This window comes from Pinus tabuliformis, chromosome J (genome assembly GCF_031772625.1).
Source record: "Pinus tabuliformis cultivar Carrire ecotype Pingquan chromosome J, CPIR1, whole genome shotgun sequence".
Classification (NCBI taxonomy): domain Eukaryota; kingdom Viridiplantae; phylum Streptophyta; class Pinopsida; order Pinales; family Pinaceae; genus Pinus; species Pinus tabuliformis.
Genome location: NC_142295.1, coordinates 1,606,716,557 through 1,606,860,735, shown reverse-complemented (window position 1 = coordinate 1,606,860,735; position 144,179 = coordinate 1,606,716,557). Strand labels below are relative to the sequence as shown.

Here is a 144,179-nt window from a genome sequence, read left to right as displayed (position 1 = left end):
TGAGTAGAAGATAAACATGGAATAACTCAGCTTGCAGTGCGACGAATTGGTGTTGCAAAATAAACAGTTGGTGCAGGTGATAGGCGATGCTTGCCACAGTGTCCTGGAGCTGGCCATCCCAGTAGATCTACCAGCAGAGGTGCAGATCCACAGGTTAACAACAGGAGTCCACGAGGCCAGGGAAGAAATGACAAAGGTTCAGCTGGAGTTGAATCTTCAGATCACCAAGATGCGATTACAGGCGCAACCATCCACTCCCCTGGAAGTTAGAGAACAATGCACTAGCGCTATCACAGCGGGATTGGAGGAAATCAGAGGTGCAGTGTGAGACTGTACCAGCATGTTGGAAGAATCACTTGAGGTCCTCACAACTCTGCAGGAGGACCCCAACATCTAGTGCTTAGAGACAGTGGCGTGAAAAATCCAACAACAATGTCCGAGGAACTGTGGAAACAGTGGTCCTCACCCAGCGGCTTGTATGGATGTAGCAAGCTAAAGCACTAAAGGAGCAGGTGGATGTGATGCGACCCAAGGAGGCAGTTCTCAAAGTGTGCATCTAGCCATGGATCAACGAGGCCTTCACCATCACGACAAACATCGTAGGCAAGTTGGCGAACATACAAGGGATTCACACATTGATGCAGAGAAGCACCCCAAACACAGACATCTCAGAACAACGTATGCAATAGATCCAGTAAGCAGTAGCTCAGTGCAGTGCTAACCTTCACGTAGTTCGAGAACAATTGGAGGGACTTCGCGCCAAGATCGTCGCACCAACAGAGTGACTCGAGGGCGAGTCACGATGTTTGTGTTGGGGGCCTGTTGGGCATGGAATCCCCCCAAGGCATGTTTTGGAGCTCAAAGCCCAAGTTTTGACCGAATTATGTTGTAAATCTCCATGAATTGTGGGCACGGAAGTATGTTATAGTCACAAGGTTGTCCACCCTAGTTTTCTAATGTAATGTTGACCTACCCATGGTCTGTGGACCATGGGATTGTATAAATAGAGTGAGGCTCTAAGTGTAAAAGCAAAGAAATATTAAAGAAGTGAGAGTCTAAGGGACTAAGTGTAAAGTGTGTCTTTGGGTCGTAGAGTAGAAGAAGGCTCTGCAACTGAGTGCGCAGAGGCCTAGTAGTCTACAACTGAGTGTGCGGACCCCTACAGCTGAGTGCGCAGGGCGAAGTCGAGTCTGTAACCAGGAAAGAAATTAATAAAGAGAAGTTTTATCATAATTCTGTGTATCTGTTCTTGGGTTAATGCATGTTTGATATGATTTGCACATATACTATTTATTTACTGCGCGCACCTGTATGAATGGTTTATATTGTTAAAAGCACTCAAGTAGGCAAAGATAATTAACTAACATTGGAATATCAATAAAGTCTTGGGTAATAATGTAGAAGCGCAGCGTTCAACCCTTGAGTAGGGCTGCATGAAGGCAGTATCTCAGGCTGCGAGGTACGAAAAGTGTGCGAAGCGACTTCCGCGCAGGGTCGAACCGCGGACCACTTGAACTCATCAGAAATCTCCAGGGTGCGGAAACCTGGTTCTAGCACCCTACCATGCTATTTTCGGTGAGACCTCAGTCCACGTTCCATGGACTGTTGTTGAAATGGCCAGTAGTATCGGGATTTGTTTGGCTAAATCAACTCTGAACCTGGGTCAGGCCCCACCAAGCCAACAACTCAGCACGAGTGCTTCATACTCAACAACATTGTTTGTGCACTCGAACTTCAAATAGCTTGAACTCATGCATTGTTTGTTGTTTTGGATGACTGAGATACACTCGGTTCTTGACCTATCATGTGTCTTTGATTCATCAAAATCCATGGCCCACAACTTATCTGTACACAGACTATTTAGCATGCTAGTACTAGTGCTACTACTGTTGCTACTACTACTGCTACTATTGGTACAATGAGATGTACAAGTTTCATTACCATCAGTTGGGAAAGGAAGGAGTCCCAACTGCGTGTTTGATGAGGTTGGAGCTGGCCGTGCAATATAACAGTCCAATGTTGTTTCCAGAAGGCAGTTGCCAAACATGAGTTCTACAAAGGCCAATGGTTCATTCTCGCAATTAAGGGGAGTGACATTGTGTTTCATATACCTTTCGGATAACACCTGATATTGGTTTCATTTTCCCTTATACGGAAGCCACATTTGATACTAGTCTATATAATAATATACATCAAGCTTGTTGGACCTGTCTCTGCTAAGTAATAGACCATATGCTTCTGGTATGTCTACAACAACTATGTTGATGCGTTGGTGGACTCAACAGTCATGAGATAGTCAGATGATCACGTCTCGCAGTTCACCAATGGCTAGTAATGATGTTCGATCAGGTTGGATGATTTGTGCGGATGTCTCGCTCCATTGTGCATTGATCTTCCTAGCGATGGAGAGCGGCATGACATTGGCTGCCACACCAGAATCAACCAAGAAGTTGTGAACATTGTAGTTGAAAACTTCAAATGAAAGTAAGAATAGGGGAAACCTGATTTTGCTTCTTCTATCTAGAGTGTATTGAACACAATGGAAAGTGATCCAGGAGGTGTGCTTTCTCCCTTTCTAGTAGAGGCTGCACTATCCGTTGCTGTCTATCCCAATCCACACAATAGGATATCTCGTTGACTCTAGACCTTGGCTAACTCAAATAAACTGATGCTCGCTCAAGTTTTCTTCATGTCATCAACAATGATGTAGTCCAGAGGTGGTAGACTCACCGAGGTGTCCGAGGTGGAAAGGATGTTCGTGTTGTCCGACGGAGTGTTTTGCAACTTTCTGCTCATGGATGTACTCTTATTCACCACTGTCTTCCCATACTTTCTTTGTGTTTTCTGCTTTGGGGCAGTTGGTAGATCGACCTTCTTCATCAGTAGTTTCACCTTCTCTTACATTTTCCCAAGTGTAGGGGGAGCCTTTATATAGGAAAATTACCTCCTCATCAACTCAGAGGAGATGAGAAAGATGACTGTAGGACTGACCAAGTTCACAGGCCCATTTTCCAAGCTAACGCTCTCTAGGAACTAGCAACCTGCTTTATAAAGCTTCCTATCAAGGCTAAGGGTGCGTTAGTGCCTAGGGTAACTCTGTTTGTTACCTTAGGAAGGGTGTTAGTCAACCTAATTGAGCTTCTATGGGTCAAAGGAATGAGTTGACTAAGAAATATCCCAAGATTCTCTCCTATCTCAGCTCACAAAAGCAGGGAAACATCAGAACTTGACTTGTTTGGAGGAATTACTAATTCCTAATGGAGTGTACAAACGGGAAAGATCACAAAGGCATGGAAACATCACTACTTTTTCCTAATGGAACTCATGAGGGATTTGGCAAGGCTTATCCTCTTGTGCTATATATGAGAGGCTAGGGCCATTGTGGAAAAGGTCGAAACATTTGAAAGAATTTCCTATTTGACTGTCGAGCATAGTCTCTGACTATGACATATCAAGAGGTTAAGAAGGGAGAGAGAGAGAGGAGTTGGAGGAGTAAGGGAAGGTTGATACAACTGATGGTTGTAATCACTCTTTTCTACATCAATATAGAACTGTAATTGTGTTGTCCACTCTATGATGTCGTAGTGTAATCTGTTTACATATTTATGCAATGTCGATATTATGAGTGGCTTAGATACATGTAATTAGATATCTTTATATGTTAATTCATTGTTTGTCAAAGTTATATGATGTGATATTACGTTTGTCTTATCTATGTGCATATTTTTATCTGGAGCTAGCTAAGGGGTCTTCCACCTTGCTACTTTGCGCTCTCCAACAACACCACACCAAGACTTGAGGTAATAAGTCCTTCTTCCTGCTTTGATTCTCATTTGTTTAACATAGATATGCATGCATCTTTGTGACAGTTGCAACTAATCTGATAGTCTGCCAAGGATCCTAGGAAGATCCTTGAGGGTTTCTACATCACCAAACACCCGTGCATTAATCCCTATAGCAGAATTGCTGACTCCACTGGTGACTACACTTGGTTCCTGGTTTTCTCCCAAAGTTCCTAGATCTCTTTTTCTTCTAGACCTTCCTGTACTTCTTGATCCCCTTTCTAAACACTCAGGACTATACAACACCCTTCTCTCAGTGCTTAGCCCTAGATCTGATCCCCACAACCTTTTCTTTAGCCTTTTTCCTCACTAATGTTGTCTGCTAGTGTAAACAATGCTTTATAAAGCACTGCGGCCTCACACACAGTGCGTTAGTGCAACACGTAACTATATGTACCCTCTATTACATAGCATTAGCTAGCCACTTCTTGATAAATAGAATGCTCTGTGACCTCAGGGGTTGGAAAATCTGCTTGAAGACTAATTAGTGATCTGCAGATGTGCTTGTTTGATTGATCTGTCTCTTGAACAATTTTTTTTTTTTTTTAAATAGCTTTACTTCTTAAAGTTTTTGTTTTCATAAAAGAAAAAATACAAAATTTTTACTGTTTTTTTCTTAGTTAGTTAGATCTACATTATTTGGTTTCAAAAGTTGTTAATGAGCATTGTTAGTGCTATCGATTGTGCTAGTGTTTTATTAAATTGGATGCATGGTATATATATTGATGTATAAATGACTCTGCCTTTGTAGAAGCAACTTCTTCATCGAAAGTGAAATTTACAAGCATTGTTTTTGCATGATTTGAGTCAAAGTCCCATATAAATTCATTCGTCAACACCCCTATCGAAGTACATTTAAAATTTACCTAATAAAATCAATCAGCGACTCTTTTTAGAGTAAACACACATTAGTTAAGGCTAGGATCTTGGGTTCGGAAGTTGTGAGTTAACTACCCAAGATCATACACTGAAACTAGTGTCATTAACGAGGGAAATCTTCATGCACTCATACCATCTGGGACCACTCCAATAAAAGCAGAGCTAAATACGAGACAACATCAGACTGTAAATGAAGGTACTCTACCTTTGCTTACATCTCCTTTGGGTATTCTGTGTATCAGGGATCCCATCGGGGATATCGCAGCTAAGTCAGAGACTCAGGTATCCTATCCACACAGTGTACTGTCTACGAATATGTCTCCCCGGTAGTGTTTGTGATTTGAGGTAACTATTGTAGCATTCATTGTCCCTTTAAATTTATTTTTAGTTTTATTGCAAAAATGAAAAGAAAAAAATCAAATATTATGTTATAGCGGAAATAAGAAGAAATACGGAAATTTGAAAGAAATGACTTATTTTATATTATTAATGGCTTTTTAATGTGAGAAACCCGTGAGAATATCTGAGCCGTCAGCTTGGAAGGAAATAGATCCAACGGTAATCACGTGGTTAACAAGCGCGAGGGTTAATTCAAAATCGGATGCGATAAATTATAAAATGGAGTTAAAACCTTAGTTAATTAGGGCCATCTGCTTGAAGGCAGCAGATGTGACGGATATCGCGTCGAAAAGTGAATGGGTTTTATTTTAAATTTTGGACCCGAGAAATCTTTTAACCATAGTTTAGTTTCCTATCGGGTTCGTGGGGAAGTCAAAGGCTTGTGGAAAAAGTGGACGCAATAAGGTTTTGTTCAACAGGTTTAAAGTCTCATTGAGTTCCGAAGGATCGGACCGTCCAATGAATGGGTGATCGGACGGTGATTGTGTTCAAATGTGCGCATGGGTGAACAACTCAGGTGGACCCGATATGAAATGAACTAGGGCTTAATTCCTTTGGTCTCTGGTGATGGTGATTGGTCATGTTTTCTTATGTTTTGACCAATCACAACACTTCAGATATGTATGTGGGCCCATAACCCACAAGTCCATGCACAAAATTCTTGTAAAGTGGTAGTTTGTTGTGTTAAAACAATCTAACTATCATTAGGACGTCTATAGGGTTATAGCTTGTAGAATAGCACTCAGACACAATAATCAAGCCATAGATTCGAACAACGAACAACCATCACCTTCTAATTTCTGTTACCTCTTGTTATTTTGTTTTCTTGAGGAGAATGAGGTGTCTTTTACCCTCCATTGTAATATTCTGTAATAACTTTTACTTTAGACAGTTAGAAAACATTTAAGCAGTTTAACAGTTTTGGTGATTACCAACTGTCTCATAATGTATAAAAAGAAGAAAATTTGCAGAGAAAGGGTTCGAATTTTGATGAACCTGGCGACTAGGTCACTGTATTCTTGATAAAACTATTGATTAATGAAAGAATCAGAAGTTTTCCACACATTTTTGGGTATGATTTTGTAGCTTATCTGTTATGTGTCATCATATGTCTTCTTTATTTAAGTATGGTAATGAAGTTGTAGGTCTTTGTTTGCTTATTTGAATGAAGTTAAATTTCCTTAAAAGAGCGCTCCTATACTTAAAGTTCCTACCTCTACAATTCTTCTAAGTTACAGATAGTAGTTTCAGTGTAGAACAACGTATTGTCTTTAACTTCCCTAGGAGTCATAGATAATAGTTTCTGTGTAAAACATTATATTGTCTCTGACTTCTCTAAGCATTCTTCATTCAACATTTATATTCAGCAATTGAATGGAATTCTGAGACTTTCATGTCACCGAAGTATTGAGGGTTTAAAACTAGGTCTTTTGGGTCCTTCATTTGAGAATACAACATACAAATAAGTGACAAAAACAATAAACATTAATGTCTTAAGCACAATTTCTACACAACCAGGAAATTGATTTCTTAATGGACAACATTAATTGGTGCCGATGCCGGGGAGAGAAGACAAGAACACTTTTCCTTGGGTTTTCAATATTTTCCTTTGGTTATTTAGTGAGGAGGAAATATTTCGTTGTATTGAACAAAAATAATAACTATGGATCCAAAGAGTCCCTATACAAGGTCAGATACCTCATAGTAGAAAGGTCAAGCCCTTTCAGACCTTGAGAGGCTAGTTTCCAAGAGGGTTGGAAGGCCAAATACTTGTGTTACACCAAGTCCTACACTGTCTACACCTGACAGCAGTTCAACTCATTTTTCATCCAAACATTCACCTTTATTTGACCAAGAGTCACCTTTTACATCCACTTCATTTCAAGAACTCAACTGTCAAGAATAGTCTTTAGAGTCTATTTCTTTCTCAGTGTCTGCTATAGTTATTCAACCTGAACCTATAACTACATTGTCACCTTTTCATACTCCATTTACTCCTCAATTAGGTTCCACATCTGCTGGTAATCAAGTTCAGTAAGTTCAGGAGAAAACATGGCAGCACCTACATTCTTGATGAATAGGTATGCACCTATTCATTTTCCACAATAGTTGAATCAAATGCCATAGGAATACTAGAACATTCTTCCTCGTTTCACAGGGGAGGATGAACAAACAACAGAAAATCATATAGTAGTATTTTGTAATTTTGCAGAAAATCTAAATGTTGAACACTTGGATGTTGTTCTAAGACTTTTTGTGCAATCCTTGGATGGAGAAGCAAGAAAATGGTTTAAAGGGATTCCTAATAACTCTATTCCTACATGGGAAGAGATGAAATACCTTCTCACCTAGAGATGGGGAGAGAAACGTGACCATGGTTATTCACACATAGAATTTAATGCTATTAAGAAAAAATCTGATGAAAATGTTGTTGAATTCATCAGAAGGTTTAATAAAATGTACAATAGTCTTCCAGTGGAGATTAAGCCCCCTCCTGCTGGTGAAAAAATAACTTTTGCAAGGGCTTTTGAATCAGATTTTGGATTCACATTGAGGGAGAGAAGATCCACAACCCTTGATCAGATCCAAATTAATGCCTTAGAAATAGAAGCAAATCTGGTCGCTGTAGGTAAAGCACCAGAGGCACAACCTGCTCAAGATAAGGGAAAGGCTAAAGTGGAATCCTCTCAAGATCAAACATTAGAGGATATGAATAATGTAATTAAAAATTTGTCTAATAAATTGATTAAATTGGAATTGGAGAGTAAGAATTATTAGAGGAAAACACAACAAAACATAAATTTTAATCCTTAGTATAGAAGACAACCTCTACAAATTTTGCAGAAGGAGAGAAAAGATCAAGATCATGTTGAAGCACCACTTTACTTAGAGGCAGATCCTGATGGAGTACCAGAGCATTCCAAGGATAATGATGATCATATTTTCACATTGTATGCAGGAGATGAAGATGAACTAGGTGTTAAGGGAAAATAATATATTGAAACAGGTGCTATTTATGATGATAATGAAATTGATGAATATTGTAAGCATTTTTCTGATTTTATGCAGGCAGAATTACATAATAAATATGACTTGAGATCAAGGAAAAGATCAAGAGTTCAAGAAAATGAAGGTGAGCAACCAGCTCCCTTACAAAAGGCAACTCCACAAGAAACATATCCTACAAAAAAATTGAATAAAAGAAAGCAACAATAGAATGTTGAAAATGCAACAAGATGATGGAGCTTAGTGGAAATGAGTCACCTTCACTAAGTGGGTCTGCAGGCTATTTTTGGCACAAAGTCTATTTTTAGACTATGTCTATTTTTAGACATATGGATCATGGTCTATGAGTTGCAGGATGCTATTTGTGGATGATTGGTCATGTTGGTAAAAATAGATGGACTTCTATTTTTAGACATATGGGCGGTTTCTATTTTTAGACTGCCAGGCTAAAAATAGAACAATCGAATATTATTAGCTCATAATAATATTTGGACTATAAACATTATCTTATCCTCTTGGAGCACTTTAGTTTGAGCTACAGATGTGGCACATGTAGCTATCAGAAGGAAATACGCTTTTCTTGTGGATCAGTTGAGCTATTGCATGGTGGACTTTAGTTAGAACTCATGTGGTTGAGTTTGGTGGAGTTGATTGAGGAGTTGATGGAGTTGTGTTCAGTTTGACTTGGTTGAACTAGTTGTATTTTAGTCTAACTAAAGAATACACTAGTGATGAGTTGTGTGAATTAAATATTAATTAATTCACTAATTATTAACTCATAAAGCAACTGAAGAATACATCAGTTAACTCAATGCATGGACATTTCAGTGGAGACAGGTGTTAGAGGTTGAGATTGCTATCAGTTGTGACTATAATTGTGCATGAGATTTTGCACATGCATGGATTGAGTAATGCCAATGAGGATTGCGTGGTTCAGCCAAGGAAATACGAGTTTTCTTCAGCCATTCATCATTATGCTCATGCAGGACTGCGCAGTGGAGGCAGGCAAAACAGTGGAGGAGATTTGAGGCATCAGATTTGAGCTAGTTTTGTGTGTAGTAGGTGGAGATAGTACTGAGTACTTGTGAGGAGTATTGTACTATGTATTGTTACATGTTCTCAATCAATATAATATACAGATAGTTGGGGAGTTTTCAGATGTATGCTTTCCCCGTGATATACCGTGTTGATATGTGTGATTGATGTTTCATTGTTTTTGATGCTGCTAAATTGATGATCAACGTAGAGGAGATTATGTATTGTGCATGTATTCCACAATAGTGTATAATCGGGATAATATCTGTGAATAAGTGATTAATTATTCAAAATTTCTACATAGAATACAAATAGCAAGACTCAAATACTGGAAGGTGAGTCTTCTCAAGATAGAAGTGAAAAAATTTCTTTAGAAAAGCTTGTTTCCATTCCACAAGAGGTTTCAGTGATGAAAAGAAGTGAAGATGAAAATGAAAGGAATACGAAACAGGTTCATGTGTTTAGTCTTACTAAAGAATTAGAAAAAATCAGGATTCAAGTGCCCATCACAAAGTTAGTTAAAACACTAGTCTATCGAAAGGAGATTGTTGAGTTTATTAATCTAAAAGAGAATGTAAATATAAATGACACTATGAATCTACAAGAAGATAAACCAGTAGTGGTTTTTGGTCCACATGTGAAGGAGGTAGATTCTTAAACACCTCCTTTCTATATTTCTTTATTGATTCATGATTTCCTCTTGCATAGTATGTTTGGTTTAGGAGCTTCACACAACCTTATGCCATTATCAATGATGAAATAACTAATCCTACAAGTTACTAAACCTTACAGAGACCTGTATTCTTTTCATTCAAATAAAGTCAAGTATCTGGGGGTCATTAAAGATATGGTGGTGTCACTAGCCCAGATCCCAGCTAGAAGCTTGGTAACTGATGTAGTGGTAGCAGATATCCCTGCTAGGTTTGGAATGTTGCTAGATAGGTCATGGAGGGCTAAATTAGGTGGTGTTTTGAAACTAGATTTTACTTATGCTATCATACCAATTTTTGGTGGAGAAGAAAGAAGACTGTACAGAGAAACAAGATTTATTAGAACAATCACAAATAATGAAGCAAGTAATTCACCTGTATATAGCCAAGAAAAAGACGACTTTTCTTTCTTCATGCTGCATGACAATACAGAGTTGGTTGAAGATAACCAGAGGCAGCTTACTTCAGCCAGTGTAAATACAGAGCTGCAAACATAAGGGTGTGGAAGTGCTTCTTTGATGGAGCCTATTCTAAAGAAGGAATAGGTGCTGGTTTCCTTTCATAGGATGAGCAGATTCAATATCACAATATTGGAACCCAGAAGGAGCCCAAGCTGGTCAAATTGTTCAAGGAGGTTTCACTTAATTATAAGGAGAGATATATTATGCTTTTCAGGAAATATACTGATGTTTTGGCTTGGTCCTATGAGGATCTCAAGACATATGAGGAAAACATTTTTAGCAGATTTCGCTGCCTTGTCAAAATCATAACAGACGGTGCTCAAGTGTTCAGTTCAAGTAAGTTTGTTTCTTTTTGTCATAAGTATAATGTTATTTTATCTCATTCAACTGCTTATCATCCACAGGGAAATGGATTGGCTGAATCCACTAACAAAACTTTGATGAGAATCCTTAAGAAAACTATTGCAGAAAATGAGAAATACTGGGATTCTAAATTAAAGTTTTATCTATGGGTTGTTCAAGTGAATACAAGAAGGTCTATAGGAAAATCACGTTTTGAATTAGTGTATGGAACTCAAGATATGTTCCCTAGCTAGCTTGTGAAGCCTGTGATTGCAATGATTCAGGAGGCAAAAGAAGAACCCAATGCTGTGATATGAAATATGCATAAGGTGGTGGAATTAAGTGAAAGCAGGGATAAGGTAAGAGACAAGTTGATTATGTATCAATCAAAGATGAAGGGTATTTTTTATAGAAGGGCTAGAGAAATTGATTTTAAAGTTGGAGATTTGGTATTAAGGTGGGATACTAGAAGAGAAGATAAGCGTAAACATGGGAAGTTTGATCCTCTCTGGTATGGGCCATTCAGGATCATAGAAGCAAGGGAAAATAATACATTCTTCCTGGAGAATCTTGATGGTGAATCTTTATAGCTTCCTGTCAATGGGAAATACCTCAAACATTACTTCCATTTTTGAAGCACAAGCATCCTATCATTGTAGATATCAGAGTGGATTCATTGTACAAATTCCATATAATTTTAATTGGCTAAGAAATATGTGACTCCATGCCTAAGGTGAAGGCACTGATTTGCGATTCTTAGTGCTTATGTGGCAAAAGCACTATCCCCAGGTGGAGCCAGATGTTGTAGCATTCATTGTCCTTTTAAATTTATTTTTAGTTTTATTGCAAAAATGAAAAAAAGAAAATCAAATATTATGTTATAGCGGAAATAAGAAGAAATGAGGAAATTTGAAAGAAATGACTTATTTTATATTATTAATGGATTTTGAATGTGAGAAATGCATGAGAAGATTTGAGCCGTCAGCTTGGAAGGAAATAGATCCAACGGTAATTGCATGGTTAACAAAGCGCGAGGGTTAATTCAAAATCAGACGCGATAAATTATAAAATGGAGTTAAAACCTTAGTTAATCAGGGTCGTCCGCTTGAAGGCAGTAGATCCGATGGATATCACATCAAAAAGTGAATGGGTTTTATTTTAAATTTCAGACCCGAGAAATCTTTTAACCACAGTTTAGTTCCCTATCGGGTCCATGGGGAAGTCAAAGGCTTATTGAAAAAGTGGACGCAACAAGGTTTTTTCAATAGGTTTAAAGTCTTGTTGAGTTTTGAAGGATCAGACCATCCATTGAATGGGTGATCGGACGGTGATCGCGCTCAAATGTGTGTGTGGGTGAACAGCTTGGGTGGAACCGCTATGTAATGAATTGGGGCTTAATTCCTTTGGTCTACGACAACGATGATTGGTCATGTTTTCTTGTGTTTTGGCCAATCACAACACTTCCGATATGTACGTGGGCCCATAACCCACAAGTCCACGCACAAAATTCTTGTAAAGTTGTAGTTTGTTGCGTTAAAACAATCTAACTATCATCAGGATGTCTATAGGGTTACAACTTGCAGAATAACACTCAGACCACATACTCAAGCCACAGATTCGAACATCGAACAACCATCACCTTCAAATTTATGTTACCTCTCGTTATTTTGTTTTCTTGAGGAGAATGAGGTGTCTTTTACCCTCCATTGTAATATTATGTAATAGCTTTTACTTTAGATAGTTAGGAAACAATTAAGAAGTTTGACAGTTTTGGTGATTACCAATTGTCCCATAATGTATAAAAAGAGGAAAATTTACAGAGAAAGTGTTCGAATTTTGAAGAACTTGGAGACTGGGTCATTGTATTCTTGATAAAACTGTTGATTAATGAAAGAATCAGAAGTTTTCCACACATTGTTGGGTATGATTTTGTAACTTATCTGTTATGTGTCATCATATGTCTTCTTTCTTTAAGTATGGTAATGAAGCTACAGGTCTTTGTTTTCTTATGTGAAAGAAGTTAAATTTCCTTAAAAGAACACTCCTATACTTGAATTTCCTACCTCTGCAATTCTTCTAAGTTATAGATAATAGTTTATGTGTAAAACAACATATTGTCTTTAACTTCCCTAAGTGTCACAAATAATAGTTTCTGTGTAAAACAACATATTGTCTCTGACTTCTCTAAGCATTCTTCATTCAACATTTATATTCAGCAATCAAATGGCATTCTGAGACTTTCATGTCACCTAAGTATTGAGGGTTTAAAACTAGGTCTTTCAGGTCCTTCATTTGAGAATACAACATACAACTAAGTGACATAAACAATAAACATTAATGTCTTAAGCACAATTTCTACACAACCAGGAAATTGGTTTCTTAAGAGACAACAGTAACCATAGTGGCCATACTTTTAGCGACGAACACAAGGTGACTAGGGTGGGATGCCCTAGTACTTAACACAAATGAACCTACTCTATCTTCGGTTTTTGGGAGGGTGCTCATCTTCACGAGAGTACTTGGCCCCTTAATTTGAGGTTCAAGGGAAGCTGAAGAGTAATTGTAATTGTACGTTTGGCCAACTCTCTCTTTTATCCATTGTGATACTGGGTTTCATCTCTAGCAAACGGTGGTTATCAGATAGGGTCATACCCTCTAGTTGTTGATTGATTTCTTTAGTGTATTTTTTATTTTTTAAGTGCCAGATTGTTATCACCGAGACTTTAATAAATATCACTATAAAATCTATTGATAAAATTTATCAGTCACCGTGGCTACATCTGGCCCTCGTCGTCAATCTAGACAGTTGTTAGGTCTTCCCCCACTCATTGTGGAGGATCCGTCGAGCACAAGTGAACCAAATTACCCATCTTCGGGCAATTAGTCTCTGAGATCTAACACTGAATCAGTTTGGACATCCCACGATTCAAGCTTACTAGAATATTTCTTTACTGAAGGTTTCATTCCTCCATACAATCCTCTGATCATGAATCCGTTGGGACCACTCTTGATTCCAGTTGCATTTGTACCTCCTATGTCTTCTGTTGGACCTACACCACCCATCCCATCGACGACTAACGGGTCATGGGCTTTTGTGGACACTTTTCATCCATCACCACCTCCCCAGTCAATAGTCAGTACCACACCTCTGATGGAAAGCCCTGTTATCCCACTTGTCCCAGGTTCAAACCCCATCATGACACCCAACACAAGAGGAACCCATTATATACTGGCTTCCACCCCATTTGTGTCAACTCCTGGAGCTTCGACAAGTGCTACATATAGCGCTCCTTATAACGCTGCATATAGAACGATTAACACAGGTCCCTTCAACAATTAGTTTTAACCCCCTGGTTTAGATGCTTGGAGGCTATGTTCCCCATATGCACATACCAGCTGGGAACGTTGCAGTTCCCCCTCTGTTTACAAGACAATAGGGACAGTCATTGATTGACATGAACCCTCCTTATGTCATTCAAGGACCTATAGTTAATTACTTGGCGAGTGGGATCCTTCAACAAGTTCCCACTCAATCCATATGGGCACCCCACTCTCAACCTCAAACAAGTGAAGGGGGAATTTCTTATCTTGGGGGCACTTATAATCCCCAGTCTAACAATCCCTATGGACAACCACATTACATGATTGTACCCCAAGGAAATTACTATTCCACACATCCTGTGTATAATATTGGGAACAACACGATGGGAGGACCGCAAGGATCCTCAAGTCATATGTCATTTCCTTGGTTCGATTTAGGGGCATCAAACACCTTGCTTTTCTTGGCAATGCTTGATATCCCTGACTTGTACAAACTCACCAATGACCCCATCTATCACAACTTACTTTGGCCTCCAATCCCGCACAAAATTTCGGCAGACATCCCGAAGTTCGAAGGGAAACAAGGGGAGGATCTGGGTACACACATCACCACCTATCATTTATGGTGTGTTTCTAACTCCATGGTGGATGATAGTATCCAGCTACGACTCTTTCCCCACACCCTTAATGCATTCAAGTGGTACATTGAGTTACCACACGTGTCAGTCAATACCTTTGGCGCTTTAGCGATGGAATTGTTAAAGCACTTTCAGCTACCCATCTACTATGAAACTGGGATGGAACTCCTCACTTCATTACATCAAGACACCGCCACCCACATCTCTAATTATATCCATGAATGGAGACATAGGCGGAGTCTAGTCAAAGCTCCCCTCCCAAACTATCTATTAGTGGATTGGTTCTACAAATATCTTCTCCCTCAAATTGCTAAATATGTCATCTTAGGTGGTGCGGTCAATGGAAGACCAATCCATTCATCGTGACCAACACTTACATTTGGTATATTCGCAGTCTGGCACTTTATATGATGTCATTCCTAATGCCCCTAGAAACTCTAATGCTCCCACTACTCAGAAACCCGGTGCGCATGCCGATGGTATTATCGGTGCTACCTCCGGGGTTGTTGTAAAACAACTTAGTGGTCACATTGCCCAGTTTTCAGTTGACCCCTCTACTAAATCGATTGCTCTTCCTACCATTGTGATAAACTCTATGCAGTCTACATAAAAACCTGACGGTAAGAACAAGAAGAACAAGAAAAAGAGCGCTCCTTCTGAAGAGCAGTCAGCCAAGCAATACAACCCAAAGCAGAACATTGTTGCGCACTCTGATGATGGAAAGGACAACATGCCAAATTCCCTTGAAAAATCTGTGTGGAAGACCATATGACATATCGTTGTCTGCGTCTCGAGGAATGCACAGATTTCATTGTTAAAAAGGACACTGGCAGGACTCCTACAATCCTAAACAACCCTTTCTATGCTCAGCAGTAGCAACACCTTATCACAAACCAAACCCAACCCTTGCAAGGGGGAAATGGCGGTTCGCATCATCCTTGAGCTAGTGAAGGACCATCTACTATTTACACCTTTGAAATGGTAGATCATCCAACCAAAGCCAAAACTTATGGAGCTCCAGTTGCTAATGCTGAGGAAGCCTCCTCGAGTCAAAACCCATTGCTACCTGACGATCTTCATATCGAAAGGCCAATTTTTGATCTTGTGATTCACCCCTAAAAGGTACTTCATCGCACAATGCATAATACATATGCACGTGCTTCCTAGAACTATAGTATTGTAGGATATTTGGCACAAGCACCATCAGCTATGTCGGTGCTCGAAGTATTACAAACTTGTCCAGTACAAAGGAAAGCTCTGCTTTTGGCAATTGGTCGGGTCAACCCTCAGGATTCCACGCTTGCAATTTTTGACATGGAAAGATGTAAACCTCCCCTTTCACACCAGCTTGCATTTCAAGTGAAAATATTTTCAAAAGGACAAGGAGTACATAGAACTATCATTGATGAAGGTGTCTCAACCTATGTCATGCGGCTTCATGTTGGCTTGTTTTGGGTTCTCCAACCCTATCCCCGCTGTCGAATTCCCTTAAAGCTTTCGATGGCCACACTTTCATCCCAAAAGGTTACCTAGCCAGCTACCCCATCACTTTGAGTGGGAAAACGATAACAGTGGATATCAGAGTTGTGGATCAAAAACTCGACTATAATCTACTGTTCAGTCACAGTTGGACTTATGCCATGACCGCCATTGTGTCTATTGTATTTCACATCTTCCTATCTCCATTGGATGGAAGGATAGTCACAGTGGACCAACTGTCCTTTTGCACCCCAGATTACTCCTCGTTACCTATTGGATGTGTACCCTTAGTGGGTGGTGTACCTGACTCTTACGTCAGTATCATTACCAATCTATTGAAGGGATCTTCCATGATGGGTTTTTTTCCTCTCCCTTCACCCACGGTTCCATGGCTGGTCTCTATGGTATAATATATTCCTCATGAACTGACCGATCCTTGGATCCTCCCGGCCCCTTCAGACATTGATGCTTATGGAGAACAAATGCCGTTGTCACTAGCTAAATTTGCCTACCAAGCCATTCAATCTACAATTGAATCTCCGGTCACTTTGGTCACGATCAACGTTACCACCTCCTCCCCCATAAATTCTCCTTCTAACGATCTCCTCAATCAAGTCCTACCTTCGAACGAAGCTATTCGAGAGATCATGTGTTTAAAAGAGCGACCTTGGGAGGACTCTCACCATCGTGTTTTGATATCTGATTCGGACATGATGCCCAACACATGAAATCATTTCCTTGACTTATACGACTATACAAAATTTGGATTCGGATGGGAACATGGGCAATGTTTCCAAGATACTGCGTATCGATATTTTAGTCAAGACAAGCATCATGGAAAACATACAAATTGGATCCGACTGCAATCCTGAGGACATTGCAAGCTTCACCTACCCTTTTAAGGACTTCCATGATGTTTTCCCTTGGTATTATGAGAAAATGCATGGAATAGACCCTTCTATGGTCAAGCATAAGATCAAGAAGTATCGAGCATTCTTTTTATGGTATTTTTCTTGCTCGTTAATCCGAAAAAACCTTGAGTCTCCTTCTTCGGGCTCGTTAAACTACCAAGAAGAATATCGAGCATTCTTTTTATGGTATTTTTCTTGCTCGTTAATCTGAAAAACCTCGAGTCTACTTCTTTGGGCTCATTAAACTACTACAAAGAAGATATGAGCGTGTTTTTTTTTGGGACTTTTTCTTGCTCTTGAATTAAAAAATCCCCGAGATACTTCTTCAAACTCATTAAAATTTTATGAAGAAGATCTGAGCAACTCTTTTTCTCTCCTTTTCTAGCTCATTAAACTGAAAAAGATAGTTTGAGCATTCTTTTTAGGGACTTTTTCTCGCTCATAAAATTGAAAAAACCCCAAGTTACTTCTTCAGGCTTGTTAAAAACTTACAAAGAAGCTCCGAGCATTCCTTTTAGGAACTTTTTCTCACTTGTAAAATTGAAAAAACACTTATTTTTTGTTATCAGGCTCGTTAAACTCCTACGATGACGGTATGAGCACTTTCTCTTTTGGGACTCTTTCTCGCTCTTAAATTGAAAAAGCCCTGAGTTTTTCCCTTCTTCAGGCTCGTTAAATCTATGAAGAAGGAATGAACAATTCTTTTACCTCTTTTTCCTCGCTCATTAAACTGAAAAATATACCTCAAGTTTTCTTCATTTGACTCATTAAAATTTGATGAAGATCTATTGAGTTTGTTGTTTCTTGACTCATTAAAAATTCATGAAAAATATCAAGTTTATTCCATCTCCTCATACTTGTAACAAAATGAGGCAAACATCTATTGAGCATAGGTTTATCTCTTTATCCGGACTTAGTAGATTAACTTACAAAAAAAAGGAACCTTTTCGGGTATACTATTAAACCTTTGTTGCACATGATTAAAAACTATGACAAAGGGACCACCCTGGAGTTGTTCTTTATGATCTTTTCAGACTCTCAAAATATGAAAAGACCACCGAATTGTCCCATCTGGACTCATTAAATTAAACAGATGAGGAATGGAGTTGCTCTTTATGATCTTTGCAAACTCTTGAAACATGAAAAGACCAATGAGCTTACCTGTCTAGACTCATTAAAATAATCATATAGGGAATAGGGTCACTCTTTACGATCTTTTCATACTCTTAAAACATGAAAAGACCAATGAGTTTACCATATGGACTCACTAAATTAATCAGATGGGGAAAGTTGACAATAGAAATGCTTTGTATTAGTATTTTGAAAAGATTTTTTTGGCAAAAATCGCTCCCTTGAACATGGCACTCCCTCAGATAAACCTTCCTTGTGATGGCCTCTCAATATGAACCTTACCATCTTATGATTTTAGCCTATATACCCTAATGTTCTTGCATCTCTGTATCCTAACACTCTTTGGTGTTCATGAGTCTAGTGTTACATGGTTAAAACTGTTGTGTCGTGCCTTCTATTGTTCAAGGGAAAACCTTTATCTTCATTTTCCTCCAGAAAACCATCAAGCATATTCTTCCATCGTGCCCTCCATCGTTTTGACCCAATGCTCAAAAATATTCTTCAAAAAACAATCATTCTTGTCCCGTTTCGTGTTGACTGATGTAGGACAAATTATTGCCTACCTTTCGACAGGTCTCTTCCTATCGACTTCAACACTCTATCTAGGAAGCAGACCCAGAAACACTTCAGTGTCTTGAAACTTGCAGATATCAGTGGCAGGTTACCTTGTGTTTGGTTACAGGTTTTCATTATTGGCTCTTGGTTAAACAATTCTACGAGTGTTTGATGACAAAAACATTTTTCACACTCGCTAGATTGCACTGTTTATCTTGGATACCATCACTATTATTGGTGGACATCCTCGCATCTGTTAACCGTCTCCATGAATGACTGGTAATTAGACAATTTCGTACATGTTCGAATTCAACACCTTTATTCACATGTATCAAACTATGTTGTTATGGTGAAATGGAAATCAAGACCTTGGGTAGAGGCTTACATCAATCAGCCTTGTTTCCTCTCCCAAGTTGCATTTATTGTTATTTGGAGACAGCTCATCAGAATGATCTTATTATGACATAGGTTTCGAATTGTGCTTATCGGTGGCCACGATCGTCATATCTCTTTGTTGAGAAATCACTCTGACATAGCTATTGAGCGTGGGAATGCCCTACTCAAGACATGAATTTATATTTTGTATATATGTGTTGTATCAGGTTTATTGTATTCCTGAAGCTTCGATCCTCTCTCTCTTTTTTCCAAAGAAAAGGATAGTTATATATAAAGTATTTCATCCATCGTCTCTGCCTCTGATATCACACTTTAGGGGGCATCTATTATATGTTAGAAAATTATATATTATGGAGCAATGGAACACATAAAATATTGCAGAAATATAAACACAGAAAGCGCATAAAACAAGAGAGACACAGATATACGTGGTTCACCCAGTTTGGGCTACGTCCACCCCGAACAACTAGTCCTTCCTTTCTATTATCCAGCAAAATGAAGAGACACAACCTACAGCAGATCCGCTGTAATATCCTCTGTTTTCTCTCACAGTCTCACCTCTCTATTTCCCGCTCATAGAATACACATCTATCACGCAGCCTCAAATACAATGCCCTCATACAAAGAGAGGGGTTTCCTTCTAGGGAAAAAACCTTAAACTAAACATAAGTTCTACCGTCAGATCATCCGCCTAATGAACAACCCAGATTGACTAGAAATTACTATACTTTTACAAGGCAATTTTACAGCTGTTTTTAGCTTCGGGGGCGCTGCCCCCGAAACCCCCCGCCAGGGGGGGGCTCCCAAAGGTCGCAGCCCCCCCCCTTGGACCCCCCTACAGCGAATATTTTACGGGCGGTGATGCCGCCCCCATTTCGAACTGGGGTCCAATGTGGCGATACTTTTGAATATAGAAGATAATCAGGCTCCACACCCAACATTATACATGAAAATGACCTCCTTATCAACTCAGAGGAGAAGAGCAAGATCATTGAAGGACTGACCAAGTTCATAGGCCCATTTGCCAAGCTAATGTTGTCTAGGAACTACCAAATTGCTTTATAAATCTTCCTAGCAAGGATACGGGTGTGTTAGTGCCTAAGGTAACTTTATTTGTTACCTCGAGAAGAGATTTAGTCAACCTAATTGAGCTTCTATGGGTCAAAGGAATGAGTTGACCGATAAATATCCCAATATTCTCTCCTATGTTAGCTCAGAAAAGAAGGGAAACATCAGAACTCGACCTCTTTAGAGGAATTACTAATTCTTAATGGAGTCTACAAATGGGAAAGAGCATAAAGGCATGGAAACATCACTGCTTTTGCCTAATGGAACTCATGAGGGATTTAGAAAGGCTTATCCTCTCGTGCTATTTATGAGACCAAACCCCTTCTCCGACTATCTTCAAAAGGACGAACACAATAGATCCCGAAGCTAAGGAACCAATGTCCCAAGAACCAAAAGAGATGAAGGAGATGCAAGATAAAGGAAGTTGGAAGACCGTAGAGAAAAAAAATAAAGCTGTAACACCAATTTTGCCAAGAAAGACGAGGAGCCAAAAAATTAAAACCTAAGAAAATTATAGGTCCGGTAGACCAATTTGGTCTCAATGGACATTAACCACCACCATCACCATCATGAGAGTCTAGGGCCATTGTGGAAAAGGTCAAAACATTTGAAAGGATTTCCTATTTGACTATAGAGAATAGTTTCTGACTAGGGCATATAAAGAGTTTAAGAAGGGAGAGAGAGAGAGGAGCTAGAGGAGTAAGGGAAGGTTGATACAACCAATGGTTGTAATCACTCTTTTCTACATCAATATAGAACTACAATTGTGTTGTCCACTCTGCGATGTTAGTAGTGTAATCTATTTACATATTTATGCAATGTCATTATTATGAGTGGCTTAGATACATGTAATTAGATATCTTTATATGTCAATGCATTGTTTTTCAAAGTTATATGTTGTGATATTATGGTTGTCTTATCTATGTGCAGGTTTTGATGTAGAGCTAGCTAAGGGGTCTTCTGCCTTGCTACTTTGCACTCTCCAACAACACCACACCAAGACTTGAGGTAATAATTCCTTCTTCCTGATTTGATTCTCATTTTTTTAACATAGATATGCATGCATCTTTGTGATAGTTGTAGCTAATCTGACAATCTGCCAAGGATCCCAGGAGGATCATTGAGGGTTTATACACCACTAAACACCTGTGCATTAATCCCTATAGCAGGAGCCCCTTTACACCTAAGATTGTAACAATCATTTTTCTTTTGGGGCTGCTTCTCAATGTTCATCTTCGAAATTACTTGCGAGCACTGATATGCATTCACCACATGCCCAGAACTTGATGTTTCATTAGGTGAAACCTCTTTGTCATCATCAGTGTCTTTCGGCTGCTCCTGCATATTTCTTTCTACATCAAGTGTATGACTGCAGACAGAGCTAACAACTCTCTTCCAATCCGAACAAGAGTTCTCGAGGTGATGTTCTTCATTGAAAGAATAGAACTTAGGCACAAGCTTCTACGCAGTTTTTGAAGTGAACTGGTTGCTGCTTAATGAGCCACTTGATGAGTTATTTTCTAGCCTTTGTCTGGGCAGATGGCTGTTTGCAAATGTGTTCATTATCTGTTGCTTGAGCTCGGAGACTTCTGTGGTCATGTTCTTGACAAGGTGAGTGAGGGTTTCAATATCGATTGCTTCCTTGTCTCTACCCTTGCTTGCCATTGCTTGGGGCTTCCTAATCGCATCCTTGGAGTTCTTCATTGATTCGTCATCCTTGATGAATCCAATCCCATGCAAGTATTTCTCAATAGCAATAGCCTCTTCGCAGCTTTCCAAGATTGTTGGTTTCGCATCTCGCTTGATGAATTGCACAGTGTTGGTTGGTAGTGCGAACGTGTAGTAATCAAGAATGATGGAGTCATGAGGTTTAGTGTCCACTGCAAACTTGTTCGGAATACGTGTAAACCTCTGATTGAAGTCTTTTACTTTTTCTTTTTCTTCCATCTTGAGGCTTCCCAACTCTTTGAGTAGCATGGTTGGGGTTTTGTCATCAACGAACTTCTCAAGGAACATGCATTTGAATGCACCCCAGTTTTGCATAGAGTTTTATGGAAGGCTGTGATACCATGTAGCTACGCGACCATCCAAGGTACATACAATCTACATGCTACGTCGTCAAACCATACCTCAAGGTTCTGCAGCTGTAGGTAGAAGTTGTATAATTGGTCTTTAGCCTTCACCATACTGTTAGGGTTGAACTTGATGTTCATTCTCTCCGCTCACTTCAGAATCTTATGCAGAATAACTGGGAGAGCCAATGGTCCCTGAGTCATCCATTCAATATTTAGGTCAGCCATATTTTCTTCCTATTCACCCTCTTCCTCTCTTTTAGATTCTGATGGTTCCGGATCTGAGTCTATCAGTCCATCTCCGCCTCTGCCTCTTGTACTGGAGTCTGATCCCAAGAATACAATAGTGTCTTTTTTGCCTTGCTAGAAGACCAGAGGTTCTTCTCAATCTTCAATAGCTTCTGCGAGACCCTCAAGTGTGGCAAGGACTACTTCTTCCACCGATGATACAACAAATCTTGTGGGAGTGGCTTTTGACTTCCTTGATGCATATGGAAGATGTTTTATGCCTGGGATCAATCTGACTTATTTCTCGAACTAGCGAGTGATGGGATAGACAGAGTGAAGTTGATGATATGGAATCTCGTGTTCAATCCTGGGAGGTTAGGAGTAACCAACTGTAGAGCTATGTGTAGGTGAGAGGGAGTGTGAGCTATTGCCTTGAACAGATGGTTGATGAATGAGTGTGAGGGAATATTCAACCATATACAATTGGCTGCCCTCCTCCTAGCACCAGAAATGTTGACGGTGCTTGACTTGCCAACATTTAGGGGATCACCCCGGTATAAAGTCCCAACTAGACCGCACACCGTTTGGTGTGGGAGTCCCATCCGGTATGATGTCCTGGTTCCCATTATCTTAAGGATTTGCCTCAACTCCTGCTTGTCATCATAGGAGAGTGGTTTGATTTGCTTTTGAGAAGTGAGGATCACATGCCTAGTGAATGCTAATGTAATTATGTCAATGGTTCTTTAACTATAAGGGGAGAGGGTGAGAGTGAGTCCCAAGTTGGTTGGGATGATGTCCCAACTCAGCTAGGAACACACAACACAATAGGACGTGCATAGATTCTGGAGGATCAATTGAAAGGGATGCAATAGTCCCAACACACAAGGTAAGATAACACGTACAACACTCAACGAATGAGTCCGAATGAGTGCAATGGTTGTTACAACAAGCTTTATGTGAAAGGTTTGTCTGATGTCTGGGGAAATAGCCACCATGGGCGAGACAGTGTTAACAACATATACAACACATTTCCATTAACATATTGTGTATTACAACAACCAAAATAGTTCAAGTGTTCAACATAGGTTAAAGTAACATGCACTACAAGTGTTCAAGATTAGTCTTACGACAGTTAGAATACATGTGCGAAAACATGTTGGCCTGTTAGCAGGATTTTGAATTAAGCGAAAGTTCCAAGACACATCGTTACATCATACATCACTAACCCCGAGTGCAGGGCATTGGAGCCACTACTTACTCCTCAAACAAAATATTACAGACTCTCTTGGCTAAGTTGGAGGAGTTGACGTGAAAGGTTCTTTCATGTACAAATGAGGGGATATTTATAGCCAAGGGTGAAACCAACCCTTGTGGTTGTTCGACTACCCTCATGAATGTTTGACTTCCATGACTTTTAGACTTTGCATAACTCTTTGTACAACAAGTGGGTCTCTTGGACATCCACGTTACATTACATTGATTGATAGTATAGCCAATAGTAGAGATGTCGGCAACATGACTCAACATGATAGTGCTGGTACATTCGTATTACTGTTGGAGTGCATGTCAAGCTACAGTGCTACTAGGTAATGGATGTCTTCATGGTGTAGCACAACTTCACCTCCACATGAAAAAATGTGTGGAGTATTCAATGGTATTTGGTTTTCTTGATGATGCTTTGGCACGTTGTTCCTTGCTTGCATGTTGGAAGGCTTGACATGCTCATCTGTTCATGAAAGGTGCATGTTCGTCTGTTCATCCGTCCATGAGCACATATTGCATGTTTGCTCGTCTATCCTTTCACGAACACATCTTTGCATGATCATTCATTCATGAGCACATCTCTTCGCATGCATCATTCATTCATCTATTGGTGAAATTATCCTTCTGCATGTGCTCCCTTCATTCATCCCTTTCATTGTTATGCCATGTTTGTTTGTGTACTTGTGCCTGCAGTCACTCATGACGAGACGACATCAAATCCAAAAACATCCTAGTCTACCATGACACATGATCATTTTGGATGCATGTGACAGGGAGAGGCAACAAGGTTGTGAACCAAGATGATGGCCCCGGGCACTGCTGATGAAAACTGTGCAAGAGTCACTGAGTAATGAAGATGGGCAATCCAAGTCGACAATGATTGCCTGCGAGGTCTAGCTCGGCTGGAAGGAAAAATTGCACAAATTTTGGGAGGGATAGTCTGGGCTGCAGCAAGGCAAGGTAGGCAAAATCTGCATAATTTTTGAAATGAGAGGGCAACAAGGGCTAAAAGGAAAAATTTCCACAATTTTCTGGAGGAACAGACAAGGCTGCAAGAAGGATCAACAAGTAGAAATTGCACAGTTTTTCGGAGGAACTAGCCGGGATCCTAGCAGTCAAAATTGCGCAATTCCTAGAGGGAACTAGCACTTGGATGATGGGTCATTGGCAGCAGAAATTGTGCAATTCCCAAGGGTAACAGATAGTCAGTTGCTAGGAGCTTGGCAGCAGAAACTTCATAATTCATGGAGGAAACTGGCTGTCTGCTACTAGGAGATTTTGGCGAGGAAACATGCACTGAGGCTGAAAATCTAGCTTGCTGATCATCTCCACGCAAATTATGAGTTGGGTGGACTGCATTCCAACAGAAGGCCTGCTCATGAAAAGTATGTAGTTTCCTAGATGAGTAGCCAGTTGACTGTCAAGAGGACTAATTGGAAAAACTACACAATTCTTTGAGGGAGACAGGGACGAGCACTTGGTGTCTGTCTGGCCTGTTTTTGCAATTTCTTTAGTCAGCAGAGTGGGCAAGGTAAGTAGCCTCTATGCAATTTCTTAGGGGAGTCAATCTTGGGGTGGTTTTCGGGTCCAATTTTCCAGGTGGTCAGCATGAAAGTTGATTGGATTTCTTGTGATCAATGTAGCTTGGAAAGACTTTCTTGGTGCTTCTGCACTGTTCTAGGTGACAGTCGATCGAGTCGATGGTGGGGTGATGGTACGACAGTCATAGGGAAGTCCGGTCGTTAGAACTTCAGCAAAATGACTAAGTGTGTGAACAATTGAAAGATACATAGGTGATCATGCAAACACACACTCACATGACTCAATGACGAAATGACTCAAAACATCCAGACACACATGTTCAACATGACTGACCGACGGTGTACGCGACAAACACGACACTCGTGATTGATCGTTGATCAATCATAATGACGCTTGTGTGATAGTGAATGTGACTCCGTGTGAGTGCGACATATGCTTTCATAGTGAACACAACAAGTACACATGAAGCAAAGACTTTGAGCATAACCAAAACATGGTCGTAAGCATGACTTAGATACCAACATGCAAAAACTCGGGTGAAATGAACAAGCAAGGCAGATGCAAAGACTCCCACAAGCTCACGGGGTGAACTTGAGGGTGTGCAGTCATCAAGTGAAACTCACAAGGGAGGCTCTGAAATTAGGTGTAAGCCAAAATTTTTGAGGGTGGTTGTAGCCGCTACAACACCATCATAGATCAAAGCATAAATCACATGAAACCATCATAAACTAGAATCATAATTCGCATGTAATCATCATATACTAGAATCATGAATCACATGCATAATAAAAATGAAAAAATATATCGATACTTATCCTTTAATCAATCCTTAGTTCTGCCTTTGTTCTTATTTGGTATGCACACCGGATCGGTTGCCACATGGGACAAACACCCAGTGCCTTATCCTCAACCAAGTGCACATATACATAGTGTGCATCACACACATATGACCACACACGACATAAAACTCCATGCAATACATGTGCCTACACCTGACATACAACACTTACACCTACACCCAATGTATTCAATACAATAGATACACCTACATCCAGAGTATTCAATACAATAGATACACCTACATCCAATTCATAACATAATACATACACCTAAACCTAGTGTATACAATACATACATGTTCCTACATCAGTGCATAACACAACATACACCTACACTTGGCGTACAACACAACACAATACATCTATACCCGATGTACAACACCACACAATACATGCATGTACATAGTGCACGTACATAGTACCACATGCCCTAAACAAAACATGTATTACATGCACACAATACTGCACATGCACTAGTACCATATGTACAACATGTACATAGTACCACCTGTACACCGCACCATCTGCACAATGTGTGCACACTATCACATGTACATGGTGCCACCTGCACAACGTGTACACAATGCCACATGTACACTACACCACTTGTAGAATGTGTATATAATACCACTTTTACGTAGTACCACATGCACGACATGTACACAACACCACATGTACACAATGCCACATGTACAACATGTACACAGAACCACCTGCACACAACGCCACTTGGACAACATGTACACAACACCACATGCGTACAACACCACTTGTACAATCATGCACACCACACCAAATGTACATAGCACCACATGTAAAATATGCACACAACACCACATGGACGTAGAACTGCATATCCAACATGTACATAGCATCATTTGTACACAACACCACATATCTAACACACACATCACACCATATGCATACAACATCGCATATCCATCATGCACATAGTACAATATGTACACAACATCATATATCCAACATGTACATAAAACCATGTATACCCATTATTGAATATGCAACACCCTGTACATAATATTTCATAAATAACATGTACACACACTACATATGCACAATAATGCATGCACACAATCATCCCAGATGCAACATGTACAACGTATACAATATATGCACAACAATAATACCACATATCCAAAACCACATTTTCCTTGCCAAGAAACCTTGCTTCCAGTGTCTTATTCATTCTTATCCTAGCATGCCACAGACCACACTACTTTCATTTCACTAATGTATCCCTCGGTAGGTATTATCCATAACACATACATACATATACATAAACATTAGAATAAAACAATCATGATCCATGATGACCATGTCAGATAATAACGTGCATACATACATATATTGATATAATCATTAGCATAAAACAATCATGATCACAACATAAATACTAGATATCAAGGTCAAGGTTAAGAGAACTTCTTTTATTCAAGCACAACATTGAGAACCACTGTTCCCAACTTATTTAAACCATCCAACATCTCAGATCCATTTACTTTACCTTTTCTAGTTACCTTTCTCATGATTGTACTACCACCATCCATTTAACGCAATGGACCCAACCAGTCCAACCGACTGTCATAGTCTTACCTTCCGTTGCACTTAATCATGCACTAAGCTTCATCTGATTCCTTACATTACTTGTTTGGTTCCACACATCTCTCCCCGAGCTCCATCAACTTTCCTCTTCCCCAACCAATTGCCAAGACACTCAAAACATAAAAGGCAATACAAGAAACAAACAAGAAGGGAACCATGAAACCAATAATGACAGCACAACCTAAGTGGTGTGGCAATGCATAAGACACAAACAAAATTGTAATCAAGCAAAAAAAAGCACCAAAAGACCAAAAGCACAAGACTAGCAACAAACACCATGACTCAATCCACATGGTTCCCAAGGAAAGCTCAACCCGAGCCTTCTTAAAGATTTCCTAGAAATCTCTTTTCCATGCAATCCCCTACATCATATTTCCATCAACACATAATTGTCAGTGCATAAATAACCATAACAATACACTGGTTACCTTACCTTGTTGTGCCAAGCACATTTCTTGCAACTGAACACATCCACGACATATCTCAAGGGACTCCAATTCCCTTGACAGATCCTCCTACAACTAGAGACTGACTAATATACCTATCAAGTACACGTTCATGACTATAGAACATCTCCACATAATGCCAGACAAAATAAAGGTTAAGAAAAATCCCTGTATGAAAGGCACTCATTCGTTTGGAATTAGGGTTTCCAAACATAGCCTAAGGGATTCTTGCCCAATTCCTTCCTTTTACCTTTTTTTTACCTTGTTGCAATTGAGGCTTACTATGTACTGTCACCCAACTATTAGTTATATAAGCACATCAAGTGTTACCTTGTCATGCTAATACCTAACATGCTACCTTGCAAACTTCTCACACATGTCAACCACATGTTCCAAATATCAAGATAATCATATCTACAATTTGAAATCAACCTTTACCAAGACTAATAATCATGTCATAATTCATAGTCAACTCACAGTCCTTAGACACAATGCTACAACTTTAACCTACTATACTCAAGTACATATCAACTGTCTCAAAAAATATGTGTTAGCACAATCACCTTAAAACAAAATCATTTGAACACATACTTATATTATGCGATTCATCAAACATCCAACCAAATTTCAAACATACCATGTTAAATAAATAAACTAGATGTCATAATAGACACAAAACACTCAACACCAAAGAGACGGCATAATCAAACATTCAAACACTTAATAGAAGACATAAGAAAGCTTGTACCTTAATGTAGCTCAGGGGAGGCTATCTTGTCTGCATAATAAATCTAGTTAGCAAGATATAACTTTACAACATGTCAACTCAAACATAAATAAGATCATGATATCCATAACACTAACTAACTAACATGTTCAAATCATAAACTCATAAGAATTTATCATTTATGCATAGTAATCACATATGTATGATTGGTATAGATTAGTAACACACAATGCAACATAATAAGTCAACTCATACATGAATGTCATAACCATAACCATTTGCATAGGCCAATCCAATTTAGCATGATACATATGACATCAAGATCTTAATGAAATAACCTTAATCATCAAGTTACTAGCATATAACAACCATAAGCTATATATCATGCTTGTCGACAACATATAACCTAATCATCAATCTAAATGTCCTATAACAACAACAAGTTAACCTATAAGATACTCATCAACAACATATAACATAATCATCAGGTTATCTAATATAAAACAACAATAGCAATGCATACAACTACAGGTTACTATCATTCTTGACTATATGATACATGTGCATATAACTGCACTAATCAACTAACATATATCATGAATGTAACCATAACATCAAAAGACATCTACATAAACCTAATGTATATAAACCTAATGCATATTAAAATCCTTAATTTACATATCTGCATGCCAAACATACAATACCTGTATGACACTCTGCTCTTACCCCAAAGTCTAATGCTACAAACTCATTATGATGATTTACATATACTGTTCTATCTCAGGCAACACATTAGCATCATAACAACCACTAGCATCATGATGACCTAAATTTCATACCATGACTTCAGAAGGCATGTTTGACCTACTATTCATACATAACTATAACCAAGACCATACATGCATGACAACTGCATAGTCAACCATACACGTAGGAAGACAAACTCTACGACAACACCTTCAACCTTCACATGGCAACATCACTACAACCATGATCAACAACATTAGAATGAAACAAGCACATGGACTACATGCATAAGGAACACATATGCAACCAACATGGAAGCCTAATGAACACACAACCCAAGCAAAGTGCAACCACGCTTTGATACCACTCTGTAAAACCCTCCTCCCACATCCCCAAGCAACCGCCTAGATGGGGTAACCATGTGACTAGAGGATACTATGGTATGATTAAACCTCTTAGGAAACCTTAAGGAAATGGAAACAATGGAAACACAACACACATGCCTCCGTCAGGTGCTTCAAGACCCCCAGGAGCTAATCCACAACTCTAGGTGCCCAACCCCTGAGTTAAACTAGCATTTAAATGAATTAAACCCAAATTCACTCCCATGACAAGGCATGAATGCGACTGTAATCCTATAGTCGCTCTCACAGGATTTCCTGCCAGCGACCAGAGACCCAATTTGTAAGTACTATGCCAGTGACTGAGATTTGAGCCACTTTTTCAGGCCCACAGCTCGGGTCACTGCCCAGAATTGAACCATCTCTTCAAATTAGTAAAATAACATAGAAATGCCAGTACTAAGGAAAATACTTGTTCAAGACCTTGACTAGACCCTACTAGCAACGACATGAATTTTGTCAAACACTTCGTAAATATGCAACTTATAGGTGTAAATAATAGTTCTGAGCATAGGGGTCTCATACTTATCTGAGATTTGTTATGAAGCATTGTCTCCTTATCACATTAGCTTCCATTTCATCCATTAGGTCATAGATACATTGATCATTCAATAACAAGTAAGAACATGATGAGAGCCACTCATGGTTGCTATCATAAAACATGTAAATAACCAGCATAATAGGGACATAAATACCAATGAAATCATAGCCATATAAACCACATATAATCCATCATAATTCTCATAGAGATACAAGGAGAAATAACCTTTCATTAATGATGCAAAATCCAAACTTGGGATGGGACTTCCATGTTCCACTCGACCATATAATGGATAAGCCAAATCTCTCTTCAGCCATTCACCCCCGTGCCATATTCCAAGCATGAATGTGCGACTCAAACCAAAAGAACCAGCCATGGCATATAGAGGCTAAACCACCTCACCCTCATCAACAGAAACTAGGCTTTACCGTAATCCATCCTGGATCGCTAGGCCAACACAATGAACACATCATAACAAGATTTACCGTGTTCACCACCCGATCACTAGACCAAACAAGTATGGATGCCACTGTATTTCTCCACCTACACCATGATGAATTTTCATGTCTCCTAGTCTTTCAGGATTTACCACAATCCAAACCTAGATCACTAGGTCCTAAACTAAGACCCCAGTCTCTCAGGCTTTACTGCAATCTACACCAAATCAATAGGCCCTAAACCTAGACCCACTCTATACTATTTACCGCATATCCCAACCCAGTATTACTAGGCCCAATGAAGAGCAAACCACATCTAGGATTTATCATATATCCCGCCATTCACTGGTAAGTATTCCTAGGCCATCTGAGGTGCCATAATACTGGCTTTATCGCAACCCACAGTCTGGCTCAGTGGTCACTATGCTAGTGGCTTTACCGTGATCCATAGTTCGGTTCAGGGACCACTAGGCCATGTGCTCTATCATTTCAAAGATCCATCTCACTCAGCTTCAAATCCATCTGGCAATCCATCTCAACCAAAACACGAGAACCCCATCACACCATGGTTATCCGAAAATGGAAAGGATAGGCTAAAAACACTGTTACAATTGGCAAAACCTATGCCATACCAACAAAAGAACCACATGCAATACCACGCATGCCAAATCTAGCAAGGAAAATACACATGCAAGTCGATACCTGCAATGAACCCTATTGTAGATGCTTAATCCTACTCTTCCTTTCTTACTTCTTCTTTCTTCTTGCCTTCTTTTCCTTTCTTGATCCCATGCATAACCATAACAAAAGCTTAACATTGACTAAGATCTTAACACTGAAAAGAAAAAGCTTGCCAACTGATCCTCAAAAGCCTTTTTATTAATTAGGCCTCTATTTTCTTCATTTTCCATTATTTTCCTTCATTTTCCTCCTTACATGCAACCTAAGACCTTTGACCTTCTTTTTCTCCTAATTTCCATTATTTTCATAAAGAAATGTGCCAAAAATGCCATTTTGCCTTTCCAAATCCTTATTCATTTCCTTTGCCAAATTCCTTAGCCATAAACAACCAAATGAATACCCCCTAAGATGTTTTGTCCAACATTCATCTTGGAATACGTGTCTCATCAACCATGGTCTTATACATTTTTACATGGAATTTTTACCAGGTGTCAACCGGATAAATCGTTCTTGCAGACAAGACCGATCTCCCTAGTATCAACTGATATCTAGCGACAAGCAGAACAAGAAAAATCTACCTTTATCTAAATATTGTGATTTATAAATAAAAGCCAAGGGGTGTTTTAGACCCTATCTTAAGTCCAACGCTAGTTTGTGGCAGCCATGCTTTAACCGTCCGAATGAGCTTCCTTTTAAGAACCTGCAAACACAAACAAGCACACATCAAATAACACCTGCATAGCCAATATAATAAATCATATTCATCATGGTGATCAAGGAATCCATGAAATAAACCATAAGAGATAGCTTATTGAGAAAAATAATCTTGATTGTATTAACTTTAAACAAAGAAGAACTTTACAACCTTGGTGCCTTGATGTTGTACAAGCTCCTTCTAGAGTCCAAGCAAGAATCTCCTCTACTTTGACAAGATTCACACTCTTCCCAATAAGATCAAAAGGTATGTAATCTCTCCTCTCAAACTCAATTAGGAAGTCTAAATTCCAACAGCATTTACCCTAAAAAATATTTAGTTTTCAACCTCCTTAGTAACCAACCCAATGCCTCATTTTATAGTGCAGAGGAAGGAAGTTACCAGGTCCACCTATGAAGGGATAAATTCCTCCTTCAAATGGATAAGCTCCTCACATCAAGGGGTTAGCCCCTTTAGTTATGGGATGCATGAACCACCAAGGAGCAAACCTGCCACCTCAATATTCCCTCTAGAAGCTTCCAGAAATAGCCCAAAGTGAGTTTTTAAGAATGTACTTGCACCTTTTTTACTTTTACAGGGGTCCACACCCATTACACAGAAACAGAGCGGGCAGGTCTGCAGGGGACATGACCAGGGGGTGCAGGACCACAGATAATGCTAAGAGAAAGTACGGAACCAGAGTTTTAGATATTTTCAAGGACTTTCTCTCATTTTTCAAGGCTTGACATGAAGAGCTAAGGTTTAAGACTTGCATAGGAGGAAAGTATGAGTGGTGATAGACTCACACTGACTGCAGAATGTCATGGTGACAATATTTTGTGCAACAGATTGCCCCCTAAAGTGCGAAGTCTGTAATAGATAGTATTTGTCATCTAAGAAGAGTGAAGTACTTTATCATTTCAAGGATCATCCTGTGGAGAGCCTGGTTGGAACCTATAAAAACATTCAATACAAAATATATATATGTGATCATATCATCGCTGAGGTAGGCATTCCCATACTCAGATCAAAACTAACTAGAAAACTAACTAAACTGCTTTGATATAGGAATGATCTTGTAATACATCACAATTATAGACATATGTAGACACAGCATGGGCGCAGCCATCTGTTTATGAATAGTCCACTATATAATGAATAACAAAATTCCTCGCAGCCTGGATGGTGGAAACTAGATCTAGGGTCTTGATTTCTACTTCCCGAAATAGTACAATTCTATCCATGTGAATGGATGTGTCGAAGTCGAACATGGAGAAACCAATTCATTACCAGTCAATGATGTAAACTGTTAACAAGTGTGAGAGAAACCACAAGTAATGTAAATGGCTCTCAAAGTACTCAGTACAATCCAGGAAATGTGAATAGATGAGTTGATGTCGAACATGTCATGGAATCCTTTGATTGAAGGTCAATGATGCAACCTGTCGTCGAAGGCGAGAAATCTGCCATTGAGGCATGCAGATTCCAAGGTAATGATGATCTCTAGATCATCTTTCTAGATAATGAGCTGAAGTCGATAGAAAGCGATCCATCGTAGGCAAGCCCACAACACGAAATCATAGATCAAGTTTGAAGAAATATGTTTGCAAGGACTGACTCAGGGATGATCTAGATGGATGATAGGTATTTTTTAGATGAATGGTTTATTTGCACTGATCTCTTGAAGACATAACGACACTGCAGATGGTTTGGTGACAATTGACCCAAAGCTAATACCCAGAAACCGACTGAAGACTTTCAATATGGTTTGATTAACTGTTAGGAAAAGGATTTCCCAACCCAGGTGAACAGAAAGTGTCATGTTCAAGAGTGGTTGAATGCTTTTCGGAGACACAAAGTATAACAAACAAGTTCATTTTTCTCTCTTTTCTCCCACCATTTCTGGCAAGTACCTCTTTATTTTTGACACGCTTGAGGAGGATAACATTTTCTTGGTTATAAGCTCATCCTTCGGATGAGTCCAACTTAGTTTAAATTCGAACCCTAAGAAGGAGTGGTCCATTCTTGTTTGTAATTGAACAGGTCCTTTACTGTTAAATTTTAACGAGTCCAGTATAGGAGAAACTCCATGGTTGTCCTTTTTCGTAAATTTGTGTCTCCCAAGCCCAAAAAAGTATAAAATAATACTTGAGAGAACCGCTTGACCATTACGATCAAGGAGTACTTTTCATAATTAGTGTCTCTGATATGAAAAAGTAAAAAAGCGATCAATGACACGTCGTTTTATAACCAATATCGAATTTGAAACGACAAAAATCCGGCAATCTTTTCATGTTTATACGGTCAGAAAAGAGCTGTAAGTGGACCGTATTTTTAATTCCGTTTTAACGAGCTTAAAAAGAAAAACTCGGCAATATTTTCATATTTTAGGAGTCAAAAAAGAGCTTAAAGATGACTCTAATGTTTTTTGTTGAAAATGATCAATTTTGCCTGAAAAATCCGATATTCTGCACAAAAACTCAAACATTACTCATACCTGTTTAAAATAAATAAAAATGCATCAAAAAGTTACCTTTTTAAAGTGAAAAATAAACAAATTAAAAATTCATTTATTCAAAAAAGCTTATAAAAAGGGCTTTTGTAAATTCATTTTTACCGTTTGACTTCAGAGTGAGAAAAGAGAGCTTTTGGGTAAGAAACTTCCCGTGAAGATTGTGGAAAATCCGTCCGTTGGAATCGAAAACCGTCACCTCCAGGTAATCCACATCACTTTAATCTTGCATTTCAACCATTTGAATTTTGTTTTTAGGTTTCTATTTTGATTTTTATGCAAAATTTAGTTTTAAAGACCGCTCGCGGGGGTCCGCAGGCGTAGCATGCGAAACCTGCGGACCCCGACTTTTTCCTACAAAGGAAAAAGCCAGGGGCCCGCACCTACTATTTGGGCAGAGTGTGGACCTACGCATTGTCCCTAACTAGAGAGTGTGGACCCCGCGACATAGGTTTTACAACTTCAAATTTTTCAATTTCCGCCCAAAAACTTTGAATTAAAATGTTCTAATCCGCCTTTTCTTTCAATGTAGGATATACACCATGCTCAGTTGGTGGGAACGAGAGCACGAAGATATGGACCTTGCCACAATTAATCATCAACCTTAAATAGATGCATTGAAGGCATGCAGGTTATTTAAATTCTGGGTCATACCTGGCATGAGGGCCCAAGTAGACTTTTTGCAGTGGCTGGTGGACAGATGGAATATACAGGACCAATGTTTCATTATTGGTGGCCACCAGCTTGAAATGGAGCCAGAGGACATTTACTTCTTGATTGGTTTGCCCAAGAGAGGTGAACATTTGACTGTATTCGGGACTAGGCCAGGTGGCCAGTCTGTCGATAGTCTCCGGCTAGAGTTTTGTAATGACCAAACCAAGGACAAAGGGATTGATATCAAAACCATCTCCCGTCCTGAACTCAAATTGATTACATTTACTGTCACCAGACTCTAAAGAAGCGCAGCACTGCATGTAGCCACTGGATCCCAAATGCGAATGGCATTAGACTGCTATCGAGGCACCATATTCAACTGGTGTGAAGCTGTGTTGGCTAATGTAAAAGTCTAACTGAGTAGAGAAAAGAACAGACAACTAAATAACTTTGGATATGGTTTCTTAGTTGTGAGCTTTGGTCTAGAGAGGGTCCCGATGTTGGTCCCACAACATATTTCTGTTGGAGCTGGACTTCCCCGAGAGCCCAAGCTGATGCGTTGGGTTGCAGTTATGGCCCGTCATCCTGAGGAGGGTTCAGAGGTTGTTTGATTTCCTCCTGAGTATTTTCATTGGTTGGAGAACCAATTTTTCGTGATTCAGGATTTTCCTTATGCTGGGATGGATTATCGTGATGACCTAGACATGGCTCTTCCACCAGGAGAGCAGTGGGATGACTTAGGTAAAATCATTCTCAACATTTTCTATGTTTTAATTTTTTTTGTTTCTAAATCGTCCCAAAACTGATAGTAAAAAGTTTCAAATGCAGATGTGGGTCCATGGTGACTAGCCACTCTCTGACCTTATGAGAGGAAACACCCAGCTGCAGCAGTACCAGCCCCACGGGATGAATCTACAGAGACCCTGGCCGAACTGGAAAACCATCTAGAGCACTTGACAGCAGATATTCTAGAGACTAGCATAGATGACATCCCTCTTAGGTTACAACGCTATGTGATTGGGGTCCCAGGACCTTTCAAGAGGTTCCTTTGTAGGGTGGCCCGAGCAGTGGTTTCTTATCATGATCATCACCAGTGATAGGATGATTGCTTGTTGTAGACTCATATGACATTTTTGCTTTTTGTACTATCATTTTTGCCGATCATAAGGTGTTTTTCAACCTATGATCGAAGACGATGTATATTGACACACTCCTATGCTATGCTATATCACCATTACTGGCTATCTTGTAAAACATGTTATGGAATGTTTTTAAATTTACTGTTTGATTATTGCAAATGTATACTTAACATTCGAGAAGCAATTGCATCTGCTAATGTATTTAAATATCTTGGAATATGCTGATATTCAATATAGTCAAATTCATGTTCTAAGAGACGAACTCTCAAAAATAATCTCAATAACACTGGATTTCTAATGGCATAAACTCTATTAAGCTGCAATACAACAACTTCAGAATCTAACCTCACAATCAAACTCCAAATCCCAAATGAGATGGATTTAGATAATAACTCAATCACTGCACTATACTCTGCAATGTTGTTCGTTGTTTGACCGAGGCTTACCGAGGCTTACCCCATGCATAGATACCAACTCATCAGAGGGTGAATAGATAACCCAAGCTGCGGAAGAAATTTTCTGTGTGTTGCGACAAGCACCATCAGCGAAACCAATGTATGTTTGAAGAGACGTTGACATCTGCAATATCAAGAGTAAAATCAAGATAAGCATAAATAATGACAAAAACACTCTCTAAACTAAGCACACTTTTCTAATCTAAAACACACCAGCTAGAGAGAAAACTAATCTAACTAAAATCTCCACACCTAGATTTAAGCATAATATCTCTTTAGATAAAGACCATTTCTGGGCTTACCTAAACAGACACCGTCAAAATCTACCAATTCATAGGCCCCTTTTGCCAGCTTTCGCTTAACAATAAAAGGACCATGCCACATAGGTACAAATTTTCCAGCCCCTAGCTTATCATTTGCTTGATCGTAAAGTAAGACTAGGTCTCCTTCCGAAAAATTACGAGGTGTAACATTTCGATCATACTGAGCTTTAATACGTTTGGCATGAGTTTTGATTCCTAGTGCACCATCATTTCGATTCTCATCTAGTTGAGCCAAGTACAACAAATGTTTTTCCTCTTCAGAAGTGGTTGGAAATAATTCTATGGCTATTTGCAATGACAGGATTTCGCATTCAATGGGTAACACAGCTTCCAAACCGTAAACTAGTTGGAAAGAAGTGAAACCAGTCGATGTTTTTACTGAGGTTCTGTTAGCACTTGAGATTTCACCCTAGGCTGAGGAAGGTAAACCTTCAAGGCTACATCAAACCATTTCACCTCGTAGCTAGCCCTACGAGGTATGAGAAGGCTCTCTCGGGTCAGATTCGATAGATCTTTCAATATGATAAGCTGACCAATTAGGATCAAAGATATTAGGCTAGTAAACTGATTAGGAAGGTTGATTTGAAGTTTTTGGGGGTTTTTAATGACGGGGTTTTTTCTGGGCTGCATGGGAAAAATCACAGTTCGAACAGAGAAATATAATGACTACATAGATTATTAACTGAGGCAAGGTAGGCAAGCAATTTAACACCAAATCTAGATTTTTAAATGGGATGGAAAGACTGGTGAGGAGCTAAGGAGGGCAAATAATACTTTGAATCCTCCTTAAATAGAAGAAAACATTGAAAGTGAATAAACTTATAGGAGGAGCATATAATACTATGAATTCCTACCTAAACACTTCATTTGTTCAGCTGGAAATGGTCATGAAATGAATTGAAACATAACGGTTTACATATGTAACAGAGGAAAAACTAATGTTAAATTGACATACCACATGAATCTCAGCAAACAGAGCTGTGAAATTCCATTAAATTCTCTGCCAAAAACTGTACAATGAAAAGCTCTGTTCCAGCACTCAGCACTCAGAAAACTCTCCTCCCCCTCTCTTACTCCTTTTTTACAAATGAAATTTTTAATACAATTAATACAACTGTTGCCCAAAACAGGGGCGCTGTTTTAACTATTATTACAAAAAGTAGGAAAGGGCGTTTCCTAAACATAGAACAACGTTCTGTAAATCTTATGATAATTGGCCAGCTGAGAGATAAATCCGGAGCAAAAATCCCATGAAATCATAATTAAGGATGAAAATAGGCGAATTTGTTTATTTTGAAATCTTTGGAGCGCTGCTTAACTGAGGTTATAGATAAGAAAACGAATTTTATGCATCTGGTAACAGGTGTCTTCTGGTGACTAAAGTGAAGGGCAGGTGTCAATCCCATTTGCTGAAGCTACAGGCAATCGAATCCTGAATGCCAGTTTGCAACTGCTCCCCAAATCTGGAAATGCGTTGGCTATTTTAATAAAACAAACTTTAAACTAACATTCTGTCTTTTACAGCTCATGGCGACAACTGTACTGAGCATGGTTGCATTCAAGGTTTAATTTAAATTTATATGCAAGAACGACCCAACAGGCAGAGCCACTCATCGAACTCCAACACATCCAACGCATCGACAATAACTCACAATTCGCCTTCTACGAGCCACATCTCCCACAAAATCTTCAAAGGATCAACCGCTGGCAGAAATCATGGAATGGAATCCCGTCTGTCTTAGGCTCCCCATGATCTGAAACTCATCATCTGTTTACATTGAAAGTGACTTTCTTATTATAGAGCTGTGCAGAGGAGGGGCGCTACTCTATCTGTAGCAGGCATATCCATTTTTTAAAGCATGGCGTCCCCCAGTTCGATTAATTCCACGTTTTGGAAGGCCTCGTTTCAAACCATCTATTAAAACACATGCTTTGCACCATTTCTGGCTGGAAATATAACCACAGCGCTCACATACACCTTGTTCTGGCATTTTTGCTGAAGAAGAAACGCGAAAATTCTCACCTGATCTAATTATGTCACGGATTGCTCTTGGTCTGATTTGTTCTAAACATTTAATAAAATCACAAGCAAAGCCTCGATATGCATTTGGTGAATAAATGCATTCGGTAGAGAAGTAATCAAGCTTCTTGAAATATGCATTCATGACGATCTCCTTTTCATATGTATATTTAAAAGGCTTTGCATCTTGGAATAAATCTATTTTCCCCTGTTGTTATCAATGTGCATCTACTTAGCCTGGCCATATCTCCACGAAGAATATTTAATAGTACAGTCTCTGCTATATCATCTGCATTGTGACCAGTTTCAATTTTATCTGCTCTTACCATTGCAGCCCCTCTATCTAAAGCCTGGCGACGAAAAACTCCACAAAATGTACATAATTCCAGATTATCACCCCAAGACTGAACACATCACACTTGTCTGTAAACTGTTCATTGCGCAAAAGTTCTGGTGCCATCCGCTCAGGAGTTCCAGCAGCGGTTGAATCCTTTATAGGGAGCTCTGTCATTAGCCGGGAAAGACCAAAGTCGCAGAATTTAACTGTCCAATGTTTGTCAACAAGACAATTTGCGCTTTTCTGATCTCGATGCACTATATTCATCCGCTGTATGCACATCATCCCCCTGTATGTCAACCAAACTTGGAGATGCCCATTCATTTCTTGATTGGCGTCCAGAGAATAGCTTGTGATGGGTAAAAGGCCCCTAACAATGCATTCGGTAAAGAAGGAGACAACATACGAAGGACACTACCATAATGTTCCAAAATTTCCCGAGCAATAGTTATTCCAGCTACAAAGTTCCATGCAATATTGTCTTGAGCTCTAGCTTCCAAAGAGAGTTCTGACCCGAATGTAGCCAGAGAATGTGTTTGAGTCATTAAACTCATGTCAGGTCCATTGTCATCAATCACCACAAGCACTCCGCCTCCTGGAGCTTCTGTAGCTTGTACTCGCAGCAATGCACTGTCCAATAAATTACTTAATGCTTACCGTAATGCAGTTTCTTCAATTGCAGCTTGCAAATAGAAATTTAACACCAAATCTAGATTTTTAAATGGGATGGCAAGACTGGTGAGGAGCTAAGGAGGGCAAATAATACTTTGAATCCTCCTTAAATAGAAGAAAACATTGAAAGTGAATAAACTTATAGGAGGAGCATATAATACTATGAATTCCTACCTAAACACTTCATTTGTTCAGCTGGAAATGGTCATGAAATGAATTGAAACATAACGGTTTACATATGTAACAGAGGAAAAACTAATGTTAAATTGACATACCACATGAATCTCAGCAAACAGAGCTGTGAAATTCCATTAAATTCTCTGCCAAAAACTGTACAATGAAAAGCTCTGTTCCAGCACTCAGCACTCAGAAAACTCTCCTCCCCCTCTCTACTCTCCTTCTTATTTCGGGGCTGCTCTAGCTGCTGAATTGCCTCCACCCGTGCGGGATCAATTCGTATACCGTCTTTGGAAATGATATGTCCCAGCAATTTACCTTCACTCATGGCAAAAAGACTCTTTTTTGGATTTAAAGAAATACCATATTTTCTACATTTTTGGAAAACTTTCGTCAAATGAAAAAGATGCTCCTCATCGGATTTGGAAAATACTGTTAAGTCATCAAGATATACAACTAAGAATATGTCCTTTTCATTGGCAAAAGCCATATCCATAGCTCGTTGAAATGTAGCACCTGCATTCTTCAAACCAAAAGGCATTTTAGCATAGTGAAATGTTCCCCAAGGTGTAGTGAAGGCTGTCTTATCACGGTCATCCTCATGGACTAAGATCTGATTGTAGCCGGAGTATCCATCTAACAATGACATTTTTGAGGCACCCACTACCCTCTGCAATATGTGATCCATTTTAGGCAGCGGATAGTTGTCCTTTAGCGACACTTTGTTTAAATTTCTGAAGTCTATGCACAAGCGAATCTCACCGGTCTTCTTTCTCACAGGCACTAGGTTGGAGATCCAATCTGAAAAGCGAATGGGAACTATGATTCCAGACTTGTAGAGCCTATTGACCTCTTTCTCAATCAAAGGCAGCAGCTTGGGATTGATCCTCCGCAACTTTTGCCGAAAAGGCTTTATAGGAATAGTGTGCTGGATGATGCTTGAGATTTCACCCTAGGCTGAGGAAGGTAAACCTTCCTCAGTTAGCGCTTGAACAGAGCTTTTCAGATCGATACGCCCAAAGTGATAAAAATAACATGTTATGCCAATTTGACCTATGAATCCCAATGATTCGTCAGATCATAATGACTAGAACTTTTTTGATGGCTTCAACCAGACCAGTAGCCTGTGGGTAATATGGAGTAGAACTATCGTGACGCAGGCCAAGTTGATCTGTTAGTTCAGTCATCATGATGTTTCGAAAATGATGCCCATGATCAGTGATAATCGCTTGTGGAACACCGAATCTAGTAATTATATGATTGAAAACGAAAATTGCAGCAGTTTTTCCGTCTGCTGAAGATATAGGCATCGCCTCGACCCACTTGGTAAAATAATCTACCCCAAGGATGATATACGCATGGCCCCTGACCGAGTGAACGTTACATGTAATAAAGTTGATACCCCACTTTGAAAAAGGACCGACGACAACTATAGGGTGGAGAGGAGTAGGTGGAGCACACATCTTTCGATCAAAAATTTGACAATTGTGGCATTTTCGGACTGTGTAAATACAATCTTTAAACAAAGACGACCAGAAATAGCCAGCGCGCAATATCTTTTGGGTTGTGGCATACCCAGACATATGACCGCCACATGCTCCAGAGTGACAGTCATTTAAAACCTTTTCAGCTTCTTCATGTGTTAAACAACGTCGGAAAATAGAGTCCGCCCCACGATGATAGAGTGTATCTCCAATGATCTTGTATTGTTGGGATTGGAAACGTATTTTCCGTCGCTGAGATCGTGAAATCTCAGGCCAAAAAGATTGGGTTTGGAGATAAACAATGATATCTCCATACCATGGATCAAGAGTGCTGATAAGAAACAAGGATTCGTCCGCAATGGGCTCTTCCGCCACAGTTTCAGTATCAGCACGCGGGAAATCACACATCAACTCCAGAATAAAAACTTTCACAAAAATTAAAGATTTCTTTGACTTAGATTTTTCAAATTCCAAGTCAAATTCTTGCAGGATAACAATCCATTTGGAATACTTGCCCCCTAGCAATTGTTCGGTCAAAATATAGATCATAGGGTTACAGTCAGAAATTACAATAGTTTTGCGTAGTAAGATGTAATGACGAAATCTTTGGGCAACTTGAACAGCTGCCAAGGCCAATTCCTCCACATGTGAATATTTTAACTCAGTCAGATTCAAAGTTTGACTAAGGTATTAAATCACATGTTCACTACCGAATTCATCTTCCTGAACTAACACCATCACGATGGTGGAATGAGAGGCGGCGAGATACAAGAAGTAATCCTGGTTGTAGTTGGGAGGATGCAATAACGGTGCATGGGTCAACGCGTGTTTAAGTGCATCAAAAGATTTTTTAGCTATATCATCCCAAAAGAATGGAGTATTCTATTTCAACAACCTGGTAATTTAACCCTTTGTTATCTCGGCATAGTTAGGAATAAATTGACGTAAAAAGTTTGCTTTCCCTTGCAAACTTTGGAGTTGGCAAAGAGTCGAAGGAGGAGGCAATTTGACAATAGCTTCAACCTTCGAGGGATCGACACGAATGCCGGCTTTCGAAACAACAAATCCTAGTAAATGACCCGTTTCTATATAGAAAACACATTTATGTGGATTCAACCTAATTCGATAATGCCTACATCTCATAAAGATTGCTCGTAAATGAGTGAGATGATTGGCTCTATGTAATGAATGGGCAAGTAAATCATCGAGATAAGGTTGCACAATGTGTTTTATGTCATGAAACGCGTAAGACATAGCTCTTTGAAAAGGTGCTCCACGTTCTTCAACCCAAAAGGTAATTTGCAATAAGCAAATGTCCCCCATGGACAAATGAAAGCCGTTTTTGGTTGATCGGCAGGTAGAATGTTAATTTGATTGTAACTCGAAAAACCATCCATAAAGGAGAAAATTTTGCTACCGACACAATCATCAATGATTTGATCGATATAGGGAGTTGGGTAATTGTCTTTGGGACAAGTTCGATTAATATCCCTATAATAGATACATATTCTTACCATTCCTTGCTTTTTGTTAACAGGAACAATATTTGATACCCAATCCGTTAAGGGAATTGGATAAATGAAAGCTGCTTTAAGTAATTTCTCAACTTCTGCTTTAATAGTAGCATCTTTTCGCAGGTGGATCTGATGCAAACGTTGCCGGACAGGTTTAGAGTCCGGGTAAGTTTTGATTTCATGAACAACAATTGCTGGATCAATTCCTGGAATTTCTTCATATGACCAAGCAAACATGTCGCGGAATTCTTGAAATAGGGCCTTATAAGTTTGGAGTTCATTTTACGTATAGGAGGCACCTATATGAATGTTTTCAACAATTCTAGGTTTAACTGAAATGTCAATAGGAACCATTTGAGAAATATTTCCCAAATTTAACTCAGAATTAGGATTTTGCAATGGATTTTGTGGTTCTTTGACATAATCAGTAGTAAAAATAGATGAAAATTCATTTTCAAAACGATCAATCTCAGGTAAGAACGAAGATCTATGATGAAGATCTTCCCATGGTAAGTCATCAATAGACAAAATTTCACGAATCTGTTCATCAGTATGAACAAGCTCGGAAAAAGTTGTTGATTCTGAGTTTGATGTTGAAAGTGATTCTCCATGGATCACATTCATTAGATCAAATTCGGTTGAAGAAGGGTCGGAAAACGACTGTACAGCCTGATATGCAATTTCATATGGACTCAAGGGCATCGCATCACCAAATGAATCCATCTAAGATTCGGAAGGTACGATCCAAGGATCATCATAAACGATAGTGTCTGATGAAATCATATGAATGGTTGCAGTAGAAGGCGATACGTTAGGAGGAGGAAAGGAAAAAGTTCCTAGTAAACCAGAATCTTTAACTAATCCTACTCCAACATCCTTGTAAGGGATAGTTGTTTTTCCGACATGCTGGATACTTTCAGAAGAGGCTGGGTCAGATGAAAAGTATGTTAGCTGGTCTATAGTTACGATCTTTCCATTACGAGGAAATTTTATAAGCCGAAAGACCCATGAAACAACAGCAGTCATAGCATAGGACCAACTACGACCCAAGAGAAGGTTGTAATCTAGAGGGGCATCAACCACTTCCACATCTAGATTAACAGTTTTGCCTTCAACCCCTATAGGTAAATCCTGTAGAATGCCAAAAGGATGGAACCCACGGCCATCAAAAGCCTTTAGAATCATCGGGGATTGATTAAGTGTAGGAGAACCAAGCGATCTCCAACACTGGATCGACATAATACACGTTGAAGCTCCCTCATCAATTACAGTCCTAAAGCAAGGTCTGTTTTTTACTAACACTGGAATCTGGAAAGCCATTTGATGAGGTAAGCGAGGTGTACTATTTTCTAAATCGAAGATTATAAGGTTCGAGTCCTGAATATCAACAGCTCCTATAGCCGACAATAGCAATTTACGTTGTGCTGGACATGATTGCAGCACCTCCAAAGCCGACATTACTAAAGGGGAAATAGCTAAATCTTCAATAATGTTATAGCTCTGAGCAGCTCTCGCATGCAGATTGAAAGTTGACTTTCGAAGTATAACTTTAGCAGGCGGTTTGATTACTAAGTCTGGGTTAGGTTTCTCGATCCGTAGTGGATCAGAACTAGGAGTTAAAGTTGATGGGTTCGAATTAGAAGATTCTGCTTCCTTACCATCAATAGGACTTTTACTTCCGTAATCTTGCGATCGTGTCGCAATCCTAACATGGGACATCATCATTATGGGTTCTTCCGAGGCATTTGAGGAAGAACCTATCATCTTACTATCTTGACTAGGAAAAGGATCCTTCAAGACAGCAGGCGTTTGAGAACCTTTGACGATTTTCGGAAACCTCAGCGCGATGAGGGCAGTCTCTTGTAAAATTCTCTTTGTCACAAATGAGACAAGGATAACGAGGTTTATGTTTCTCATCAGAAGATTCCATTTTATCTGATTTCTCTTTCGAATTTTGTTTATTTTTTTTCTTCCCCTTCTTTTTACTGCCGGATTTTGATTTGGCCGTAGATGATTCTACGACATGAATATTGGCAGGAATTTCAGCGAAAGAGTCTCCTGTCGGGGAATCTGGTAAAGTTGTGATAGGAGAAGAATTCTTTGAAGATTTCTTTGAAGATTTCTTCTTACTTTTGGTGTTAACTGAACCAATCATACCGTCAGCGGCATGAGACCTTGAAGGAGCTGCAGTTATTTGATTTTGTTTAGGAAGGTCGGGGATTTTTTCGTGTAAAGTACCTGACTGCGTATAAACGAGGTCAAGGTACTGAGCTTGAGCAATTACTTGCTCTTCAGTAAAAACTCTTGCCTTAGCTACATCCTCAGTGATTTTAGGTAATAATGATTTAACAAACCATTCTGCTAAAATTTGATCTGGAACAAAAACTTTCACGAAACGCCGTCAACGTCTCCATTCATGAATGTGATCTGAAATATAAGTGGATGTTGATTATTTTAATGAAGTTAACAATTCCGTGCCATTGTCATATTTGACAGGCAACTAAAAATGAGTTAAGGATGAAGTAGCTAATTGACTAAAGTTATAAAAAGAGGCTCGCGGTAACTCAATGTACCACTTGGCCACAAGACCAATCAGAGTGCGTTGAAAAAGACATAAACAGATTGAACCATCTATAATGGAGTTAGATGCACACCAGAGGTGATACGTCATCACATGGTTTGATGGATCCTCTCCTGATGTACCTTCAAACTTTGGGATATCATTGGGCAACTTATTCAGCATCGGCGGCCAAAACAGAAGATGATTAATCAAATTGTTCGTAAGGCGCGAAAAATCAGGCAAGTCCAAAGTTGCAATGAACGGTAATTGACGATTAGGGTCTCGAAAACCCTGGGTCATAAGACCAGCCCCAGGAGGAGGATATCCAAGATAACTTGGAATTGGAATTACATTTGGGATATTATATCCTCCTGGAAAACTAGGATTAACCGGATTGTACTGCGGTTGTTGAGGTTGCTGATAAGTGTATCCAGTGTACGATTGATACTGATAGACTAGGCTTTGAATAGCAAGACTGAATTGGTATTGTCCCTGGTATGGTTGATAAGTAAATTGAGGTTGACTTGTGACAACCGTACTTGGGCCAGGTTGTCCTACAGGCATCTGAATCAAAGTCTGAATTGTAGGTCCAGACTGGGGTAAGGATGCTTGAGGAGTTGATGTAGGAACAATAGAAACCGGAGCTACCGATACTCTAGAGGTAGGTGGGGTAGATTGAACAGAAGCTGCAGTAGTTGCAACAGTCGTTTGAGGCGAAGTTCGAGGCGAACTAGGCCTAGACTGATGAGCTACACCAGGTGTAGAAGTTTGAATAGTAGGCTGGATGGGTTGCTGGGTTGAACCAGAAACTAAAGGTTGTCCAGATTGAGATGACAACTGCACATTAGGTTGCAAGATCTGTTGAGATTGAGATGGATCCCACACCATGTTCATTCCGGGGTATGGACCCATAGAAGGTTGAGCATATTGAGGACCATAACTAGGTTGAGGGTAGGGTTGATAATTCAAAGGTACATTTCAAGCTCCTTGGACAAATGATTGACCTGAAGGTGGTTGGAAACCTTGGGTTGGGTACTAAGATTGAGGTTGATAACCTTGAGGCATGTACTGAAACTGGGGTTGACCTTGAGGTACATATTGATAATAGGGTTGACCTTGAGGTACGTACTGAGTCTTGGGTTGACCTTGAGGAATGTACTGTCCCGAAGGTATGTATTGTCCTTGAGGTTTCCCCCCAAGCGGTAACTGGGTACTTTGAGGTTGCCCCCCAGGTGATAATTGAGTACCTTGAGGTTGCCCCCCAGGCAGTAACTGACTACCTTGAGGTTGCGGATTTGGAATGGTACCTGACATCATAAGAATATCTTCTACACTCAACGGTTTAGTTCCATTATTACCAGTTGATAATCCATGTTCAATGGGTTGAGGAGATGCTCCTGAAAAAGTACTAGTAAGTGATTGATACCCAGAAGGAACAGAAGGACCGCCATATAAAAAAATTTCCAGAGATTGAGAAAACATGGATGACTGTCTCGAGATATTCAAAGGAGGATAATAACCTCTAGGTGTTGGATGAAAAGGAATGCGAGGTGGTGAAAAACGGAGACCTGGATTTTCTAAAAAGTTGGTCAATGAAAGATACCAAGCGTCCCTCCTAGGTGGACTATAAAAAATCGATTCACGCTCCCTAAGTTCTATAGTTGGTTGATTTTCAGGGATAGATATACCTTCTTCCGGAGTAATGAGTTCTTCAATAGAAATAAGTCTAGAAGGAAGATTTTGGGTAATGATCCTTCCTACCCTGGGTGAATGAGGACCACTGGAAGTTGGAGAAGAAAATCCTGACAATGGAGTAGCAGCAGGTTCAATTTCAGGCTCAGAAATTTCAGGTTCTTTAGCTAATTCACTAGTAGAAGAAAAACTATGAGTAACTTCGGAAAATGAAATTGGTTCAGAAATATACTCTGTTGCTTGAACTTGATAATCAGGATGAACAACTAAAGAAGATTCTCTTTCTTCTTTTGACCCAACTCTACTGTCACTAGGAGTTAAAAGAGCTCATTGCCCTTTGAGCTGGCATGGTGAATACTCGGGAGGTTGCCCCCGAAGTCTACGGGATTGTCTCAGTAATTCAGCCACGATTAAATATTTTAATTACTTCACACACAAACAAAGAAAAATATCAATAAAACCACCTAAAGTCTCTAAAGAACCAAACAATTTGAATCACATGCCCAAAAATCTAGGAGTTCAAACCACAGACAAACAGTAACTTTCCGTACAGAAAACACTAGTTGGTGATGAAATCCAACGTCGCAGAATTCAATACAGAAATGGCGGTTGGAACAGTTACCCCGACAACCTGCTTAATGAAACAGACTGGCACAAGTTTCTTCACTAAACCGTCTCGAGTGAAGAGAACCCCCCAGAGATTCCAAGTGAGTCTAGTCGACGTCTGCTCCAGGTACAGTGGGATCTTCCCTCCACCGTCACCTTAGGAAAGAATCCTATAAATTATGGTCACTATGGTTACCAACAGAAACAAATATACCTAGGGGAACAGCCTGTGATTCGATACGCACGCAAGGGCAGAGTAGCAAAGCTCAATCCCCTTGAAGGCTCCTTGACATAATCCAAGGTTTACTAACAAGTGACCCCAGGCTCCTCGACAATGGTTAATTCGAGGTTTACCATTTTTAATACGTGTATATCTTCTATCGTTCCCAATGAGGAAGGATTGATTACCCCACTGGTTCGGATATGATCTCGTGCTTGACTCCTTTAAGAGGAGCTTCCCAGAGCATAGATGTAACAATTGGAATTTATCTCCTACCGCAAGATATAGCTACTTGTTTGTTTTTACTATCTTGGAGAGTTAATTACTCCCTACTCCAAGATACTAGCCTAAGCTATGTTGGTGATAAATAGCCCTAGAAATAAAAAGATTGTTAGATAAATTTTACTTTAAGCATTATTTTTATTGGTTGTTCCTTAGGTCAAAAGGTATGGAGATGAAACTTTATGTTGTGAAGACTCGACTCCAAAACACTAAAAATGCACCTAAGATGATAAACAATCCTTTTTCTTTAATGAATTTCTAGCTAAAGAAAGCGTTGAGAATGCAAATGCTTGAAAAACAAATCTTTCCTTAACATATAAATGAAAAGAAAAACTTTTTTGTCTTTTCCAACAAACTCAAAACGAGACTACTAATTATGCTCATGAAAAATATCGCTTTCTTTTCAACACCCAAAAACTACGAAAAACAAATTCTTTTCAAAACAGATTTTAAAATTTCTAGAAAACACTCAAAACTATAAAAAATCTAATCTTGAGATCTACAACTTCTAAAAACCTAACTGAAGTAAAAGCTTACAAAATTTCTTTTCGAGGACGTTTTACTTAGTTATTGAGCAAACTAAGGACTAATTCGTTCAGAATAACAAATTAATCAAAAAACACCCATCTTATGTTTTCTTTTAAAAAATGAAATTCAAAACTTTCAAAACAAGTTCTTTCAAAGCTTTGCAAAGAGAAAATGAGATCTATTTCTCACCAAAGGCAAATTTCACAAATCGGCCAGACTCGTTAAGAAGACCAGTAAAAACCAGGGTAATCTGAGGTTTCTTAGGATTCTAAACTCTGAGTTATTAGAAAGACCAAACAAAAGTCAAGCCAGGCACACAAAACTTCTAGAAAATCACCTAAAACCAAAATGCTAATGGAACTCACCTACAAGAATTTTCTGACAAGACACATGCAGATCTGCGCAGAGGCTAAAAAACATAAACAAATCCTAAGCTTAACTGGATGAATAGATTTTAGGTTCTTAAAAAAATTGACAGGGTCCGCAGGCATCTGGTATAACCAGGTGCAGTGCCGCTCTGTGTAGTAAAGCAACAGTGCGGGGATGTCCGCACTGTGTTACAAACAGAACGTGCAGTACTCTTTCAAAAGCGTGAAAAACAAAAACAAATCAGAGTCTAAAATAACTACCCAATCCCACACACATCAAGCAAAAACCAGAAATAGAAAAAAAAAGTTTCTCAAGTCAAAGTAAAAGCAAAGGCAAAAAACCAAAATTCAAGTCCCCAGTGGAGTCGCCATTTTGTCGGCCAGATAAATCATTCTTGCAGACAAGACCGATGTCCCTAGTATCAACTGATATCTAGCGACAAGCAGAACAAGAAAATCTACCTTTCTTTAAATATTGCGATTTATAAATAAAAACCAAGAGGTGTTTTAGACCCTACCTTAAGTCCAACACTAGTTTGTGGTAGCCATGCTTCGCCTGTCCGAATGAGATTCCTTTTAAGAACTTACAAACACAAACAAGCACACATCAAATAACACCTGCATAGCCAATATAATAAATCATATTCAACATGGTGATCAAGGAATCCATGAAATAACCATAAGAGACAGCTTATTGAGAAAAATAAACTTGATTGTATTAACTTTAAACAAAGAAGAACTTTACAACCTTGGTGCTTTGATGTTGTACAAGCTCCTCCCAGGGTCCAAGCAAGAATCTCCTCTACTTTGACAAGCTTCACACTCTTCCCAATAAGATAAAAAGGTATGTAATCTCTCCTCTCAAACTCAATTAGGAAGTCTAAATTCCAATAGCATTTACCCTCAAAAATATTCAACTTTCAACCTCCTTAGTAACCAGCCCAATGCCTCATTTTATAGTGCAGAGGAAGGAAGTTACCAGGTCCACCTATGAAGGGATAAAGTCCTCCTTCAAAGGGATAAGCTCCTCACATCAAGGGGTTAGCTCGTTTAGTTATGGGATGCATGAACCACCAAGAAGCGAACCTGCCACCTCAAGATTCCCTCTAGAAGCTTCTAGAAATAACCCAAAGTGAGTTTTTAAGAATGTACTTGCGCCTTTTTGACTTTTACAGGGGTCCGAACCCATTACACAGAAACAAAGCGGGCATGTCCGCAGGGGACATGACCAGGAGGTGCGAGACTGCAGGTAATGCTAAGAGAAAGTGTGGAACCAGAGTTTTAGAGATTTTCAAGGACTTTCTCTCATTTTTCAAGGCTTGACATGAAGAGCTGAGGTTTAAGACTTGCATAGGAGGAAAGTATGAATGGTGATAGACTCACACTGATTGCAGAATGTCATGGTGACAATATTTTTTGCAACACCAGGACTATTACAGAACCCCCCCCCTTGGGGACATCGTCCTCGATGTTCAATGACACCTATAACCAACAAGACTACTGAAAACAAAACATACTGCCCATGGAGCTTTATAACACAACTCATTGTAGTATTTAAAATGAATGACCTTCTCAAAAGAAAAAAATCATGACAACATGACCAGATAACAACCATACTGCATATTGGAGCTTTATAACACAACTCATTACTGTATTTGGAATAACCACATATACACATATGCACATTTGATAAACCAACAATAAAGGATATAATTTCTGCATCTACAACAAGGGAATCTAGAGGCTCACATCTCCACCCTCAAAGTAATACCAGGATTCACCTCCTTTCCAGGAAGTCCAGAATCCACTGTCATAGTCAAATTTGCATCCAATGTCCAGTGCTACAATCCTTGGCCACTTGTCCTCGTAGCGAACAATTACTAGCTCATTATTCCAGGGCACATCCCCAATGTGCATCTGATTCCATATGGAAATTCTAATGACCAAAATAAACATATCCTCGGCCTTCCCTTCTCTGCTACACAGTCCCTCAGGAAATCTGGTCAATCCCTTCCATGTAGTCACTCTCCTTCCAAGTTCCACTGGCACCCCCATCCCGAGAAGTGCATCCCTTGGCAAGGCTTCCTCACATCGAAAGATACAAAAACCGAGGCTGTCAGGCGGAAAGAGTCGATTGTGCGGACACAACCAACCTCCCTAGGAGCCTAAGACTCTCTAGTGACAAACAAGACAAACAAGAACAATCCTTCTCTAAACATGCATTTACTATATGGGAAATCAAGTGTTTAGATCCTACCTGTAATCCAACGCTGTTGTAGCAGTCCAGCTCCGCTGATCCGGATGAGCTCCTCCTTCACTTTGAAACCTGCATACACTAACAATCAAATGATTAAATAGCACTTGATAATCTCATAGAATAAAACATATTTAACACATAGACCAAGGAGTACATGAAACAACTCATAAATAACAAGTTATTGAGAAGAATGGACTCATTTGCATTAATAGGTAACAAAAGGAACAAATACAACCTGAGCCTTGGTGTTGTGCAAGTCCCTCCCAGGGTCCATCAAGAGTTCTCCTTTACTTTGACAAAGCTCACTCACTTCCAAATAGAACAAGCAAAGATGGCAATCTCTCCTCACAAGCTTCTAAATGGGAGTCTTAATTCCTGCAACATTTACCCTTAGAAATGTATAGCTTCCAACCTCCCCTCCTTCTGGCCCAATGCCTGTATTTATAGTGCTCAAGAGGAAGTTAATCAGGTCCACCATCAATGGGATAATCCCCTCTTTGGATGGGATAGCTCCCTTATTGATGGGATAAGTTCCTCTTTGGTAGGAGTGCATGAACCATCTGGAGGCGCTCAATACACGTCGAACAACCTTCTAGAATGCTCTAGAAATGACCACAAGTAACTTTCTAAAGATGAAACTTGCGCATTTTAACCTTTACAGGGGGACGCACCTGCCCCTTTACATACAGAGCGTCCAAAGACGCAGCTTTTGTGAACATTGGGTGCGTCCCCGCAGGTAAGGTTGAGAGAACCTGCGTACCCAGAGATAAATACATTTATAAAGACTTTCTCTCTTTTTTGAAGTTTGACATGGAGAGCAGAGGCATAAGACTTGCCTAAGAGGATAGCATGACTGTTGATAGAGCCATACTAACTGTAAATAGTCATGGTGACATTTTTTAGTGTAACAGATTGCCCCCTAAAGTGCGAAGCCTGTAATAGATTAGGGTTTTGTATTATCTAGGAAGGGTGAAGCGCTTTATCATTTCAAGGATTATCTCGTGGAGAGCCTGGTCAGAACCTGCAATTTTCAACACAAAATACATGTATAAGATTATATCATCACTGAGGTAGGCATTCCCATACTCAGATCAAAACTTTAACTAACAGACTAACTACTCTGATACAGGAATGATCTTGCAGTACATCATAATCATAGACTTTTGTAGACACAGTATGGGCGCAGCCATCTGTTTATGATTAGTCTACTTAGATAATGAATACAAAACTCCTCGCAGCCTGGATGGTGGAAACTAGATCCAGGGTCTTCATTTCTACTTCCCGAAATGGTACGATTCTAGCCATGCGAATAAATGAGTTGATGTCGAACATGGTAGAAACCACTTGATTACCAGTCAATGATGCAAACTGTTAACAAGCGTGAGAGAGACCACCAGTAATGTCAATGGTTCTCAAAGTACCCAGTACAATCCATGAGATGTGAATGAATGAGTTGATGTCGAACATTTCACGGAATCCTTCGATCGAAAGTCAATGATGTAAACTGACGTCAAAGGCGAGAAACCTGCCATTGATGCATGCAGACTTCAAGGCACTGACGATTTCTAAGTCATCTCTCTAGATAATGTGCTGATGTCGATAGAAAGCGACCCGTTGCAGGCAAGCCCACAACACGAAATCATTGTTCAAGTTGAAGAAATGTTGCTGTAAGGACTGACTCAGGGATGGTCAAATGGATGACAAGTATTTTGCAGATGAAAGTTTTTCTTGCAGACCTCTTGAACACATAACGACACAACAGATGGCTTGGTGATAAACGACTCAAAGTTAATCCCCGGAACCCGGTTGAAGACTTTCAAAGTGGTTTGATCAACTGTGAGGTAAAGGATTTCCCAACCCAGGTGAATGAAAAGTGTCGTGTCCAAGAGTGGTAATAAAGTTTCTTCTGAGACAAAAGATAACAAATAGGCTCATTCTTCTCTCTTTTCCCCCACCATTTCTGGCAAGTACCTCTTTATTTTTAACAAGCTTGAGGAGGATAACATATGCTTGATTATAAGCTCATCCTTCGGATGAGTCCAACCTAGTTTTGATTCGAACCCTAGGAAGGAGTGGTTCGTTCCTGTTTGTAATTGAACAGGTCCTTTACTGTGAAATGTTTAACGAGCCCAGTATAGGAGAAACTCGGCGTTTTTCAATTTTAGAGAGTCTGAAAAACTTAAGAAGACTCCAAGTTGAACTTTTTCGTAGATTTGTGTCCCTCAAGCCCGAAAAAGTATAAAATAATACTTGGGGGAACCGCTTGATCTTGCGACCAAGGAGTACTTTCATAATTAGTGCCACTGACCTGAAAAGTAAAAAGCGATCAAGGACACGTCGTTTTATTTCCGTATCGAGTTTGAAACGACAAAAACCCGGCAATCTTTTCCTGATTTTACGGTCAGAAAAGAGCTATAAGGGGACCGTCTTTTAATTCCATTTTAACGAGTGTAAAAGAAACGCTCGACAATCTTTTCATTTTTTAGGAGTCAGAAAAGGGCTTAAAAGATGACTCTGATATTTTGGTTCGTGAAAAATGACAATTTTCCCTCTAAATCCCTTTGTCCTGCACAAAAACGACACATTACTCATACCTGTTTAAGATAGGCAAAAATACATCGAAAAACATCCTTCCATGGTGAAAAATGAACAAATTCATCCAAAAAACCTATAAAAAGACTTTTTACCATGTCATTTTTACCATTTTACTGTTGAGGTTGAAAAAAGGGCTTTTGGCAAGAAACTTCCCGTGGTCGCTGCGGAAAATCCGACCGTCAGAATCGAACGCCGTCTCTTCCAGGTATTTTACAACATCCTCCTCTTCAATTTCATCCGATTAAAATTGTGTTTTAGGTTTTAGTTTTGATTTTTGGGGGGTTTTGGGTTTCAAAGTGCACTCTGCGGGGGACGCAGGTGCCCTTCGGGTGACCTGCGTCCCCCGACTTTTTCCTGTACAGGAAAAAGGTCGGGGGACGCAGCCCACCTTCAGGCCAGCTGCGTCCCGACGCTCTGTGTTCTAAACGCGGGGTGCGTCCCCCGTGAAAGGCGGAATTTGAAACCCCAAACTCCACAAATAACCATTAAAAATTTCCCAAATTAATTCTAATCTCTGTTTCTTGGTGTGTAGGGCACTCACCATGTTGGATTGGAGAGAAAGAGAGCACGAAGACGTTGATTTAGCCGCAATTGAACATCAACCTTCCATTGATGCCCTAAAAGCATGCGGGCTATATAAATACTGGGCCATACCTGGCATGAGGGCTCAGGTGAGATTCTTGGAATGGCTGGTTGAGAGATGGAACGTTCAAGAGCAATGCTTTTACATAGGAGGGCACCAGCTCGAGATAGAGCCCTCTGACGTATACTTTCTCACTGGCTTGCCAAATAGAGGCGAGCAACTCAATCTAGCCGGGACTAGGCCGGGTGGCCAATCCCTTGCTAGTCTCCGGGCAGATTGGTGCACACCTAATGCACACCATGCGAAAGGCGTGGAAATCAAACACATCTCTCTGCGTGAACTCAAAGTTATAGCTTTCACGGTTACCAGAATTTGCGGCGCAGCCGCTTTACATATTGCCTTCGGGTCCCAAATGCGGATGGCGATTGACTGTTACCAAGGCACCATTTTCAACTGGTGTGATGCTGTGTCGGCTAATATGAAGAGCCAACTGACTAGGGCAAAGAACGGACAACTAAAGACCTTTGGATATGGGCCTCTAGTTGTGAGCTTTGCCTTAGAGAGAGTTCCGATGCTGATCCCTCAGCAACTCACTGTTGATATCTTGGGTCCTCGGGAGCCAAAGCTGATACGATGGGTTACGGTGATGGCCCGGCATCCTGACGAGGGCACAACGATTGTTCGATTCTCTGATAGTTATTTTCACTGGTTAGAGGACCAGGTTTTTTCGATCCAGGACTTTCCGTATGCCGGAGTAGATTTTCGAGGTGATCCGGACATGGTTCTTCCACAGGGAGAACAATGGGACGACAGAGGTACTTTATTTTTCACAAGTTTTCAAATTATGTATTTTTTTTTGTTTTTTATATATATCGTCTCAAAACTGACAGTAAAATTTTCAAAATGCAGATGTTGGTCCACAGCGCCCAGCCAACCTCCGGCCTTTTGAGAGGAGACATCCAGTTGCACCGGTACCGGCCCCACAGGACGCGGCTGCAGAGTCACTAGCTGAGTTGGAGCAGGATCTAGAGCGTCTGACGGTGGATATACCTGAGACTACCATAGATGATATTCCTATCAGACTTCAGCGCTATGTAGTCGCAGTCCCTGGACCGTTTAGGAGATTTTTGTGTAAGGTAGCCCGTGCAGTGGTGTCGTATAGGGAGCACCACCAGTGATTGGCTAGTCACTTTGTAGACACATGTGACATTTTTGACTTTTTGTACTTTATCATTTTTGCCGATCATAAGGTGTTTTTCAACCTATGATCGAAGACGATGTATATTTTTGACACACTCCTATCTATATATATATCACTATTACCGGCTTATCTTGTTTAACATATGTGATGAAATGTTTTTAAATTTACTTGCATGATTATTGTAAATGTCTGTCCAACATTCGAGAAGCAATTGCATCTGCTAATGTATTTAAAGACCTTGGAATATGCTGATATTCAATGTAATCAAATTCACGTTCCAAGAGACGCACTCTCAAAAACAACCTTAATAACACAGGATTTCTAATGGCATAAACTCTATTAAGCTGTAATACAACAAGTTCAGAATCTAACCTCACTATCAAACGTCGAATTCCAAATGAAATAGATTCGGATAATAATTCAACCACTGCACTGTATTCTGCAATGTTGTTCGTTGTTTGACCGAGGCTTACCCCATGCATAGAAACTAACTCGTCAGAGGGCGAATAGATAACCCAAGCTGCGGAAGAGATATTCCGTGTACTACGACAAGCACCATCAGCAAATCCAATGTATGTTTGGAGAGGCGTCGACATCTGCAATATCAAGAGTAAAACCAAGATAAGCCAGAATAACGACGAAAAACACACTCTCTAAGCTAAGCACACTAACTAAACTAACAAACACGTTAGCTAGAAAGAAAAACTAACCTAACTAAAAAAGTCTCCATACCCACCATTTAAGCATAATACCTCTTTAGGTAAAGTCCATTTCTGGGTTTACCCAAAGAGTCCCCATCAAAATCTACCAGCTCATAAGCCCCTTTTGCTAGCTTTCGCTTTACAATGTAGGGTCCATGCCACATAGGAACGAATTTTCCAGCACCTAGCTTATCGTTAGCTTGATCATATAATAGCACTAGGTCTCCCTCCGAAAAACTTCGAGGGGTCACATTTCTATCATACTGAGCTTTCATTCGCTTCGCGTGAGTCTCGATTGCCAATGCAGCGTCACGTCGAGTCTCATCTAATTTAGCTAAGTACAATAAACGTTTCTCCTCTTCGGAAGTAGCTGGAAGTAATTCGACAGCCATTTGAAGTGATGGGATTTCGCATTCAATGGGTAACACAGCTTCCAAGCCATAAACTAGCTGGAAAGGAGTGAACCCTGTTGAAGTTTTCACTGAGGTTCGGTATGCCCATAGCGCTGAAAATAACATGTTGTGCCAATTCGACCGATGAATACCAATGGTTCGTCGGATCATGATAACCAGAACTTTGTTGATAGACTCAACCAAACCGTTGGCTTGCGGATAATAAGGAGTAGAGCTATCGTGGCGCAAACCAAGCTGGCTTGTAAGCTCAGTCATCATGATGTTTCGAAAATGGCTCCCATGGTCAGTAATGATTGCTTGTGGGACACCAAACCTAGTTATAATATGATTGAATACGAAAACTGCAGCTGTTTTGCCGCTTGCGTCGAATGTAGGCATCGCCTCGGCCCATTTAGTAAAATAATCAACCGCGAGGATGATATACGCATGCCCCCCGGCCGAGTGAGGGTTACAAGTAATAAAGTCGATACCCCATTTGGCGAATGGACCAACGACAATTATAGGGTGGAGAGGAGCAGGTGGTGCGCGCATCTTGCGATCAAACACTTGACAGTTGTGGCACTTCCGGACTGCAATGATACAATCTTTAAACATAGACGGCCAGAAATAGCCAGCGCGCAACACCTTCTGAGCTGTGGCATACCCAGACATATGACCGCCACATGCTCCAGAGTGACAATCATTCAAAACCCTCTCAGCCTCTTCGTGAGTTAAACAACGTCGAAAAACTAAGTCTGCCCCCCGGCGATAAAGTGTATCTCCAATAATTTTGTATTGCTGGGATTGAAACCGAATTTTTCGACGTTCCGCCTTGGAAGCTTCAGGCCGAAAGGTTTGGGTTTGGAGATAGATGATTATATCCCCGTACCACGGATCTAAAGTACTGATAAGAAACAAAGATTCGTCCGCAATGGACTCCTCTGCCACAGTTTCTGTGTCAGCACGCGGGAAATCACACATCAATTCCGCAAAAACTAAGGATTTCTTAGACTTGGACTTCTCGAACTCCAAGTCGAACTCTTGCAGGATAACGATCCATTTAGAGTACTTGCCCCCTAGCAGTTGTTTTGTCAAAATATAAATCATAGGGTTGCAATCCGAAATAACTGTAGTTTTACGGAGAAGAATGTAGTGACGAAAACGCTGGACAGCTTGAACGGCTGCCAGGGCCAATTTCTCCACATGCGAATATTTTAGCTCAGTGGGATTTAAGGTCCTACTAAGATAATATATCACATGTTCCGCTCCGAATTCATCTTCTTGAACTAACACCATTCCAATGGTGGAATGCGAAGCTGCGAGGTATAAGAAGTAGTCCTGGTTGTAGTTGGGAGGATGCAACAACGGTGCATGGGTCAACGCGTGTTTAAGTGCATCAAAAGATTGTTGGGCAATCTCGTCCCAAAAGAATTGAGCGTTCTGTTTCAACAACCGTGTAAAACCTTTAGTGACCTCGGCGTAGTTTGGGATGAATCGGCGTAAAAAGTTCGCTTTCCCTTGCAAACTTTGGAGTTGGCGCAAACTCGAAGGAGGAGGCAATTTGATGATAGCTTCGACTTTCGAGGGATCGACGCGAATGCCGGCTTTTGAAACAACAAATCCCAGCAATCGACCTGTTTCTATACAGAAAACACACTTGTGGGGATTCAACCGAATTCGATAATGCCTACACCTCATAAAGATTGCTCGTAAGTGGACAAGGTGATCAGCTCGATGTAAAGAATGAGCAGGCAAATCATCGAGATACGGTTGCACAATGTGCTTGATGTCATGAAATGCGTAAGACATCGCCCGTTGAAAAGTGGCCCCGGCATTCTTAAGCCCAAAAGGTAATTTGCAATAAGCAAATGTCCCCCATGGACAAATGAATGCCGTTTTTGGTTGGTCGGCAGGTAGAATATTGATTTGATTATAGCCCGAAAAACCATCCATAAAGGAAAACATTTCACTTCCGGCACAATCATCAATAATTTGATCGATATAAGGCGTAGGATAGTTGTCTTTTGGACAAGCTCGATTTATATCCCTATAGTCGATACAGATTCTTATTGTTCCTTGTTTCTTGTTGACCGGAACAATATTCGATACCCAATCCGTTAACGGGATCGGATAAATGAAACCTGCTTTCAACAGCTTTTCGACTTCTGCTTTAATCGCAGCCGCTTTTCGAGGGTGAATCTGACGCAACCGTTGCCGGACGGGTTTAGCATCCGGGTAGGTCTTTATTTCATGAACAACAATGGCAGGATCGATTCCCGGCATTTCCTCGTAAGACCAGGCAAACACATCGCGGAATTCTTGGAATAGGGCCTTGTAAGTTTGGATTTCATCTTCTGTACATGCGGCACCTATATGAATGTTCTCCTCAATTCCGGGCTTCACTGAAATATCAATGGGAATAGTACGAGAAATATTCCCTAAATTCAACTCTGAATCAGAATGTTTCGTTGGATCCTGAGCGTCTTTGACATATTCAGCGGTAAAGATAGATGAAAAATCATTTTCAAAAGCATCATCCTTAGGTAAAAACGAAGATCTGTGATGGAGATCTTCCCATGGTAGATCGTCTACACTTAGGATTTCGCGAAGTTGTTCGTCAGATGACACGACTTCGGGAAACGCTATCCGTTCTAAGGTTGAGGTGAAAAGTGATTCTTCACTGACCACATTCATTTGGTCGATTTGGGTTGAACGCGAGTCGGTAAAAGACATGACAGCTTCATAAGCAATTTCATATGGACTCAAAGGCATAGCATCACCGAATGAGTCTATCTCAGATTCAGATGGGACAATCCAAGGATCATCATAAATAATGTTTTCTGATGTAATCATATGAATTGATGCAAATGAAGGATCTACGCTGAGTGGAGGGAGAGGAAAAGTTCCCAGTAAACCGGAATCTTTAACTAAACCTACACCAACGTCCCTATAAGGGATTGTCGTCTTACCGACATGCTGGATACTCTCTGAAGAGGCTGGGTCGGATGAAAAGTATGTCAGCTGATCAATAGTCACGATCTTACCGTTATGTGGAAACTTAATTACTCTGAAGACCGATGAAACGACCGCTGTCATAGCATATGACCAACTTCGACCCAAAAGAAGGTTGTAGTCTAGAGGGGCATCAACCACTTCCACATCCAGACTAACGGTTTTACCTTCTACCCCTATAGGCAATTCCTGTAGAATACCAAACGGACGGAACCCACGGCCATCAAAGGCCTTAAGGATGGTGGGGGATTGGTTCAACGAAGGAGAACCAAGAGATCTCCAACATTGAATCGACATAATACACGTAGAAGCTCCCTCATCAATCACAGTCCGATGAATAGGCCTGTTTTTGACTATCACTGGAATTTGGAAAGCCATTTGATGGGGGAGACGCGGTGTACTATTTTCTAGATCGAAGATTATTAGATTCGGGTCCTGAACATCAACAGCTCCGATAGCCGACAAAAGTAATTTTCGTTGTGCTGGGCATGATTGCAGCACTTCTAACGCCGACATTGCTGAGGGTGAAACAGCTAAGTCCTCAACAATGTTGTAATTCTGGGCTGCTCTCGCATGTGGATTGAAAGCAGACCTTCGAAGTACACCCTTGGCGGGCGGTTTGATTACTAAGTCCGGGTTAGGTTTCTCGATCTGTAGTGGATCGGAACCAGGAGCTGAGGTTGATGGGTTAGAGTGAGAAGATTCTGCTTCCTTACCATCAACAGGATTCTTACTACCATAATCTTGCGATCGAGTCGCAATCCTCACATGAGACATCATCAAAATGGGTTCTTCACTGGCATTCGAGGAAGAACCTATCATCTTATTCTCCTGCTCCGGAAATGGATTTTTTAACACAGCAGGAGTGGGAGAACCTTTGACTATTTTCACAACCTCGGCCCGATGAGGGCAATCTCTCGTAAAATGATCCTCTTCACAAATAAGACAAGGATATCGAGGTTTGCGCTTTTCGTCATTGGTTTCCGACTTTTCCGTTTTCTCCTTCGGAGCCTTGTCTGCTTTAGCCTTCTTCTTTCCTTTCTTCTTTCCACCGTTTTTTGATTTGGCCGTAGATGACTCTACAGCGTGAATATCGGCGGTAAGTTCAGGAGAAGACTCTCCTGTCGGGGAATCAGGCAAAGTGATAATAGGAGTAGTTGAAGCCTTGGAAGACTTCTTCTTGCTCTTTGTATTCACGATACCAATCATACCATCAGCGGCATGAGATCCCGAAGGAGCAGCAGCGATTTGATTCGACTTTGGAAGATCCGGAATCTTCTCGTGTAACGTACCCGACTGAGTGTAAACTAAGTCAAGGTATTGCGCCTGAGCAATGACTTGCTCCTCAGTAACTACTCCGGCCTTAGCTACATCTTCAGTAATCTTCGGTAATAATGATTTAACAAACCATTCAGCTAAGATTTGGTCCGGGATAAAAACTTTCACTAGCCTTCTTCGACGTCTCCACTCATGAATGTGATCAGAAATATACGTGGACGTTGATTGTTTTAGTGAAGTTAATAACTCCGTGCCGTTATCGTATCTGACCGGCAACTGAAAGTGAGTTAAGAACGAGGTAGCTAACTGGCTAAAATTGTAAAAAGAGGCCCGTGGTAACTCAATGTACCACTTGGCCGCGAGACCAATGAGTGTACGCTGGAAAAGACGTAAGCGGATCGAATCATCCGAGATAGAATTTGAAGCACACCAGAGGTGGTAAGTCATCACGTGATTGGACGGATCCTCTCCAGACTTACCTTCGAACTTGGGTATATCACTGGGCAACTTATTTGGCATTGGCGGCCAGAACTGAAGATATTGAATTGGATCGTTCGTTAGGCGCGTCAAGTCTGGTAAATCCAAAGTTGCGATAAACGGTAACTGCCGGTTAGGATCTCTAAAACTCTGGGTCACAAGACCAGTCCCAGGAGGAGGATATCCAGGATAACTAGGAACAGGAGTCGCATTTGGGATATTATATCCTCCTGGAAAACCAGGATTAACCGGACCGTACTGGGGTTGTTGAGGTTGTTGATAAGTGTACCCAGGATACGGTTGATACTGGTAAACCGGTTGTTGGACAGCTTGCCCAGGTTGGTACTGTCCCTGGTACGGTTGGTGAACAAATTGAGGTTGAGTAGTGACAACCGTACTTATACCAGGCTGACCTGCAGGCATCTGGACCGTGGTTTGAATCGTAGATCCAGACAACGGTAAAGATGTCTGAGGAGTGGTTACAGAGACAGTAGAAACCGGAGCCGTCGATACTCCAGAAGTAAGTATGGTAGATGTGGCGGTAGTTGCAGCAGCCGTTTGAGATGGAGTACTAGGTGCAATTGGCGGCTGAGTAACTACCGAAGTTACAGAAGTTTGAACATTTGACTGGACAGGTTGCGGTTGCTGGGGTGGACCAGAAACTACGGGTTGTCCAGCTTGAGGAACCAACTGTATACTTGGCTGCAACACCTGTTGACCCTGTGATGGATCCCATACTAACATTCCGGGGTATTGACCCGTAACAGGTTGAGGATACTGAGATCCATAACCGGATTGAGGATAGGATTGATAATTGTAAGGTGCAGTTCCCATACTTGGAACATATGACTGACCTTGAGGCGGTTGATAACCTTGACTCGAGTATTGACCTTGAGGTTGATAACCTTGAGGTAAATACGGATACTGGGGTTGACCTTGACCTTGAGGTTGGTACCCTTGAGGTTGATACCCTTGGGGTTGATACCCTTGGGGTTGCCATCCTTGAGGTTGCCATCCTTGAGGTTGATATTGATACTGAGGTTGACCCTGGGGTACATATTGAGGCTGGGGTTGACCTTGAGGCATGTATTGTACCATAGGCGCATACTGACCTTGAGGTTGCCCCCCAGACATGATTTGTGTACCTTGAGGTTGCCCCCTAGGCGTTAACTGAGGCTGCCCCCCAGGCGGTAATTGGCCACCTTGAGGTTGGGAAACGGGAACTGAACCTGACATCATGTAAATGTCTCCTACACCCAATGGTATATTACCACTGTTTCCAGCTAATAACCCATGATCAACGGGTTGAGGAGATGCCCCCGCAAAGGTACCAAAAAGTGATTGATACCCGGTGGGAACAGAAGGACCGCCGTGTAAGAAAGATTCAGGACTTTGAGTAAACATGGACGACTGACCAGACATATTTACAGGAGTATAAATACCTCCAGGTGGAAAAGGAGTACGAGGTGTAGAAAAACCTACCCCTGAGTTGTCTAAATAATTGGTTAACGAAAGGTACCAAGTAGTACTTCTAGGAGGACTGTAAAAGATGGATTCACGCTCTCTGAGATCAATGGTAAGTTGATCTTCAAGGTTAGAGACGCCTATTTCTTCCTCTGGAGCAAGTTCTTCGATAGCAATCAAACCAGTAGGAAGATTTTCGGTGATAACTCTTTCTATTCTCGGTGAATCTGGAACACTAGAAGTCGGAGTAACAGGTTCAGATATTTCAGGTTCTTCGCCTGTATCACTAGCAGACGAAAAACTACCAACAAGCTCAGAAACTGTAACAGCTTCGGATTATAACCTGTCTCTAAACTTTGGTAATCTGGATGGACTACCAAGGAAGATTCTCCTTCTTCAGGTGAACCTACTCTACTGCCACTAGGAGGAGTTACAAGGACCTTCAACCCTTCGTACTGACCCGGAACGTCTTCAGGAGATCCACCCCGCGATCTACGGAGTTTCCTCAACAAATCTGTTCCGGTAACAATCTCAGGTGACTTGCCCCGAAGTCTACGGGACTGTCTCGGTAATTCCGCCACAGCTAAAAACTTTTAACTACTACACACGAAAACAAAGTAAAATTTCAAATCAAACCACCTAAAGTCTCTAAAGAACCAAACAAATTTGAATCACACGCCTAAAGAATCTAGGGCGTCAAACCAAGCACAAACAGTAGCCTTCCAGACCGAAAGCGCTAGTTGGTGATGAAGCCCAACATCGCTGGATTCAGTACAGAAGTGGCGGGTGGAACAGTTACCCCGGCAACCTGCTTAATGAATAGACTGGACCAAGTTCCTCCACTTTAACCGTCTCGAGTGAAGTGAACCCCCCAGAAAATCCAAGTGAGTCTAGCCGACGTCTGCTCCAGGTACAGTGGGATCTTCCCTCCACCGTCACCTCGGTAGAATCCTAAAGATAATGGTCACTAAGGTTACCAACCGCAACAAATGCACCTGGGGGAACAGTCTAAACTCCGACAGCACGCAAGGGCAGAGTATCAAGCTCAATCCCCTTGCCGGTTCCTTGACAATAATCCAAGGTTTACCGACAAGTGACCCCTGGCTCCTCGACAATGGTTAATCCGAGGTTTACCGTTTGTAATACGTGCGTGTCTGGCGTCGTTCCCAACGAGGGGGGATTGATCCCCTCACTGGTTCGGACACGAGCTCGTGCTTCTCCTTTAAGAGGAGCTTTCCCAGAGTACAAATGAGACAATTGGATTTATTCTATCACAAGATAAGCTACTTGTTTGGTTTTGTTGTCTTGGAGAGTTAATTACTCACCTACTCCAAGACACTAGCCTGATCTAAATTGGTGTTTCAGAGCCCTAGTAAATAAAAGTTACTACGTCGATTTTACTTTAAGCGTTAATTTTATGGTTTTTCTTAAAGACAAAAGGTAGCGGAAGTGAAACCAATGGTGTGTAGACTCGACTCAAACCACTACAAAGATGCACCTAAGATGATTTACGCTACTTTCCTTTTTCAATGAAATTCTTAACTAAGAGAGTTGAGAGATGCAAATTTTATAGAAAACAACTTTCTTAGTAAAGACAATCAAAGAAACAATTCTCTTTATCTTTTCAAGCATACAAACATGACCACTCTTTACGTGCACGAAAAACTCTTTTTCTTTCAAAACTTTTCAAAGCTACTTGAAACAAAACTTTTCAAAGGAGATGTTTTTGTATTTTCTCTTTTTAATAAAGCATATAAATCTATCTTAACGAAAATCAATCTCAAAAGCTATAAAATCTATGAAAACTTGACTCTCAAGCAAATCAAAAGGGAAATTACTCTAAGGAAACCTAACAAGGCAAAAGCTCACAAAGATGATTCTAGGTTGTTTTACTTGACCAAAATCAAATCAAGGACCAGCTAATGCAGAATCAAAAGACTAGTCAAAACAAAACTCAAAACTTTTTGTTCTTTTTGTAAAATGGAATTCAAGACTCAATCAACAAGCACTTCGAAATTTGCCCAAAGAGACAACTCAATGGTAAGTTGCTCTCACAGATAGACTTTATGACAGGTCTGACTTCTAAGAATGCTGACAAAACCAGAGAGATCTAAGGCTTGACAACTTCTACCGCCAAAGTCACTACAAGACCTACTCAAAAATCAAACCCTAGGGCTTAAATTTCTATGAAATCCACTAAAACACTCAATGCTATCGAAACAGGTTCAGGTGAAGATCTTTGACAAGGGACTAATGAATCTGGGCAGTAAAAACTGAGAAAAAGCAAAATCTAAGAGAAAAAATACAAAAAAATGGAATTTTTTCAAATTTTAGCAGGGGACGCAGGCGACCCGTTAAGACAGGTGCGGGCCCGCTCTGTGCACACAGCGACAGTGCGTCCAGGGACACATTGTGCAATACTTAGAGGGTGCGTCCTACTGGAAAATTCAAGAAAAACCAAAATGAATCTAACCCTAAGTTAACCCACCCAAAGACAAAATTACAGAGCCAAAAACCAGAAAAATAAACCAATTTTCTCAGAGCAAAGTTCATACAAAGGAAAAGACTTTCACATCAATGGAGTCCCCAGCGGAGTCGCCAATTTGTCAGGCGGAAAGAGCCGATTGTGCGGACACAACCAACCTCCCTAGGAATCTAAGACTCTCTAGTGACAAACAAGACAAACAAGAACAATCCTTCTCTAAACATGCATTTACTATATGGGAAATCAAGTGTTTAGATCCTACCTGTAATCCAACGCTGTTGTAGCAGTCCAGCTCCGCTGATCCGGATGAGCTCCTCCTTCACTTTGAAACCTGCATACACTAACAATCAAACGATTAAATAGCACTTGATAATCTCATAGAATAAAACATATTTAACACATAGACCAAGGAGTACATGAAACAACTCATAAATAACAAGTTATTGAGAAGAATGGACTCATTTGCATTAATAGGTAACAAAAGGAACAAATACAACCTGAGCCTTGGTGTTGTGCAAGTCCCTCCCAGGGTCCATCAAGAGTTCTCCTTTACTTTGACAAAGCTCACCCACTTCCAAATAGAACAAGCAAAGATGGCAATCTCTCCTCACAAGCTTCTAAATGGGAGTCCTAATTCCTACAGCATCTACCCTTAGAAATGTATAGCTTCCAACCTCCCCTCCTTCTGGCCCAATGCCTGTATTTATAGTGCTCAAGAGGAAGTTAATCAGGTCCACCATCAATGGGATAATCCCCTCTTTGGATGGGATAGCTCCCTTATTGATGGGATAAGTTCCTCTTTGGTAGGAGTGCATGAACCATCTGGAGGCGCTCAATACACGTCGAACAACCTTCTAGAATGCTCTAGAAATGACCACAAGTAACTTTCTAAAGATGAAACTTGCGCATTTTAACCTTTACAGGGGGACGCACCTACCCCTTTACATACAGAGCGTCCAAAGACGCAGATTTTGTGAACATTGGGTGCGTCCCCGCAGGTAAGGTTGAGAGAACCTGCGTACCCAGAGATAAATACATTTATAAAGACTTTCTCTCTTTTTTGAAGTTTGACATGGAGAGCAGAGGCATAAGACTTGCCTAAGAGGATAGCATGACTGTTGATAGAGCCATACTAACTGTAAATAGTCATGGTGACATTTTTTAGTGTAACAGAGGCATATACCTACCTCAAAACTATCACATTGGTCATAGCATGCTCATGGAAAGAAATGGATGCTATTCGGTACCAGTGTCCCACAATGGCCCTACTCCTGAATGCTTTACCAGCATATTGTTTCCTGTTTCAATTTATTTCATTGTTGTTGCTAATTCTTGCAGTCGATTTCAAACACTCAACTAGGCATTTCATGTATTCCTATACCAAGCACATAACTTATATTAGATTTAAAATAAATTGAAATAAATTCACATCATACCTCATATGTAGGTCGGTAACAAGGTACATTTGCAATCATGTCCGCTTCCTGTGACAACATTTCAAACTAGAATATTTGACCAAATCAACATGTATAAAAATATCTCATCAGGTTAGCTCAAAATATAACTATCAAAGATAAAAATCATAAATTACATGTAACCATCATAAACCATAATCATAATTCACATGTAATCATCATATACCATAATCATAAATCACATGCATAATAAAACTGAAATAATATATTGATACTTATCATTTAATCGATCCTTACTTCTGCCTTTGTTCTTATTTCATAAGAACACCAGATCAGTTGTCACACAAGAAAAACACCCAATGCCTTCTCCTGAACCAGGTGCACATATACATAGTGTGTATCACATACATATGGCGACACACGGCATACAACTCCATGAGAAACATGCACCTACACCTGACATACAACACATACACCTACACCCACTGTATTCAATATAATACATACGCCTATATCTAGTGCATAACATAATACATAGAGTTACACCCAGTGTATACAATACATACATATGCCTACATCCAATGCATAACACAATACATACTAATTACAAAAAAATTACCATGGTCCATATACCATGGTTCTCCTAAAAACAAGCAACTATTGTCCAAAACCCATTACAAAAAGAAGGGGCTTCAACCTACCCCGAAGCCTTTAAAACACCGTGCAGTATATATATCCATGGTACCATGCACTCTGATCCCAAAAATGCAGAGTTTTGACCAAAACTTTGGACCAAGTTTGGTTGCGGCCAACAAGGATCCCTTCAATTGGATTCCTCACTCAAGCCATGAATAAGAACCACGTCTTACTGGAGGTCGACAAGTAGATGGAGTAGTTGATGCGAGAGGCCACCAATGATGACTTGCAATTGAGCGCATAAAACATGGAGAAATACATCGATGGTCTAGCCTATAGGTTTTAACCCCATACAAAAATTACCTGCATACGAATTCTAAAAAACAGAAAATAGACAATGGTGAGGACATAAAACATAAAACAGATATACAAAGAGATTTTTCCTTGGACCCCAAAACCGGGACTACCAAATTGACTTTTCATTATATTCTTCGCAATGTTACAAACATATGTATACATGCTGGAGCATCCATCAACCCCAATCCATTAACCCCAGATTAGAACATAACTGTAGTTCCCTTGACTAGATCTACAAAATACCATGGACAGAAAACCATCATGGCAAAAACCATGTGCAAAATCCATGCACAAAACCATAGGTAGGTTTTTCCACCTAATATAGGGTCCAAAAAATAATTTCCTTGGGCGCTACCCTGGACCCCATACAAGGGGGCTACCACATGCTTGCATACCCCCCGACACGGGGGGTAGGCACCCCCCCTCTGAACCCCTGACAGTGCCCTGCGCATGGGGTAGTCATGGAAAGAATATAACACAACCACACTCAAGGAAATGCTACACATGCTTCAAGATGAGTTGGAAAAAGGTTTAAGAAACCATATACCTAGAAGCCATGGAGGCAAGAGTCCATTTCTAGAAAGACATCACCAAATAGTACGGGGACACAATAGCGTAGTACCAAGATTGGTATCAGTTTGTCATCGAAGACCATTAAGGGGATGTTGTCGAGATGGTCTTTCCCCAAGCTTCTGAGTGATGATGTTTGTCTTGTTAGGTTGACTCAAGCATATTTTGTGCTACATTGGTATATGTGGAAATTGTATTATTATTTGTAAATATATTGTAAGTGAAATTCCAAGTGTCATTAGTGGAATGTGAACAGTCATTATGTAATATAAAGAGTTATTTGTAAAGGATTTGAACAGTCATGAGGGTAGTCAAAGAGTCAAAGGGGAATGACAAAGGTCACTCCACCCTTTGTTATATATAGAACCTCATAACTCATAGTAGGCGATTTTGGGAGCCAAGATTTTGGCTAGGCATTGCTTAGAGAAGGTTTGGAGAGTATTGTGATGAGACTTGGCTTCTCCACATCATAGAGCGAGTACACTTCTTTGGAGGAGCAAGCGGTGTTGACTGTAATGTTCCACTATTGGGGCTAGTGGCTTTTATGTATGGATGGAACTTTCACTTAATAATATAACTGAACCAACACATTTTCATGCATATGTTGTTATTGTAGTTGGACTATTCCGTTTGCTTTATAAATGTATGTTATTTTACTTACTTATTTATGTATGAACTATTTTTTATGCAATTGTATGAATCTTGTTGAAGATGTCTTGTTGGATTAACCCGTCAGTTTTGTTTGTGGAATATTCTGCTTTCCAGCTTGTTATGTCATTCCACTCATGTGTTCCTTTCAGACTACGTACTATTACAAGCTTCTAAGTGACACACTTCCATTTCCCCTCTATGTGTTAGAACCCCCATGCATCTCACTTGACTCGTTGCAAGGTCACACTCTTGCTTCCGACAAAGTTATCATACTTACCTCTGCGCATTACCGTGGTCAATGCATTACATTACTACCCACTGCTAAGACTCCTAATCCAAACAACCTGAGGTCTAGTAGGGACTTCTTACAGAGGAGATCCCTTGACATGTTGTCGGGTCCAACAACGTCAACACCTTAACAGAAAGTTAACCTCTAATTACCCTAATTCATGGGAAGATATCTCTCACATCAACAGCATAAGGGTAGAATCACTCTCCAAAATCCAACCCCTAGCTTGTGGATGGCCACAAATATATAGAAAAGGAGGGTAAGTTGGGATTTATTCCATTTAGCAATCTAAGGCTTCAAAGCAACTCTTGATGGGAGGATAGGATCAAAGGATAAGGGATGAAAACTCCAAGGTAGGATAGGATAGGATTCAAGACTTTTTCTGAGGTAAATGGTTACAACAGATCGTGGAAGCTTCTAGAAGAAGAGGCTTTGGGATTCTCTCTCTTTTTCCTGAATTTATAGAACTAATGCAGGTGCATAGTGTAGCAACCTGTAGGTGATCAACACAATCCATAGTGGAGAAAATTGGTTGTCAACATTGTCCAATAAGAGGCTATGGAGCATTAGTTCTTAAAATGTCGGAAATAAGGTGCTTTCAGGTAGAAACTCAAGGATAAGAATGAGTCATGCTTAGGCCTTTGTGCTATGGTGATAAGAAGGAGGTCAATGGATGTTGATTGATCTAGTTGAAGGCCTATTGACCAGATGTGACCAAATGGCCTATAACAACAAGTATTTTAGGGTTTCCAAGAAATATGAAAAGGTTGCGAAGTATATATAAAAGAGCACAAGAATACATTAGACACTAGATATAGAGCTTGTAGAGGATGGTTATTCAGGTTCAGAAATTTGGCAACGAATTTTTCAGGGGAGTCACGACTAAGAACATAATGAACCCAGAAATTTCTGCAACAACATTTCAATTCTTAGTGCATGCCTATTTTATTTTTTGTTATTTGTATTGTTCAATTTTTCTGCCTTTTTTTTCTAATAAAGAACCCATGCAACACATAAATGAAATTTGGGAAAAACATATGGGTAGTCTTTATTAAGAGCCCCACCAATGTCACTAGTTGGTCCTGCATATACCAATTGACACACTGTAGTTTTGAAATATCCCAGAATAAGCGAAAGATGTAGGGAGAGACAATTTTATAGCTAAATAATTTACCCCGGCAACAATAGAGAAATCCAAGAACATCAAAAAGTGTTAGAGGACAGAGCATTCGTGCAGATACAATGGAAACAAACAATGGAAGAAGCAAGAGTAGCAGAGAGAAGAATGCAGGTTGCAACAATTAAAGGAAAATAACATAAAATAGAGTAAAGTAGAGAAGAATAGAGTGGGGTCTTGCGAGTCAGATGTTGTGACGACCACGAGAGAAGAGAAGAGATGGGGTCTTATGAGTAGAAGGTTGGGATACCTATAAAAAGAGGAGGAGGTGCACAAAGAGGAAGCACATAGTAGATATGGACAACAACTTTCTAGCAATATTTTGTATATATGTAGATATAAGAACAATCGCATAACAATTTTTTTTACAGTTTTATACATGGATGTTATCACTCAGATGTTTATTGATTGTAAAACAACCAATATCGTGATATGCTATAGGCATGTACAATATGTAATTTTCACTATTCTACATAATGGAAATTACAATTTTTCTTAGGAGAAAAAATTAATTAAACTTCCATTTTTCTATAAAAATGATTTTAAATATATTGAAAAAAAACATTATTAATATCACAGCTTTCAATGTCTACCATAGGCATTTTCTTATAGTAAATTACATTCGAATTACATTAATAATATATAAACATAAGTTTTAATCAAATTAATATCACTCATTTTTCCATTTCATATTTTAAATTTTATCAAATTAAAAAGTACAAATTTATTGATAATAATTTTTTAACGTACTAAATAAATCATGTTTTTCCAATTTTTTTATCGTACTAAGTAGATAATGTTTTTCCATTTAGTTTATAATAGATAGGAAGAATTCTTGGCTAGTAACATCAAATATAGTTTTTAAAAACAAAAACATTATTTAAAATGATATGTTATAAGGATAATTTACAAGTTTTTGTGGGTAGGAAATTAGATGTTAATTTTTCTTTTTTAGGTAATCTGAGGTTAAATATGATTGGCACATCTAGTAGTTATGATTCAAGGTCATTTAAGCTATTATAATCTTTCAGAGTTCACATTTCATTTGGGCCAGATCAATACTTAGTATGGATAGATTTTTCCAATGACCTTTACAATACGAAGTCCCTTAGACCTAAGTTTATTTTCTTTTCCATACCATCTTATTAGTCTGTTAATTGGAATAAAATTCTCAGGGATGATGGGTCACAAAATTATTCTGTGTTTTCATCAAATTTTAAAGCACCTCAAAACTAGACATATTATGGACAACTCTGCCACTTGTGAAAGTTTACTTGAACTTTAAACAGAGCTTTCGAATACCGACATGGTATGCAAGAGGAAAAAACACTGAAACCGGTCCACTAACCTGACACACAGAGAGTATAAATTTAAAAAGAAATGTGAAAGAGGTTACGAAGAGCATTATTTTCTCCTCTAAATTCATCTGTATTTCAAACACCTTTAACGGAGAAACGAAAACAATAAAATTGGCCTACACTATAAAATAAATCTGAAAAGAGGCTTCTACATTATTATGGCATGCAGGAGAGGAAAAGATAATGCAATTAATTAATTTATGGGAAGTAACACCCGTAGCAATCCACAGGTTGACGACGTTTTGAAAAGCTACTTTGTATAGTAGCAAATTCATTCACAATATTTATGGTGCTACTACATCTCCAGAGGTTCCAATTTACTAACGACCAGATATGCACGACAACCCTAATAAAATAAATCTGTCATTTCATAGGTGGAGAATTTAATATAAATATGTGTAACCCTTGATTTCATAGGTGGAGAACTTAATATAAATATGTGTAACCCTTGAGATAGAAACCGTTGTCTGATATTTCGTTGTGACTCGACCCCGCGACTGGCTGTCGTCCCAGGCCATCGATCAACCTGGGGGACCGCCTGGGCTCAAAATATTATTTATTATATTTTGAGTTCAGTAATATTTATTATTAGCTTGTTAATAAAAATTAAATATGTGGCAGTTATTTTTTCTTTTATTTTATATGGTTATTAAGTTTATAATATTTATTATAAATTAATATATTTTGAGATTAGTAATATTTATTATTAGGGTAGTTATATAAATTAAATATTTATCCATAGACATAAAAGCATTTATTTCATGATATAATTTATATTGTTAAAATTTAAAAAATCATAAAAATTAATTAAGTTATAATTTTGTTATGATGATTTATGGGTAGACCTTAAATGACCAATGTGATTTATCCTTAAATGTTTTGTTTAGGTTATAATTTTATTATTAATATAATTTTCTTTATTGACTCGACCCATGACTATTTGAACTTTGAATTTTATAGTTTACATAATACTTCATAACTGTGGTTCGGTGAAAGAGTTAAAAACATACTCTATATATTCTTCGGTGAAAGAGTTCTGAGGCTCAGTGAAAGAGTTAAAAACATACTCTATATATTCTTGGCATATATTCTTACTCCATATATTCTTCACATATATTCTTCGGTGAAAGAGTTCTGAGGCTCAGTGAAAAAGTTAAACACGTACTCTATATATACTTCAGTGAAAGAGTTCTGAGGCTCGGTGAAAGAGTTAAACACGTACTTTATATATTCTTCTCATATATTCTTTAGTGAAAGAGTTCTGAGGCTCGGTGAAAGAATTAAAAACGTACTCTATATATTCTTCGCATATATTCTTCAGTCTACAGGCTACGGTGGGCACAGGCGATTGGCAGTCAGTTACCAAAGATTACCAAGGGCAGACGGGCAATTTGCAGTCAGGTTTGCTGATATCAGGTGCACGCATTCCTTATCTTTTTCTAATACATATTTGCTCATATAATTTCAAGTATGAATATTTCACCACAATTACCAAAGCTTACCAAGGATAGACCTAGCATAGTTACTCTACAAGGCCTTTATGAGTATATAGAGTCTTTAGAGAAACGTAGAGAAGAAAGAGAAGCCACGCTCCAAAAAGAGTTAGAAGCCATGCTGGAAAATAAATTTGCATCTCTTGAAGACACGATCCAAAAACGAATAGAAAATAAAATAGAACTACTAGAGAATAAAATGGAGGCAATGGAGACTAGATTGCAGGTTATAGAAAAACAAAACCAAGATACTAACCAACCATCCTAGCAAGGAGATGCTGATAATTTAGAGAGTCTTAAAATGAAAGACATGATTAAAGAACTAGAAGAAAAAGTTAATAGCCGCCTCACCCTAAATAATGTGGTAGATAAGTTAGATATCAAACCAATTAAAGATGAAATGAAAAAATTAATAGAATTAGACCACGAATGTAACAAAAGGGCCTTGAACCTTATAATCTTCGGTTTAAAAGAGGAAGTAGATGAGGATACTTTAGCCTTAGCCCAGACAGAACTACATAATAGATTACAAATTGAAACAATGTGTCTCACAGAAGCAACAAGGTTGGGGAAATTAACTGAGAATAAAGGAAGACTAATCCGCATAAAGGTGAGCTCCACTGATTATAAGCACGACATACTTAGTAAAACCTCAAGTCTAAAAGGAATGGGAATATTCATAAATGAAGATCTCATTCCATAAGATCAAACAAAATTAAGAAAGGAGGTTCAAAAGGTAAAAGAAGCTAGAAAGGAAGGAAAATGGGCAATAATCAGAAATAGAAAAGCCTTTATTTGAGATAGAAACCAAAAATATAGTAATCAATAGCAACTAAACATGCTCTGGATCCTTTCTTGGAATTGTCGGGGCTTCCCATGGAATAAAGGCCCCAAGCTAAGTTGGATTTCAAATGATGTCGATATTGTTTTGCTTGTTGAAACTTGGGAGCACGAAGAATCTAAGGTCCCTAACATAGATGGCTTTACGCTATGGTCTACCTGGAACAAGTGATCCTCCCGTAGAGGCATTGGGGGAATAGCTTGTTACATTAAGAAGAACATCTCTCCCCATGTTAGGATTTATAAAAACGACCCTCACAACCAATATAGTTGGATAGAGATCAAAGACATTAATAATAAAAAGTCCTACATAGCAATATGTTATTTTCCCCCCATTAATTCTAACTTCTATAAGAAGAAGAATCTAGATAAAACTAACCCTTACAATGGTTTAGAGAATGATATTTCTAACCTAAGGAATGACGGTAATATCTTTTTAATAGGTGACTTTAATGCTCGAGCTTCAAACAACCAAGCTATTATTCTAAGAAATCATTCCAACCCTAATCCTCTTTGGTTAGACGAAGACCCTACTCTGGCTAGCAGGTACAAAAGGAGCTCTAAAGACCTCAGGGAAAATTTGTTTGGGTCGGAGCTAGTCAAGCTCTGTAGTGCTCAGGATCTCATAATTTGCAATGGTCTAAAGAAGTGGCCCAATTCCATCAAGATGACTTGCATCCATGGACTTGGTAGCAGCATGGTAGACTACGTTATTTCCGATCTCCCATTATACAACGAAATAATAAATTTTGACATCTTAAACGACCACGAACCTGACTCTGATCATAGGCATTTACTTATAACTCTCAATTTTGTCATGCATAGAGTTCCCATAGAAAATAATACTTACAACCAAAAGAACTTAATATTTGATAGAAATAAAAATGATCTCTTTCTAAATGAATTAAAAACTAATTTGCTTCCTTTATCTAGTATAGACAACATAGAAGACCTCTATCATAATTTTACTACAACCCTCTCATATTCTATTAACAAGTTCTCAATTGAAGTTTCAAATAATAAAAGAAATAGGAAAACCAATCCATGGTATGACAAAGATTGTAAAAGTGCGAGGAGAGCAATTAAGGAAGCTGTTGATGAATCTCTTAAAATGGACAAGATAAAAATATACAAAGCCCTAACTAAAAGGAAAAAGAGGCAGTACATTCGTCAAAGACAGGAGAATCTCTTACACCTCTCTAAAGTAGCTCCTAAGAAATTTTGGAGGCAGATTCTGACTAGGAAGACTAAGGATAATAATAAAATTGCTCTTCACGATTGGAATTCCTATCTTAAAAAGCTTTATGAATCTCCAAATGTCATGGATAATTTGGAAACCCTTCTCACAATGAAAGAAGTTTTCTCTTTAGAAGACATTAAGTTTGGGGTTAATCGCCTCGCTAATGGGAAAGCTAAGGACATTGAAGGTTACCAGGCGGAAATCTTAAAAATTGGAGGTCCTGTCCTCATCCCCCACATCCACAAGCTTTTCAATCAAGCAGTCAAGAAAGGGTTCCCTAAACCTTGGACTGAGAGTCTCATTATCCCTATTTTTAAAAGTGGGGATACAAATAACCCCTCTAATTATCGAACAATTATGATCCGCCCTCTCTTAGCCAAGTTATATGGTAATATTTTGGAAAAGAAGTTAAGCATATGGCTTGAAAGTGAAGGTAAGCAGGCTAAAGGCCAAGCAGGTTTCAGAAGGCATCACTCAACAACAGACCACCTTGTTACGCTTAGGATCATTGCGGAGGAATGTCGTATGATAAATCCAATTTATTTTGTTGCTTTGTGGACTTTAGAAAGGCTTTCGATATGGTTCCTAGATACAACCTTTGGAAAAGATTAGAAGAGCTAAAGGTTACTCTCGAGTTGAGAGCTGCCGCTATAAGGTTATACGAGAATGTAATTGTGAAGCTAAAGAGCAATGAGGGGTGGTCGAAAGATATTAAGTGTAACATCGAAGTTAAACAAGGTTTCCCCCTCTCCCCTACCCTATTTGGCATTTACATCGATAAGCTCGAATGCTATTTAGAGGAAGCACGATGTGATGGCACGATCTTAGCTGGGATAGTCATCATCCTTCTTCTTTATGCTGACGATATTGTTCTTTTGGCAAGGTGCCCATCTGATCTTGATAAGCAACTCAGGCTTCTTAAGGATTTCTGCTCTACCATGGGTATGACTGTTAACACTAACAAAAAAAAAGTTATGATTATCAAATCCAAGAAGGACACTTACGCTAATTTTATGTATGACAATAATAACTTGGAGGAAGTGTATTCTTACAAGTACCTAGGAATTGATATTCATCACAAGCTCAACTGGAACCATAGCATTGAGAAAAGGATTAATGGGGGGTGGAAAGCTTATTTTGGTCTTGAAAATAATTGTAAAATAGCAAACCTCGTAATGTGGGATAAAAAGAAGTTCCTCTTTGAAACTTTAGTCACTCCTGTTATCTTATATGGCTGTGAGGTTTGGGGTTGCATCATCTCCAGAGAGTCGTGGAGAAAGATTGAGCAAATCCAGAAGCGTTTTATAACTTATAACCTGAAAATTAAAAGTAATACACCCTATCCTATTCTCCTTATAGAAGCAGGTCTTTCCCCTATTGAGAGCCTAGCTATGCTTAGGTTTCTATTGTACAAGCACAAACTCAATAACATAGATGATCATAAACTTCCTAAGCTAGCTTTAAATTCTAGCCAAAACCACCTAAGGCTCAATCGAGGGTGGCATAAAGACACAAGGGCCTGGTTAAACTATTGGAAGATCAACGAAAATGATGCATTGCAAAACATAAATAACATTAAAGATATTGTTACTTCTAAGTTCAAAGGAAAAATGTGGTGTGAGAAAGATTTAGCGGCTAAAAGAAAATTAAGTTATTATAAGAAGGTCATCAACCCCACGCTAGAAGATCAAAAGTATCTCTCTATTTTAACTAGCTCAAAGAAGAAAATTAATGTAGCAAAGATTAGAACGAATTCTCATGAGCTCCATAGTGAAATAGGTCGTTGGGCAATTCCTAAAACGCCATGGATGGAAAGGATCTGCCATATATGTGAGAATAGGAACATCGAAGATGAAAACCACTTCCTCTTAGAGTGCCCCGCATACGACCACATTAGATCTCAGTTTCACAATCTTTGTTACAATATTGACCTTCCTAGCCTTTTACAATGTCAAAATTATAGTGAGCTCAGGAGGCTTCTCTCCAAGCTTTTTGAGCATAGGAATAAAATCTTAAATCAAGATAAATAATTTGTTTCTTTAGGTCCGATAGACCATTGTTTGGTCTCAATGGACGTTAACCATCATCATCATCATCATCATCATCAACACACACATCACCAATTTAGCTACTCCATGGGCTATTGTTATTATTATTGATAAAAAGAATTAATATATAAGTTAAACATGTATACAAACATGTGACAAGATTCTTGACTAGGGAGATTCATTCCCACTTTATCATGAAGATTCTTAATCATAAATAAACTTTGTTACAATATCATGGGTGAATACCATGGCTTATCTATACCATATTTCCAAAAAAATATAATTCATTTCATATGGTTTTTTTTTATATGGTTTTTTTTTAATTAATCAATTTAATTAAAAGGGGGAAAAGGGAAAACTACTTTGGAGATGAATCTCAACATTTGTTTTGTGAATACTATGAAGAATATTCAGTGAGGGTTAAATCACTACCATCCACGTAATAAATATTGATAATTAAATCAAAATTCCAGAAGCCATATTCCAAAATAGACATGTTTATGGACATAATAACTTAAAATGTAATGTCCAAATTAAAAATAAATAACATTTCAAAGATTTCTTTAATATTAATAAAAAAGGTCATTTATAAAATAGTTTCCTATATTAATTTTTTTTTTCTTCATTCATATCATTTCAAGAGCAATTTTGAGTGAAATCACATTAAAAAATATATGGTATACGTGTGAAGCAGCCAATTTGGTTCATCATCATAACTAAGATGAAGTCTGATCTAAGAAAATTACAATGACTAAACTTCTAATCGTAAAAATAATTAATAATATTTCTTAATAAGCATGTCTTTCAGATTAATCGCATTAGTATTATTTGGTCGATGTTTTGAACCAGCTAATGTGGTTCATTCTCAGTACAAAGGTGAAAAAATCTATAGATCCTAATGAATAAATAGCAATGAAGCATGAGAGTCCAATTAACCATTAGGAAATTAGTTATTTAATTAATAAATTAATGTATTTTTAATTTTTAAATTCCAATTAAAAACTAGCTGTTATAAACTAGCCATTAATTGTTTATATAAATATTTAATTATTTATTTATAATATTAAAATTATTATACATATATTAATTATTATAATATCAAATAAAAACTTATTTATTAATAATATTAAGTTATTATATATGTACTATTGATTATATTAACCAATTTTTATTTATAACACATCGAATAAAAAACATATAAATATTACAAATTAATCCTATTTCTATTTCCTAAATAACTAAATAGATTAATAAAATAGAGTAATTTATTAATAATATTAAATAATTATATAAGAATTATTGATTTTAATAACCATTTTTATTTATAAAATGACCAGAGACAACTCCAAAATGAATTAATAATGCAGACTAACCCTATTTCTATTCCATAAATAAGTAAATCAATAAATAGAATAATAAAAATATAATATAATATTTACTCATTATTTAAAAAAAAATTAGGGGAATAATCAAGATAAAAGAGCTGGAATCCAGCTCTTACTTAATTTTCACCCATCATCGCTATTGCGATTGATAGCATGTTTCTCAATCTCGATAACCTCTCTTAGCTTCCTATGGTGGAAATGATCAACCCTGGCAATGACCTTCACATCCTCAATGCAAACATGGTGCTTATATTTCTCTGCATGTTCTGCAAGAGATGATGAGTGAGATCGGTTGTGCCTGATGTCTGCAGCATGCTCTTGGATTCTCTGTTTAATAGAGCGATTGATCTCCCCAATGTAGGGAACCCCACAGGAACATGGGATCGAGTAGACTCCTTTCATGTCCTTGGGGTCAATAGGGTCTTTAACGGATCTAAGAGAATTTCTAATGGTATTAAGGGGCTTGAAAGAAGAGGAGACATTATTCTTCTTTAGAATATGGGCAATCCTGTCAGTGGTCCCCTGGATAAACGAGAGTTATACTTTAGAGATTGGGCCATCACTCGGAGGCTTAACCCTCTACTCTTTATGGGCTCTTTGGAAATCCTTAAGGCCTTGAGATCTGTTATAGCCATTATTTTTAAAAACTTTAAGAAGATGAGACTTTTCCTCTTCTAGGTGCATCTCATCCAAAATTTTTAAAGCACAGGTTGCTAGAGTACTTATAGCCCTGAATTTTTGCGCTGGAAAATGATGAGAACTAGAATGAAGATATTGTTCTGTGTGAGTTTTCTTGCGAAAGACTCGGTGAGAAACATAACCATCACTCATTCTGGAGAGAAGGATGTCTAAGAAAGGAAGACACCCATTCACCTCAACCTCCATTGTGAATTTGATGGAGTTTGATTGAGAATTAAGATGGTTAAGAAACAAATCCAATTTTTCTCAACCATGAGGCCAAATGACATAGGTATCATCAACAAACCTCTTCCATTTTTTTAGGGTGAAATGGAGCTGAGGCTAAGGCCTTAGCTTCAAAATCCTCCATGAATAAGTTAGAAACTATAGGGGAAAGAGGAGAACCCATCGCCACCCCACAGGTTTGTTCAAAGAACTCACCTTGAAAACTGAAGAAAGTAGAGGTGAGGCAAAGGCCAACTAATTTGGTAGTGTCATTGTCAGTGATTCTATTTATGACATCAATGGCCTCTTGAATAGGAATACAGGTATAAAGGGAAACAACATCAAAAATTACTAACAAATCACCAAGTTCCAGTCTAATATCCTTCAATTCTTTAATAAAGGAAGTAAAGTCCTTAACAAAGGAATCAATGCGACCAACAAGAGGCTTGAGTCTCTGAGCTAAGAATTTAGTGAGAATATAAGTAGGCCCACCTATTGTGTTAACAATAGGTCTAAGGGGGACCCCAGCCTTATGAATCTTGGGAAGGCCATAAATCCTGGGGGTAAGGGGATTTCTTTCAATAAGCTTCTTACAAAGAGGCTTAAGGGAATTAATGGAATTAATGGTGGTAAATATTTATTTGTTAACTTTTTTAATAGGATTCTTATTAAGCTTGATGTAACTACCACTATTATAGATATGGTCAATCATTTTGTTCGAATAGTCTGATTTATCAAGAATGACAACTGCTCCGCCTTTGTCAGCTTTAAGGATGACAATGTTGGGGTTATCCTTTAAAGTTTTAAGGGCAAGGAATTCATCTTTGCTAATGTTTCTTTTGGGAGGCTTAGCCTTCCTAAGAACAATAACACAATCTTTCCTTATAACCTCTTTAACATTATCAGGAAGGTCCTTAATACTAAATTCAATGTTGCAAATAATGTCATTAATGGGAATCTTATTAGGGGCGAGGGAAAAATTAAGACCCTTATTTAAAAGATTAAAAATAGGACCAAAATGTTTACTAAAGAGATTAATAACATTTTTAAAAGGAGAAGAAGATATATTATTATTATTATTATTATTATTATTATTATTATTATTATTATTATTATTATTATTATTATTATTCTGTTGTTGTTGTTGTTATTATTACCAAACTTATTATTATTGTCATTAGTATTAATATTATCATTAGTGTTAATATAGTTATTAGCATGGTGGTTGAGAATATTAATAAACTTAAAATTATTTAGACCATCATCATCATCATCATTATTATTATTACCAAAATTATTATTATTGCCATTAGTATTAATATTATCATTAGTGTTAATATAGTTGTTAGTATAGTGGTTGAGAATATCAATAACCTTTGAATTATTTATACCATTCATATTACCAAATGCATTGTTCACATTTTCATTAACAAAACCTATATTATTTAAATCATTAATACTTAAATTATTATCATTTATCCATTTATTAGAGTTGTCATTTGGAGAAGAATTTTTAGGATAAAGAATATTAGGATTAGCGTTGAATTTTCTTATACATCTTTCTCTCCAGAATGAGTGATGGTTTTGTTTCTCACTGAGTCTTTCACAAGAAAACTCACACAGAACAATATCTTCATTCTAGTTCTCATCATTTTCCAGCGCAAAAATTCAGGGTTCTAAGTACTCTAGCCACCCGTGCTTTAAAAATTTCGGATGAGATGCACCTAGAAGAGGAAAATTCTCATCTTCTTAAAGTTTTTAAAAATAATGGCTATATCGGATCCGAAGGCCTCAAAGATTTCCAAAGAGCCCATAAAGAGTAGAGGGTTAAGCCTTCGAGTGATGGCCCAATCTCTAAAGTGCAACTCCCGTTTATCTAGGGGACCACTGATAGGATTACCCATATTCTGAAGAAGAATAATGTCTCCTCTTCTTTCAAGCCCCTTAATACCATTAGAAATTCTCTTAGATCTGTTAAAGACCCTATTGACCCCAAGGACATGAAAGGAGTCTACTCGATCCCATGTTCCTATGGGGTTCCCTACATTGGGGAGATCGATCACTCTATTAAATAGAGAATCCAAGAGCATGCTGCAGACATCAAACACAACCGATCTCGCTCATCAACTCTTGCAGAACATGTAGAGAAATATAAGCACCATGTTTGCATTGAGGATGTGAAGGTCATTGCAAGGGTTGATCATTTCCACCATAGGAAGCTAAGAGAGGCTATTGAGATTGAGAAACATGCTATCAATCTCAATAGGGATGATGGGTGGAAATTAAGTAAGAGTTGGATTCTATCTCTTTTATAAATAAAAATGGTTATTAAAATCAATAATTCTTATATAATTATTTAATATTATTAATAAATAATTTAATATCATTAATAAATAATTTCTTATCTGATCATATTATATATATATATATATATATATATATATATATATATATATATATATATATATATATATATATATATATATATTATTAATAAATTATTCTTTTTTATTAATGAATTTAGTTATTTATGAAATAGAAATAGGGTTAGTTTGTATTATTTATATATTTTTGATTCGGCATGTTATAAATATAATCAATAATACATATATAATAAGTTAATACTATTAATAAATAAGTTATTATTTGATTTTATAATAATTAATGTATGTATAATAATTCTAATATTATAAATATATAATTAAATATTTATATAAACAATTAATAGCTAGTTTATAATAGCTAGTTTTTAATTGGAATTTAAAAATAAAAAACACATTAATTTATTAATTAAATAACTAATTTCTTAATGGCTAATTCTAGACTTTGATGCTTCCTTGCTATTTATTCATTAGGATCTATAGATTTTTTCACCTTTGTCCCAAGGATGAATCACATTAGCTAGTTTGAAACATCAACCAAATAATATTGATGTGATTAATATGAAAAACATGCTTACTAAATTATGGATCACAAAAGCCTAGGATCTAACAATAATATTTCTTTTAAATTTTTAACAGCAAAAAATAATTAATAATGTTTCCATTTCTTTATAAAATGCCTAATTATTAAAAAAAAAAAAAAAAAAAAACTAATAAAAAAATAATAATTTAAATTTAAATAAAATTCATGAATAATAAATAAAAAGACAAAAATAAATAAATTATAAATATATCTATCTATTAATGATGATGATGATGATGGTTAACGTCCGCCGAGACCAAATAATGGTCTATCGGACCTAAATAAACAAATTATCTATTTTGATTTAAGATTTTATTCCTATGCTCAAAAAGCTTGGAGAGAAGCCTCCCGAGCTCACTATAATTTTGACATTGTAAAAGGCTAGGAAGGTCAGTATTGTAACAAAGATTGTGAAACTAAGATCTAATGTGGTTATACGCGGGGCACTCTAAGAGGAAGTGGTTTTCATCCTCGATGTTCCTATTCTCACATATATGGCAGATCCTTTCCATCCATGGCATTTTAGGAACTGCCCAACGACCTGTTTCACTATGGAGCTCATGAGAATTCGTTCTAATCTTTGCTATATTAATTTTCTTCTTTGAGCTAGTTAAAATAGAGAGATACTTTTGATCTTCTAGGGTGGGGTTGATGACCTTCTTATAATAACTTAATTTTCTTTTAGCCGCTAAGTCTTTCTCACACCACATTTTTTCTTTGAACTTAGAAGTAACAATATCTTTAATGTTATTTATGTTTTGCAATGCATCATTTTCGTTGATCTCCCAATAGTTTAACCAGGCCCTTGTGTCTTTATGCCACCCTCGATTGAGCCTTAGGTGGTTTTGGCTAGAATTTAAAGCTAGCTTAGGAAGTCTATGATTGTCTATGTTACTGATTTTGTGCTTGTACAATAGAAACCTAAGCATAGCTAGGCTCTCAATAGGGGAAAGACCTGCTTCTATAAGGAGAATAGGATAGGGTGTATTACTTTTAATTTTCAGGTTATAAGTTATAAAACGCTTCTGGATTTGCTTAATCTTTCTCCATGATTCTCTAGAGATGCTGCAACCCCAAACCTCACAGCCATATAAGATAACAGGAGTGACTAAAGTTTCAAAGAGGAACTTCTTTTTATCCCACATTACAAGCTTTGCTATTTTACAATTATTTTCAAGACCAAAGTAAGCTTTCCACCCCCCATTAATCCTTTTCTCAATGCTATGGTTCCAGTTGAGCTTGTGATGAATATCAATTCCTAGGTACTTGTAAGAATACACTTCCTCCAAGTTATTATTGTCATACATAAAATTAGCGTAAGTGTCCTTCTTGGATTTGATAATCATAACTTTTGTTTTGTCAGTGTTAACAGTCATACCCATGGTAGAGCAGAAATCCTTAAGAAGCCTGAGCTGCTTATTAAGATCAGATGGGCACCTTGCCAAAAGAACAATATCGTCAGCATAAAGAAGAAGGATGACGACTATCCCAGCTAAGATCGTGCCATCACATCCTGCTTCCTCTAAATAGCCTTCGAGCTTATCGATGTAAATGCCAAATAGGGTAGGGGAGAGGGGGCAACCTTGTTTAACTCCGATGTTACACTTAATATCTTTCGACCACCCTTCATTGCTCTTTAGCTTGGCAATTACATTCTCGTATAACCTTATAGCGGCAGCTCTCAACTCGAGAGGAACCTTTAGCTCTTCTAATCTATTCCAAAGGTTGTATCTAGGAACCGTATCGAAAGCCTTTCTAAAGTCCACAAAGCAACAAAATAAATTGGATTTATCATTACAACATTCCTCCGCAATGATCCTAAGCGTAACAAGGTGGTCTATTGTTGAGTGATGCCTTCTGAAACCTGCTTGGCCTTTAGCCCTCTTACCTTCACTTTCAAGCCATATGCTTAACTTCTTTTCTAAAATACTACCATATAACTTGGCTAAGAGAGGGCTGATCATAATTGTTCGATAATTAGAGGGGTTATTTGTATCCCCACTTTTAAAAATAGGGATAATGAGGCTCTCAGTCCAAGGTTTAGGGAACCCTTGCTTGACTGCTTGATTGAAAAGCTTGTGGATGTGGGGGATGAGGACAGGACCTCCAATTTTTAAGATTTCTGCTTGATAACCTTCAATGTCCTTAGCTTTCCCATTAGCGAGGCGATTAACCCCAAACTTAATGTCTTCTAAAGAGAAAACTTCTTTCGTTATGAGAAGGGTTTCTAAATTATCCATGACATTCGGAGATTCATAAAGCTTTTTAAGATAGGAATTCCAATCGTGAAGAGCAATTTTATTATTATCCTTAGTCTTCCTAGTTAGAATCTGCCTCCAAAATTTCTTAGGAGCTACCTTAGAGAGGTGTAAGAGATTCTCCTGTCTTTGACGAATGTACTGCCTCTTTTTCCTTTTAGTTAGGGCTTTGTATATTTTTATCTTGTCCATTTTAAGAGATTCATCAACAGCTTCCTTAATTGCTCTCCTTGCACTTTTACAATCTTTGTCATACCATGGATTCGTTTTGCTATTTCTCTTATTATTTGAAACTTCAATTGAGAACTTGTTAATAGAATATGTTTACAATCTTTGTCATACCATGGATTGGTTTTGCTATTTCTTTTATTATTTGAAACTTCAATTGAGAACTTGTTAATAATAATTATATATTTATGTAAATCTACTAATATATGTTTTAACTTACATATTAATGAATTAAAAATAAATATATAAACAAAATAAAAAATTTAAATAATAATCAAATTATTAATAAATTTATTAATATATATCTATATAAAAACGAAAGAAGGTTAATATACATACATATATGTATATATACAAATAAAATAAAAAATCATTAATGAATAAATCTACAACCTATAATTATAAAAGAAAATATGAATATAAGAAAGTATTAATCTATATTTATGAAAATAAATAAATATAAAAATATACTTACTTATGGTAAAAGGAACTATCTATTATATTATATATAGTAAGCGAGAAAGAGGAAAAAATAGAAAGTGAACAAATGAACTTAAACAAAAGAAAGGGAACAATAGGAAGGGAATAAATTATTGAAAGGAAAGAAGGAAGTGAGAAAAAATAGGAATGAATACCACTAGGAAGATTAGGAAGGGGTCCAACGTCTGCTAATTTTCCAACCATCATCCCTATTCCGCGTATTAGGCCTTTTCTCAATTTCAATGATCTCCCTAAACTTCTGGTGATTGAAATGATCTATCCTAGCAATGAATTGAGAATCTCCTATAGAGATGTGGTACTTTGTCTTCTCAACATGTTCTACCAAATCTAATGAGTGAGTCCTAGAATGTTTGATGTCATATGCATGCTCCTGAATCCTCTATTTTATGGAGCGACAAGTTTCTCCAACATACAGAGTTCCACAAGAACATGGGATTACATAAACACCTTTCATATTTTTTTCATTTTTTTTCATTCTCTATTCCAATCAATATGTTGTCATCTCTTTTTATTTTTACCAATGTGGATAATAGTATTCATAAATCAAAGGCAGAGATTTATCATGAAAGTAATTATTCTTTTTTTCCCTTTTAATTAAATTTATTAATTAAAAAAATCATATGTACAAGTGTCATATGATATGAGTTATGGTATTTTGGAACTGTGGTATTGATAAACTACATATGGCATAGTAAAAAAAGTGATTAAGAATCTCCATGGTAAAGTGGCATTGAGTCTTCTTTGTTAAGAATATTGTTACAATATTTTTCAAATTTATATATGTCAAACTTATATATTGATTATTTTTATAATTAATAATAAGAACAATATTTGTGAATGGAGGCTTCTATGAGTAAAGTTAATTTGAAATACATCTTTGAAACAACAACACAAATTTTGATGTGATAACCTAAGATGTATTTCAAAATAATAACAATAATTTAAAATAAAGCTATACTTTATGTTTTGATGCCTATTGACATTTATCGACCATTTAATTTAATTTATTTGGATGGATAGTAGATTTTAGGGATTTAATTTTCATAAAATATTCTAGCATATTCTTATTAGCAATAACAAAATAAAGGTTGAGATTTATCTAAAAAATAGTTATGCCCTTTCTGCCCTTTTAATTAAATTGATTAAATAAAAAACAAATGTCATATGCACATGAATTATAGTTTCTAATTAAATTGATTAATTAATTTTTTTAGTGAGCCATGGTATTTACCCATGGTATTGTAACAAAGTCTATTTACAAGTTAAGAATCTCCATGGTAAAGTAGAGGTGAATCTCCATGATTAAGAATGTTGTTACATGTTCTTTTTAAATGCATACAATGTTTAACTCATATATTAATTCTTTTTATAATTAATAAATAATAGTAATTTAAAATCCTCTGATTAGGGTGGGTGAAAAAATAGAAATTGAGCTTGGGGAGCGAAGGTGGTGCCTCCCACCTTGTCGCTTCCATCGACTTTAAATAGGGGGGATGGTGTGGCCTACATTTTTAATGTAAGAGCACGCAAACTTATTGATCCTCATTATTTAATGGAACACTTGTATCCTCCTACTAGTCCTACATATCATCCAGAGGTTGATGGGAATTTATGCTAGATTAGGGTGCCCTACACATTGTAGGTGGGAATATTGTTTTGGAAACTCTCCAACGACAGTTTATTGATAAGAGTATTCTTAGCTTTAGAATGGTGTAACCTTCAACCTTCATCTATGCTTGGGTCACCTATATCTAGCTTTGGGGTAGTAGAGGACTAGGCATTCATGCACTGCATTCCAACCCTCGTGCTTAGAAGGTCTTACAACATGAATTTGAAGGTGTTAGTTGGCTCACAACTAATCTAGGTTTTCATTGTGTGTTAGTGCAATGGTTTGTTGTGGGGTACTATGTAGTTGATGTTATTTTATGGTGGTGGCACCTCCTTGCATGTTGTGTCAGACACATAATTGACTTAGGAAAAGAGGTATAGTGGTTTCAAGTTCCTATAATTCCTTTTTGGTTATTCCATCTCTTTTGGTGCTAAGTCTTGTGGGTCCCATTCTGTAGTATTCTTTGTAATTCTTTCTTGGGTGCTCTGGGTTTGTTTCTATGATATCTATCAGTGAGAGGGTGGATTGTTTCTTGGTGGTTTTATGTAGTGTTTTCACTTTATGGGACTTTTCTTTTCTATAATCCTAGGCTTCCTGGTTTCTATTATCCATTTTTGTTTGTCTTTGGCCTTGAGTTGGATCATTCTCTTTCACCATGCCTAGGGTCACGATTTGCTTTTAATATTGTACTGTTATTTTCCTTTGGAGGATCTATGCATTGGTAACATATGCACAATTGAAATGTTAATGGGGGCAGAGGCCAAGAGGGTCATCCAAGGGCCCTGACTCAAGCTCGGGAAGCTGCAGCCATGTTTCACTTAGTAACCCTTCTAAAAATCTGTGATGAAATCCACTAGCTATTTTAGTGAAAAACAATGCTAACTTTGGCATCACATCAGCTCTGATGCCATCTATCATGACCCCACACTTGTGTGACCTAAGTCCACCATGGGCATTGTTTCACACTGACACAATTTCACCTTTTCAAAGCTACTTTTACCCAGACTACACATACTTCCAACACTTCGTTAATTTTCCATTAAGCGTTTACTTCTTTATTTATGTGAAAAAAATTACTTCATTCAATCTAACTTACTTCAATTATCCAATTATGCCATAACATCTATTCCAATATAAACCTGACAACAACACAACAATGTGATATTATAAACCTTGTCAATCAATGACATAACTTTCTGATGGGAGGGTGCACTCCCTAAGTAGTTCACCCCAATGTTTTATTAACTGTTACAAATATTATACAACACCAATTTTACAAGTTTTAAAGGTGTGCCAGTTGCCTTGCCTGGTCCAACAACTCGTCCACCAAAATATGTCAAGTCATGCAATCCTTCCTGCGTTCTGCTCAATTCTACCAGCATGTTCTACCCAACTCATGTAGTCCTTCCTATATGTTCTTCCCAAGTCTTCTTGCAAGTCGACCTACCCAGAAACCCAAAAAATTGGGCCAAAAACAAAGACAAACAATTATGCGCAATCATGCTAGCTCACTAGGTGAGCCACACCTTCCCTATACCCTTTTGTTGTGTTCTTCTGCCCTTATTGTGAACTTCTGGTTTTCTACAATATCGCAATGTGACTTGTTCTGTGATGTACTTCATCGAACTTCCTTTCTACCTTTGATTGAGCTCCTTCTCCCTAATATATATGTTTTCTTGCATTTTCATTTTTTTGCAGTCGACGCCCCTCCATTTGTTCGAGCCGACCCTTAAGTTTTGTGTTGAATGCCCCTTCATGGGTGGGCACGCCCCTGGGTTGACCACACGCTACCCAAACATGGTTGCTCACTTGTCGTGTACTCCATGCCACTTCCTTACCATCGTGTCGCCTTTGCCTATATGCTATGCTTGGATCTTGGGTACCCCTTGGTTTTGGCGCACCCATGGGCATCAGTCCACGAGCTGGTCACTGTAATTTTGCAATGCATGCTCCTTGCCCGAGTTGTGTGGGTGCCCTCTACTCTATAACATTTGTGCCTCTAAACTTTTCCTCCAACATACGCTCTTTGCCAAGTCGCCACTAAGTCACCTTCGCCACATAGGTGCGCAATCCGGCTTTGCAAGTATGTCCATCATGCGATCTTCCAAACTTGGTCCAAATTTGGTGTTTTGACACTCCATGTGAGTGTGGCCCTTCATGGGCACCCATTGGCCTTGGTGCTAATTAGAGGCCCTAACATCCTCCCCCACTCAAAAAAGGTTATCTCCCTGGACAACACCATCTCAGAATATTCCATCACCAAGACCAAAAATCGCAAAGTGTTACCAGCCCCTACTGCATGAACTCCCTGCCTTCATTACACGAACCTCTATGTGGGTAACACTCCTCAATCTCGCAGTCATCAAGCACAACTCGTCGTGATCCTGCATACTACCTCAACTCATGGAAGGTTGCTCCCTCCAACTCATATGCATGCTTTGGTCGCAACTCATCATTCCAGTTCACTGTATCTCATCATCACGTAAACTGCTACTACTATACTCCAACTCAACTCCAACATATCTCAACACATTGACGTCCCCCATGACTTGAACTAGTCGAGTGATCAGTGAAACCATCATGTCCAAATCATGAGAATTCACCTCCTCATGCCTTTGTCAGTCATTTCTCCAACACTTTGTCACATTTTCAACTCAATCATGAACTCTTCTCATCTCTACACATCAGTCTTTCACCCAATTCTCATCGTACAATATCTCAGTCCATAAAAAAATCTCCATCTCATCTTTGATATGTTGCACATCATCACTATCAAAGGGGAAATTCTTGACTTGCCTCATCATCTCATCCATGTGTTTCCCATGGTCATAGACCAACAACCTCCATTTCCATGAACAAGTGGCTTAGTATGATCAACTCAACCCATGCCTAAGTGCTCCCACCAATGCACCTCCATCGCTGCAACCACCATCCAATTCCAAGGTGTCTCACCTCTATTTCATCCATCAAGTCGCTCCTCATGAACGTCACATCCCATATTATGCCCAAGGTATGAGTCCCATACCGCATAAAATTCAAGTATGAAGTTGACCTCAACTCCTCAACGAACACAATACTCCAAGACCACCACCATATGAAGTCTTCATCGGCTACAAATTCCTTGAAGTTGTCATTTGCTCCTATGAACCATCTCCATCCAACACTTCAAGGAAGCATACTTGTCTTAGTTGCAAATCCCACCACACGTTGCCTTTTCCCTCTTCGTCACATGAATTCTCTCATCATTTGCCCATGTATCCCTTTAAACTGACCATGCCCTTGTTGTTTCTAATGTCCAACATCCCCATCAGTCCATGTTTCAAAATATACCCATGTGGCATCAACAAGTCCATTTGCACAACATCCTCACTTTTCTTGTTTGATGCCAATATGTGACATCTCTACAAGTGATCTCGCTTGCTGCACTTGCACAAATTTTGCCATGCGTCCTTCTTATTCAACCGATTCCCACGACTTCAGCTACCCAACTCATCCACTTCAACAGACCCAACGCAAATTCAGCCATCACATCCTTGCCTTCGTTCAAGTTATCACCCTCAGTTGTCCTACCCTAATATCACTATTGCAAGCCCCTCCCATCATCATTTCCTACTCACTAAATGTTTTCCATAGACTTCCGCTTAGCACAAATGAAGCTTCAATGATGAAGTCCACCCAAATGTGTATTATGTCGCATTTTTCTACGGTGTTCCCTTTCTTCTTCTTTCCATTATTCATGTCAGGCACTTAGCCAAATATCAACTCATCTATGCATGAATCATTCATTGTACCAACTCATCACATTCCACCCTTGTCACAGGAATTTTCACCTTCTATTCTAAGGCCGCATCTTGCCCCAAAAAGTCCTGTAATAGTCGATGTTCCTTGTTTCATCCTAATCCTCCATCGGAAGTCTTCCCATTGCACCACCAATCACAGACTTCCTTTGCACATTTTTACATATGAATCATCTTCATGAGGTCTATCCACATGAGTGCCTTCTTCTTTTAATGCCTACAACATGCATAGATTTGGTTCAATCTCGAAAAGTTCCATCGCACCAATTTCCCCTTCTTCCGTCGTAACATCTACAACACTTAATGATTCATATATTGTAGCTTCACCTTTATCGTAATCAACAGCTTCATATTGCCCGACTATCCAATGAAATCGAAGAATATCACCTTTAACCCAAGTCTATGCCGCTATCAAACTATCACAAAATACATCGCAGTGTGACCACAAATCAACGCTTACACTTCAACCTGTTCACCCAACTTCTCATGGGCAGTCATGTAACCAATTCACGTCAATTCATTCATCTCAACCCTGGTTCTGTCATGCTCCTTCTTCTCCTAAAGTTCGCCTTCACATTGGCTCGGTCCTACCAACTATCAACTTAGGGATGAATTCCATGACATGTATTCTCAAGAATACACAAGTAAGGGTTGGATCCTGCTTTGGTTGATTACACTTAAGGGTGGTAGAAATGGATGACAATTCCATGGTGCTCAGGTTGTACTTTTAAATAGAAACATCAGCCATACGTATGGTGGACTTGGATATGCTCTTAATTCTTGCCAACAAGAAAACCATGATCGTTTTGATGAAAAGAAAATTCATTTGGGATATCGACCGAGAATTAATTCCATGATTTTGTATGAGATGGATCCGTATGTGATACATGAGCATGTGGATTAGCAGGAAGTTCAAAGTTTAGTGACAAAGGAGAAGAAATTTTAGTGACAATGAATGCTAGAAATGTTTTGATTTTGAGATCATGGAGGAAGTTGCTAACTAGCTTCCTGACCCTGGACATACCAGGGGAAGAAAGAACCAGTATTTGAACTCTATCATCTTACATTGGTAGCTAAAAACTCTTTTAGGAAAACTCCTAAAAGAGAAACATGACGACCGAAACGACATTACAACTTCCTTGAATGAGATTCAAATGGTGTAGTGTCATCAAAACTCATGTTCAACCAGTCATCGAAGCTCCTTTAGTGTCATTAACTCTCCATTCAACTTCCTTTCTCATTAAACCTAGTTTTATAAACCCATTTTACAACTATACCATTTTTACCTTCTCATAATTCCACTAAATACCATGTTTCATTCTTCTCTATGGAATTTATTTCTTCATCCATCACTTTGACCCAATTCCATTCTTTAATATCTTATTCAAAATATGTGGGTTGAAAAGTAAACAATGCAAAATGTGAATGCACATCTAGATCTTTGTAGAGTTCTCTCAATATTTTAGTCTTTATAGACTTTAGGGAAGTAGTTGTAGGATCAAATCTAGTATTTGGTTGAGAAGTAGGAATATACTAGGTCATTGCACTATATGAATCACCTTGAACTATTGGAGTCCTTGTTGTACTATATTTTCCTAGTGATTGAGATTGTGAACCTTTTTTTCCATCTTGTGCAATGTACTCCTTTGCTTCGTCTTTTTCTTGAGGTGTTTCTTCTCCAATGATTATAGTATTGTTTATGATCTTATCCCATGTTTCATCTTCTTTGAATTCAACATCCCTACTAACTATCACCTCTATTGTAACTAGATATCCAATTTATATTCCTTGGACTTATCATTGTACTTGAGAATGATGCACTTTTGTGTCCTTTAACTCTTTTCTTAGCTCTTTAGACACATGTGCACATGCTACACAATCAAATACTCTAAAATGTGCTACATTGTAGCTCACACCTACCCATGCTTCTTATGGGACTTTGTTCTCCACACTTGTAGTGGGAGGTCTATTCAAAAGATAAATAGAACAAGTCACCCCTTCTCCCCAAAAATGATTTGAAAAATGTTTTTCTTTCTGTTGAGAAATGGCAACAAGAAATTCGAGTTTAATTTGTCCTTGAATTAAATTGAGAATTAAAATCGAATTCTATTCTCATAGAAACTTGTAAACAGTTAATTAAGTTTAATTAGCTTATGAATTTCGAGTTGCAATTCTTTCTATAGTCATTTATATGTTCTCCCTAAGTTTTAGGGGTCGAGTATGAGTTTAAATTGAGTTGGAAATTATATCACTCAGTTTAGTGAGTTAAGTTCAGTTAAATTAGTTCTAAACAATTTGTGGAACTAATAGAAAGTTAACAGTTAGTTGGTGCACTAGCGCATCCACAAGTGTCACTCTAGTTAACTGAATATTCCCTCATCAGAAACTCATGCATGTAAATTCTGAGAATGACCTAGTTGAGACTAGAGTGCAGGGACAGTGTACTATCAGTTGTATTATTTACTGGAGTGTAAATATCATGAATGCATAATAGATTTATCCTATGTTTGGATTGTGCAATTTTGGAAGCATGAAATCCCTTTAAATATAAGGTACTCATCTTAGGAATTACGCAAGAGATTAGGGGCTTGGAGAGCTACAGAATTGGCTAAGTGTTGGCCAAGAGCTAGCTTGTGAGATGAGAGAGTTTAGCATTATTGTGCAGAATTGTTCTAGTGAGAACAAGCTTTGTATATTCACTCATATTTCTGATATATGCAATACAGATAGTGGGGTTTTGAGTAGTCGCTTTCCCAAGATACATCTTGTGTTATGTTCCATGGATTTATATTCTTCTTGTTCATATTGTTTTCATCGATCTATTGGCTTCCACTAGTTGAAAGTAGAAGTAGATTCTTGTCCTATGCTTTAGTACATTGCATGAGTTTGTGAATCTATATGATTTTCTACATGGTTTTAGAGTTGAGAATAGTATACTAGAGGAGATTTCAAAGTTTTTAGTTTTGGGTTACATGTGAAATTCGAATTTTCAATACATACTTCAGGATCCGCTGATGGTGTTCTATGGTTTGTGGCTCGAGTATGCCTTGGAAAGCTCAAATTTTATAGCCAGAGGGACAGAATGGAGGTTGTGCTAGAGGATAATGGCTTGAAGTAATTTGTTGATCAAGAAATTCCTAAGCCAGCAACATCAGATGCACAGAATTTGGCTGAATGGAAGAAGTGTGTGGTGAAGGCGAGGTGATAATCCTTGAGGGAGTTTGAGACCACATTGTCTTGAGTCTCCATGGAAAGGAAACTATGTATGCTATGTGGAAAACATTGACGGACTTGTATCAGAACAACAGTGACCAAAGGAAATTGGCACTAAAGGACAAACTTCGAAAAATCAAAATGGAGAAAGGCGAGACGATTCCAAAATACTTGACCAAGTTCACTCAGTGTCGTGATGAACTTGGAAGTGTTGGAATCACGGTTGTCGAGGATGATATGGTGAGTCTTGCTCTTCTAGGACTCCGAAATTGTTGGCACAGTTATTAGGACTTTGTTAATGGTCGAGAGAAGCTACCGGATTGGGAACGATTGTTGTCGGATTTGATGTAGGAGAAGATCAAGAGGAACACCAGGGATGGCTCTTCATCAAAGACTGATGACGAAGATAAATTTTCCTTAGTGATTAAGGCGAAGAATGGGAAAGGGAAATCTTCCCATTCCAAATTGGATTCTTATCATGGAGGTAAGAAGAAATACATAACGAAATTTAAGTGCTTTCATTGTAATGAGCTGGGCCATTTTGCTACAAATTGTCCACTCAAAAAGTCCAAGAAGAAGTCCTAAGGAGGAGCAACGGGTGAGGCTTTGGCCTCTCAATTCGAATTGGAATTTTACCTCATTGCATGCATGGTGTCATCAATGATGGGAAGTGTATGGTACTTAGACAATTGAGCTTCATTCCACATGACTAGTGGCAAAGAGTTATTCAGTGACCTAGAGGAGAAATATTTCCATATGCATATCGAGATGGGTGACAACGAGAAGTATAGTGTTATTGGATTGGGCATGATTACTTTTCAGAGGGAGCATGGGGCTCCACTCACCTTGAAGAATGTTATTTATGTGCTTGGGATGAAGAAGAACTTGGTATCTATTTCCATGCTTGAGGATAGAGGCTATGATGTGATCTTCTCAAAAGGAAAGGCGTTCCTTCGACACATAGCCATGAGTCAAGTAAAGAAGATAGGGATTCAAGTGAAGAATATCTATAAGCTGGAGGTTGAGAAGTGTGCTGCTTTGAGCACAAAAGAAGAAAGGGTGCAGAGCTGAAACGTTGGTGAGTTGTGGTACAGGTGTTTGGACCCCACTTGCATCATGGGGCTTTGAAGATATTGCAGCAGATCTCTACCATTCTTCCCAAAGGTATGCTTGAGTAAGTTGATACATGCAAGGAGTGTACTTTGGGATAGATAGCTACTTCACTAGGTTGGGCTTCACGAAGAGTGAAGCGGATGCGAACCAGTACCACATAGTGGTGGAAGGTAAATTGTTGATCATTGTACTATATGTTGATGATATCATACTGACAAGTGACAATTAACTGATCAAGTCTTGAAAGGATGACCTTGCAGGAGAGTTTGATATGAAGGACATGGGTCTCATGCATTACTTTCTTAGCATGGAGGTATGGCAGGGAGATGGGGAGTTGTTTGTGTCTCAAGGAAAGTATGCCAACGAGATACTCAAGAGATTCTGCATGCAGAGCAACAAAACCATGGAGACTCCTCTAGCAGGTAACTGAAGGAATGAGGATGCTACTTCAGGGGAAGTAGTGGAAGCTAATGTTTAAAAGCAACTTGTGGGTTCACTCATGTACTTGGTGAACACACCACCGGATATGTGCTATGCAGTTAACCAGCTTAGTCAAGCGATGGTTAGGCCTATGAAGATGTATTGGAAGGCAACCAGCATTTGTTGAGATACCTTAGGGGCACTTATCAATAGGGATTATGGTACAAACAGACAGAGGGAGTGAAGCTTCAAGGCTTCACTGATGCAGACTGGGTAGGGAGTCCATCCGACATGAAGAGCACATCAGGAGGGATATTCAGTATTGGGTCAATGACAGTTTCTTGGTACAACAGGAAACAAAGATTGATTGTACTTAGTTTGGCAGAGGCAGAGTACATTGCTATGAGTTAGGCAACATGTGACACTATTTGGATGTGGAAGATCCTAGTTGGTTTGTTTGGTCAGCAGATGGATCCAACTGCGATTTACCACGATAACCAGAGTTGTATCAAACTCTTTGAAGATCCATCTTTTCATGATCGGTCCAAGCATATTGATATCCGATATTGTCATCTCAGATATTGTGTATTGTGGTGGATTATGTTGTTAGAGTGCATTCCATGGAGGAGCAAGATGATGACATTTTGAGGAAGGCATTGTTAAGAAGTAAATTCAAGTTTCACATAAACAGGATCGGGGTATCTGATAACCCCATTATTGTTGAGAGGAAGTGTTTAGAAATGGAAATAAGAAATTCCAGTTTAATTTGTCCTTGAATTAAACTGAGAATTAAAATTGAATTATATTCTCATAGCAACTCGTAAATAATTAAGTTTAATTAACATAATTAACTTAGGAGTTTTGAGTTGGAATTCTTTCTTTAGTCATTTATATGTTCTCCCTAAGTTTTAGGGGTCTAGTATGAGTTTAAATTGAGTTGGAAATTAGATCACTTAGTTTATTGAGTCAAGTTTAGTTAAATTAGTTCCAAACTATTTGTGGGACTAATAGATAGTTAATAGTCAGTTGCTGCACTAGTGCATCCACAAGTGTCACTCTAGTTAACTGAAGATTCCCTCATCAGAAACTCATGCATGCAAATTCTAAGAAAGACCCAGTTGAGACTAGAGTGCAGGGACAGTGTACTATCAGTGGTATTATTTACTGGAGTGTAAATATCATGCATGCATCAGATATTGATCCTATGTTTGGGTTGCATAGTTTTGGAAGCATGAATTCCCTTTAAATAGAGGATATTCATCCTAGGAATTATGAAAGAGATTAGGGGCTTGGAGAGCTGCAGAATTGGCTAAGTATTGGCCAAGAGCTAGCTTGTGAGCTGAGAGAGTTGAGCATACTTTTCAGAATTGTTCTAGTGAGAATGAGCTTTGTATCTTCACTCATATTTTTTATATATGCAATACAAATAGCAGGTTTTTTAGTAATGGCTTTCCCTAGATACATCTTGTGTTATGTTCCATTGATTTATCTTCTTCTTGTTCATATTGTTTTCATTGATATATTAGCTTCCATTGGTTGAAAGTAGAAGTAGATTATTGTCCCGTGCTTTAGTACATTGCATGAGCTTGTGAATCTACATTATTTTCTACACTTTAAACATGCTTCTATCCATAATAGTTTAGTTTTTTTTCTTTCTACTAAACCATTTTGCTGATGTGTGTACCTTATCATGAATTATGAGTATGTTGATCCCATGTTGCGTGAAAAAATCATGGAAATCATGAGAATCCTATTTATCTCCTCTTTCTAATTTCAACACCTTAATTTGTTGACCACTTTGTTTCTCTAGCAATGCCTTGAATTTTGTGAACGTGTCAAAGGTTTCATATTTCTTTGAAAAAAAATATACTCAAGTCTTTCTATTATAAATATTTATGTATGTTAAAAAATAGTAACTTCTTCATGGTGATTAGATTTGTGATGTATGATATAGAACTAACTTTATGAACCAACTTTAATGGTGCCTTTGCTTTAAAATACACTCCTTTAGGAAGCTATCTAGTATTGCTTTGTTAAGTTGTAATTGTCACATGAAGTAGCTAGCTATTGAAAAGGAGGAGAACCTTCAACCATCTTTTTTCTACTATTATAATTGTATATCACCAAAATTAAATACCTAAATTAAAATGTTACAACCAAAAATCATCCAAAATATCACCTTTTATGTAAACGAGGCGTCATATCTTATCATAATGATAAAATTATATATTCTAATTTTTGTATTCATCCTAACCATCAACATCTTACTAAAAAGTTTATCATATACAAAACAATCACTTCCCTTAAAGATTATATTATACCCTTTTGAGTAAATTAACCGAACACTAAAGAGATTATGTTTCAGACCTAAACCACAATACACATCTTGTATGTGCCTTTTCTAGCTTTATTTGGTCAACATATTAATTATTCTTTTTCACATTACATTTAGAAAATTTCCTGACCCCAAATTAACATTATTCCGTACCAAATCATCTAGATTTAATTAGACTTGTCTTTCATGTCATATGATTGCTACATATATGTCGCGCGGAATGAGTCGATCTTGCGGACAAGATAGACCTTCCTAGAATCTAAAGAAGACCTAACGACAAGCAGACCAACCAGACACTATCTTTCTCTAAATATGCTTTAATTAACAATAGCAAACAAAGGTTTTTAGGGCCTACCTTTGGTCCAACGCAAGCTTGTGGATGCCCTCGCTCCTTTGATCCAAATGAGCTCCTTTTCGCGAATCTGCAAACACAAACAAGGCAAACACATTAAATAGCACCTGAAAAACCAATTGCATAAAACATATTTAACATGAAAGTCAAGGAGTCCATGAAACAAATAACATAAGATACTTGTTGAGAAAAATGAGTTTGATTGTATTAATTCAAAAGAAGAAGAACCTTACAACCTTTGCCTTGACGCTGTACAAGCTCCTCCTAGGGTCCAACAAGATGTCTCCTCTACTTTGACAAGTTTCACTCACTCTCCAATGGAACCAAGAGGTATGTGATCTCTCCTCTCAAGCTCAACCAAAGAGTCTCAATTTCACCAGCATTTACCCTCAAAATGTTCAGCTTCTAACTTCTCTAGTCCTCACCCCAATGCCTGTATTTATAGTGCAATGGAGGGAAGTTACTAGGTCCTCCTTCAAAGGGATAAAGCACTCCTTCAAAGGGATAGCTCCTTTAGTCAAGGGATTAGCTCCTTCTCTTTTGGGATGCATGAACCACCTCAGAGCGAACAATCCACGTCAAAATTCCTTCTAGAAAACTCTAGAATTAACCCAAAGTGAGTTTTTTAAGATAAAAATTGCGCCTTTTGACTTTCACAGGGGTCCGCACCTGCACCGTTAGGAACAGAGTGGGTAGGTACGCAGCTTTTGTACACAGAAGGTGCGGGACCGCAGGTGACCATGAGAGAAAGTGTGGAACCAGAGTTACATTGATTTTTAATGTCTTTCTCCCACTTCCAAAGCTTGATTTGAAGAGCTGAGGTCCTAGACTTGCTTAGGAGGACAGTACAAGTGATGATATACCCATATTGACTGCAAATAATCATGGTGACGATATTTTTGTGTAACAGATTTCCCCCTAAAGTGCGAAGTCTGTAGTAGATGAGGATTTCATTTATCATATAGGAAGAGTGAAGTACTTTATCATTTCGAGGATTAGCTTGTGGAGAGCCCGGTCGGAACCTGTAAAAACATTCAATGCAAGATATATATATGAGACCATATCATCGCTGAGGTAGGCATTCCCATACTCAGATCAAAACTAACTAGGAAACCTATCTACTATCTGGTACAGGAATGATCTTGTAAAACATCATAAGTATAGACTCGTGTGAACACAGTATGGACGCAGCCATCTGTTTAAGAATAGTCCACAACATAATGAATACAAAATTCCTCGCAGCCTGGATGGTGGAAACTAGATCTAGGGTCTTCATTTCTATATGCCGAAATAGTACGATTCTATCCATGCGAATAAATGTGTTGATGTCGAACATGGTAGAAACCACTCGATTACCAGTCAATGATGTAAACTGTTAACAAGTGTGAGAGAAACCACCAATGATGTCAATGGCTCTCAAAGTACCCAGTACAATCCATGAGATGTGAGTAAATGTATTGATGTCTAACATATCATGGAATCCTTTGATTGAAAGTCAATGATGTAAACTGTCGTCAAAGGTGAGAAACCTGCCATTGAGGCATGCAGATCTCAAGGTACTGACGATCTCTAGATCATCTTTCTAGGTAATGTGCTGATGTCGATAGAAAGCAATCCGTCGTAGGCAAGCCCACAACACGAAATCATAGATCAAGTTGAAGAAATTTAGTTGCAAGGACTGACTCAAGGATGGTCAAGATGGATGACAGGTATTTTGCAAATGAATGGCTTATTGGCAGTGACCTCTTGAACACATAACGACACGACATATGGCTTGGTGACAATTGACCCAAAGTTAATATCCAGAAACCGACTGAAGACTTTCAATGTGGTTTGATCAACTGTTAGGCAAAGGATTTCCCAACCCAGGTGGATAAAAGTGTCGTGTTCAAGAGGGGTTACAAAGTATGACAAACAGACTCATTTTCCTCTCTTTTCCCCCACCATTTCTGGAAAGTACCTCTTTATTTTTGACAAGCTTGAGGAGGATAACATTTGCTTGATTATAAGCTCATCCTTCGGATGAGTCCAACTTAGTTTAGATTCGAACCCTAAGAAGGAGCGGTTCGTTCCTATTTGTAATTGAACAGGTCCTTTACTGTGAAATTTTAACGAGTCCAGTATAGGAGAAACTCGGTGTTTTTCAATTTTAGAGAGTCTGAAAAAACTTAAGAAAACTCCAGGGTTGACGTTTTTCGTAAATTTGTGTCTCCCAAGCCCGAAAAAGTATAAAATAATACTTGAGAGAACCGCTTGACCTTTTACGACCAAGGAGTACTTTTCGTTATTAGTGTCATCGATCCAAAAAAGTAAAAAAGCGATCAACGACATGTCGTTTTATAACCAATATCGAATTTGAAACGACAAAAATCCGGCAATCTTTTCATGTTTTTTACAGTCGGAAAAGAGCTGTAAGTGGACTGTCTTTTTAGTTCCATTTTAACGAGTTTAAAAAGAAAAACTCGGCAATCTTTTCATATTTTGAGAGTCTGAAAAGGGCTTAAAAGAGAACTCCAAGGTTTCACTTTTTAGTAAGTTTTAACGAGTTCGAAAAAATGATAAAAATGTACTCATGGTTTTCATTTTTTCGTAAGTTTTAATGAGTTCGAAAAAATGATAAAAATGTACTCATATGGCCGACTTTCAATTTAATTTACGAGCAGGAAAAGATGGAAAGAACTCGGCATTTTCATTTTTTTTATGAGAATGAAAGATAACAAAATAATCTCGGGATTTTCATGAGTTTAACGAGAATGAAAGATAGCAAAATAATCTCGGGATTTTCATGAGTTTAATGAGTCTTGAAAATAACTGAAATTGACTCGAGATAGGTTTCATTTTTACAAAATCTTGAAATTGACTCGAGATAAAAACTATGCTTCAAAGTAGTTTCATTTTTACACAAGCTTGAAACAGAGATAAAACTGTGCTTGATGCCCCCTAAGCATAACTGCTAGAGCGCATGCCCCCCCATCTTCATTTCATTCAACTAAAGTACAAGCTCGATGGAATGAAGGTTCATGTACGAGATCATTTGAAAGACTCGACCTAAAACTGTAAGAAAATTATGCAAAACACTGAAATAACTAACCTAAATATACAACTTAACATTTATGAGATCTAGTCAAACTCTCGACTCAAGTAGAGGAGGATTTGTTTCATTTTTTAACGAGCTTGACATAGGAAAAGAACTATGCTCGGATTCAGTTTCATGTTTACGCAAGCTTGAAACAAAAACTATGCTTGTTATAAGTTCGCATGCCCCCAGCACAATGACGCCAATCAAGGTACATGCCCCCCAAGCTTCATTTCATTCAACCAGGTGGATGAAATGAAGGTTTACTTTCGAAATCTTGGAAAGACTCGTGGGAGATGTTTCATTTTTTAGTGAGGTTGACACAGGAAAAGAACTATCCTCAAAACCCTTGTTTCATTTTTTAAACGAGCTTGACACAAGATAAGGAACTATGCTCATAACTACTCTCTACAATCTACCTAACAAGGAACTATACTCTAAAAAACCTTGATTCATTTTTTAACGAGCTTGACACAAGACAAGGAACTATGCTCTAAAAAACCTTGATTCATTTTTTAACGAGCTTGACACAAGACAAGGAACTATGCTCTAAAATCCTTGATTCATTTTTTAACGAGCTTGACACAAGACAAGGAACTATGCTCATAACTCCTTGTTTCATTTTTTAACGAGCTTGACACAAGACAAGGAACTATGCTCAAGACATCCGGTTTCATTTTTTAACGAGGTTGAGACAGGAACAAACTATCCTCGTATCTACTTATATAACCTATCCTTGTTTCATTTTTTAACGAGGTTGACACAAGACAAGAAACTATCCTCGAACCTGATTCATTTTTTAATGAGGTTGACTCAGTAACAGGAACTTTCCTCGAACCTGATTCATTTTTTAACGAGGTTGAGAGAGGAACAAACTATCCTCGTGTCTACTGATCATGGCTTCCAACTGGAAGAAAGACATGTCAATGGACACACCTTGATCATGGCTTCCAAGAGGTCTTCATCAGAAGGAAGAATAGTTCTCTGGAAGGAACACATGTCAAGGGACTCAAAAGGGATAAGAACATCGGGTTCAAATAATCCCATAGAGTTTTCCATGTCAATTACTGGATCTAAATCAAAGGAAGATGAGCAAACAGTGAGAGGCTCACTTACATCGGTAATTGAAAACATGGGACCAATTGCCACATAATTAACCCGTGGCAGGGTAGATACCACTTTAGAATCAGGAACATTTAGGGGTGTCATATTATTGGTAGTTGAAACAAGACTAGGGAACGAAAGCTAGTCTACAATCACAATACTGCCATTGTGAGGGAAATACATCACGCGAAAGAGTGTCGATACGACAGCTTTCATTGCATAAACATAGTCTCGCCCAAGGAGTAAATTGAAATCCAAGGGACCTCGAACTACCATAAGATCAATATAGACAGTTTTACCTTCCAAGGTAATAGAAAACTTAGGAAGGATCCCTAAAGGTTCACTAATGGTTCTGTTAAAAGCTTTCAGATTCTGCGTAATAGGCGCAAGCTGAGGGGAACCCAAAGCTTTCCAAACAGTTGAGGATAAAATACTAACATAAGCACCTTCATCTACCTGAGTACGATGTATGTCCCTACCACCATCCTTGACAATGATTTGGAAAGGGATGGAGGAAGGAAGACGAGGTTCTGTCAGTCTATTCCAATCAAAGGAAAAGACCTCAGTACTTGGAGGGGTTCTGTAGAAACAGGTGAAATGCCCCCCGACGTAGAAGAATCTGATGTAACAAAAAGAACCTGAGCGGTATGAAGTTCTCTCTCTAAAGGGAAAGTGGGATCGACCGAATGTGAAATTGAATCGACCACTTAATCAACTAACGGATCATCAACCTGAGTGACATGAGTTTCACTCTCCAATGGAAGAGTGTGATCGACTGTACTTGAAATTAGATCAATCACTCCGTCAGTTGACGGTAGGTTGGGAGAAAGTTTATGGTAACCAGTTGGAAATTCTTGCTGTGGAACAATAAGGTTTTCCAACAATTTTGAGGCTTCATCCATGTGAGGGCAAATGTGAGTTTGATGACTCCCTTTGCATAACTTACAAGGAAACCTAACTTTACCCTTTTTCCCAGGAACCTGACTATCACTGGTTGATGGATCAATGGAAAGTTGATGAGATTTTTCTGACCATACTTCCAAGACCTTTGGAATACCAGGACAATTGATAAGGAAGTGGTCACCCTTACAAAGCCTGCAAGGGTATTTGGGTTTACGATGCATGTTGGAGGTTTCCTCAACACAACTAACACTTACAACCATAGTTGGTTGGTTGACTTCTTTCTTATCTTGCTTCTTCTTCTTCTTCTTCTTCTTCTTCCCTTTCTTCTTCTTCTTAGCCACCTGGTTACTAGCATCGAGGCTTTTACCAAGCGAAGAGGAAGAAATAGAGGAAGAAAAATTAGGCGAAGAAGGTAAAGGGTCAACAGAAGGTTGGTGATGTTGAGATGGTGAACTCTGTCGAGGTGAAGCATTCGGTTGAGGTGGAACAATTGGAGTATTTGGGGTCAACGAAGTTGAAAATAACCATATCGGTAATCCTATTGTAAATCCAGGTAATGACAAAGTAGCCATATAAGGAGGACCAACATTTCCAAAGAAAGGAAAAGTACTAGGATCCTCGTTAAGAGGGGTTCCTTGGTCGGTAAATTCCGGAACATTTTCCATTATATTCAACTTCAGTGAATTTTATTAACAATTTAAAACTAAAATTAACAATTCACAATTCACACCTATGGTCTCTAAAAGTAAAAACAAACAAATTAACACACACTATCAAATCTAGGAGTCAAACCACACACAAACAGTAACTTTCCGTACCGAAAACACTAGTTGGTGATGAAATCCAACGTCGCAGAATTCAATACAGAAATAGCAGTTGGAACAGTTACCCCGGCAACCTGCTTAATGAATAGACTGGCACAAGTTTCTCCACTAAACCGTCTCGAGTGAAGAGAACCCCCCAGAAAATCCAAGTGAGTCTCGCCGACGTCTGCTCCAGGTACAGTGGGATCTTCCCACCACTGTAACCTTAGGAAGAATCCTAAAGAATATGGTCACTAAGGTTACCAACTGAAACAAGTATACCTGGGGGAACAGTCTACGATCCGATACGCACGCAAGGGCAGAGTAGCAAGCTCAATCCCCTTGAAGGCTCCTTGACATAATCCAAGGTTTACGAACAAGTGACCCCAGGCTCCTCGACAATGGTTAATCCGAGGTTTACCGTTTTTAATACGTGAATATCTGGCGTCGTTCCGAATGAGGAAGGATTGATTCCCACACTGGTTCAGACATGATCTCGTGCTTCTCCTTTAAGAGGAGCTTTCCCAGAGCATAAATGCAACAATTGGATTTCTTCCTACCACAAGATACAGCTACTTGTTTGTTTTACTGTCTTGGAGAGTTAATTACTCCCTACTCCAAGACACTAGCCTAAGCTATGTTGGTGTATCAGAGCCCTAGAAAATAAAAATATTACTAGATGAATTTTAATTAAGCGCTGTGTTATTAAGGCTGTTATTACTCAAATGGGTAAATGGATACGAAACCAATGGTGTTATGACCCAACTCAAAACTGAATGCAATCGAATATGATAATGTAATCCTTTCAATTCGATGAATCCTAACTAAAGTAAGGAGAGAGTTTCCATTCACTTCCAACAATGCAAAAAATTGATCACTAAGAGAAAATATAACAAATTCTCTAATGCACTAATTTCATCAAGAAAAATTAATGCAAATCAATTCCAAAATAGTTTTTTTTATTTTTATTTTTGTGTAAATTCAAATCAAAGATAACTGATCTAAATCTACGATTGATTTTTTCAGAATGTAAACTATGCAATTGTAATCTATGCACAATTCACTTGAAATGTATGTAAATGTAATCTATGCACATTTTTCATTCATATTCTGAAAATGAGAATTCTAATTATGCAAATGTGATCTATGCAAGAGAATTCTCAAACACAAGACGATTCTAATGTAATCTAAGAACTAATCAAGTGCAAGTCGAGAAAATTGGGTGAGAGTTCCAAAGATCAAAAAATAAAAACACTCAAAGGCGATTAACACTCATACACAATTTAGCCCCTCACAAAAGCAAAAAGATGCAAAATTGTGAAAAGACTGAGACAAACCTCGAAGTAATGACCAAAGCAAATCAAATTTAGAATTTCTCAAAAAAGAGACTCAAAACACCCAATTGATAAAAGCTTAAAGCAGGAATGCCAATGGAATTAACCAAGGAAAGTTTCTGACAAGTCACATGCAGGTCTAGGTAGTGGCTAAAACCTATAAACAAATTCTAAACTGATACAAAAGAGAAAAATTTAACATTTTTCAAATTTTTGACAGGGTACGCAGGCAACCTGTTTACACAGGTGCGTCCACGCTTTGTGCACAAAGAAAAAGTCTGTACAGGTACGCACTGTGCTTAACTCAGAGGGTGCGTACCTCTCCAAAAACTATGAAAAATGAAAACTAACTCAGAATTAGCTAAATTCACCCAATCCCACAATCATCAAGTCAAAAACAGATACAGGAAAAATAGTTTCTCAGGTCAAAGTATAGACAAAGAAAACAATCAAGTCCCCAGTGGAGTCGCCATTTTGTCGCGCGGAATGAGTCGATCTTGCAGACAAGATAGACCTTCCTAGAATCTAAAGAAGACCTAACGACAAGCAGACCAGCCAGACACTATCTTTCTTTAAATATGCTTTAATTAACAATAGCAAACAAAGGTTTTTAGGGCCTACCTTTGGTCCAATGCAAGCTTGTGGATGCCCTCGCTCCTTTGATCCAAATGAGCTCCTTTTCGCGAATCTGCAAACGCAAACAAGGAAAACACATTAAATAGCACCTGAAAAACCAATTGCATAAAACATATTTAACATGAAAGTCAAGGAGTCCATGAAACAAATAACATAAGATACTTGTTGAAAAAAATGAGTTTGATTGTATTAATTCAAAAGAAGAAGAACCTTACAACCTTTGCCTTGACGCTGTACAAGCTCCTCCTAGGGTCCAACAAGATGTCTCCTCTACTTTGACAAGTTTCACTCACTCTCCAATGGAACCAAGAGGTATGTGATCTCTCCTCTCAAGCTCAACCAAAGAGTCTCAATTTCACCAGCATTTACCCTCAAAATGTTCAGCTTCTAACTTCTCTAGTCCTCACCCCAATGCCTGTATTTATAGTGCAATGGAGAGAAGTTACTAGGTCCTCCTTCAAAGGGATAAAGCCCTCCTTCAAAGGGATAGCTCCTTTAGTCAAGGGATTAGCTCCTTCTCTTTTGGGATGCATGAACCACCTCAGAGCGAACAATCCACGTCAAAATTCCTTCTAGAAAACTCTAGAATTAACCCAAAGTGAGTTTTTTAAGATAAAAATTGCGCCTTTTGACTTTCACAGGGGTCCGCACCTGCACCGTTAGGAATAGAGCGGGTAGATACGTAGCTTTTGTACACAGAATGTGCGGGACCGCAGGTGACCATGAGAGAAAGTGCGGAACCAGAGTTACATTGATTTTTAATGTCTTTCTCCCACTTCCAAAGCTTGATTTGAATAGCTGAGGTCCTAGACTTGCTTAGGAGGACAGTACAAGTGATGATAGACCCATACTGACTGCAAATAATCATGGTGACGATATTTTTGTGTAACAATATATACAAGCCGAAGTCTCATTAATAGCAATGGGAGTAAGCATTAAACAATCAGAAAATAGTTTTATTAAATACCATGAATAACTGGTAGTTGTGAAAGTTTACATTACATGAAGTGTAAAGAGTGTTCAAACATCAACATGGTTACACTGACACAGAGAGAGGACAAATTAAAAAAAAATAAAAGAAAGAGAATGGCGCTATAGGCAGCATTATTTTCTCCTCCAAATTTAGCTGTATCTCTGACACCAAAACAATATAACCGATGCACAAGAGTATAAAATAAAATCTGAAAAGAGGCTTCTACGCTATATACTCCTCATGTTACGCCTTTTAGGAGGCTGCAGTTAATTAATGGGAAGTGACAGCCACGCAATCCACGGTTTCAAGGAGATTTGAAAGTCGTATTACATCTCCGGAGGTTCCAACTTTTAACCATAATTACCCAGTTTGATTGAATTCCGTAAGATATGATAAAAATTTGAATAAAAAAATTCAGTTTTCATCCTGGTAAAAACAATACCTTTCACTCACTCTTCTTTAAAATTATTTTAAATTATAAATCAGACTTATCACTTTTTTTCAAAACTTTAATCTTTTCCAAACATAAAATCTAAAATATTTTTCCAATTTAAAAACTTATTTATCTATAATCCTTCCTAATAAATAATAAATATAAATTTATTTAAAAAATATATAATATCTCAAAAATCAGTCTCTTTTTAAAATTAGCACCTTATCACAAATTAGCACAGATAGATTATTTCCTTTCTTGTTTTCTAAACACAAAATAGAAAATTAAAAATTAATAACTTTCTTATTCCACTATAATTTTCTATTTTCTTTTATATTTTTATGTCGATAGGTGTCCCCCTATTGGAATTGGCAATTTAATCATTTCCTTAATTAATCTTTTTGATCGGATGGCTTGAATTGAAAGATGCCAGTATATTCTCGTAGTCTCACTAAATCAATAAATAAAATTCACAATAGTAACTTTTTAACCACGTATGTTCATTAGTGAGAAATGTATTTAAAAAAATTGTAAAATATTAATCTAAGAGGCGTGGATCAAAGAGTAACAACCCACCGACAGTTTTCCTCAATCTTGTGAAACGATTAAAAGTTGAGACGTGCACCTTATACCTCTTCATATTTTGAAACGTATGTCTATTCAACTGTTTGCCAAGTGTTTTGTCCATTAATTTAACAATTACCATATGTGGGTGGTTTAAATGTATCCGTGTTCAACCATGCCTTTTCACATTCTGGTTTCAAACGTACACATGCTCAACCATACATTTTCACATTCTCAAACGTACCCATGTTGCCTAGTGGTTTGTCCATTAATTTAACAATTACCATATGTGGGTGGTTTAAATGTATTTGTGTTCAACCATACCTTTTCACATTCTGGTTTCAAACATACCCATGCTCAACCATACCTTTTCACATTCTCAAACGTACCCGTGTTCAACCATTTGCCAAGTGTTTTCTGACACCTATAAGGATTACCTGAGTGATTTCCTATGCGTTACTAATTCTCAAGCGATTTGAAGGTGGTTGCATTACTAATTCAACAATGCAGTTTTTACTATTGATAGTCGTGATGATGTATGTCTCTGTGGGCACTACAAACTGTGATTTTGTGATAAAAGCCGCAAGAGAACGAGGAAGTCCAGCGACATCAAGCAGAAGCGCCTTGATTGGATCTTCACCACCTGATTGCAAGTTGAAATGCTGCAGATGCACTCCCTGTGTGAGAGTAAAAGTTCCCATTCATCCCGGCACCATCAAGTAGCTGTGTCATGGCGAACCGATGCCAACAAATGCCCAACGTCTTGTTTATCCAATGAAGATGCAGGCGACATTGATGTGTCGTTTCCCAATAACATCGTGGATTCCAAGGCGATTAACCTTGGGAATGGCTATGCAGAGGTTAAGCGAAGACGGGATGAAGGTGAGAAGTTGGAGAATGACCGAGTTTAGTCGAGGGTGCTCAACGATGTAGAAGAGGAGGGATGTTTCTGGAAGATGCTTACCCTTTAGTGCCCCTGGTTCCAACCCTCAAGTCCCAACACTTAGACAGATGGTTGACTTTCAATTCTTCTTGTCCTTCATGTCGAAAATCCTCGCTTGATCTGCGGTTCAAGGCATCAACAGGGGTCATCAATGCAGTTGCTGAAGCCTCCCAAAGCTCCCAAATGCGCGTTTCGGAAAGAAGTGGTGTTATAGTGGCTCATGCTAGTCCCTCCTTCACTTATCTCAACCATGACATGCCACAACTATCACTAATGTTAACAACGTCTCCATTCTTAACATTCAAAGAAAGCTCTTTGTCCTCTCTGATTGTTTTGTCAATAAACCCTTCTCTTCTGACATTTTCTTTGCTCAAATTCGAATCGAACTCCTGCTTCTTTTGCATTTTGAAATTGAAATCCGCAAAGCCTAAATATCTAAGCTTTTTGTGTCACGAGATTTACCTATAATTCATTACAAGAACACAATAACATCATGATCAGATTAATGGTTCCATTCCACGTAATCAACAGAATTGTTCACAAACTTCTTGATATTTCGCGATTTCTTCTTGATTTTTCATAGCATTGACTTCATATTAGCGTTATATGCTATGTTTTTGAGAGTTTTATGCTGAATTGACTGTAATTTTTGTCTAACTATACATTTAACCGTCCTTTTATTTAAGGTTCTCTACCACAATTCATAGTTCCTTTGACGAGATTTGAAAATAATTTTACAAAATTTTCACTTTAAATGCAAGTACCTCCAAAACTACATTGTGACATTGCTTTCAAAATGAACGGTTCAATTCTGCCTATTTAATAGAGCTATTCATGGTTTGAAGTGATATTGAAGGGTTTTGTCCACGATCTTTACCTCAAATTTGAATCTTTGGTCACGGACAAAGGCTTCTTTCTCGTTCTCGAATGACTTTTACCTCAAATTAACCACTACGGCTCAATTTTGCCTATTTTACAAAGCTTTCACGGTTTTAAGTGATATCGAAGGGTTTTCTAAAATCCCTATATGCTAATTGATAGGAATGCTAAGCTCAGAAGAAATCTGAGGTACTGAGTCTGTTCGTTATTAGGGTCGTTGATGATTTACTCTATTAACGATATTTTTGTGGGTTTACTCTGTTAACGATTTAAGGGTGCAACTCTTCTTTGTTGATGGGGTCGAGAGTTATGAGGAAGCGTGCATGGAGCCAGGGGATCGGATCCTTGAGCAGTGGAACACCGAGCAAGTGGAGTATTAAACCGGCAGAACCTGTAGGTGGTTTTCAAAATCCAGAAAAGTTCCACGGCCTGGGTGGTAATTTATTTTTTGACCCGATAAAACGTGGAGCTGCCACGTAGCATTACAAAACCACTCTTTTCGGGTGATAACATTTATGCAGCTAGAAGAAGGGATGAATGCGATAGTCATCAAATCAAAAGAGTTAGGATCGACCAAGATTTGGATGTGCAGGTTTGACGGAGAGGCGGACACGATATGTTGGAGAATTATTGATGACATTAATATTGGGTCCCTACTCTCTTTTCCTAGTCGCTTCCTTTTTTTCTACCCCTCCTCCTCCCCTCCCCTCGTTTCTGGTCTCTTTTTTTTTTAATTATTATTATTATTATTATTATTAGTATTATTTTTAACCTAATATTTAGTTATTTACTATTAAATTATTATTATTTTTTAACCTGATATTTAGTTATTTACTATTAAATAAATTATAATAGTAATATTATTAATCACAATTCATTTAAATTATTATTATTTATTTATTTATTATTATTATTATTGTTTATTTATTTATTTGTTTGTTTGTTTTTCTATATATATTTTTATTTTGTTTCTAGGATTTTATTATATTTATTTGTTTATTATTATTATTATTATTATTATTATTATTATTATTATTATTATTATATATATTTTATTTTATTTTCATTTATTTATTTTTATTTTTATTTTTGTATTTTTTTTAATTTATTTTATTTTATTATTTTATTTTTTTTAGTTTCTATGTATTTATTTAATTGTTAACCCCCTTTTAACAACCAATTAAATTATATTATATTATTTATTTATTTGGTCCCATATTTCAACTAACTTCATATTAAATTATTTTATTTATTCATCCTTTTTCGAGGTTAGGACCTTATTCCTTTCTAGCCGTTGGCCTAGCTAGCTGTTGGAGACTCTGCTCATGCTATTTAACATGCAAAGCTGGATCTGGTTCTTCAACTTATCCTAACGATGAACCACATTGGCTGGTTCGAAACGCGTCGACAAATGATAGATCTTGTGATTTATGCCGAAAAATCTCTCATAAATCGATATGGATCACAGAAGCCTCAATTCGACATTAATATTACAACTAATATTAATATTAATATTTATGAAAAATATTAAAAACATTTGGTATTAAAAATACTATTAATATTGTTTAATTTACAACAATATTATTATTATTATTATTATTAATTAATACATATTAATATAATTCACATTAACAACATTAAATATAAATAAAATTTTAATATCTAGTTTTAATATTATTTATGAATATTAATATTAATATTAATATGGAAATTCATTACAGATTATAATACATAATATAAATTTAAGTTATTTTAATTTTAATTTATTTAATGTGGTAATTTTAAATTATTTTAATTTTGTTTTATTTTAATTTATTAATAATATTAATATTAATGCTAATAAATATTGTTATTATGAATATCATTAACATTAATAACATTAAATATTTATAAAATTTTAATATAAAGTTTTAATATTATTTAATAATATTAATTTTAATTTTAATTTTAATAATAATATTAATTAATATGAATGTGAATATTAATATTACTTTTAGTATTATTAATATTTATAATTAATATTTATGTCAATATGAAAATCAACCATGGTAAATGATGGCCAACCATGTTTATTTTAGGGTTTATAATATTCATTTAAACATCACATTGTGAAAAACATTGTCTCAATATGAAAATCAATCATGGTCAACCATGGTCCAACGTCTCATTATGAAAAATATTTTATCAATATGAAAATCAACTCTGATCCATCATGGTCAACCATGGTCAATAATCATGGTCACATTGTAACAAAGATTGTCTCTTGGTCCAACAACAATGGCCATCCATGGTCAACCATGGTCCAACGTCAATTGTGACAAATATTATCTCAATATGAGACTCAATCATGGTCAACCATAGTCTAACATTGCATTCTGACAAAGATTGTCTCAATATGAAAATAAATCACGGATAACCATGGTTGAACGTCGCATTGTGACAAAGATTGTGTCAATATGAAAATCAACCATAGTCAACAATGGTCGACCATGTTTATTTTGTGGTTTATAATATTTATCTTAGGGTTTATATACCCAGGGTATATAATATTATACCCTTAGATTTGATATTATTCCCTTGGGTCTACAATCCTCTCAGTTTTTAGTATTAATTCCTTTTGTTTATTAGTCACTAGGGTTTATAATATTAATCTCTTGGGTTTATTAATATAAGGGTCCATATTCCTAGGGTATAATATTATTCATATGGTTTATAATATTAATCTTAGGATTTAATATAAATCCATTGGGTTTATAATCATGGTCAATCGTGGTCAACCATGGCCCAATGGCACATTGTTTACAAAGGTTGTCTCGATATGAAAATCAACCACCGCCAAGCATTGTCATTCACGGTGAACCATGGTCCATTGTCACATTATAACAACGAGTGTCTCAATATGAAAATCAATCATTGCCAACCATATTCAATCATAGCCAATCATGTTCAACCATGGTCAAATGTCGCATTGTGACAAAGATTGTCTCAAAATGAAAATCAATCATGGTAAAACATGGTAACTATGAAAATCACGCATGGTCAACCATGGTTAAATGTCACATTGTGGCAAAAATTTTCTCAATATCAAAATCAACCATCATCAACCATTATCAACCATGCTCTAATGTCACATTGTGATAAAGATTTCCTCAATATCAAAATCAACCATGGTAAATCATGGTGAAAGATCATCAATAGGCATGCTTACAGTATGACAAAGATTTTCTCATAGTACAACATCACATTGTCACAACCATGGTCATCCATGGCCAACTATGGTTAACCATGGTCCAACGTCGCACTCTGACACAGATTGTCAATATGAAAATCAACCATGGTCAACCATGCTCCAATGTCACGTTGTGACAAGGATTCTCTTTATATGAAAATCATGGTCAACCATGGTCCAATGCCACATTCTGAAAAATATTGTCTCAATATGAACACCAATCATGGTCAACATGATCAACCATGCTTGTTTTAGGGTTTATGATATTTATCTTAGGGATTATATACCTTGGGTTTACAATATTAATCCTTTCCTTTTTTATGCTTTTAGTATTAATCCATCATTTTTATTAGTACCTTTGGTTTAGAATATCAATCCCTTGGGTTTATTAATCTAAGGGTTCATATTCCTAAGGTATAATATTATTGATAGGGTTTATAATATTAATCCTAGGGATTAATATAGATCCCTTGAGTTTATAATCCACTAGGTTTATAATATAAATTCCTTGGGTTTATGATATTAATCATAGGGTTTATGTTCCTAGGTTTAATTTTAAGCCCATTGTTTACAATATTAATCCCTTGGGTTTATTAATTTTAGGGTTTATATTCCTATGATTTAATATTCATTCTAGGGTTTAATGTTATTCCCCTCGGTTTTTAATCCCTTGGGTTTTTAATATTAAACCATGGTCAACCATGGTCAACCATGTTTGTTTTAGGGTTTATAATATTTATCTTAGGTTTTATATACCTTGGGTTATACTATTAATCGTTTTGGTTTTTTAGGTTTTTAGTATTAATCCCTTGTTGTTATTAGTTCCTTAGGTTCATATTATCAATCCCTTGGGTTTATTAATCTAAGGGTTCATATTCCTAACATATAATATTATTGATAGGGTTTATAATATTAACAAGTGTTTAATATAAATTCTTTGGGTTTATAATCCATTAGGTTTATGATATAAATTCCTCGGGTTTATAGTATTAAACATAGGTTTTATATTCGTAGGGTTTGATATTAATCCTAGTGTTTACAATATTTATCCCTTGGGTTTATTAATCATAGAGTTTAATATTCGTCCTAGGGTTTAATATTCACATTGTTACATTACAAAACTTGGGTTTAATACAAGGTTTATAATATTAGGACTTTTTAATATTTAGTTTATAATACTAAATTTTAATATTGGCTTTATAATTTGTGATACTAGGGCTTATAATATTAATCATAGGGTTTAATATCAATCCCTTGGGTTTATCGATCACTTGGATTTTTAATATTGATATTTTGAGTTTATTAATCCCTTAGATTTATAATATTAATCCCTTGGTGATGCAGGAGCATCCAGCTAAGGGCACCATGACCGGGTGTTGGTCTCAGCTGAGGAGGAGAGGTTCATTATCTTTTAGATTTCATTTATGTTTGCTAATTAAAAACAGTGTAGGAACTTGTTTTATTTTATTGTCAGTTGATACGTATTTAGGGAAAGCACAGTTAGGTGGAGGTGGTTACAGCCACACTGTTGGTTTGTCTTTCTTTTATTTATTTTATAATTATTTATTTTTGAAAAAAAACAACAATAGAAAGAAATATATTATCTATGTATTCCACAGAACGAGAAAACTAAAACAGCAAGATAGTTATCAACTGTGTAACTGAAGAAACAACTGCAAACAGTTTGCATAACTATATTGTAACATTACAAAACAAATGTACCATAGTGTGGAAGGGGTTCGATATTCTAGCACAAAAGAATAATACAAAGAGAGATATTTTTCATTCCTGAATCCATCTATCAAAATACTGTTTTATTATCTAATTTCTATCATCTGTAACGTGAAGATAGCTGTATAATTTACCAGAAATCCTTCCGGAATGAACAGAGATGAAGTTCCAGTAACCAAGTGACAAGAAAAGATACAACTTCAAAAATCAAAGATAGACAGAGGCACAATATCAACGTGAAGACTGAGCATAAAATTCCACTCATATCGACAAACTACAGAAGTATGAGAGTATGCTACAGCCTAAGCCCTTCGTTAAAAAAATACAACCGCAGAGAAGAGCATTCATAAAAGAGGTAATATTGTACATCAAAAATTTATTTCATTCATATTTAAAAGTGTTACAGTATCAAAGCTTGCATTTAAACTATATAAATACAAGCTCTAAAGTCCAACAACCCTAAGGCCGAGCAAACCCTCCTCCGGGAGCAGAACGAAGAAACAAGGGTTAGGTTTATAACCCTAAAATCATTCCAGACCACTGAAGAATCAACGAAATCAAATACAATTGAACTCGAAGGCCAAATTTCCATCAACCAAACGACGATACAACAGAGACGCAGGTCGACCAACTACACTACGGAACGAAACAACTAAAGAAACCCTCGACTAAACAAGTTGCAGCAAGGAATGATCCTATTGGTTCCATTCGAAGGAAGGGCTGAGTAGTAATCCAACCAGAAGTCACAACGACCTGCACAAAGAATATAACAAGCATTAGCATCATCAACTAAAGGTTAAAGGAGAAAATGGACGACTGACAGTAAGGGAGAAGAAACATCGAAAGGATTTACTAGTTCAATAGCCAACGCTGGGCGAAGGAACCCACACTTGGGTCACGGCCATTGCATGAAACCCTGCTCATAAGGAGCAGTAACTGTTGGCACACAAGAAAAACTATGGATGCAACATTTAGTAGAGAACGAGTTGATACCTTTCAAGAGTTGAGCGAACACAGAGGAAATCATCCTTTTGAGGCCACAACCTATGTTCACAACACGCAGACAAGTCAAACAACAAAATAACCATACAGGCAACTGAAGAAACCATTAAGAAAGCTCAGCAAAATGCGTAAGGAACAAAGCAGAGACAGTGAGTACCGGATCTCAAGTGATAGAGCCGAGCTAACGAGAATGTGAACACAAACACTGAGCATAGTTACCCACTTACCAACAGAGAAGCCCATAATCGGTGTGAATAGAGTATCGGCTTGAAACTATCACAGTCACCCATAGAACCGGTGAGCAAAGCTCTCACACCAAACAGAGTAGAACGAAAATGACGGAGAACAATGAAAGCGTTAGGGTTTAGCCAAGAGAGGGAAGGAAACCCGAGGCCAGGACAACTGTCCTCTCGGCGTACAGGGTAATCAATACAACCAAAATATATGTGCTAATCCTTATTTACCAAACTAGTCACATAATTGTTGATTAAATCATTTGTTGATTAATTATTATTGTGGTGATTAAATCATAAATCACGAGCTGGTCCCATCATAGTGGTATCAGAGTAGGATTTAGAGTTTTCCTGAGAAATGGAGGTAGGAAGATGAGGTCGTGGAAGAGGTGCCCGGGGAGTAGCAAAGGAAGGATTGTGGGAGGAAATAAGGATCCTTACTGCCTGTTTGGAGGTAGTTGAAGCAGGGAGGAGAAGGGATCCAAAGATAGGAGATGATAGCGAAGAAGAATCTGTAGTGACAATAGATGGATCGGATGAAGAAGGACCAGAAATGAGATTGTTGAGGTCGGTCCTATTGGCTAGTAGCAAGCCTAAACTAGAAATTCCAAATTATGGCTGCAGCTTGTCCACATAAGTTCTATTGGACTGGATCAGTGAATTGGACAAGTATTTTGAGTGTGAATAGGTCAGTGAAGATCAGAGAGTTAAGTTCGCTGCAACAAATCTGAAGGGACATGAAACCCTATGGTGGGATAGTGTCCAAACAGAGAGAAGGATGAACAAGTTGCCAATAAATAAATGGTCAAGAATGGTGGCCAAGTTGAAAGGAAGATTTCTGCCCAAAGACTACCAGATTGCACTTCATCGGTAAGTGCAGAATTTGAAACAAAAAGGGATGACAGTAAGAGAGTATACTGAAGAATTCTACTATTGATAGTGCTGATGATGTAGGTCTCTGTGGGCACTGCAAACTGTGATTTTGTGATAAAAGCTGCAAGAGAACAAGGAAGTCCAGCGACATCAAGCAGAAGTGCCTTGATTGGATCTTCATCGCCTGGTTGCAGGTTGAAATGCTGCAGATGCACTCCCTGTGTGAGAGTAAAAGTTCCCATTCATCTCAGCACCATCAAGTAGTTGTGTCATGGCAAACCGATGCCGACAAATGCCCAGCGTCTTGTTTATCCAATGAAGATGCAGGTGGCATTAATATGTCGTTGCCCAATAACATCGTGGATTCCAAGGCGATTAACCATGGGAATGGCTATGCAGAGGTTAAGCGAAGATGAGATGAAGGCGTGGAGTTGGAGAATGACCGAGTTTAGTCGAGGGTGCTCACTGATGTAGAAGAGGAGGGCCGTTTCAGGAAGATGCTTACCCTTTAGTGCCACTGGTTCCAACCCTCAAGTCCCAACACTTAGACAGATGGTTGACTTTCAATTCTTCTTGTCCTTCATGTCGAAAATCCTCGCTTGATCTGCGGTTCAAGGCATCAACAGGGGTCATCAATGCAGTTGTTGAAGCCTCCCAAAGCTCCCAAATGCGCGTTTCTGAAAGAAGTGGTGTTATAGTGGCTCATGCTGGTCCCTCCTTCACTTAACTCAACCATGACATGCCACAACTATCACTAATGTTAACAACGTCTCCATTCTTAACATTCAAAGAAAGCTCTTTGTCCTCTCTGATTGTTTTGTCAATAAACCCTTCTCTTCTGACATTTTCTTTGCTCAAATTCGAATCGAACTCCTGCTTCTTTTGCATTTTGAAATTGAAATCCGCAAAGCCTAAATATCTAAGCTTTTTGTGTCACGAGATTTACCTATAATTCATTACAAGAACATGATAACATCATGATCAGATTAATGGTTCCATTCCACGTAATCAACAGAATTGTTCACAAACTTCTTGATATTTCGCGATTTCTTCTTGATTTTTCATAGCATTGACATCATATTAGCATTATATGCTATTTTTTTGAGAGTTTTATGCTGAATTGACTGTAATTTCTGTCTAAATATACATTTAATCGCCCTTTTATTTAAGGTTCTCTCCCACAATTCGTAGTTCCTTTGACGAGATTTGAAAATAATTTTACAAAATTTTCACTTTAAATTCAAGTACCTCCAAAACTACATTGTGACATGGATTTCAAAATGAATGGTTCAATTCTGCCTATTTAATAGAGCTATTCATGGTTTGAAGTGATATTGAAGTGTTTCGTCCACAATCTTTACCTCAAATTTGAATATTTGGTCACGGACAGAGGCTTCTTTCTCATTCTCGAATGACTTTTACCTCAAATTAACCACTACGGCTCAATTTTTCGGATTTTACAAAGCTTTCAAGGTTTTAAGTGATATCGAAGGGTTTTCTAAAATCCCTATATGCTAATTGATAGAAATACTAAACTCAGAAGAAACCTGAGGTACTGAGTCTGTTCGTTATTCGGGTCATTGATGATTTACTCTGTTAACGATATTTTGTGGGTTTACTCTGTTAACAATTTCAGGGTGCAACTCTTCTTTGTTGATGGGGTCGAGAGTTATGAGGAAGTGTGCATGGAGCCAGGGGATCGATCCTTGAGCAGTGGAACACCGAGCAAGTGGAGTATTAAACCGGCGGAACTTGTAGGTGGTTTTCAAAATCTAGAAAAGTCTTTTTTGCACCGCTTCCATGGCCTGGGTGGTAATTTATTTTTTGACCCGATAAAACGTGGAGCTGCCATGTACTCTTTTCGGATGATAACATTTATGTAGCTAGAAGAAAGGATGAATGCGATAGTCATCAAATCCAGATAGTCATCAAATCAAAAGAGTTAAGGATCGACAACCAAGATTATATTGTGTTGGATGTGCAGGTTTGATGGAGAGGCGGACACGACATGTTGGAGAATTATTAATGACATTAATATTATAACTAATATTAATATTAATATTTATGAAAAATATTAAAAACATTTGGTATTAAAAATACTATTAATATGGTTTAATTTACAATATTATTCTTTATTATTATTATGATTATGATTATTATTATTATTATTATTATTATTATTATTATTATTATTATTATTAATACTAATTAATACATTTTAGTATTAATATAATTCACATTAACAACATTAAATATAAATAAAATTTTAATATTTAGTTTTAATATTATTTATGAATATTAATATTAATATTAATATGAAAATTCATTATAGATTATAATACATAATATAAATTTAAGTTATTTTAATTTTAATTTATTTAATGTGGTAATTTTAAATTATTTTAATTTTGTGTTATTTTAATTTATTAATATTATTAATATTAATACTAATAAATATTGTTATTATGAATATCATTAACATTAATAACATTAAATATCTAAAATTTTAATATAAAGTTTTAATATTATTTAATAATATTAATTTTAATTTTAATTTCAATAATAATATTAATTAATATGAATGTGAATATTAATATTACTTTTAGTATTATTAATATTTATAATTAATATTTATGTCAATATGAAAATCAACCATGGTAAATGATGGCCAACCATGTTTATTTTAGGGTTTATAATATTCATTCAAACATCACATTGTGAAAAAGATTGTCTCAATATGAAAATCAATCATGGTCAACTATGGTCCAACGTCACATTGTGACAAAGATTGTCACAATATGAAAATAAACCATGGTCAACCATTGTCGACCATGGTCAACCATGGTCCAATGTCTCATTATGAAAAATATTTTATCAATATGAAAATCAACTCTGATCCATCATGGTCAACCATGGTCAATAATCATGGTCACATTGTAACAAAGATTGTCTCTTGGTCCAACAACAATGGCCATCCATGGTCAACCATGGTCCAACGTCAATTGTGACAAATATTGTCTCAATATGAAAATCAACCATGGTCAACCATAGTCTAACATTGCATTCTGACAAAGATTGTCTCAATATGAAAATAAATCACGGATAACCATGGTCGAACGTCACATTGTGACAATATGAAAATCAACCATAGTCAACAATGGTCGACCATGTTTATTTTCTCTTTTATAATATTTATCTTAGGTTTTATATACCTAGGGTATATAATATTATACCCTTATATTTGATATTATTCCCTCAGGTTTATAATCCTCTCAGCTTTTAGTATTAATTCCTTTTGTTTATTAGTCACTAGGGTTTATAATATTAATCCCTTGGGTTTACTAATCTAAGGGTCTATATTCCTAGGGTATAATATTATTCATATGGTTTATAATATTAATCCTAGGATTTAATATAAATCCATTGGGTTTATAATCATGGTCAATCGTGGTCAACCATGGCCCAATGGCACATTGTTACAAAGGTTGTCTCGATATGAAAATCAACCACCGCCAAGCATCGTCATTCACGGTGAACCATGGTCCATTGTCACATTATAACAACGATTGTCTCAATATGAAAATCAATCATTGCCAACCATATTCAATCATAGCCAATCATGTTCAACCATGGTCAAATGTCACATTGTGACAAAGATTGTCTCAAAATGAAAATCAATCATGGTAAAACATGGTAACTATGAAAATAAAAAATGGTCAACCATGGTTAAATGTCACATTGTGGCAAAAATTTTCTCAATATCGAAATCAACCATCGTCAACCATTATCAACCATGCTCTAATGTCACATTGTGATAAAGATTTCCTCAATATCAAAATCAACCATGGTAAATCATGGTTAAAGATCATCAATAGGCATGCTTACAATATGACAAAGATTGTCTCATAGTACAACATCACATTGTCACAACCATGGTCATCCATGGCCAACTATGGTTAACCATGGTCCAACATCGCACTCTGACACAGATTGTCAATATGAAAATCAACCATGGTCAACCATGCTCCAATGTCATGTTGTGACAAGGATTCTCTTTATATGAAAATCATGGTCAACCATGGTCCAATGCCACATTCTGAAAAATATTGTCTCAATATGAACATCAATCATGGTCAACATGATCAACCATGCTTGTTTTAGGGTTTATGATATTTATCTTAGGGATTATATACCTTGGGTTTACAATATTAATCCTTTGGTTTTTTTATGCTTTTAGTATTAATCCATTGTTTTTATTAGTACCTTTGGTTTAGAATATCTATCTCTTAGGTTTATTAATCTAAGGGTTCATATTCCTATGGTATAATATTGTTGATAGGGTTTATAATCTTAATCCTAGGGATTAATATAGATCCCTTGAGTTTATAATCCACTAGGTTTATAATATAAATTCCTTGGGTTTATGATATTAATCGTAGGGTTTATGTTCCTAGGTTTAATTTTAAGCCCATTGTTTACAATATTAATCCCTTGGGTTTATTAATTTTAGGGTTTATATTCCTATGATTTAATATTCATTCTAGGGTTTAATGTTATTCCCCTCGGTTTTTAATCCCTTGGGTTTTTAATATTAAACCATGGTCAACCATGGTCAACCATGTTTGTTTTAGGGTTTATAATATTTATCTTAGGTTTTATATACCTTGGGTTATACTATTAATCGTTTTGGTTTTTTAGGTTTTTAGTATTAATCCCTTGTTGTTATTAGTTCCTTAGGTTCATATTATCAATCCCTTGGGTTTATTAATCTAAGGGTTCATATTCCTAACATATAATATTATTGATAGGGTTTATAATAATAAAAAGTGTTTAATATAAATTCTTTGGGTTTATAATCCATTAGGTTTATGATATAAATTCCTCGAGTTTATAGTATTAATCATAGGTTTTATATTCATAGGGTTTGATATTAATCCTAGTGTTTACAATATTTATCCCTTGGGTTTATTAATCATAGAGTTTAATATTCATCCTAGGGTTTAATATTCTCATTGTTACATTACAAAACTTGGGTTTAATACAAGGTTTATAATATTAGGACTTTTTAATATTTAGTTTATAATGCTAAATTTTAATATTGGCTTTATAATTTATGATACTAGGGCTTATAATATTAATCATAGTGTTTAATATCAATCCCTTGGGTTTATCGATCTCTTGGATTTTTAATATTGATATTTTGAGTTCATTAATCCCTTAGATTTATAATATTAATCCCTTGGTGATGCAGGAGCATCCAGCTAAGGGCACCATGACCGAGTGTTGGTCTCAGCTGAGGAGGAGAGGTTCAGTATCTTTTAGATTTCATTTATGTTTGCTAATTAAAAACAATGTAGGAACTTGTTTTATTTTATTGTCAGTTGATAGGTATTTAGGGAAAGCACAGTTAGGTGGAGGTGGTTACAGCCACACTATTGGTTCGTCTTTCTTTATTTATTTTAGAGTTATTTATTTCTGAAAAAAAACAACAACAGAAAGAAATATATTATCTATGTATTCCATAGAATGAGAAAACTAAAACAGCAAGATAGTTATCAACTGTGTAACTGAAGAAACAACTGCAAATAGTTTGCATAACTGTATTGTAACATTACAAAACAAATGTACCACAGTGTGGAAGGGGTTCGATATTCCAGCACAGAAGAATAATACAAAGAGAGATATTTTTCATTCCTGAATCCATCTATCAAAATACTATTTTATTATCAAATTTCTATCATCTGTAACGTGAAGACAGCTGTATAATTTACCAGAAATCCTTCCAGAATGAACAGAGATGAAGTTCCAGTAACCAAGTGACAAGCAGAGATACAACTTCAAAAATCAAAGATAGACAGAGGCACAATATCAACGTGAAGACTGAGCATACAATTCCAGTCATATCGACAAACTACAAAAGTATGAGAGTATGCTATAGCCAAAGCCGTTCATTAGAAAATTACAACCACAGAGAAGAGCATTCATAAAAGAGGTAATATTGTACATAAAAAATTTCTTTCATTCATCTTTAAAAGTGTTACAGTATCAAAACTTGCATTTAAACTATACAAATACAAGTTTTAAAGTCCAGCAACCCTAAGGCCGAGCAAACCCTCCTCCGGGAGCAGAACGAGGAAACGAGGGTTAGGGTTATAACCTTGAAATCATTCCAAACCACTGAAGAATCAACGAAATCAAATACAATTGAACCCGAAGGCCAAATTTCCATCAACCAAACGACGATACAACAGAGACGCGGGTCGACCAACTACACTACGGAAGGAAACGAATAAAGAAACCCTCGACTAAACAAGTTGCAGCAAGGAATGATCCTACTGGTTCCATTTGAAGGAAGGGCTGAGTAGTAATCCAACCAAAAGTCACAATGACCTGCACAAAGACTATAACAAGCATTAGCACCATCAACTAAAGGTTAAAGGAGAAAATGGACGACTGACAGTAAGGGAGAATAAACACTGAAAGGACTTACCAGTTCAATAGCCATCGCTGGGCGAAGGAACCCGCACTTGGGTCACGGCCATTGCAAGAAACCCTGCTCACAAGGAGCAATAACTGTTGGCACACAAGAAAAACTATGGATGCAACATTTAGTAGAGAATGAGTTGATACCTTGCCAGAGTTGAGCAAACACAGAGGAAAGGTTCCTTTTGAGGCCACAACCTATGTTCACAACACGCAGACAAGTCAAACAACAAAATAACCATACAAGCAACTGAAGAAACCATTAAGAAAGCTCAGCAGAATGCGTAAGGAACAAAGGGTAGACAGTGGGCACCGGACCTCAAGTGATAGAGCCGAGCTAACGAGAATGTGAACACAAACACTGAGTATAGTTACCCACTTACCAATAGAGAAGCCCATAATCGGTGTGAATAGAGTATCGGCTTGAAACTATCACAGTCACCCATAGAACCGGTGAGCAAAGCTCTCACACCAAACAAAGCAGAATGAAAATGACGGAGAACAATGAAAGAGTTAGGGTTTAGCCAAGAGAGGGAAGGAAACCGGAGGCCAGGACAACTGTCCTCTCGGCGTACAGGGTAATCAATACAACCAAAATATTAGTGCTAATCCTTATTTACCAAACGAGTCACATAATTGTTGATTAAATCATTTGTTGATTAATTATTATTGTGGTGATTAAATCATAAATCACGAGCTGGTCCTATCATAGTGGTATCAGAGTAGGATTTAGAGTTTGCCTGAGAAATGGAGGTAGGAAGACGAGGTCGTGGAAGAGGTGCCCGGGGAGTAGCAAAGGAAGGATTGTGGGAGGAAATAAGGATCCTTACTGCCTGTTTGGAGGCAGTTGAAGCAGGGAGGAGAAGGGATCCAGAGATAGGAGATGATAGCGAAGAAGAATCTGTAGTGACAACAGATGGATCGGATGAAGAAGGACCAGAAATGAGATTGTTGAGGTCGGTCCTATTGGCTAGTAGCAAGCCTAAACCAGAAATTCCAAATTATGGCTGCAACTTGTCCACAGAAGTTCTATTGGACTGGATCAGTGGATTGGACAAGTATTTTGAGTGTGAAGAGTTCAATGAAGATCAGAGAGTTAAGTTCACTGCAACAAATCTGAAGGGACATGCAGCCCTATGGTGGGATAGTGTCCAAACATAGAGAAGGATGAACAAGTTGCCAATAAAGAAATGGTCAAAAATGGTGGCCAAGTTGAAAGGAATATTTCTGCCCAAAGACTACCAAATTTCACTTCATCGGTAAGTGCAGAATTTGAAACAAAAAGGGATGACAGTAAGAGAGTATACTGAAGAATTCTACTGGGTCAACTTAAGAGCTGGTTATACAGAGGACACCCCAGAGAAAACAAAAAGGTACGTAAATGGTCTGAGATTGGAAATATTAGATGAAATCAGCATTCTTTCCCCGAAAAATATAGAGGAAGCTTACCAGAGTGCCATGAAGGCAGAGGAAAAGATCACCAGAAAATAAAATGCTAGGAGAGGACAGGGAACCGACAAAGGAAGAGGATAGTCTTATGGCAGAGGACGAACTGCCAACAATAGTGAAGAAGGCAACAGTTCCAAAACTTCTGGGACAACAGAAAATGGGACAGCACTAGAGGTGGCAAGCCATATCAGTGAGGAAGAGGGAATGGCCGAGGTAGAGAGCTAGCTATCAGTGCTATAGGTGCCACAAGTGGGGGCACACATCTTTTGAATGTCCTAAAGTGGAACAAGCTAGTCAAAGAGGAGCATTTGTTGCACAGCCAGAGGAAGTAGAAGCACTGCCTCAGGAAGTAGAGAATGTGCCAGAAACTAGGGAAGCCTTGGTGCTGAATAAAGTATTGCTGAAACTAGCCAAAGAAACAACTGAACAAACTCAAAGGAAAGCATTATTCTGGACAGTTTGTAAGTCACACGGAAAATGCTGCAAGTTGATTATTGATAGTGGGAGCACGAATAATATGGTTTCCATAGAAATGGTAGAGAAGTTGGGTTTGAAGCGGTTGAAGCACCCCACTCCTTACAAGGTATCGTGGTTGCAGAAAGGGCATCAGCTATTGGTTGACGAATAGTGTGAAGTTGAGTTCCATATTGGCAGGTATAAAGACAAGGTTATTTGTGATATCATGCCTATGGATGTATGTCATATACTACTAGGAAGGCCATGGCAGTATGATCGGAAGGTAGTGCATGATGGGAAGACAAACTGTTACAAGTTTGTTAAAGATGGGATCAAGCACACACTTGTGCCCATCAAGGAGCAGGAGACAGCAGAAACAAGTGGGACGAGAGTGTTATTAATGGGTGGAAAACAGTTTTTGAAGTAGATTGAAGATGGTGAAGTGAACTATGTTGTTGTGAGAAGAGAAAAAATGGTGTTGTTACACACAAAGGTGTCAGATTTTCTTGTGGAAATTCAACAAATGCTGCAGGAATTCAACGATATAGTAGTGGATGATTTACCAGATAAGTTGCCTCCCAAGAGAAGTATAAGTCATCATATTGACTTTACACCTGGAGCAAGTCTACCGAATAAGGCAGTGTATCGGATGAGCCCCAAAGATAATGAGGAAATTAGAAAACAGGTGCAAGAATTGCTAGATAAAGGGATGATAAGGGAGAGTTTGAGCCCCTGCGCAGTTCCAACAGTTCTCTCTCCCAAGAAAGGAGGAGAATGGTGAATGTGCACAGATTCAAGGGCCATAAACAAGATTACCATCAGGTACAGATTTCCACTGCCACAGATGGACGACATGATGGACTGCCTAATCAGGGCAGCATACTTCTCGAAGATTGATCTGAAGAGTGGCTATCCTTAGATTCATATCAGGGAAGGAGATGAATGGAAGATAGCATTCAAGACCAATGAAGAGCTGTATGTGTGGCTGGTAATTCCATTCAGACTGAGTAATACACCCAGTACCTTTATGCGACTAATGAACGAAATGTTGAAAGAATTCATTGGAAAGTTTGTAAGAGTGTATCTTGATGACATATTACTTTTCAGCAAGACAGGGGAGGAACACTTTCAACATGTTCGAAGTGTGCTGGAAAAATTGCAGCAGAATAAGCTGCTGATAAATCTGAAAAAAATGTACTTTTCTACAAAAATAACTGGTTTATCTAGGTTTTGTGATTGTAGAAAATGATTTGAAGATGGACCCAGAGAAGATTGCAACAATTGTCAACTGGCCATCCCCAAAAGTTTGTTTGAGGTACGTAGCTTATGGGCTGGCAAGTGTTTATCGTAAATTCATAAGGAATTTCAGTGAAATCTGCGCACCTATGTTGGACACTATAAAGAAGGCAAGTCAGCCTTTTCATTGGATCGAGGCAACAGAGAGGAGTTTTAAGCTACTGAAGAGGAAGATCATAGAAAGACCAATCTGAGATTGCCAGATTTTAAAAAGCTTTTTCAGGTTCACTCTGATGCAAGCAGTACGGCGATTGGAGATGTACTTAGCCAAGAAGACAAATCTGCTGCGTTTTTTAGCGAGAAGTTGAATGAGAGCAGGTAGAAGTATTCATCACACGACAAAGAATTTTATGCTATCATCCAAGCACTGAAGCATTGGAGACACTATCTGCTGGGGAATGAGTTTGTTTTATTTTCGGATAATTTTGCACTGCAATACGTGATGCAACAGCATAAGCTAAATCATAAGCATGCTAAGTGAGTTCAATATTTGCAGAGTTTCACCTTTGTGTTGAAACACATTAGCGGGCAGGCCAACAAGGTGGTAGATGTGTTGAGCAGAAGAGTACAATACAAGTGTTGGGCTTTGAGCATTTGAAAGACTTGTATCAAACCGAAGCAGATTTCAAAGAGGCTTATGAAGCCTGTCAGAATCCTTTGTTGAGAAACAATAGTCCGTGGTTGGACTATAACTTGCAGGAGAAGCTATTTTTTATAGGGGAACAGTTATACATTCCCGATTGTTCAATGAGAGAGAATATCATTCGCGAGAAGCACAGTGCAGGTCTAACCAGGCATTTCAGCATAGACAAAACATTAGAACAGCTCAGACATTTTTATTATTGGCAAAAAATGTGAAGGGATGTACAGAGATTTGTGCCCATATGTAAAGTGTGTCAGTTGGCGAAAGGACACAGTCAAAATACGGGACTCTACACACTATTTCCCATTCTAGGTAGACCGTGGGACTCAATAAGCTTGGACTTCATCTTGGGTCTACCAAGGATGCAACAGGGTTATGATTCGGTGATGGTAGTAGTAGACCGGTTTTCAAAGATGGCACATTTCATCCCTTGCAGAAAAACCAGCGATGCCACTCACGTGGCCCACTTGTTCTTCACAGAGATCATCAGGCTACACGGTCTACCTAAGTCCATTCTTTCTGATAGGGACGTGAAGTTTACAAGGTACTTCTGGCGCACCTTGTCGAAGAATATGGATACGCAGTTAAGTTTCGGCTCTGCCTATCACCCTCAGATTGACGGGAAAATAGAGGTAGTATACAGGAGCTTGGGGAACCTGCTACGAAGTTTGATAGGGGAAAATTCACGAATGTGGGATTGAGTACTTTCCCAAGCGGAGTTCGCTTACAACGACTTGCCCAATCACAACACAGGTTACAGTCCTTTTCAGATCTTATATGGCATGCATCCTCGCAGAGTGCATGAGTTACGAGATCTAGGACAACAGGAAAGACAGAGTGCTGATGGGGAAGATTTCGCTAAAGCAATGAATGATCTACACGAGCAGGTGAAAATGAAGTTGCAGGACAGTAGTCAAAAGTATAAGCAGCGGGCAGATTTGAAACGGCGAGAGGTACAGTTTAATGTGGGGGATGAACTCCTCATGCATTTGCGCAAGGAACGTTTTCCTAGAGGTGCATACAACAAACTGAAGTACAAAAAGATAGGCCCCTGCAAAATTCTCTGGAAATTTTCAGCCAATGCTTATGAATTATAGCTGCCACCAGGAATAGGCATCTCGCCCATATTTAATGTGGCAAACCTGTTTCCATACATTGCTGGTCTAGAGGAAGATAGTACAACATGACCTACATGGGACACATAGGAAGGAAGTGAGACTTGGATGAGACAAATGCCTTACGCTCAGCCCCTTGAGATCGAGAGGATCCTCGACACTCAGGTGGCCAAGCGAACTTGACGGAAAGAATATCTGCAATATCTGGTCAAGTGGAAGAACTATCCCAGTGAGGACAGTTCATGGCTTAATGCCAGACAGATACAACAGGTAGACTATTCAATCGAGAAGCTCATGGACGAGAGTCATGAATCTTTCTTACCCCGAGAGCCTGATGCAGGAGCATCCAGCTAAGGGCACCATGACCGAGTGTTGGTCTCAGCTGAGGAGGACAGGTTCATTATCTTTTTGATTTCATTTATGTTTGCTAATTAAAAACACTATAGGAACTTCTTTTATTTTATTGTCAATTGATAGCTATTTAGGGATATCATAGTTAGGTGGAGGTCGTTACAGCCACACTGTTGGATTTTCTTTCTTTTATTTGTTTTACAGTTATTTATTTTTGAAAAAAAACAACAATAGAAAGAAATATATTATCTATGTATTCCACAGAACGAGAAAACTAAAACAGCAAGATAGTTATCAACTGTGTAATTGAAGAAACAACTGCAAACAGTTTTCATAACTATATTGTAACATTAGAAAACAAATGTACCACAGTGTGGAAGGGGTTCGACATTCCAACAAAGAAGAATAATACAAAGAGAGATATTTTTCATTCTTAAATCCATCTATCAAAATATTGTTTTATTATCTAATTTCTATCATCTGTAACGTGAAGACAGCTGTATAATTTACTAGAAATCCTTCTGGAATGAAAAAAGATGAAGTTCCAGTAACTAAGAGACAAGCAGAGATACAACTTCGAAAATCGAAGACAGATAGAGGCACAATATCAACATGAAGACTAAGGATACAATTCCAGTCATATCGATAAACTACGGAAGTACCAGAGTACACTACAGCCGAAGCCGTTCGTTAAAAAAATACAACCACAAAGAAGAGCATTCATAAAAGAGGTAATATATACATCAAAAATTTCTTTCATTCATCTTTAAAAGTGTTACAGTATCAAAACCTACATTTAAACTATACAAATACAAGTTCTAAAGTCCAGTGACCCTAAGGCCGAGAAAACCCTCCTCCGGGAGCAAAACGAAGATATCAAAATATTGTTTTATTATCTAATTTCTATCATCTGTAACGTGAAGACAGCTGTATAATTTACTAGAAATCCTTCTGGAATGAAAAAAGATGAAGTTCCAGTAACTAAGTGACAAGTAGAGATACAACTTCGAAAATCGAAGACAGATAGAGGCACAATATCAACATGAATACTAAGGATACAATTCCAGTCATATCGATAAACTACGGAAGTACCAGAGTACACTACAGCCGAAGCCGTTCGTTAAAAAAATACAACCACAAAGAAGAGCATTCATAAAAGAGGTAATATATACATCAAAAATTTCTTTCATTCATCTTTAAAAGTGTTACAGTATCAAAACCTACATTTAAACTATACAAATACAAGTTCTAAAGTCCAGTGACCCTAAGGCCGAGAAAACCCTCCTCCGGGAGCAAAACGAAGAAATGAGGGTTAGGGTTATAACCATGAAATCATTCCAGACCACTGAAGAATCAACGAAATCAAATACAAGTAAACCCGAAGGCCAAATTTCCATCAACCAGACGACGATACAACAGAGACCCAGGTCGACCGACTACACTACGAAAGGAAACGACTAAAGAAACCCTTGACTAAACAAGTTGCAGCAAGGAATGATCCTACCAGTTTCATTCGAAGGAAGGGCCGAGTAGTAATCCAACCAGAAGTCACAACGACTTGCATAGAGACCATAACAAGCATTAGCATCGTCAACTGAAGGTTAAAGGAGAAAATGGATGACTGACAGTAAGGGAGAAGAAACACCAAAAGGACTTACTAGTTCAACAGCCAACGCTGGGTGAAGGAACCCACACTTGGGTCACGGCCATTGCAAGAAACCCTGCTCACAAGGAGCAATAACTGTTAGCACACAAGAAAAACTGTGGATGCAGCATTTAGCAGAGAACGAGTTAATACCTTGCCGGAGTTGAGCGAATGCAGAGGAAAGGGTCCTTTTGAGGCCGCAACCTATGTTCACAACATGCAGACAAGTCAAACAACAAAACAACCATACAGGCAACTAAAGGAACAATTAATAAATCTCAGCAGAATGCGTGAGGAACGAAGGAGAGACAATGAGCACGGGACCACCGAGAGAGCAAAGAAACCCTCACAACAAAGCCAACAATCAAGTGATAGAGCCGAGCTAATGAGAATGTGAACACAAACACTGAGTATAGTTACCCAGTTACCAACAGAGAAGCCCATAATCGACATGAACAGAGTATCGGCTTGAAACAGTCACAGTCACCCATAGAATCAGCGAACAAAGCTCTCACACCAAACAGAGCAGAACGAAAATGACGGAGAACAACAAAAGAGTTAAGGTTTAACAAAGAGCGGGAAGGAAACCCGAGGCCAGGACAATTGTCCTCTCGACGTACAGGGTAATCAATACAAAGATCAATGCAACCAAAATATCAGTGCTAATCCTTGTTTACCAAACTAATCACATAATTGTTGATTAATTATTATTGTGGTGATTAAATCATAAGTCACGGGCTGGTCCCATCACTCGGGTTTAAAATTATTCCCCTCACTTTATAATCCATTTAGTTTATAATATTAATCCTTTATGTATATTAATTTCTTGGATTTATAGTAATAATCTATTGGGTTTATAATATTAATCCTAAGGTTCATAATATTAAATTAGGGTTTATATTCTTAGTGTTTAATATTAATCCAAGGGTCTAATGTTATTCCCTTCGGTTTTTAATCCCTTGGGTTTTTAATATTAATCCAATGGGCTTAGTAATCCATTGGGTTTATAATATTGTTCCTAGGGTTTCTAATATTATTCATAGGGTTTATATTCCTACAGTTTAATATTAAGCATATGGTTTATAATATTAATCTTAGGGTTCAATATTAATCCCTCAATCATAGCCAACCATGGTCAACCATGGCTGAATGTCACATTGTGACAAGGATTGTCTCACCATGAAAATAAATCATGTTTATTTTAGTCTTTGTAATATTTATATTTGGGTTTACGAATGTTGGGTTTATAATATTAGTCCCTTGGGTTCACAATCCCTTGGGGTTTTAGTATTAATCCCTTGGGTTTATTATTCCCTTAGGTTTATATTATCAATCATGGTCAACCATGGTTGAATGTCGCATTGTGACAAGGATTGTCTCACCATCAAAATAAATCATGTTTAATTTAGTGTTTGTAGTATTTATATTTGGGTTTACCAATGTTGGGTTTATAATATTAGTCCAATGATTGAATGTCGCATTTTGACAAAGATTCTCTCACCATGAAAATAAACCATGTTTATTTTAGTGTTTGAAATATTTATATTTGGGTTTATCATATTATTCCAATGGTTGAATGTCCCATTTTGACAAATATTGTCTCACCATGAAAATAAATCATGTTTATTTTGGTCTTTGTAATATTCACATTTGGGTTTACGAATGTTGAGTCTATAATATTAGTCCCTTGGGTTTAATATTATTCCCTTGGGTTCATAGTCCCTTGGGGTTTTAGTATTACTCCCTTGGGTTTATTATTCATTTGGGTTTTAATATCAATTCCTTGGGTTTATTTTTCCCTTAGGTTTATAATATCAATCATGGTCAACCATGGTCAACCGTGGTTGAATGTCACATTATGACAAGGATTGTCTCACCATGAAAATAAATCATGTTTATTTTAGTCTTTGTAATATTTATATTTGGGTTTAGGATTGTTGGGATTAAAATATTAGTCCCTTGGGTTTAATATTATTCCCTTGGGTCCATAATCCCTCAGGTTTTACTATTAATCCCTTGGGTTTATTATTCATTTGGGTTTACATCTTTATTAATCCTTGTCACATTGTGACAAGGATTGTCTCACCATGAAAATAAACCATGTTTATTTTAGTCTTAATAATATTTATATTAGGGTTTACCAATGTTGGGTTTCTAATATTAGTCCCTTGGGTTTAATAATATTTCCTTGGGTTCACAATCCCTTGGGGTTTTAGTATTAATCCTTTGGGTTTATTATTAACTTGGGTTTATAATATCAATCATGGTCATCTTTATTAATCTCTTGTATTTTTAATATCAATCCCTTGCGCTTCTTGATCCCTTAGGTTTTTAATATTTATCTGTTGGGTTCACTAATTCCTTGGGTTTATAATATTAAACCATTGGGTTTATGAGTTCCTTGGGTTTATAATATTTTGTTTTTCTAGTTAAGACTACCTAAGTACCCACGGGGGATTTGAACCGGTGACCTATCGCAAGGAGTGCCTTAATAGCACACCCATTCACCGTCAATCCAAAGCCCCGTGGGCCTTGGGTTTATAATATTAGTCCCATGGGTTTAATATTATTCCCTTCGGTTCATAATCTCCTGGGGTTTTAGTATTAATCTCTTTGTTTTATTATTGCTTTGCGTTTAGAATATCAATCATGGTCAACCATTGCCAATCATAGCAAACCATGGTCAACCATGTTTGAATGTCGCATTGTGACAATGATTGTCTCACCATCAAAATAAACCATGTTTATTTTAGTGTTTGTAGTGCTTATATTTGGGTTTAACAATGTTGGGTTTATAATATTTGTCCCATGGGTTTAATATTATTTTCTTGGGTTCATAAATCCTTGGGGTTTTAGATTGATCCCTTAGTTTTATTATTCCTTTAGGTTTATAATATCAATCCCTTGGATTTATTATTCTCTTAGGTTTATAATATCGATCATGGTCAACCATTGTCAATCATAGACAACCATGGTCACCATGGTTGAATGTCACATCGTGACAAGGATTGTATCACCATGAAAATAAACCATGTTTATTTTAGTCTTTCTAATATTTATATTAGGGTTTACCAATATTGGGTTTATAATATTAGTCCCTTGGGTTTAATAATATTTCCTTGGGTTCATAATCCCTTGGGGTTTTAGTATTAATCCTTTGGGTTTATTATTAACTTGGATTTATAATATCAATCATGGTCATCTTTATTAATCTCTTGTATTTGTAATATCAATCCCTTGCGCTTCTTGATCCCTTAGGTTTTTAATATTTATTCGTTGGGTTCACTAATTCCTTGGGTTTATAATATTAACCATTGGGTTTATTAGTTCCTTGGGTATATAATATTAGTCCCATGGGTTTAATATTATTCCCTTCAGTTCATAATCCCTTGGGGTTTTAGTATTAATCTCTTCGTTTTATTATTGCTTTGCGTTTAGAATATCAATCCTGGTCAACCATTGTCAATCATAGAAAACCATGGTCAACCATGTTTGAATGTCGCATTGTAACAACGATTGTCTCAACATAAAAATAAACCATGTTTATTTTAGTGTTTGTAGTGTTTATATTTGGGTTTAACAATGTTGGGTTTATAATATTAGTCCCATGGGTTTAATATTATTTCCTTGGGTTCATAAACCCTTGAGGTTTTAGTTTTGATCCCTTAGTTTTATTATTCGGTTATGTTTATAATATCAATCCCTTGGGTTTATTATTCCCTTAGGTTTATAATATTGATCATGGTCAACCATTGTCAATCATAGACAACCATGGTCAACCATGGTTGAATGTCACATCGTGACAAGGATTGTCTCACCATGAAAATAAACCATGTTTATTCTAGTCTTTCTAATATTTATATTAGGGTTTACCAATGTTGTGTTTATAATATTAGTCCCTTAGGTTTAATATTATTTCCTTGGTTTCATAATCCCTTGGGGTTTTAGTATTAATCCTTTGGATTTATTATTAACTTGGGTTTATAATATCAATCATGGTCATCTTTATTAATCTCTTGTATTTGTAAAATCAATCCCTTGCACTTCTTGATCCCTTAGGTTTTTAATATTTATCCGTTGGGTTCAATAATTCCTTGGGTTTATAATATTAAACCATTGGCTTTATTAGCTCCTCGGGTATATAATATTAGTCCCTTTTGTTTATCTTAGGTTTTATATACCTTGGGTTATACTATTAATCCTTTTGGTTTTAATGTTATTCCCTTCGGTTCATAATCCCTTGGGGTTTTAGTATTAATCTCTTCGTTTTATTATTTCTTTGCGTTTAGAATATCAATCATGGTCAACCATTGTCAATCATAGAAAACCATGGTCAACCATGTTTGAATGTCACATTGTGACAACGATTGTCTCACCATCAAAATAAACCATGTTTATTTTAGTGTTTGTAGTGTTTATATTTGGGTTTAACAATGTTGGGTTTATAATATTAGTCCCATGGGTTTAATATTATTTCCTTGGGTTCATAAACCCTTGGGGTTTTAAATTGATCCCTTAGTTTTATTATTCCTTTAGGTTTATCATATCAATCCCTTGGGTTTATTATTCTCTTAGGTTTATAATATCAATCATGGTCAACCATGGTTGAATGTCACATCGTGACAAGGATTGTCTAACCATGAAAATAAACCATGTTTATTTAGTCTTTCGAATATTTATATTAGGGTTTACCAATGTTGGGTTTATAATATTAGTCCCTTGGGTTTAATATTATTTCCTTGGGTTCATAATCCCTTGGGGTTTTAGTATTAATCCTTTGGGTTTATTATTAACTTGGGTTTATAATATCAATCATGGTCATCTTTGTCTCACCATGAAAATAAACCATGTTCATTTTAGTCTTTCTAATATTTATATTAGGTTTCACCAATGTTGGGTTTATAATATTAGTCCCTTGGGTTTAATATTATTTCCTTGGGTTCATAATCCCTTGGGGTTTTAGTATTAATCCTTTAGGTTTATTATTAACTTGGGTTATAGTATCAATCATGGTCATCTTTATTAATCTCTTGTATTTGTAATATCAGTTCCTTGCGCTTCTTGATCCCTTAGGTTTTTAATATTTATCCGTTGGGTTCACTAATTCCTTGGGTTTATAATATTAAACCATTGGGTTTATTAGTTCCTTGGGTTTATAATATTAGTCCCATGGGTTTAATATTATTCCCTTCGATTCATAATCCCTTGGGGTTCTAGTATTGATCTTTTTGTTTTCTTATTGCTTTGCGTTTAGAATATCAATCATGGTCAACCATTGTCAATCATAGCAAACCATGGTCAACCATCTTTGAATGTCGCATTGTGACAACGATTGTCTCACCATCAAAATAAATCATTTTTATTTTAGTGTTTGTAGTGTTTATATTTGGGTTTAACACTGTTGGGTTTATAATATTAGTCCCATCGCTTTAATATTATTTCCTTGGTTCATAAACCCTTGGGGTTTTAGTATTGATCCCTTAGTTTTATTATTCCTTTAGGTTTATAATATCAATCCCTTGGGTTTATTATTCCCTTAGGTTTATAATATCGATCATGGTCAACCATTGTCAATCATAGACAACCATGGTCAACCATGGTTGAATGTCACATCATGACAAGGATTGTCTCACCATGAAAATAAACCATGTTTATTTTAGTCTTTCTAATATTTATATTAGGGTTTACCAATATTGGGTTTATAATATTAGTCCCTTGGGTTTAATATTATTTCCTTGGGTTCATAATCCCTTGGGGTTTTAGTATTAATCCTTTGGGTTTATTATTAACTTGTGTTTATAATATCAATCATGTTCATCTTTATTAAACTCTTGTATTTGTAATATCAATCCCTTGCACTTCTTGATCCCTTAGGTTTTTAATTTTTATCTATTGGGTTCAATAATTCCTTGAGTTTATAATATTAAGCCATTGGGTTTATTAGTTCCTCGGGTTTATAATATTAGTCCCTTTTGTTTATCTTAGGCTTTATATACCTTGGGTTATACTATTAATCCTTTTGGTTTTTTAGGTTTTTAGTATTAGTCCCTGGTTGTTATTAGTTCCTGAGGTTTATATTATCAATCCCTTGGGTTTATTAATCTAAGGGTTCATATTCTTATCATATAATATTATTGATATGGTTTATAATATTAATGAGTGTTTAATATAGATTCTTTTATAATCCATTAGGTTTATGATATAAATTCCTCGGGTTTATAGTATTAATCATTGGTTTTATATTCCTATGGTTTGATATTAATCCTAGTGTTTACAATATTTATCCCTTGGGTTTGTTAATCATAGAGTTTAATATTTGTCCTAGGGTTTAATATTCACATTGTTACATTACAAAACTTAGGTTTAATAAAAGGTTTATAATATTAGGACTTTTTAATATTTAGTTTATAATACTGAATTTTAATATTGGCTTTATAATTTGTGATACTAGGGCTTATAATATTAATCATATGGTTTAATATCAAATCCAAAGGACTAATATTATAAAACCAACATTAGTAAACCCTAATATAAATATTAGAAAGACTAAAATAAACATGGTTTATTTTCATGGTGAAATAATCCTTGTCACAATGTGACATTCAACCATGACCATGGTTGTCTAATATTAGTTCCTTAATATTAATCCCCTATATTTAATATTATTCCCTTTGTTTCATAATCCCTTGGGTAATAATAAACAAAAGGGACTAATATTATAAGCCCAATGTATACAAACCCTAAAATAAATATTAAAAATACTAAAATAAACATGGTTGAATTAATAAAGTCTAATTATTATTATTATTATGAAATAATATTTAATATTACTAATATTATTATGAGTTCATATTATTGTAATAATATTAATATAATAATAGAAAATATATAAATATATAAGAATATCGTTTTTATTATTTGTATAGTTATTAATTATCATAAATGTTGGTCTTTAAAAAATTACACATAATAATTCAATTATCACAATTCTAATTATTATTGGATCATGATTATTATTATGAGCTAACATTATTATTATTATTATTATAATATCTATTATATTATTATTATTATATTAACTATATTATTATCATATTAATAATTATATTTGTGTATTATTATAATATTATAATCGAATATTATTAATAACTATATAAATATTAACTACCATATTATTTTTATAGATTATTATATAAGTATTATATTAATAATATAATAATAATATAAACTCCTAATAATATTATAATAATATTGATTATATTATTATGATAATATGGTAATTATATTTGTATATTATTATAATAATATAATATTATTATAATATTATAATCAAATCTTATTATTATTATTATTATATTTTATTATTACAATAATAATACAATATAATTACTATTATTATTTTTTAATATTATTAGATTATTTAAATAATATGATGATAATCTGATATTATTATGAGCTATTCTTATTATTAATTAAGATATAATAGGGGTTTATATAATTATTATAATAATAATATAATATTTATACAGTAGTATATGTAGGAATTTACAGGGTAAGTTCCTCAGACAGAACACCAAAGGACACCGCTCACAAATAGATCACAGATCAATACACCAGTATTTTGACGTGGTTAAAACCTTCAAAGAGGGAAACATTCCACGGCCTCAGCCAACGTGGCCACTTCAGGCAATTTATTAATAAAAGAATGAAAATTTACATATGCTTCTCTCATAGACGGATTACCCTACAAATGACCCTCCATGCTCTTTAAATAGAGATCATGGACCAATCGGGTGTTAAGCCACGGATCAAGTGTCGGTAATACCGAGGAGAGAATGAACCATCGGTTCACTACATATCGTGACCGTCGGATTGTAAGTTACATAATGTACATAGTAAAGAAACACACTTTACCTAACTCTATACCTAACTCAATACTAGACCAAGTTGTACTTAACTATTTCCTATGTGTCGGAATATCCTAACATCCCCCCTTAAGAACAACTTGGGATAGGATTGAAGGATTTACAAATATGACACAATAGGAGAAGGAAGGAGGCACTAGAGCCTATCCCCCCTTAGTGACAACTTCCTGAACTCCAACCATAAATCGAAGTTTAGTGAACTTCGCCTTTGTGAGAGCCTTTGTAAAGATGTTTGCAACTTGATCATCTGTTGAACAATATTGCACTTCAAGAACATGGTCGTGAATGATCTTTCTGATGAAGTACATGTGCAGTTCAATGTGTTTGTTGCGCTGATGTTGGACTGGATCTTTGCATAGCTGAATGGAACTTTGATTATCACACCAAAGTGTAGTCGGATGCTGCTGCTGAAAGCCAAACTCTGACAGGATCTGACGAAGCCACAAGGCTTCCTTACTAGCTTCTATGGCACCACGATATTCTGCTTCTGCTGAAGAAAGAGAAATGGCACCTTGTTTCTTGCAAGCCCATGTAATAGGTCACCAACCCAATCGGAATCAGTGAAACCAACCAATAGAGGAGATTCTTCGGCACTGAAATGAATCCCAAACTGAACTATACCTCGAACATAATGAAGTATTCTTTTAGCTGCTTTCCAATGACTTTCACGTGGGTTTTGCATAAACCGAGCAACAAGGCCAACAACAAAGGAAAGGTCAGGATGAGTATGGGTTAGATACAAAAGTTTTCCTACAAGTTGACGGTATAAGGTAGCATCAACTTCAGGAGAAGTACAAGTGACTGAAAGTTTGACTCCAGACTGAAAGGGAGAAGTGGCTGCCTTACAGTCTTCCATGTGAAAGTGGCGTAGAATATCACAGGCATACTTGGACTGAGAAAGGGAAATACCTTCCTTGGATTGCAAGACTTGAAGACCGAGAAAATAATGTAAGTGTCCTAAGTCTGTCATTTCAAACTTCCTTTTAAGGCTAGACTTCACATGGTTTATAAGGTTGGGATCACTACCAATCAGGATAAGATCATCAACATAAAGAACAAGAATGATAAGAGACTTGCCCACTTTCTTGGTGTAGACAGTATTGTCAGAATGACACCTAAAGAAGCCAGATTCTAAAAGAAAGTTATCCATTTTGGCATACCAAGCTCGAGGAGCTTGCTTGAGACCATAAAGGGATTTCTTAAGCCGACATACAAGGCTGGAGTCTGTTTGTATAAAGCCAATAGGTTGTTCCATATAGATTTCTTCATGCAAGTCCCCATGCAAGAAGGCGGATTTAACATCCATCTTATGGAATTCCCATTTGAAAGAGGCAGCAAGGGAAAGAACAAGGCGGATAGAGTTCATTTTGGCAATAGGGGAGAAGGTTTCAGTATAGTCAATGCCTTCAACTTGTGACAAACCCTTAGCAACAAGACGAGCTTTATGTTTATCAACCTTCCCATCTGGTCCATACTTGGTTCTGTAAACCCATTTTCATCTAACAAGTTTTCGTCCCTTGGGTAGAGGAACAAGATCCCATGTATCATTTGCCAATAATGAATGATATTCTTCATTCATAGCTGCTTCCCAATCGGGATGGCCTGAAGCTTCTGCAAAGGTGTCAGGATCATAATTCACTGAAGCTTGAGCCAGTAAAGAAGAGGCTCTCTCGAACTGAGAATGTGTACGTCGCTGATCTGTAGGATCACCGGCAAGATCACCTGCTGCATCCCGAGTAGCACAAACCCATTTTGGAAGCTGAGGAGCTGAAGGAGGATCCTGAGAAGGTGGGGGAGGATTTTCATCCTCGCTTTCATCATCTGAAGAAGAAATATTTTCAAAAGTAGAAGAGATAGGGAGAGGTGGCACATCTGTCGAACTAGGCTCGCAGGCCGATATATTTTCATCAAACTTTACATCTCTTCTAATGATAACATTTTTGGACTTAAGTGGAATAAGTCTATATCCTTTGACATCTTCAGAATATCCAACAAAAATACATTTTTCACTCTTTGGTTCTAAAGCTTTATGTTTCTCATCTGGAATATGGGCCCATGCTTTCCTTCCAAAAACACGAAAGTGACTTACATCTGGTTTGTTTGAGCTCCATGCTTCTTCTGGAGTGATATTCTTTAAAACCTTAGTAGGAGTGCGATTTATTATGTAATTTGCAGAGTTAATTGCTTCTACCCAATAATTAAGACTAAGTCCTTTAGATTGAAGCATACAATTAGCCATTTCCTTTAAGGTGCGATTCTTCCTTTCAGCTACACCATTTTGTTGTGGAGTATATGGAACAGCATGTTGCATTTGAATTCCATTCTCAGTGCAAAAGTTGATGAATGTGTTTTTAACATATTCTCCGTCATTATCAGATCTTAGCTTAAGAATTTGATGTCCAGATTGTTTTTCAACAAAGGCCTTAAAGGCCAAGAACATGTTAAATACTTCACTCTTGAGTTTTAAGAAGTATACCCAGGTGCGTTTGGAGAAATCATCAATGAAAGTTAAGAAATACTTGTAGCCAGAGAATGAGTCAACTGGAAGTGGACCACATAAATCACTATGCACGAGTTGTAAAGGGGCTGAGGCGTGCCAAGAGGCACGTTTTTCAAAACTGTCTCGATGATGTTTTCCGAGTACACATCCGGAACAAACACCATCTCTGCAAGATACCATTGGAAGACCTGTCACCATATTTTATTTACATAGATTCTAAAGAGAGCGATAGTTTAAGTGACCAAATCGCTCATGCCAAAGTTTGCTCACTTCCTCATTATGAGCAACAAATACTGAGGGAAGATTTGATGACCCAAAGTTGTGAAACTTATACAACCTTGTAGAATCATCAGCAATGCCAATAGCTAAAATCTGTCTAGGATCTCTTAGGTCCTTAATTACAACATCGTGCGGTGAAAATTCAACAATTTTACCTTCACCTGAATGGGTTATCTGATATACAGATAGAAGGTTGAAGGATAAGGTTGGAACACATAATACATCATTAAACTGACCATTGTCTAGATGAACAGTTCCAGTCCCTACAACACTAAAAGATCTATCATCACCAACATATATATTTTTGGTGTTACAATCATTTAAAGAAGAAAACATGGCTTTATTTTTGGCCATGTGATAAGAAGCTCCAGAATCAATGAGCCACTCATGAGAATGAGAAGAAGAAGATACATTTAGTGCATAACCAGACCGAGATGCTTGACAACCACATGCAGAAAATGCCATTCCTGAAGATGAAGTTGAAGTTGAAGGTTGCTCCAAATGGATGTTATGCTTCTTCATTGCTGCTTCCAAGGCTTCCACCTTCTTAAAGCATTTGGATTCTAAGTGGCCATCTCGATTACAAAAGTTGCAATGTCTATCAGTCTTCTTCCCTTTGTTTTTATTTGTCTTATCATTTTGTTGAAATGATTTTTCATTTTGAGGCTGAAATTGCTTAGGACCCTTGTTTGGTTTAGGGCCATTCTTTTTAGGATACAACTTCTTAGGATTCTTTGGATTTGGTTGCTGCTGGGTGGCTAACGCTTTCTTAGAAGAGTTTCCAAGATGAAGAAGACCAAGGTGTAAGAGTTTTTCTTGTTCTCTTATTAAAGAATCACAAAAGGAATCAAAGGAAGGGGACTTGTAGGTTTGTCCTTGAGAAATGAAGGCTTCTCTTGTAGAATGAAAGGTGGAAACAAACACAGAATAAGGTGGTCCCAACTTAGTAAGAATGGAGTAGATAAGGCTACTATCTTCTTTCTTAACCTTAACACCTTCCAAGAGAAGTCTAAGGGTCTTGAAGTTGGACAAAAAATCTTCAATGCAAGAAAAATTATTGGGGTCCAATGTAAGCAATTCATTTTCAAGTTGATGGCCTTCAAGTTCACTTTTAATTCCAAAGAATTTAGTAATTTGTTGCAGTGCTTCATCAGGAGTATCAAGTTTTGCAATATGGAATCTAAGATCTGGAGAAATAGACATCCCTATCAACCCACATGCTCGGTCTTGCCTATTTTCCCATTTAGCTGCCTTATCTTCATCTTTCGATTTGGTCTCTTGGCCTGTGGCTATTCTATAAAGACCTTTACTTCTAAGTAAATCCACAATGTAGGACCACCATTGGAAGTAGTTAGTGCTATCCAGAATGACTTGGCATGGACTTTCCATTTTTAATAGAAACTGAAGCTGTAGATGCTAAAACTAAGTATACCAATGGAAAGATCTCGAAAAATTAGGCCGTTTAAAAAAAAAGGTTCTGAAAACGGCTTCCGGATGAAGAAGTTATGGCTTTTTGAAAAAAAATTGACGAAGTCGCCGACGAAGTGCGGGAATGTGTGGAAATGAAAAAATCCACCCCCACAAAATGGAGACTTGTACCCAAGACCTCTACTCTCATAAATTAGCTTTGCACCAAGTGAGCTATACAAAAAGTTTGAGAGAGAGAGAGAGGGGGGGTTGATGCTTTGGGTTGCGTGTTTGCTTTGAGAAAGCTCTTTTTCCCTACAAAACAAAAAACACAAAACCCAACACGGACATACAAAAAAA

The 144,179-nt window shown here is 37.6% G+C and overlaps 1 pseudogene; it reads right to left on the bottom strand.

The window, feature by feature from the left end:
- Positions 1 to 39,323: 39,323 nt before the first annotated feature.
- On the bottom strand, positions 39,324 to 110,081 carry LOC149233620 (cytoplasmic tRNA 2-thiolation protein 1 pseudogene; annotated as a pseudogene).
- Positions 110,082 to 144,179: the final 34,098 nt, after the last annotated feature.